The sequence below is a fragment of the Aotus nancymaae genome, unplaced genomic scaffold, assembly GCF_030222135.1.
Source record: "Aotus nancymaae isolate 86718 unplaced genomic scaffold, 86718_ANA_hifiasm-v0.15.2.pri h1tg000007l, whole genome shotgun sequence".
In the NCBI taxonomy this organism is placed as follows: domain Eukaryota; kingdom Metazoa; phylum Chordata; class Mammalia; order Primates; family Aotidae; genus Aotus; species Aotus nancymaae.
In genome coordinates this window covers 64,007,411-64,151,589 of record NW_026988418.1, presented here as the reverse complement: position 1 = coordinate 64,151,589, position 144,179 = coordinate 64,007,411, and the positions used below count along the sequence as shown (strand labels likewise).

At 39.0% G+C, this 144,179-nt stretch overlaps 3 protein-coding genes across 12 annotated transcripts; 1 reads left to right on the top strand and 2 right to left on the bottom strand.

Annotated features, from left to right (window-relative positions):
* Window positions 1–34,624: 34,624 nt before the first annotated feature.
* Window positions 34,625–58,201, bottom strand: DRAM2 (DNA damage regulated autophagy modulator 2). Of its 4 annotated transcripts, XM_012468126.2 has the most exons (10): window positions 58,120–58,201; window positions 57,611–57,743; window positions 55,601–55,665; window positions 50,079–50,223; window positions 45,576–45,643; window positions 44,178–44,317; window positions 39,943–40,120; window positions 39,352–39,434; window positions 38,261–38,353; window positions 34,625–37,735 (listed from the first exon to the last, which is right to left on the bottom strand). In XM_012468126.2, exons 4-10 carry the CDS (start codon window positions 50,207–50,209, stop codon window positions 37,628–37,630), a joined length of 801 nt encoding a protein of 266 aa, XP_012323549.1. In that variant the 5' UTR covers window positions 50,210–50,223; window positions 55,601–55,665; window positions 57,611–57,743; window positions 58,120–58,201; the 3' UTR covers window positions 34,625–37,627. The 4 variants fall into 4 exon arrangements, with proteins under 4 accessions (XP_012323549.1, XP_021527597.1, XP_012323548.1 ...); XM_021671922.2 differs by lacking the exon at window positions 44,178–44,317; XM_012468125.3 differs by lacking the exon at window positions 55,601–55,665.
* A 100-nt stretch (window positions 58,202–58,301) lies between these two features.
* On the top strand, window positions 58,302–105,282 carry CEPT1 (choline/ethanolamine phosphotransferase 1). 6 transcript variants are annotated; one of them, XM_012468127.3, is made up of 9 exons: window positions 58,302–58,386; window positions 66,043–66,464; window positions 78,897–79,044; window positions 81,424–81,565; window positions 95,111–95,195; window positions 102,393–102,524; window positions 103,004–103,162; window positions 103,648–103,773; window positions 104,378–105,282. In XM_012468127.3, exons 2-9 carry the CDS (start codon window positions 66,126–66,128, stop codon window positions 104,495–104,497), a joined length of 1,251 nt encoding a protein of 416 aa, XP_012323550.1. In that variant the 5' UTR covers window positions 58,302–58,386; window positions 66,043–66,125; the 3' UTR covers window positions 104,498–105,282. The 6 variants fall into 6 exon arrangements, with proteins under 6 accessions (XP_012323550.1, XP_012323555.1, XP_012323553.1 ...); XM_012468132.3 differs by lacking the exon at window positions 95,111–95,195 and adding an exon at window positions 87,141–87,225 and having other exon boundaries at window positions 58,305–58,386; XM_012468130.3 differs by having other exon boundaries at window positions 58,344–58,366.
* Window positions 105,283–112,833: 7,551 nt separating this feature from the next.
* On the bottom strand, window positions 112,834–130,585 carry DENND2D (DENN domain containing 2D). Of its 2 annotated transcripts, XM_064372723.1 has the most exons (13): window positions 126,995–129,766; window positions 125,883–125,986; window positions 125,112–125,287; window positions 124,115–124,227; window positions 123,434–123,503; window positions 122,666–122,743; window positions 121,374–121,514; window positions 120,043–120,191; window positions 117,598–117,775; window positions 114,842–114,883; window positions 114,347–114,431; window positions 113,765–114,004; window positions 112,834–113,336 (listed from the first exon to the last, which is right to left on the bottom strand). In XM_064372723.1, the coding sequence occupies exons 2-13, from the start codon at window positions 125,947–125,949 to the stop codon at window positions 113,260–113,262; spliced, it is 1,416 nt and encodes a 471-aa protein (XP_064228793.1). In that variant the 5' UTR covers window positions 125,950–125,986; window positions 126,995–129,766; the 3' UTR covers window positions 112,834–113,259. The 2 variants fall into 2 exon arrangements, with proteins under 2 accessions (XP_064228793.1, XP_012323558.1); XM_012468135.2 differs by lacking the exons at window positions 125,883–125,986; window positions 126,995–129,766 and adding an exon at window positions 130,304–130,585.
* Between the last annotated feature and the right edge of the window lie 13,594 nt (window positions 130,586–144,179).

Below are 144,179 nucleotides of genomic sequence, written 5' to 3'. Positions count from 1 at the left end.
TCAATCCTTGAAAATGATCCCTTCACTGAGGAAAAAAATGTCTTTGTAGCTAATTAAAAAAATGTTCTGTACATATATATCATGTCCATTTACTTGATAGTGCATATTAATTCAGATACTTCTCTATTTTCTGTCTGGATGACCTGTCTAATGCTGAAAGTGGGGTGTTGAAGTCTTCAGCTACTATTGTATTACACTCTATCTCTCTCAGGGTCTCTAATAATGTTTGCTTTATATGTCTGGGTGCTACAGTGTTGAGTGCATATATATTCATAACTGTTATATTTTCTTGCTGAATTAATCCCTTTATCATTACATAATAACCTTCTTTGTCTCTTTTTATACTTTTTGTCTTGAAATCTATTGTTTCTACAAATACACAATGAACTCTAATAACACAATAATAAAACAACCTGGTCAAAAAAATAGACAAAAGACCTAAAGAAACAGCACATCAGAGAAAATGCGCATAGCAGAAAAACCATATGAAAAGATGCGGCCGAGAGATCCAAGATGGCCGGTTAGGAGCAGCTCAGGATTTCAGGTCCGAGTGAAAGCACAGAGGGTGAGTGGACGCCACATTTCCAGACGGATTTTTACTGCCACAGACCAGGAGATTCCCAGGCGGAGGAACCCCACAGGTCACCAGGGCGGCTGTTTTGGCCGGCGCGGCTGTTTTGCCTGTGCCCCAATGCAACAGTTCCCAGTGCAAAGTAAACAAGACTGTGTCCCCTCTTAGCCAGCAAGGGGAGCTGAAACAGGGAGCCAGGCCAGGAGATTCCCGGGCAAAAAAGCGCCACGAATCTCAGAGCCGCAGTTTCAGCTGGTGCAGTGGGTTGCCGCACAGAAAATCACACAGATCCTGGCGCCTATTCAACAGGCGACCAGGTCACCTGGTAGAGAGCCAACCATTCAACTAAAAAACAAAAGGCTCTGAGGCAGGGAGCCAGGTGATCAGGCCCGGCTGGTCCCATCCTCACAAAAACAAAAACAAAAAAACAGCAATTGGAAATGCTCTGGGTTGAGACTTTCACAGCAAGCACAGCTGAACCCAGGACAGTCTAGCTCTGTGAGGGAGGGGTGTCCGCCATTACAGAGGCACTCTACCACTACAGAGACAGTCCACCATTCCTGAGGCATCCTGCAGTTGCCAAGGCAACCCGCCATTGCCGAGGCAACCCGCCATTGCCGAGGCAACCCGCCATTACCGTTCCTGAGGCAGTTCAAACTACACCCATATAAACAGGACTGCAGGGAAGTTCACAGGGCAGCTGGGCAGAGCCACAGCAGCTCAGCGAAGCCTCTGCAGGCTGAGAGTGACAAGGCTGCCTCCTTGTGGGCAGCCCTGAAGAGAAAAAAAAAAAAAAAAAACAGGCAGCAGCACAGCGGAAACTCATAAAGCCCTAACTCCCCAGGACAGAACACCTGGGGAAAAAAAGGGGTTTATGAGTTCTGCTGCTGCAGACTTAAACTTACCTGCCGAGCAGCTCTGAATGAACAACGGGGCTCACAGCACAGCACTTGAGCTATGATAAAGAACACACTGTTTCCTTAAGCAGCGCTCTGACCCCCGTATATCCAAAGAATCACCTCATAAAGGAGAGCTCAGACTGACATTTGGCAGGTATCCTTCAGGGAGAAAGCAGAAGAAACTGGTAGGAACCTTTACTGTTCTGCAGCTGCTGCAAGTGATCCCCAGGCAAGCAGGGCCTGGAGTGGACCTCAGCAGTCCTACAGCAGAGAGGCCAGACAGTTAAAAGGAAAACTATGAAACAGAAATAACTTCATCATCAACAAACAGGACGGCCACTCAGAGACCGAATCAGAAAGTCAACAACTACAAAGTCGACAGGTGGATAAATCCACAAAGATGGGAAGAAACCAGCACAAAAAGGATGAAAAGACCCAAAACCAGAAAACCTCTCCTCCTACAAGGGAGCACAACTCCTCACCAGCAAGGGAACAAGACTGGATGGAGAATGAGTGTGATGAAATGACAGAATCAGCCTTCAGAAAGTGGGTAATAAGATACTTCCGTGAGCTAAAAGAACATGTTCTAACCCAATGCAAAGAAACTAAGAACCTTGAAAAAGATTTGACGAAATGCTAATGAGAATGAACAACTTAGAGAGGAATATAAGTGAATTGATGGAGGTGAAAAACACAACACGAGAACTTCACGAAGCATGCACAAGTTTCAACAGCTGAATTGACCAAGCAGAAGAAAGGATATCAGAGGTCAAAGATCAACTCAATGAAATAAAATGAGAAGGCAAGATTAAACAGGGTAAAATGGAATGAACAAAGTCAACAAGAAATATGGGACTATGTGAAAAGACCTAATCTACGTTTCATAGGTGTACCTCAATGTGACGAAGAGAATGAATCCAAGCTGGAAAATACTCTTCAGGATATTATCCAGGAAAACTTCCCCAACCTAGCAAGGCAGGCCAATATTCAAGTCCAGGAAATACGGAGAACACCACAAAGATATTCCTCAAGAAGAGCAACCCCAAGGCACATAATCGTCAGATTCACCAGGGTTGAAATGAAGGAAAAAATGCTAAGAGCAGCCAGAGAGAAAGGTCGGGTTACCCACAAAGGGAAGCCCATCAGACTAACAGTGGATCTCTCAGCAGAAACCCTACAAGCCAGAAGAGAGTGGGGGCCGATATTCAACATCCTTAAAGAAAAGAACTTTCAACCCAGAATTTCATATCCAGCCAAACTAAGCTTCATAAGTGAAGGAAAAAATAAAATTCTTTGTGAACAAGCAAGTACTCAGAGATTTCATCACCACCAGACCTGTTTTACAAGAGTTCCTGAAAGAGGCACTACACATAGAAAAGAACAACCAGTACCAGCCACTCCAAAAACATACCAAATGGTAAAGAGCATCAACACAATGAAGAATCTGCATCAACCAATGGGCAAAACAGCCGGCTAGCATCAAAATGGCAGGATCAAATTCACACATAAGAATATTAACCCTAAACGTAAATGGACTAAATGCCCCAATCCAAAGACACAGACTGGCAAATTGGATAAAAAGCCAGAACCCATCAGTGTGCTGTATCCAGGAAACCCATCTCACATGCGAGGATACATAAAGGCTTAAAATAAAGGGATGGAGGAAGATTTACCAAGCAAATGGAAAGCAAAAAAAATGCAGGAGTTGCAATTCTCATCTCTGATAAAATAGACTTCAAAGCAACAAAGATCAAAAGAGACAAAGGAGGACATTACATAATGGTAAAAGGATCAATGCAACAAGAAGAGCTAATGATCCTAAATATATATGCACCTAATACAGGAGCAACCAGATACATAAGGCAAGTTCTTAACGACTTACAAAGAAACTTAGACTCCCACACAATAATAGTGGGAGACTTTAACACACCATTGTCAATATTAGACAGATCAATGAGACAGAAAATTAACAAGGATATCCAGGACTTGAACTCAGACCTGGACCAAGCAAACCTAATAGACATTTACAGAACTCTCCACCCCAAATCCACAGAATGTACATTCTTCTCAGCACCACATCACACCTACTCTAAAATTGACCACATAATTGGAAGCAAATCACTCCTCAGCAAATGCAAAAGAATGGAAACCATAACAAACAGTCCCTCAGACCACAGTGCAATCAAGTTAGAACTCAGAATTCAGAAACCAACCCAGAACCACACAGCTTCATGGAAACTGAACAACTTTCTCTTGAATGTTGACTGGATAAACAATGAAATGAAGGCAGAAATAAAGGTGTTCTTCAAAACCAACGAAAACGAAGACACCACATACCAGAATCTCTGGGACACATTTAAAGCAGTCTCTAGAGGAAAATATATAGCAATAAGTGCCCGCATAAGAAGCAAGGAGAGATCTAAAATTAACACCCTATCATCAAAATTGAAAGAACTAGAGGAGCAAGATCAAAAAAACTCAAAACCTAGCAGAAGACAAGAAATAACTAATATCAGAGCAGAACTGAAGGAGATAGAGACATGAAAAAGCCTTCAAAAAATCAATAAATCCAGGAGCTGGTTTTTTGAAAAGATCAACAAAATAGACCACTAGCCAGATTAATAAAAAAGAAAAGAGAGAATAACCAAATAGATGCAATAAAAAATGATAAAGGGGATATCACCACAGACTCCACAGAAATTCAAACCATCATCAGAGATTATTACAAACAACTCTATGCACATAAACTAGAAAACCTGGAAGAAATGGATAAATTCCTGGACATTTGCCTGCTCCCAAGCCTAAACCAGGAAGAAGTCGAAACCCTGAATAGACCAATAACAAGGTCTGAAGTCGAGGCAGCAATTAAGAGCCTACCACCCAAAAAAAGCCCAGGTCCAGATGGGTTCACAGCCAAATTCTGCCAGACACACAAAGAGGAACTGGTACCATTCCTTCTGAAACTATTCCAAATAATCCAAAAAGAGGGAATCCTTCCCAAATCATTTTATGAGACCAACATCATCCTGATACCAAAACCCGGCAGAGACTCAACAAGAAAAGAAAACTACAGGCCAATATCCATGATGAACATAGATGCAAAAATCTTCAATAAAATACTGGCATGCTGATTGCAACAGCACATCAAAGAGCTTATCCACGATGATCAAGTAGGATTCATCCTGGGGATGCAAGAATGGTTCAATATATGCAAGTCTATAAATGTAATTCACCACATAAACAGAACCAAAGACAAAAACCACATGATTATCTCAATTGATGCAGAGAAGGCCTTCGACAAAATTCAACAGCCCTTTATGCTAAAAACCCTCAATAAACTAGGTATTGACGGAACATATCTCAAAATAATAAAAGCTATTTATGACAAACCAACAGCCAATATCATACTGAATGGGCAAAAACTGGAAGCATTCCCTTTGAAATCTGGCACTAGACAACGATGCCCTCTCTCACCACTCCTATTCAATATAGTACTGGAAGTTCTAGCCAGAGCAATCAGGCAAGAAAAAAAAAAAGGGTATTCAATTAGGGAAAGAGGAAGTCAAATTGTCTCTATTTGCAGATGACATGATTGTATATCTAGAAGACCCCATCATCTCAGCCCAAAATCTCCTGAAACTGATAAGCAACTTCAGCAAAGTCTCAGGATACAAAATCAATGTGCAAAAATCACAAGCATTCCTATACACCAATAACAGACTTAAAGAGAGCCAAATCAAGAACGAACTGCCATTCACAATTGCTACAAAGAGAATAAAATACCTAGGAATACAACTAACAAGGAACGTAAAGGACCTCTTCAAGGAGAACTACAAACCACTGCTCAACGAAATAAGAGAGGACACAAACAGATGGAGAAACATTCCATGTTCATGGTTAGAAAGAATCAATATCGTGAAAATGGCCATACTGCCCAAAGTAATTTATAGATTCAATGCTATCCCTATCAAGCTACCAATGACCTTCTTCACAGAACTGGAAAAAACCACCTTAAACTTCATATGGAACCAAAAGAGAGCCCGCATAGCCACGTCAATCCTAAGCAAAAAGAACAAGGTGGGAGGCATCACACTACCAGACATCAAACTATACTACAAGGCTACAGTAATCAAAACAGCATGGTACTGGTACCAAAACAGAGATATAGACCAATGGAATAGAAGAGGCCTCGGAGGCAATACAACATATCTACAACCATCCAATCTTTGACAAACCTGACAAAAACAAGCAATGGGGAAAGGATTCCCTGTTTAATAAGTGGTGTTGGGAAAACTGGCTAGCCTTATGCAGAAAGCAGAAACTGGACCCCTTCCTGACACCTTACACTAAAATTAACTCCAGATGGATTAAAGACTTAAATATAAGACCTAACACCATAAAAACCCCAGAAGAAAACCTAGGCAAAGCCATTCAGGACATAGGCATAGGCAAAGACTTCATGACCGAAACACCAAAAGCATTGGCAACAAAAGCCAAAATAGACAAATGGGACCTAATCAAACTCCACTGCTTCTGCACGGCAAAAGAAACAGTCATTAGAGTGAATCGGTAACCAACAGAATGGGAAAAAAGTTTTGCAGCCTACCCATCTGACAAAGGGCTGATATCCAGAATTTACAACAAACTAAAAGATTTACAAGAAAAAAAAAACAAGCCCATTCAAAAGTGGGTGAAGGATATGAACAGATACTTCACAAAAGAAGACATACATGAGACCAACAAACATATGAAAAAATGCTCATCATCACTGGTCATTAGAGAAATGCAAATCAAAACTACATTGAGATACCATCTCACGCCAGTTAGAATGGTGATCATTACAAAATCTGGAGACAATAGATGCTGGAGAGGATGTGGAGAAATAGGAACACTTTTACACTGTTGGTGGGAGTGTAAATTAGTTCAACCATTGTGGAAGACAGTGTGGCGATTCCTCAAGGACCTAGAAATAGAAATTCCATTTGACCCAGCAATCCCATTACTGGGTATATATCCAAAGGATTATAAATTGTTCTACTATAAGGACACATGCACACGAATGTTCATTGCAGCACAGTTTACAATAGCAAAGACCTGGAACCAACCCAAATGCCCATCAATGACAGACTGGACAGGGAAAATGTGGCAAATATACAGCATGGAATATTATGCAGCCATCAAAAACGATGAGTTCGCATCCTTTGTAGGGACATGGATGAACCTGGAAACCATCATTCTCAGCAAACTGACACAAGAACACAAAATCGAACACCGCATGTTCTCACTCATAGACGGGTGTTGAACAATGGGAACACACGGACACAGGGAGGGGAGCACTATACACTGGGGTCTGTTGGCGGGGAGTAGGGGTTACAGCGGTGGGTGGGGAGTTGGGGAGAGATAGCATGGGGAGAAATGCCAGGTATAGGTGAAGGGGAGGAAGGCAGCAAATCACACTGCCACGTGTGCACCTATGCAACAATCTTGCATGTTTTTCACATGTACTCCAAAACCTAAAATGCAATTAAAAAAAAAAGAAAATGCCAATAAAATTTTCATTGCCTGTTATCGTAATAAAATGAATACTGCTTTATTTCAAAAAAAAAAAAGAAAAGAAAAGATGCTTGACATCATGTGTCTTTAGGAAATTACAAATTAAAATGATGAGATTCCACTACTACTACACAACTATTAGAATGACCAAATCCAAAAAAACTGACATCATCAAAATACTGTGAGAATGTGAACCAACAAAAATTCCCACTCACTGCTAGTGGAAATGGAATATGGTACAGCCAATTTAAAAGACAATTTAGCAGGTTCTTCTAAAACTAAACATACTTTGACCATAAAATTTAGCTACTGTGCTTTTTGGTTTTTACCTAAAGGAGCTGAAAAACATATGTACACAAAAACATCCACATGTATGTTTATAGCCATTTTATTTATAATTGCCAAATTTTGAAGGGTAACATGATGTCCTTCAGTAGATAAAACGGTAAACTCTAGTACATCCACACAATAAAATATTATTCATTTCTAAAGAGAAATGAGGAAGCAAGCCATGACAAGACATGAGTAACCTTAAAAGCATATTACTAAGTGAGAGAAGCTGATCTCAAAAGGCTACATACTATATGATTTCAAATATATGACATTCTGGAAAAGGCAAAATTATGGAGACAGTAAAAAGTTGAGTGGTTACCATGGTTTAGAGGCAAGGGAGCAATGAATAGACAGAGCAGGGACTATTTAGGGCTGAAAAAGTAGTCTCTATGGCAAGGGTCCACAAGCCACAGGACACAAACTGGTGCTTGTCCATGGCCTCTTAGGAACCAGGCCAAAGAGCAAGAGGTAAGCAGCTGGGGTGCATTACTGCCTGGGCTCCACCTCCTGTCAGATCGGTGGTGGCATTAGATTCTCATAGGAGTGTGAATCCTTTGTGAACTGCACATCTGAGGGATCTATGTTGTATGCTCCTTATGAGAATCTAATTCCTGATGATCAAAGGTAGAACAGTTTCATCCTGAAACCATCCCTCGCCCTAGTCCACAGAAAAATTGTCTTCCCCAAAACCAGTCCCTGGTGCCAAAAAGGTTGAGGACCACTGCTCTCTGGTATTATAATGATAGATACATGTCATGCATTTGTCAAAACCCACCAAATGAATACCAAGAGTGAAACTTAATGTAAGCTATGCACTTTGAGTAGTAATTATGTGTCAATGTAGGTTCTTCAATTGTAACATAGGTACCATTCTGGTTAGAGGTGTTGATAAATAGCAGGGCAAGCTCTACAGGTGTGAGGACTTGGAGTATATGGGTAATATCTGTACTTACCACACGATTTTGTTGTGAAACTATAACCACTCTAAAACATAGTCTATTATTTTTTAAAAGTCAGTTAACAAGTGTTGGTGGGCACATGGAGATAACAGAACATTCACACACTACAGAATCTAAAATGGTCTAGCTGACTTGGAAAACAGTCTTACATTTCATCAAATAATTAATATAGACTTTATCATATCATCTAGTAGTTGTCTCTTAGGTAAATACTCCAGAAAAATTAAAATGTATATCCACATAGAAACTTACATGCAAATGTTTACAGTACTATTATTCATTATATCTAAAAGGTAGAAATAACCCAAATGTCCCTGAAGAGATGAATAAATTTAAAAACAAGTGGTATAATTTATAACCATACAATCAATTATTCAGCCATAAAAAGGAAAGAAGTACTGATGCATACTACATAAATAAACTTTGAAATATTATGCGAAGGCAAAGAAGCCATTCAGAAAACACCACACACTGTATGATTGAACTCATATAAAAGTCCAGAATAAAGAAATCTATAGAGATAGAAAGTAAATTAATAGTTACATAAGGCTGAAGTGGGGGTTAAGGAAATGAGAAGTAAGTGTTAAAAGATACAGAGTTACTTCCTCAGATAATAAAGTGTTCTAAAATTGTAATTCCTTATATACTATCTCCAATATCCATTTAAAAATTAAAGACGGCCAGGCGCAGTGGCCCAAGCCTGCAAGCCAACACTTTGGGAGGCTGAGGTGGGTGGGTCACAAGGTCAGGAGTTGGAGACTAGCCTGGCCAACATATTGAAACCATGTATCTACTAAAAATGCAGAAAAATAGCTGGGTGTGGTGGCGGGTGCCTGTAATCCCAGCTACTCGGGAGGCTGAGGCAGGAGAATCGCTTAAACCCAGGAGGCGGAGGTTGCAGTGAGCTGAGATCATGCCATGGCACTCCAGCCCAAGCAACAGAACGAGACTCCATTTCAAAAAAAAAAAAAAAAAATTACAAGACATTCTAAGAAAAAAGACAATGTTACTAATCAGAAAAAATTTGACAATATAAACAGATACACAGTTGATAAAAATGTTGAAAATAACAAGAACTATAAAATAAAGATTATAAACATGGTAAACAGAATAAAAGAGATGGATAACATGGATGAAATATGTAAAGACTGAACCAATGTAAATCCTACACATATTGATTGATGTATTATGTCTCCCAAAATATTTAAAAGCAAGCTGTATCCTGAACATTTGGGCACATGTTGTGAGGACCTCCTGAGGCTGTGTCATGGAGGTGTCCTTAACCTGAGTAAAATAAACTTTCTAAATTGAATGAGACCTGTGTCAGATATTTTGGGCTCATACTATAAAGGTGTACTTGAGACTAGGTAATTTATAAATAAAATAGGTTTATTTGGCTATGGTTCTGCAGGCTGCACAAGCATGGTATCAACATCTGCTTCTTTCAGGACCTCAGGAAGACTCCACTTATGGTGAAAGGTGAAGGGGGAGCAGGCATGTCACATGTCAAGTAAAGGAGTAAGAGAGTTGAGAGGAGGGACAAGGTTCTTTTCTACAATCAGATCCTGTGGTGAATAACAGAGTGAGAACTCGCAGATTATCACAAGGATGGAACAAAGGCATTCACAAGGGATCCACCCCCACGACCAAAACATCTTCCACTGGGCCTCACCTCCAACACTGGTGATTAAATTTCAGCATGAGATTTGGAGGGGACAAACATCCAAACTGTTATCATTCCACCCCTGGCCTCCCCAGATCTCATGCCCTTCTCACATTGCAAATTCACACTGGGGGGGACTACTCCCAATAGTCTCCAAGTTTTAACTCATTCCAGCATCAACTCAAAAGTCCAAAGTCCAGTCTCATCTGAGATTTGAGGCAAGTTACTTCCATCTATGAGTCTGTAAAGTCAAAAACCAGGTATTTCAGTTCTTTACTCCCAAGATATAATGGTAGTACAGGCATTGGGTAAGCATTTCCATTCCAAAAGGGAGAAATTGGCCAAATAAAAGGGGCAATAGGTCCCACAAAGGTCCCAAACCCAGCAGGGCAGACATTAAACTTTAAAGCTCTAATAGAATCCTTGACTCTATGTCCTACATCCAGCGCACTCTGGTGCAAAAGGTGAGTTACCAAAGCCTTGGGCAGCTCTGCTCCTATGGCTTTACAGGGTAGAGCCCTTGCGGCTGCTCTCACCACAGGGTTAGAATTGAGTGCGTGCAGCTTTTCCAGGCTCATGATGCAAGTTGCCAATGCTCAATTATTCTCAAGTCTAAAGGGAAGTGACCTTCTTCCCACAGCTTCACTAGGCAGTGCCCTGGTGGGAACTCTGTGTTGGCTCCTTGGGGAAATGAAAATGTGGGATTGGAGCCCCCACACAGAGAGGCTGTGAAGAGGCACAGTAGAGGCTATCTTACATTCAGACTTTCTGATACATCCTCTGAAATCTAGGTGGAAGCCACCAAGTCTCACCATTCTTGCACATGCTTGCATTCTGCACACCTGCAGACACCACCACATGGAAGCTGCCAAAGCATAACAAATCCATTCACAAGGGATCTTCCCCCATGGCCCACTTTCCACAAGGCCCCACCTCTACCACTGGGGAAGGTTATGATTATACTTATATTACATTCTTGAAATGAAAAAGAACATGGAGGAAAAATATAGTGTTTTCAAGTATGAATTTTATTGCATTTATGAAACATGCTAAAATATTCTGTACTTTTTTGTCTGCTTGACATATCATTAACTAATATTGAATCTATGTAAAACAGCTCATTTTTCCAATCTGTTGTTCCATCTCAGGCAAGAGATGTTAAAAATTTTGTTTATGTCCCATTTACTCAATAGAGTCTCTTTGTGTGAGAAAAACCTCGTGATCAGTTCATGACCAGAATCAGTGGATAACCCTCAGGGAACAAAATGGCAATTACAAGGTCACCCTTTCTGGAATTCCAATTGTTTCAATATCCAGTGTTTTAACAACTTTCCAATTTCTTCAAAAACATAATTTTTGAATTTCTTAAAGTTGTTGATGTGGGAGCATTGGGCTCCCATGATCTAAAAGATTATACTCAGAAATAAAAGTCTATGATCTACAACATTGACATTTTTAAGAAATGGTGCCAGTTGTTTTGCTTAACATACCAAATAATTTTTTCTGTGATATCTCATTGTCATTTAACTTTTTCTCTATCTTCAATATTTTTGGTAAAGTGAAATTTGGTATAAACATTTCATTACCTTCAGGTTAAACACCTTTGGCAAGAATCTTTCACAGGTGATGCCATGTATTCCAACAGGAGGTACACATTGTGTCCATCTATCCCAAAAGTAGTGAATCCCAATTTGATCCCTTGGTTAATGTGACCACCAGTCCTCTCCAATATAAAGTTGTATTTTCTATTTAAACGGGCAAGTATTCTGTCCACTAGTCCTTTTGTACTATGTAAATATCCTGTTCCCCCAACAACTTACATAATTTTGATCTTCAGTAAATAACATCTTTGATTAAATATTTTAAAGTGTTTCTAATCATTTATAAATTTGCCAAAAAAATAAATTTACCTCTTGAAAAGGGAATGAATTACAGTTCCTTCTTAAAAAGCAGAGAACATGTGTTAATTTTTCATCAATTAAAAATCTGTTAAAGTGGATATCATAGATTCGGTAGCTGAAAAAACAAACACTTACTTCTCACAGGGTGGGAAGCTAGAGGTCAGGGTGCCAGCAAGGTTGAGTTCTGGTAAGGATTCTCTTCTTGGCTTGCAGATGGCTGTCTTCTTGCTGTATTTGCACATGGTGGGACAACAGGAAGCTCTGGTGTCTCTGTTTCTTTAGGGTACTAGTCTCATCATGGGAAGTGCACCTTCATAATCTCATCTAATTTAATTAGGCTCCCCAAAGGCCCTACCTCCTAATATTATCATGCAGGGAGTTACTGCTTCAATGTACTGATTGGGGATCAACCGTCAATAACGCACCCCTTAATCTATTACCAAAAATCTTCTGTAAATTTTCTGAACAATTAAGGGAACTTAAAACATTTTTATTCAATTTACTTATCTCCTGATTTATGTGAATTTTTCATATATTTTAATTATATGTGTTTTAGAACACAGAATATAGTAATGTTACTGTTCTTTTATACAGTCAAAATGAATTTATTCTGTTTCTCTTTATTCTTCAATTTCCAAAACTGCTTCTGGAATCCCTCTTTATTTTGAATGAAAAACCTCCTTTAATGTTTTCTTTTGTGAAAACATAATGGTAGAAAGTCCTTGGGATTTTTCTTTTTTTTAAGTTGGCATAGAATTTTATTTTTTTATTTTTTATTTTTCCATAAGTTATTGGGGTATAGGTGGTATTTGGTTACATGAGTGAGTTCTTTAGCGGTGATATGTGAGATTTTGGTGCACCCATCCCCCGAGCAGTATACACTACACCATATTTGTAGCCTATTTTTCCCTCAACACCTTCCACACCATTCCCAAGTTCCCAAAGTCCATTGTATCATTCTTATGCCTTTGTGTCCTCATAGCTAAGCTCCCACATATCAGTGAGAAAATATGATGTCTGGTTTTCCATTCCTGATTTATTTCACTTAGAATAATAGTCTCAGTCTCATTCAGGTCACTGCAAATACAGCTAATCCATTTGTTTTTATGGCTGAGTAGTATTCCATCGTGTGTGTGTGTGTGTGTGTGTATACACACACACACACACACATATATATGGATATCTATATTGATATCTATAGAAATACATATATGCATATATGTGTATCTATATATCTATTATGTGTGTATATATGTGGATATCTATATTGATATCTATATATATACATATTCATATGTACATATATACATATATATACACATATATACATATCCATATGTACATATGTATATCTATATATAGATATCAATTATACACTCATTGATTGATGGGCATTTGGGTTGGTTCCACGATTTTGGAATTGTAAACTGTGCTGCTATAAACATACATGTACAAGTGTCTTTTTTGAATAATGACTTCTTTTCCTCTGGGTAGATATCCAGTAGTGGGATTGCTGGATCAAATGGTAGTTCTACTTTTAGTTCTCTAAGGAATCTCCACACTGTTTTGCATAGTGGCTGTACTAGTTTACATTCCCACCAGCAGTGTAAAAGTGTTCCTTGATCACTGCCTCTATACCAACATCTACTGTTTTTTTATTTTTTAATTATGGTCATTCTTGCAGAAGTAAGGTGGTATAGCATTGTGGTTTTGATTGGCATTTCCCTAATCAATAGCGATGTTGAGCATGTTTACATATGTTTGTTGGCTGCTAGTATATCTTTTTTTGAGAATTGTGTATTCATATCCTTAGCTCACTTTTTGATGGGATAGTTTTTTCTGATTTGAGTTTGTTGTAGATTCTGGATATTAGTCTTTATCAGATGCATAGACTGTGAAGATTTTCACCCCCTCTGTGGGCTGTCTGTTTACTCTGCTGAATACTCCTTTTGCCATGCAAAAGCTCTTTAGTTTAATTAAGTCCCAACTATTTATCTTTGTTTTTATTCCATTTGCTTTTGGGTTCTTGGTCATGAAATCCTTGCCTAAGTCAATGTCCAGAAGGATTTTTCCAATGTTATTTTCTAGAATTTTTATAGTTTCCTGTCTTAGATTTAAGTCCTTCATCCATCTCAGGTTGATTCTTGTATAAGGTAAGAGATGAGGATCCAGTGTCATTCTCCTACATATATCAAGCCAATTATCCCAGCATCGTTTATTGAAAAGGCTGTCCTTCCCCCACTCTAAGTTTTTCTTTGTATTGTTAAAGATCAGTTGGCTGTATTTGGGTTTATTTCTTGGTTCTCTATTCTAATAGAAAATTCTATTTTAAGTTGTTGATGTGGGACCACTGGGTTCCCATGGTCTAAAACAGTACACTTAGAAATACACATTTAAGATCTACAACACTGACATTTTTAAGGAATGGTGCCAGTTGTTTGTCTAATATGCCAAAGAATTTCTCTGTGATATCTCATTGTCATTTAACTTTTTTCTCTGTCTTCAATAGAGAATAGAGAATATTCCTTTGGTGCCTATTTTTACAGCAGGACCATACTGATTTGGTGACTATGGCCTTATAGTATAGTTTGAAATCAGGTAGTGTGATGCCTCTAGATTTGTTCTTTTTGTTTAGACTTGCTTTGGAAATGTAGGCTCTTTTTTGGTTCCATATGAATTTTAGAATGTTTTTTCTAATTCTATGGAGAAAGATGGCGGAATTTTGATGGGTATTCCATTAAATTTGTAGATCGCTTTTGGAAGTATGGTCATTTTCACAATATTTATTCTACCCATCCATGAGTATGGGATGTCTTTCCATTTGTTGGTGTCATCTATGATTTCTTTCAGTAGTGTGTTATAGTTTTCCTTGGTCTTTTGACTCCTTGGTTAGGTATGTTCCTAAGTCTTTTATTTTTTCAGCAGCTATTGTAAAAGGGGTTGAGTCCTTGATTTGCTTCTCCACTTGGTCACTGTTGGTGTGTAGAAAAGCTACATTAATTTTGTATCTGGAAACTCTGATGAATTATTTTATCAGTTCTAGGAGCTTTCTGGAGGAGTCTTTAGGGTTTCCAAGGTAAATGATCATATCATCAGCAAATAGTGACAGTTTCACTTTCTCTTTACCAATTTGAATGCCCTTTCTTTCTCCTGTCTGATTGCTCTGGCTAGGACTTCCAGTACTATGTTGAGGAGGAGTGCTGAAAGTGGGCATCCTTGTCTTGTTCCAGTTCTCAGAGGGAATGCTTTCAACTTTTCCCCATTTAGTATAATATTGGCCATGGGTTTGTCATAGATGGCTTTTATTACATTGAGGTATATTCCTTGAAGTATATGTCAGTTTTGCTGATAGTTTTAATTATAAAGGAATGCTGGATTTTGTTGAATGCTTTTTTCTGCATCTATTGAGATGATCATGCAATTTTTATTTTTAATTCTGTTTATGTGGTGTATCACATTTATTAACTTGTATGTTAAACCGTCCCTGTATCCCTGGTATAAAACTCACTTGATCATGGTGGATTATCTTTTTGATATGTTGTTGGATTCAGTTAGCTAGTATTTTGTTAAGGATTTTAGCATCTATGTTCATCAAGAATATCAGTCTGTAGTTTTCTTTTTTGGTTGCGTCCTTTTCTGGTTTTGGTATTAGAGTGATGCTGGCTTCACTGAATGAATTATAGAGAGTTCCTTCTTTCTCTATCTTGTAGAATAGTGTCAAAATGATTTGGTACCAATTCTTCTTTGAATGCCTAGTAGAATTCTTCTGTGAATCCATCTGGTCCTGGACTTTTTCTGTTGGTAATTTTTAAATTACCATTTCAATCTCACTGTTTGTTATTGGTCTGTTCAGGCTATCTAATTCTTCCTGATTTAGGCTAAGATGGGTTGTATTTTTCCAGGAATTTATCCATCTCTTCTAGGTTTTCTAGTCTGTTTGTGTAAAGGTGCTCATAGTAGCCTTTAATAAACTTTTGTATTTCAGTGGTGTCAGATGTAATACCTCCTGTTTTATTTCATGATGAGGTTACTTGAATTTTCTCTTACTTTGTTTAGTCTTACCATCATTTTATTTATTTTTTCAGAGAGCCAGCTTTCTGTTTCATTTACCTTTTGTATTTTGTTTGTTTGTTTGTTTCAATTTCATTTAGTTCTGCTCTGATCTTGGTTAGTTCCTTTATTCTGCTGTGTTTGAATTTGATTTGTTCTTTTTTCTCTAGTTCCTTGAAGTGTGACCTTAGATTGTCCATTTGTGCTCTTTCAGTCTTACTGATGTAGCTGTTTAGGGCTATGAATTTTCCTCTTAGCACCACCTTTGCTGTACCTCAGAGATTTTGATAGATTGTGTCATTATTGTTGTTCAGTTTGAAGAATTTTTTAATTTCCATCTTGATTTTGTTTTTCACCCAATGCTCATTCAGGAACATGTTATTTAATTTCCATGTATTTGCATGGTTTTGAAGGCTCCTTTTGAAACTGATTTCCAGTTTTATTCCACTGTGGTCTGAGAGAGTGCTTGATATGATTTAAATTTTCTTCGTTTCATGGTCTATCATATGATCTATCTTGGAGAAAGTTCCATATGTTGTAGAATAGAATGTGTATTCTGTGGTTGTTGGATGAAATGTTATATATATTTAAGTCCATTTGTTCTAAGGTATAGTTTAAATCCATTGTTTCTTTGCTGACTTTCTGTCTTGATGACCTGTGTAGTGCTATCGGTGGAGTACTGAAGTCCCCCACTATTATTGTATTGCTGTCTATTTCATTGCTTTGGTCTATTAGTATTTGTTTTATAAGTTTGGGAGCTCCAGTGTTAGGTGCATATATGTTTAGGACTGAGATATTTTCCTGTTGGACAAGGCCTTTTACCATTACAAAATGTCACTCTTTGTCTATCTTAACTCCTGTTGCTTTAAAGTCTGTTTTGTTTAAGAATAACTACCTCTGCTTACTTTTGGTGTCCTTTTGCATAAAATGCTTTTTTCCACCCCTTTACTCTACGTGAGTCCTTATGTGTTAGGTGAGTACCATTGCATTCATTGTGCTATTTGCTGCCTGTGTACTTTTTTTGTTTGTTTTTCTTTTTAACTTGTATTATTGTTTTAGAGGTCCCATATGATTTATGCTTTAAGGATGTTCTGCTCTGATGAGTCGCCATGATTTGTTTCAAGATTTAGAGCTCCTTTCAGCAGTTCTTGTAGTGGTGGCTTTTTAGTGGTGAATTCTCTTAGCATTTGATTATGTGAAAAAGATTGTATCTTTCCTTCATATATAATGCTTAGTTTTGCTGGACACCAAATTCTTAGCTGATAATTGTTTTGTTTGACAAAGCTGAAGATAGGGTCCCAATCCCTTCTTGCTTGTAGGGTTTCTACTGAGAAAACTGCTGTTAATCTGATAGGTTTTCCTTTATAAGTTACCTGGTGCTTCTGTCTCATAGCTTTTAAGATTCTTTCCTTCATCTTAACTTTGGATAACCTCATGGCAATGTGGCTAGGTGACAATTTTGCGATGAATTTCCCAGGCGTTCTTTGTGCTTCTTGTATTTAAATATTTAGGTCTCTAGCAAGGCCAAAAAAGTTTTCCTCAATTATTCCCCCAAATATGTTTTCCAAGCTTTTAGAATTCTCTTTTTTCTCAGAAACGCCTATTATTCTTAGGTTTGCTTATTTAACATAATCCTGGATTTCTTGGAAGCTTTGTTCATATTTTCCTATTCTTTTTTCTTTGTCTTTGTTGGATTGGGTTAATTTGAAGACCTTGTCTTCAAGCTCTGAATTTCCTTCTTCTACTTGTTCAATTCTATTGCTGAGACTTTCCAGAGCATTTTCCATTTCTGCAAGTGTGTCCAGTGTTTAATGAACTTTTGATTATTCTTTAAGCTATTTCCTTGAATATTTCTCCCTTAATTTCTTGTATTGTTTTTTGGATTTCCTTGTATTGGGCTTTGCCTTTCTCTGGTGCCTCCCTGACTAGCTTAATAACTCATCTCCTGAATTCTTTCTAGGGTAAATCATTTCTTGATTTGGATCAATTTTTGGTGAACCAGTGTGATTTTTGGCGGGTGTTAAAAAGCCTTGCTTTGTCATATTACCAGAGTCAGTTTTCTGGTTCCTTCTCATTTGGGTAGGCTCTGTTAGAGGGAAGGCCTAGGGCTGAAGGCTGCTGTTCAGATTCTTTTTGTCCCAGAGGGTGTTCCCTTGATGTAGCACTTTTTTCCCCTTTTCCTATGGATGTGGCTTCCTGTGAGCAGAACTATTCTGGATTTAGTCACCCAGCAAGTCTACTCAGCTCTGGGCTGGTACTGGGGGTTATCCACAGAGTCCTGTGATGTGACCCATCTATGGGTCTCTCAGTTGTGGACACTAATACCTATTCCAGTGGAGATGGCAAGTGGGAGGTGCAATGGACTCCATGAGGGTTCTTAGCTTTGCTGTTTTAATCCTTTATTTTTGTGCTTCTTGGCCTCCTGCCATGAAGTGGCACTTTCCAGAGAGCATCAGCTGTGACAGTATGAAGAGAAACTCATGGAGGGTGGGGCCATAGAACTCCCAAGATTATATGCTCTTTGTCTTCAGCTACCAGGGTGAGTAGAGAAGGACCAACAAGTTGGGGCAGGGCTTGGCATGTCTAAGCTCAGACCCTCCTTGGGCAGGTCTTGCTGCAACTGCTGTGGGGGATGGGAGTGAAGTTCCCAGGTCAATAAAGTTGTTACCTAGGAGGATTATGGCTGCCTCTGCTGAGTCATCCAAGTTGACTCACCCAGCTTCCATGCAAACCAAAGGGCCAGTCTCACTCCCACTGTGCTTCCTCAACAGCCCTGAGTCTCTTTCCAGGCAGTAGGCAAGCCAGGCTTGAGAACTTGCCCCAGGCTACTTGCCTCTCAGTTGCAAAAGGGCTTGGTTCTTCCCCTGCCTGTGGAGTCTGCATGCTGGATTCACACCTTCCCATGTGTTCTGGCCAGGAGACTTCTCAATCCATTCAAATGATTACAAAGTTCAGCTGGAAACTGCCTTCTCCCTGTGGTGTTTATACCCCCTCCTCCTCTGGTCACCCTCCTGATGGATTCCTGTGGTGCCAGATGGGAGTGGCCTGCTTTGGGACCCAGCAAGCTCCCAGGGCATTTCTCTTGCTTCCTCTACTCCTGTATTTCACTGGGCTCTCTAAATTGACTCAGCTCCTGGTAAGGTAGGAAACTTCTGCAAACAGACCTTCGATTTCTCCAGTGGGTGCATGTATTTGGGAGAGGAGACTTGCCCTTTCCCATTTCCACAGCTGGGGCACTCACAGGATCTGAAGTATCTTATGGGTCCTACAGGAGCAGTCCACTTCCTTCGGAGGGTGTGAGGGTCCTTTCAGGATTGCTGGTTCATTCTTGAAGTCAATCTGGCACTAAAATTCAGTGTGAGCCTCCAGACGCTGTCCTGTCCATCCAAGTCGGAGCTGCAATCTAGTACTGCCTCCTGTCATGACCTGCCTCTCTCTTGGGATTTTTAGATCCAAAAATGTCTTGGTATATATATCAAATCGATATGTTGATTTGACATACAGATTAAGTTGGCAATATCTTCTTTTAGCTTTCTGACTGAATCCTTACCTTCATTACCTTCTACTTTCTATGATTTCTGTTAGGAAATCACTTTTGAGTCTTATTTTCCTCTCTGAATGATAATGTATCTCTTCTTCCCTTATTTTAAAGAAGTTCTCCTTGATATTGATTTTTAGTAATTTTAGTATGGTGCAACTAAGAATGATTGACTTTGATTGACATTACTTTATAACATTTTTTGAATTTTCAGATTTCTTTCTTTGGTCTTGTATCATTCTTTAGCCAGTATTTCTTTAAGTACTGTTTCATTCTATTCTGTCTCCACCATCCTTCTTCACTCCAATCACAATAGTATTTTTCATTTTATTCAATGCATCTAATGCTTCATTTAAAATCATTTTTTGTCTCTCTGCAACTCCACTTAAACCTTTCAGTATACTACCACTTTTTCCTCTATGTCTAATATGTTTTCAAATGGATACACTAGTTTCTTAATTTTAATTACAAAATTTTACGTCTAGAATATCCATTTTCTCCTTTTTTACAATTTCTGAGTCTCTGCAAAACATATTTGTCAATCTTGTTATTTCATTTTAACATCCATGTTTGTTAACTCCATTATTTGGGTTTCCTTGTGTTATAAAATAGTTTCTTGGTATATGTATAAGTCTTGCTTTCCCATATACTCAAGTGGTTGCCAGATACTTCAATGTTCAATGTAGTGCAAAAACTTATAGATGAACTCTAGATGACTTTATCTTCCACCAGAGAGAATCTACTCATGCTTCTATTAGGCAGATGGGCTACAGGAACTAGAAATCCAGGAGTACATTGATTTATTCAAGAAATAATATCTGAAGCTGGAATTCATACTCTATGAAGAAATAATATACATCCACTTCAGCCTTACACTTGCTAGAAATAGCAAGTGAAAGTTGGGCTTGTTTGCCGAAGTCTCATCTCCTTCCCAATTATTCCAACATTTGTAATTGTACCATGAGTTTTCTGAAAGTGGTGCCTAGTCTTGCATCCTCTTAGCGTCTGCTTTCAAAATTGGCACTGCCACAAGTTGAGAAAAAAGCAGTATCAATGGCAGGCTCACTTTGGCCCCATGATGGACCAGTATCTGTACAGCTCTTTGATGCCTTCTAAAAGACTTTTATATTTCAACACAAAGCGAATTAAAATAAAACACATTAAAAAATGCATCTATCATAAGAATTACATTTTTTTTTTACAATACAGAAATGCAAGCACTATCACAATCAAGAAGTAAAAGCAGTCCATAACTCCAAAAGTTTCCCTTGCAGTCACTTGCCCCATTCCCAGGCACAAACACTGTTTTGCTTTGTATAATTAGAGATATTTTTGCCTTTTCTAAAATATCACAGAAATGAAATTATATCTGTCATTTCTAGCTACATTAATTATGTTTTTAAATTTCATTTTATTTTTTAATGTTTAATTCTCATGAATACTTTTGATATAAGCATACAATACATTATAATTAAATCTGCGTGATTAGAATATCCATCACTTAAAACATTTATCATTTCTTTGTGCTTGGAACATTCCAAATTTTTTTTTTTTTTTTTTTTTTTTAAGACAGAGTCTTGCTCTGTCGCCAGGCACCAGGCTGGAATGCAGTGGCATGATCTCGGCTCACTGCAACCTCCACCTCCCGGGTTCAAGCGATTCTCCTGCCTCAGCCTCCCGAGTAGCTGGGACTACAGGCGCATGCCACCATGCCCAGCTAATTTTTGTTTTTTTTAGTAGAGACGAGGTTTCACCATGTTGGCCAGGATAGGTTCGATCTCTTAACCTTGTGATCTGCCTGCCTTGGCCTCCCAAAGTGCTGGGATTACAGGCATGAGCCACCATGCCCGGCCCCAAATATTCTTATAGTTATTTAAAAATACACAATAAATAGTTGTTAGCTATTTCACCTTGCTGTGCTATCGAACACTAGGAATTATTCCTTTTAATTGTTCTTTTGCACTCATTAACTGATCTTTCTTCATTCAACTCTCCCCATTACTAATTCTAGTCTCTGGTATTCGATTCACTGCCTCCATGAAATCAGTTGCTCTATCACCCACCTGAGTGAGAACATGCAATATCTGTCTTTCTGTGCCTGGCTTATTTCACTTAACTTAGTGTCATCAAGGCTCATCCATGTTGCTGCAAATGACATAATTTTTTTTTTCCCAAGATCAGATCTCACTCTTGTCATACAGGCTGGGGTAAATCATGGCTCACTGTAGCTTCAACCTCCTAGGCTCAAACAATTCTCCCACTTAAGCCTCCCAAATAGCTAAAACTACAGGCACATGCCTCAATGCCCAAGTAATGATTTTTAACTTTTGTAGACATAGGATCTCACTGTGTTACCAAAGTTAGTGTTGAACTCCTAGGGTCCAGTGATCTTCCCATCTCAGCCTCCCAAAATATTGAGATTACAGGAAAGAGCCACCAAGTCAAATCAATTTCATTCTTTTTAAGGTTGAATAATATCCCACTGTGTATATACGCTGCCTTTTCCTTCTTCATTCATCCACTGATGAAACACATAGGTTGATTCTATATCTTGGCTATTATGAATAGTGCTACAATTAACATAGTGGTGCAGATATCTCTTCAATGTGCTGATTTCCTTTCTTTGGAATATACACCCACCAGTAATATTGTTAGCTCATATAGTAGTTCTCTTTTCAGTATTTTGAGGAACCTTCAAAGTATTTTCCACAGTCACTGTACTAATTTACATTCTCGACAGTGTATAAGCATTCCCCTTTCTCCACATTCTTGGCAGCATTTTTTTTTTTTAAATAAGACATTTTAACTAGGGTGAGGTCTTATGGTGGTTTTGATTTGAATGTCCCTGATTATAAGTGATGTTGAGCATTTCTTCATATATCTGTTGACAATTTATGTCTTTTTACAAATGTCTATTGAAATCTTTTGCATTGGGTTGTTTAAAATTCTTATATATTCTGATTATTAATCCTTTTTTGGATGAATAGTTTTCAAATATTTCTTTCCATCCTGTACATTGTTTCTTTCTGTGCAGTTTTGTAGCTTGATGTTATTCCATTTTGAAATTTTGGCTTTGGTTGCCTGTCAGGTCTTACTCAAGAAATCTTTGCCCAGACAAATGTCCTGAAGCATTTGCCTGAAGTTTTCTTCTAGTAGTTTCATATCTTATATTTAAGTACCATCCTTTCCCTAACTTATGGTCTTGGTTCCTTTGTCAAAAGAGTTGACTGTAAATGTATGGATTTATTTCTGGACTCTCTATTCTGTCCTACTGGTTAATGTGTCTGTTTTTGTTCCAATACCATGCTATTTTGTTTACTACAGTCTTGCAGTATATTTTAAGGTAACATAATGTGATACATCTGGCTTTGTTACTTTTGTTCAGGATTGCTTTGGCTACTTTGGTCTTCTGTGAATCCATATAAATTTAAGAATTGTTTTCCCACTATTTATGAAGAATGACATTGGTTTCATTAAATCTGTTTATCACTTTGGTTAGTATAAACATTTTAACAATATTAATTCTTCCAAGGGATGAACATGGGATATCATTCAATTTTTTTTTGGTATCCGCTTCAATCTCTTTCATCAGTATTTTAGACTTTTCATCGTAAATACCTTTAACCTCCTTGGTTAAATTTGTTCCAAACTATTTAATTTTTTGGAGTTACTCTAAGTGGGACTGCTTCCTTAGTTTTTCAGATAGTTCTTTACTGAAATATAGAAATGCCATTACCTTATTCGCTGACACACGCTGATTTTGTATCCTGCAACTTTATTGAATTTATCAGTTCTAACAGATTTTTGTCAGAATCTTTATGTTTATCTGAAAATATCATCTGCGAACAATGACAATTTAAGTCCTTCCTTCTGAATTCTGAGGTCCTGTTTTCTTCTTCTTCAATAATAACCCTGGCTAGAATTTCTGGTGTGATATTGAATACAATTGTTAAAAGTGGGTATCTTGTCTTCTTTCAGATTTTAGAACAAAAGGCTTCCAATTTTTCCCTGTTCAATATCATGCTGTGAGTTTCTCATACACGGCTTTTACTGTGTTGAAGTATGTTCCTTCTATATCCAGTTTGCTGTTTTTATCATGAATGAATGTAGAATTATATCAAATGCTTTTGGAATTTGTTGACATGATCTATGGCTTCTGTCCTTGTTACTGTTAATGTTAAATTCAATTTTATTGATTGGCAGGGCTTGGTGGCTCATACCTGTAATCCCAGCACTTTGGGAGGCCGAGGCGGGTGGATCACTTGGGATCAGGAGTTTGAGACAAGCCTGGCCAACATGGTAAAACCCTGTCTCCACTAAAAATACAAAAAGTAGCCAGGCATGGTGGCACATGCCTGTAATCCCAGCTACTCAGGAGGCTGAGGCAGGAGAACTGCTTGAACCTGGGAGGTGGAGGTTGCAGTGAGCTGAGATCACACCACTGCACTCCAGCCTGTTCTTGCTTGTCTAGTTCTTTAAGGTGTATCGTTAGGTTATTTATTTGAAATCTTTATTGATTTGGCATTTATTACTAGAAATTTCCTTCTTAGTACTGTTTTGCTGTATCCCCATAGTTTTGGTATATTGTTTCCATTAGCATTTGTCTCAATAGAATTTTAGATTTCATTTAAAATTACTTCACTGACGTATTGGCTGTCAGGAACATGTTTAATTTTGATGTATTTGTATAGTTTCCAACGTTTCCCTTGTTATTAGTTTCTAGTTTTATTCCAGTGTGGTAGATACTTGATATTATTTTGATTTTTTAAAAATTTGTTAAGCCTCTGTCATAATACATAATTTATTCTGGAGAATACTGCCTGTACTGATGAGAATGTGTATTCTGCAGCTATCGGAAAAAAAAAAGTTCTATAAATGTCTGCTGGTAACACAAGGTCTAGAGTGTAGTTTAGTTTTACTGTTTCTTTTTGTCCTAATGATGTGTCCATTGCTGAAAACGGGGCACTGCAGTCCCCTTTTATTATACTGCAGTCTACCTGTCCCTTTAAACTAACGAATATATGTTTTATATGTTTAAGTACTACAATGATGGTTGCATATATATTTACAGTTGCTCATTCCTCTTGGTAAACTGACCACTTTATCATTACATTGTGATGTTGTCTCCAATTTTCAGTTTTGACTTCAAGTCTATTTTATCTAAGTATAGCTACTTCTGAGTTTATTTCCTATTGCTTGAAATATCTTTTTTTCATCCACTCGCTTTCAGTCTCTGCATCCTTATAGATGGAGTGAGTTTCTAGCAGACAGCATATACTTGGGTCTTTAAAAAAAAAAAAAAAAAAAAAACCAAAAAAACAATTTAGCCACTCCATTCAAATGGAGAATTTAGTCCCTTTACATTCAATGCTAATATTATTAGGAAAAGAATTACATCTGCCATTTTGTTGCTTTCTGGTTGTTTTGTAAATCATTTCTTCCTTTCTTACTATCTTTTCTGTGTAAAAGTGATTTTGTCAGGTAGTATATTTTAATTCTTTGCCTTTGATACTAATGTATTATGAGTTTTTGCTTTGTGGTTATAAGGCTTACAAAAAATATTTTATAAGTTACTTTAAACTGATTACACCTTAGCTTTGGTCAGTGCTAGGAAATACTAAAAAACTCTAAGCTCTAAGTTTATTACCCCTGCTTTTAGACTTAATGTTGTCTCTGTATCTTTTTACATTGCCAATTTTTTAAGCAATATTACTTTTGGTAGCTTTTTGTTTTAGTTTCCATGCCAAACTTTCTAGCATCTTACACATAATTACAGCATTAGAGTGCTTTGAATGTTGTGTGCTTTCATTTATCAGTGAGTTTTATATCTTCAGATAATTTATTGTTGCATGTTACAGTACTTTTCTTTCAGAGTAAAAAATTCTTTAGGTTGTCTTGTAAGACACGTCTGGTGGTGACAAATTTCTTTCAGCTTTTGTCTGGGAAAGTCTAATTCTTTATGTTTGAAAGATAACATATGCAAATCTATAAATGTAATCCATCACATAAATGGAACCAAAGACAAAAACCACATGATTATCTCAATTGATGCAGAGAAGGCCTTTGATAAAATTCAACAGCCCTTCATGCTAAAAACTCTCAATAAACTAGGTATTGATGGAATATATCATAAAATGATAAAAGCTATATATGAGAAACCTACAGCCAATATCATACTGAACGGGCAAAAGCTGGAAGAATTCCCTTTGAAATCAGGCACTAGACAAAGATGCCCCCTCTCACCACTCCTATTCAACATAGTATTGGAAGTTCTAGCCAGAACAATCAGGCAAGAAAAAGAAATAAAGGGTATTCGATTAGGAAAGGAGGAAGTCAAATTGTCTTAATTTGCAGATGACATGATTGAATATCTACAAGACCCCATCATCTCAGCCCAAAATCTTCTCAAACTGATAAGCAACTTCAGCAAAGTCTCAGGATACAAAATCAATGTGCAAAAATCACTAGCATTCCTATATACCAATAACAAACAGAGAGCCAAATCAAGAGCAAACACCCATTCACAGTTGCTACAAAGAGAATAAAATACCTAGGAATACAACTAACAGAGGATGTACATGGACATCTTCAAGGAGAACTACAAACCGCTGCTCAATGAAATAAGAGAGGACACAAACAGATGGAGAAACATTCCATGCTCATGGTGAGGAAAAATCAATATCGTGAAAACGGCCATACTGCCCAAAGTAATCTATAGATTCAATGCTATCCCCATCAAGCTACCAATGACCTTCTTCACAGAACTGGAGAAAACCACTTTAAACTTCATATGGAATCAAAAGAGACCCTGCATACCCAAGACAATCCGAAGCAAAAAGAACAAAGCCAGAGGCATCATACTGCCAGACTTCAAATTATACTACAATGCTACAGTAATCAAAACAGCATGGTACTGGTACCAAAACAGAGACATAGACCAATGGAACAGAACAGAGACCCCAGAAGAAACACCACACATCTACAACCATCTGATCTTTGACAAACCCAGCTAAAACAAGCAATGGGGAAAGGACTCCATGTTTAATAAATGTTGTTGGGAAAACTGGCTAGCGATGTGCAGAAAGCAGAAACTGGACCCCTACCTGTCACCTTACACTAAAATTAACTCCAGATGGATCAAAAATTTAAACATAAAACTTAACACCATAAAGACACTAGAAGAAAACATAGGCAAAACCATCCAGGACATAGGCTTAGGCAAGGACTTCATGACTAAAACATCAAAAGTAATGGCAATAAAAGCCAGGACAGACAAATGGGATCTAATTAAACTCCAGAGCTTCTGTACAGCAAAAGAAACCATCATTAGAGTGAATTGGCAACCAACAGAATGGGAAAAAATGTTTCCTATCTACCCATCTGACAAAGGGCTAATATCCAGAATCTACAAAGAACTGAAACAGATATACAAGAAAAACACAACCCCATTCAAAAGTGGGTGAAGGATATGAACAGACACTTTTCAAAAGAGGACATATATAAGGCCAACAAACATATGAAAAAATGCTCATCATCACTGGTCATTAGAGAAATGAAAATCAAAACCACACTAAGATATCTCATGCCAGTTAGAATGGTGATCATTTAAAAATTGGGAGATAACAGATGCTGGAGAGGATGTGGAGAAATAGGAACACTCTTACACAGTTGGTGGGAGTGTAAATTAGTTCAACCATTGTGGAAGAGAGTGTGGCGATTTCTCAAGGATCTAGAAATAGAAATTCCATTTGACCCAGCAATCTCACTATTGGGTATATACCCAAAGAACTATAAATCATTCTACTATAAAGATACATGCACATGTATGTTCATTGTAGCCCTGTGTACAATAGCAAAGACCTGGAACCAAACCAAATGCCCATCAATGATAGACTGGACAAAGAAAATGTGGTACATATACACCATGGAATACTACACAGCCATAAAAAACGATGAGTTCATGTCCTTTGTAGGGACTTGGATGAATCTGGAAACCATCATTCTCAGCAAACTGACCCAAGAACAAAAGCCAAGCATCGTATGTTCTCACTCATAGGTGGGTGTTGAATGACGAGAACACGTGGACTCAGGGAGAGGAGCATCACACATGGGACAGTTGGGGGAAGTAGGGGAGAGACAATGGGGGGCAGGGAGGGAGGGGAGGGTTGGGAGCGATAACATGGGGAGAAATGCCAGATATAGTATGCACCTAAAGTAAAATAAATTTAAAAAAAAAAAAAAGAAAGATAGCTTTGCTGGATACAGTATTCTCAACGGAAGTTTTTTTGTTGTCCTTCAGCACTTTAAATAACGTCTTCCCACTTCCTCCTGACAAGGTTTCTGCTGAGAAGTCTGCTTCCAGATGTATAGCAGCTCCCTTATACATTATTTACTTCTTTTCTCTTCCTTTTAGGGTCCCTTTTTTTGTCCCTGATCTTTCAGAGTTTGATTATATGCCTTGTGGTATTCTTATTTAGGTTTAATTGTCTTGATGTTCTCTGACCTTTTTGTATCTGGACATTCATATCTTTTTCTAGGTTTGGAAAGTTCTCTATCATGTCTGAATAGACTTTCTACCACAATTGCTTTCTCTACATCCTCTTTATGGCCAATAACTTGTATTTGCTTTTTGAGACTCTTTTCTACATCTTATAAACATGCTTCTTTCTATTCTACTTTCTCTCCACTGTGTATTTTCAAACAGCCTGTCTTTGACCTCATTAATTTTCTCTTCTGTTTGATCAATTCTGCTGTTGAGACACAGATACATTTTTCTAATGGTCAATTAAATTTTTGGCTTCAAGATTTGTTTAGTTTTTAATAATTATTTCAAACTTTGTTAAATTTTTCTGAAAGAATCCTTATTTTCTTCTGTTTTACTGTAGTTCACTGAGCTCCCCCCCCCAAAAAAAAATGTATATTGAATTCTCAGTCTGGAAGGTCACATATCTCTGTCACTCTAGGACTTATCACTGGTGCATTTAGTATATTTGGTGAGGTCATATTTTCCTGGGTGAATGTGATGCTTTTGGACATCCCTGAATGTCTGGGCACACATTGCAGATTTAAGTATTTATTCCAATCTTCACAGTCTGACCTTGCTTGTAACTCCTTTTTCAGAGGGCTCTCCCAGAGTTCAAAGTGGCTGTTGTTCATTGCAGCCACTTCAGCAGTAGAGGGTACCCTAAACCTAAGTGTGCTGTAACACTTGCTGATGCCTAGCCCTAATACATTTAGAGGTGAGGGAGAATTCCTTGAGTTCCCAGGGAAATCCTTCACTCTCTTCCCTTTTTCCTCCAAGCCAAATGAGTCCCTCTCTAGGCCTGGCTTCTTAGTGTTGAGGGAGTGTTAATGCAAGCACTGTCAGGGCCACCACAGCTGATACTGCAATGGATCACAACCAAGGTCCACTCTGCCAGACCAGCACAGTACCTGGGTTTGTGCAAGGCCAGCAGTGCTACTGTCTGACTGCCACTGAATTTTATTCAAAACTGAAGGATAATTTAGTCAAAGGATGGTGAAGCATGGTGGGACTTTGGTACCACCAGGGCAGCAGATTCTCTTCTGGCATCAGATGACTGTAGAAGCACCATCCAGGAGCAATGGTCTGGCATCAGAGGCTTCAGGATTTCTGCCAGTGCTTTATTTTACTGAGACTGGGCTGCCACTCTCCTTCCCCAAAGCAGAAGCCTCTTTCCTGTGCTGCACTGCCTGGAGTTGGAGGATGGGTGATCCATATACTCCTACTGTCACTGCAGCTGGCGCCTTGCTGAGTCAAGCCCAAGCAAACAGCCTCTGAAACCAGTGCAGCACCAGGGCTTGCTCAGAACTGCAATTGACATGGCCTAGCTGTCAGAGAAATTTATTCAGGACCTTAGGGAACTTTAGTCAGTTGGTGCAAAGCAGATCGTCTTGGGTTCCTGCTGCTGGGGTGGTGAATTCTCCTCTAGCCCAGGGCTATTTTAAGTGCTCCCTCCATGGGCATTGGTAGAATTCTGCCTAGTGCTGTTTCATTATAACAAGGCAGCACTGAGTTATAATGCAAAGTTCCACTCACATCACTCTCCCTCAAGCAAAGATTCTCTCTTCTTGCTATGCTGCCTGAGTCTGGGATAGCAGTGTTACAGGCAATGTGAGACCATCCTTCCTACCCTCTTCAATGTATTCCTTGTTTTTATGCTAAAACTGTGATTCCCCCTCCTCAATTATTGCTGGTGAGGTACTGGTGACCCCTGACTTGAATTTTTGGTTCTTATAAAGGTGCTTTCTTGCTTGGATAGTTGTTCAGTTTGACATTCCTACAGGGTGAACAATTGCTGGAGGGTTCTATTTGGCCATCTTTCTCCACTTTGCATCCATGTTTTTGCAAGTTCTTTCTTTCCTTTTATTGATTAGCATTTAATTCCATGAATATAGCATAATGTATATATCTACTAATCTTTTCTGGAACACTTATTTCCAGGTTGGAGTTGTTATGAATAAGGTTGTTATAAAATTTCAGGTACATGTCTTGGTGTGAATTTCCATTTTCATTTCTCATAGGTAAAAACCTACCCTGTGGAATTGCAGTTAATTTCGTAATTCTAGATTTATAGTTCTTTAAATAAAAAAAAACCTGTCAATTTTTCAGAGTGACTATGAGAAATGAATACAAATTCCAAGTCATGTTTTTAAAAAAGATAATCAATTGACTATTGCATTTGTCTGTTTCAGGACTCTACTGTGCTATTGGTCTATTTGTCTATCCCGTTAACACTACATTATCTCTTTTACTGTAACATTATAATACATCTTCAAAACAGATACAATAAGTCCTCTGCCTGTTTCAAAATTGCTTTGGCTATTCTAAATGCTTTGAATTTTCAGATTTTAGAAACAACTTGTCAATTTATTTAAAATATACTGCTAGAATTTTGCTAGGGATTACATTGAATCCATAAATCACCAAGTAGAAATTGAAAATCGTAACAATACTGAGTCCTCCAATACATGTAATGACATACTTTTCCATTTATTTAGGTACTTTTTCTTCTCATCAATGTTTTGCAACTTCAGTGTAAAGGTCTTACATGTGTGTCACTGAATGGTTCCTAGATATATGGCTGTTTTATGCTACTGTATATGTTTTATGTTTCATTTTCCAATTATTTGTTGTTAATATAGAAATGCATATTATCAGCTGGGTGCAGTGGCTCACGCCTGTAATCCCAGCACTTTGGGAGGCCGAGGCAGGCAGATCACCTGAGGTCGGGAGTTTGAGACTAGCCTGTCCAACATGGAGAAACCCTGTCTCTTTTAAAAACACAAAAAATTAGCCAGGCATGGTGGCGCATGCCTGTAATCCCAGCTACTTGGGAGGATGAGGTAGGAGAATCGCTTGAACCCAGGAGGCAGAGGTTGCAATGAGCTGAGATCACAGCATTGCACTCCAGCCTGGGCAACAAAAAAAAAAAAAAAAGAAAAGAAAAGAAAAAGAAAGAAATGCATATTATCAATTACCAAATTACTTTTTTGTATCTGTTTATAATAATCACGTGGTTTTTCTCATCTTGCTATGTGGTGAATTATATTGCTAGGTTAAACCTCACATATATACAACATTTTACATTACTAAATTCTATTTTCTTTTATCTTAAGTATTTTTTGCATCCATGTTCACATGGAATACTGATTTTTGATTTTCTTTTATTGTACTATTTTGTCAAGTTTTGTACTGGGGTTGATATGGCTTGGACTTGTGTCCCTATCTAAGTCTCATATTCAACTGTAATCTCCAGTGTTGGAAGCAGGTCCTGGTGGGAGATGACTGGATCACGGGGTGGATCCTTCATAAACGGGTTAGCACCATTCCTTTGGTGCTGTTCTTGAGATAGAGTTCTCATGAGATCTGGTTGTTTAAGTGTGCAGCACTTTCCCCTCTCTCTCTCTTCCTCCTGCTACAGCCATGTAAGACATACCTGTTTACCCTCCATCTTCTGCCATGATTGTAAGTTTCCTTAAGCTTCCTCAGAAGCAGAAGCTGCTATGCTTCCTGTACAGCCTGCAGAATCATGAGCCAATTAAACCTCTTTTCTCTACAAATTACCCAGTCTAGTTATTTCTAGTCTAATTATTTTCTCTACAAATTACCCAGTCTAGTTATTTCTTTATAGCAATGGGAGAATGGATTAATATAGGGGTTATATTGGTCTCATAAAACAAATTCAAAATTGTTTTGTTTTCTAATGTTTGAAAGAATCTGTGTAGAGTTTAATATTATCTCTAATCTACACATTTGATATAATTCTCCATTGCAGCAATCAGGAATTGGTGTTTTCTTTTTGGCAACATTTATGATTATCAATTCACTGCTTTTGTAAATATGTAGCTATTTTCATATTTTGTATTCTGCATCACTTTTAATAAGTTGTGTTTCAAAAGGCATTTGTCCGTTTCATCTAAGTTATTGAATTTATTGGCATAAAGTTGTTCATAACATGTACTTATCTTTAATGTTAATAAACTATAATGTCTTCCTTTTTATTCTCCACATTAATAATTTGTGCTTCCTCTTTTTAATTTGATCAGTTTTAGTTTCCTAGGCTACTATAACATATCGTAAACTAGGTGGCTTGAAACGACAGAAATTTATTCTCCCACAGTTGTGTAGACTAGAAGTCTGAAACCCAAGGTTCCCTCTGAAGGCTCTAGAGGTGTCTTCTTTGCCTCTTCCTTACTTCTGGTTGCAGACAATCTTTGGCTTAAAGTTGCATCACTCCAATGTCTGCCTTCATTTTCACATGGACTTTCTATCTTTGCAAGGCCTTCTTATAAGGAAACTAGCTATTGAATTTAGGGCCCACCCTGCCTAGTATGATTTTTATCATAACTAATTACATCTGCAAAGACCCTGTTTTGAAATAAGGTCACATCTGAAGTTTCAGGTGAACACAAATTTTGGAAGGATATTATTCAGCCCAGTATATATGTCTTACTAGGTGTTTATCAATCTTATTTCAAAAACTCACTTTCAACTTCATTTTGTGTGTTAATTTCCATCAACTTTGAAAAAGTTTTTAGTAAATATCTCTTCGAATATTTGTTCTATATCATCCTTTCAATCTTCCCTTTCTGAGACTCAATTACAAGGATGGTAGGCTATTTCACTTTCCTTCAAACCTGAGATACTCTATAATTTTACTCCCTTTTCTCTTTGCTTTTCCATTGGTATACTTTGAATTGCTTTGTCTTTGTTTATTGATCTTTTCCTTTATGTGTACTCTTACATCATATTCATTTCTAGATTTCTGTGTTTTGCTGTTGTTTCCATATTTCTGCTGAAATTCTCTATCTCTTCATGTATGTTTTCCACTTTGTTTTACTAGATCTTTAGGCATGTTTATCATCATCATTACCCTCTGATAAGGTAAACATCTGGATAATCTCAATTTGCTTCTATTGACTGATTCCTCTCTGGATCAAACTTTTTTTCTCCTTTGCATGTCTTTTTTTTTTTTTTTTTTAACTGTGTGCTGTAGACTTTTACAAAAGGACAGTAAGTATGAAAATAAGTAATAGTTACAACCAGAAAACAGCATGCTCCTTTTGTTAGGTTGAGAGTATGTATGACACTGAATCAATCTGATGTACAGTTGAGAGCAGCTGGGCTTTGTTGCAGCTGTAGTTAGATTAACTTCCTTCCTCCTTTCAATTACATATATAAAATTATATTTTATATATATAGTTATTATATAAACACACGCACATATATATATGAAACTAGGTCTCACTCTGTTGTCCAGACTGGAGTGCAGTGGTGTGATCATAACCCTGGGCTAAGTGATCCTCCTGCCTCAGCCTCCCAGATAGGTGGGACAACGTGCATACACCATCATATCCAGATAATTTTTAATATTTTTTTGTAGAGATGCAAGTCTTGCTATGTTGCCCAGGCTCGTCTCTAACTCCTGGCCTCAAGCAATCCTCCTGCCTTGGCCTCCCAAAGCACTGGAATTATAGGTATGAGCCACTGTGACTGGCCCTTTCAAATATTGAGTGCATGGACAAGATTTTCTTGTAACAAAAATTGGGATATGAGCACTGGTGAGATTCTAGTGGGTTTTTTTGTTGTTGTTTCGTTTTGCTTTTCAGCTGAGCTGCCAGTTTTCGAAAGAACAGATTTTTCTTTGCACTAATCATAGTAGTTTATTTTAAAATTTCTGGGGCATTTTCCTTATAATCTATTCATGTCCTTGGCTTTCTGTGCCTCAGGTGAACTCTCAGTCATATTATCATGCCCTTTGGAGGACATAGTTCTTAGACCATAATGCCTCAGAATGAGGTCTGTTATTTTTCTTAGCTTCCTAATAAATGAGCACAACTTTTCTAAAATCAGCACCCTGGTTGTTTAAAACCAAGGAAGATTTACATCACTAGACTTACAAGGGTACTAATAAGCCACTATTTCCTTTCATTTTGCAGCTAGTCTCTACTGGACAATGAAAGATAAAAGTTATCTTCCTCTTTTACAAATTCATTGAGCAGTTAAAATATATGACATCTTACTACAAAATACAATATAATCTTAGTAACTTGGATGAATGAAAATGAAGTTCCTAAATTATATCAGATTTTGGGTTTGATTTTCTAAAATCTTATTAAAAGTAGACTAGTTCAGGGTCCTTCTAACTTGATTCCATCACCATTTTTTTTTTTTTTTTTGAGACGGAGTCTCACTCTGTCACCCAGGCTAGAGTGTGCAATGGCACGATCTCAGCTCACTGCAACCTCCGCCTCCTGGGTTCAAGTGATTCTTCTGCCTCAGCCTCCTGAGTAGCTGGGATTACAGGCAAGTGCCACCACACCTGACTAATTTTTGTATTTTTGTAGGAACAGGGTTTCACCATGTTGGTCAGGCTGATCTTGAACTCCTGAGCTCAGGTGATCCGCCCACCTTGGCCTCCCAAAGGGCTGGGATTACAGGTATGAACCACCATGCCTGGCTGATTCCACCATCTCTTACAAGCTTGTAATCAATATTCAATTAGTACAAAGAGAAAAATCTGGGAGAAAGCATTATGAATTCTCAAAATCTTAATATAAAAATAGCAAATACATCCACTCCACCTTCTAATATTCAGTTTTGCACCTACATTTAATTGCATGTGAGACTAGGAAATGTAGTCTTGCTGTATATCCAGGACAAAAAGGAAATATATTTTTCACTATTGGTTCACAGTATTTGCCAATTTTGTTAGCTTAAGACATCTTACTTTAAAAGTTAAACATTCAACTCAAAAATGTTGATGGAATTGAAGAGAAATGCCTTATCTGTTCAATCAAGTGACTGTATCTGACAATGGAGGCAAGGTATATTTTGAGGTAAGAACTGTCTTCCATCACTTCAGCATCATGGTTAGGGATGAACATACATTCCAAATTCTCTTTACTTGTAATCTCTCCACAAACCTATAGTAGTCTCCCCTTATCAGTAGGGATATATTCCAAGACCTCCAGTGGATGTATGAAACCACAGATAGTACTAAGCCCTCTATATAGTGTTTTTCCCTATAGATACATACATACATATGATAAAGTTTAATATATATATATAACTATGATAAAGTTTAATATATATATTAGGCATAGTAAGACATGAACAATAACTAATAAAACAGAACAATTATAATAAATATGCCAGCATACTACTCTTGTGCTTTGGGGCATTAAGTAAAATATGGGTTACCTGAACACAAGCACTGAGATACTGCAACAGTCCATCTGATAACTCGGATGGCTACGAAGTGACTAATGAATGGGTAGTGTCTACAGCATAGATATGTAGAAAAAAGACACAATTTACATCCTGGGCCAGAGGGCAACAAGATTTCATCATACTACTCTGAAGAGCCTGCAATTTAAAATTTATGAATTTTTTATTTCTGAAATTATTTTAATATTTTCAGACCATGGTTGACTGCGAACTCAAAATGCAGAAAGCTAAGCCATGGATAATGTAAGCCAACTGTATGAACATTTTTAGCCTATGTTATTTCTAAGGGTAAAAGTTAACTAATGGAATCCAATATTATCAAAGTTTTTTTTTGTCTTAAAACAATATCTTTAATGTGTTGGTATGTATCATTAAGGCTCATGTTCTAGGAATGAACAAAGTCCACGTTTTTCCCTGAGCTACCTTCTACATACAAATTTTATAATTTTATAAACTTTGATTCTATCAATTTCCTTCTCCTCACACTACAATGCTTCATAACTTAAATAACAGTTTCCTTGACATAGGAATCAGGACTAAAAGACATTTTGCAGGCATGTTACACCATGATTTTCAAAGGCATGATACTTTTTTATGATTTGTATCCAAATTATTTCTAGCAATGTCAGCATTTAGTAAGTCAACGCTTATGGAAATGTCTCCTAGGTTTACTGCTGCTTAACATAGGCATAGTATTTTATTCCATTTCTCTTATTAGTCCAGAAGACTTCAAAAATATTATTTATTGATTTTGTATCTAGCAACTAATTTATAATTGAGGTCTCCAACACATAAGCATTTTTCTTTTTTTTTTTTTTGAGACTGAGTTTCGCTCTTGTTACCCAGGCTGGAGTGCAATGGCACGATCTCAGCTCACCGCAACCTCTGCCTCCTGGGTTCAGGCAATTCTCCTGCCTCAGCCTCCTGAGTAGCTGAGATTACAGGCACGCACCACCATGCCCAGCTAATTTCTTGTATTTTTAGTAGAGATGGGATTTCACCATGTTGGCCAGGGTGGTCTTGAACTCCTGACCTCAGGTGATCTGCCCGCCTAGGTCTCCCAAAGTGCTGAGATTACAGGCGTAAGCCACGGCACCTGGCCCACCATATAAGCATTTTTCTTTGAATTGCTCCACTTGACAGTTAAATGTTTCCTCACCATCTTTTCTTCTAGCCAGGGAACCATCTCTTCTAAAAAGATAAACCTGGTTAATCTTCTTCAAAGATTATTTTGCAAACCAGTTCATCACTGGACACTTTCCAAATGAGCATTTTTTTCTTTTTAATTTCAGCAGGGATCTGTAAACTATTCTTTACCTGTACATATAGAGATCCAAAGAAAAACAATCCAATCATTTGCATAACCAGAAAAAATGAGAAAAATGTTTTTGTAGATGCATGTATCACAATTATTTTGCATCTATTTTAATTGGATTACCAATTTTGTTCTTTAGAATTTTGGCTCTACAAAGGTTACATTCCATTAAAAAGGCTCAATATTTACCTGTTCAAAACTACTTTTACAAGCAATTATAACTTGCTACAAATAAAAATCTAAGAAGCTCTTGACTACAGTTATGACTTTTGTTTGATATTAATCATATCTGCTGTTATTCCCATACTTCTCAATGTTATATGAACACTAACCTTTGTTTTATATAAAATGTGACTAAAGTAAATTTACCTATAGGTACATCTCTCCTTCCCTGGTGATTAAAGTCTCACACTAGAGACTAAATTTCATGAAACTACTGCAAGCATGCGTATTATACAACAATTAGCTTAGTATCTGGCATTGCGGCCAGAAAAAAAAAAATCATTACCTACAAAATTTCTTGGGCAAAACTTAGGCCATGAAAGAGCTCACATGAATCCAGGCATACTTTCCTTTACAGGTGGATTTCAGAACAACAACAAAAAATTTAAGACTATACAAAATGATTTAATATGATAAAACTCCCATTTCAAAACCCAGTTCTAAAGGATTTACTGATCAATGCTGATTATTTAGTCATGGAAAATGTCTCTTATAAAAGTGCTCCCAACAAAACATGATCTGCAATGATTTACAAAACCTGAAATGCTGGGCTGTGCAGACTGCTTGGTGCACGTCAGGTTGTTTTTTTCTCTTAAATAAGGTATAAAAAACTATGATATCACAGTCCTTCAACTTTATTTTCTGGGATAAAAAAGTATAGGCATAAGTGTTTTTAATAGTCTTCTTGATGATACCCTTTAAAATAACCTATCAAATGGCTTGTTTCATGTTTCCTGATTATCAGTATTCATCAATGTTACTGTCAGCCTTGATTAACTGGTTGAAAATTTCAGAGCAGAATAAGCAACTTCTGTGAACCTTTCCCCAATCCCTGAGAATCATAATCATTACAGAAATATTTCATCCCTTCATCAAATATCTCTGGAAAGTAGCCGTGTTCGCTCATTGTTAATAGGGCAAGGTGCAGTGTCATAGAGGGTTAATCCATGTAAATTGGCTTCCACCCGTAAAGAAATTTTCTGGAACAGAAAAGAAAATTATATATAGAAGTTTACTCCTTAAAGAGAGATAACTTCTTCATTATGTTCTATAGACTACCTTGTGATTACAAATGTGAGTCAATGCTAATGGTAATAAGAGTGAGATTTACTGTCAAAGGTATTCCCTTTAGTATCAATTAAAATTTGGAAAAATCAAGCTTCTCTATTCATAAAGTTGCTTGTTTTTCTTCGGTTCCTACTAAGGATCACTAAAACCAAATGTTGAGAATGAACTATGTAAAGATATTCAGAATCCATAAAAAAATTCTATGTAAGAATTTCTGAAATGTATTTTATAGCCCCATTTTCAAGGTTAAATCTTGCTAGCAATACACTACTTCTTTAAACACAGAAACAATTTACCTGAAAAGTTACATCACTTGTTTATGGTACCAAATCATAAACAGTTAATTTTCAAAAAGGCTGGAGAGTTGTCTATGGGAAGTTCTCTTAGTCCACCTGAAGGAAGTCTGAGTGCATAAGTCTAACACTGTGATTTCTTACCTGAAAATCACGAATATAAGTCAGGAAAAAACCAAAGAAGGAAAATGACATAGACCATTCTGCTGCGGTAGTGATCATGTGAAGCACATAACCCTGAGTGAAAGGGGGAAAAAAAGAATAGTTTTGTGAAATTTCATTCAAATGATCTATATACTATTTTTTAAATAAAAAAATACACAACTCTTATAAAATAATCTGGCTTCTGAAAATCAACCCTTGACTTACCAGGCATATCATATCTCTAGAATTAAAGAGTCAGCATTAGGAAGTCCTCCTAAATGACACTTTGTTTCACTGGGAGCAAATAAAATTTCCATTTAAATGACTAAAACAGAACAGGATCATTTTTACTCTACAATCAAGAAATTACTACTGCCTTTCCCAAAGCCCTAAGATTCATAATATATGACTAAGAAAAGTTTGACAATACTCAGAATAAACTTAGTAAGTGCTATGTTTATGACATTAAATTATATATGGGTCACAATTGGGAAAATCCAGAAGTTATTTCATTCATTCATTTTCATAAACATGTCCAATTTGGGACTAATTCTTAAAATATTATTTAAAACAAAACACCACCAAGTGGTTTGTGAAAACAGATGAATTCATTTCATTATTTCGTGTATGTCCCTCCTCCTTTATTCTCAGGGTCCAAGATGCTATCCATTCAGATATCCACTATATTGAAACCTAAACGCAGAGTCCATAATCAATTTCCAGATAACAAAAAGTGGAAGAATACATCTTTTCAATTCAGAAAACAAGTATTCAAAAAATAAATAATCTCAGTTGGGTATATTATATACTATACCCACATTTAGGTATAGTTTTCTGAGTCAATTTCTCAGAAAACTCCTTTGCCATCACAATGCTCTACATATTTTGATAATATCTACATATCACAGATGACAGGAGAATATGGATGGTTCTACATAAATCCTACCATATCTAGAAAATAATCCTAATACAGAACTGATTATTCTAACAGAAGATTTTCATTGTTACTGATTAAATGAAAAATACATCAATATTAACCAAAATAATTATCTTTAATATAAAACTAAGTTTTATAGACTGTAAGTTCTTACTTTGTCCTCAGGGTTCCAATGGAGTTTCTGTTCTAAATCAGTCCCAAAATTGCCACTGTGCAAAACTGATGAGCAAATCAGCACTATAAAAACACAAGTCAAGGAAGAATCTCAGAGAAGAATGAAAATCACTTTAAAGTCTAAAAGGATTACTCACATATTTATTGCTAAGTTCTGAACCCATTTTCTTAAAGACTTAATGTTACACAGCAGTGGACTGTAAAACTAAAAATGTGCTCTGAGAGTCACAACGATATGGTTCTCACAGTCAATTCCCACCTCTTTTTTCAGAAAACTAGCAGTTCTATCATAATCTTTAACTAGATAATAGTTCTCAGAGAGGGCCTTTACTCATCCTTCATTTCTATGAAGTGATATGATCAGGCTAAACAGTTTTTTGTTTCTAGCTCAATTACTGAGGCACTGTGTACAATATGAATTTCATATTTCAAATCCTTTAGTTTAGGATTGTGAACCTAAGAATCTCTGCTACAAAAAAAAAAAAGTTCTTACAATGCACCAATAGTGTTCACTTAAATTTTGTCATTCAATTCCCTTCCAAGTATAGCCACATTGTACAGTGAAGGATACTGCTAAATGCACTTACTCCACACCAGATAGCCAACAATAGTCTGATCCAGAAGACTTGTTTGCCATGGATTTTAGGCTGCATTTGGTAGGAAAGGATGGTCTGAACAAACATATATAATGAGCCCATACTAAAGGTGAGCACAGCTCCACTTACATGTGCAGCAAAAAGGGCTGTTTTCTGAGAGATAGAAAGAAGAAATAAGTCAACAAAAGACACCCAGAACACATTGGCAACACAACATTTAAAAGCACAAGCCAGAGATTTCAATAGGACATTCACTAAGTAGAGAAGCTCAGCCAATTCTACAAATTACTTTCTGAAGTAATTTTCTCTCCTAATACTCAGCATAAACCTGAGGATTAGAGTGAAACTAAACTATTTCATATACTACCACTGAAAATATAATAGGAATTATTTATTATTTTCTTCACTTAATAATTATGTTTACTTGGTGCCTATTAGGTGCTAGGCACTGTTCTAAATCTTCGGATCCACTAGAGAATAAAACAGACAAAAATCTAGCCCTCACAGACTTTAGTAAAGGTATATAAACAATAAACATAAACTTTAGAAATACGGAAATTCCAGTGTATCTGGTGGTGATAAGGGTCATAGAAAAAGCACAGTACAATAAGAAAAGATTGGAATGGACTGCACTACTGGGAATAGGGAGTTTCCATTTAAATTCAATTTAACTGTAAATAAATTTAAAGACTCAAGAAATTAAAACATGCTTCCTTGGCTCTAGTTTGATTGGTTTTATGTAGTTACACTCCAATAAGCCAAGGAACACCAAGGATTACTGGTAATGACCAGAAGCCAGGAACAGATTCTCCCTCTGAGCCCCCATTAGAGAACCAACCCTACCAACACCCTGATTTTAGACTTCTGGCCTCCCGAACTTTGACAGAATAAATTTCTACTCAGTCACCCAGTTTGATATTTTATTATGGCAGACCTAGAAAATTAATAATTCTGCTTACTAAACTCTTACTACTCTCCTTTGATAAATTTTGTAAGAAGAAAAAAATTTCCTTCAGTAGATAGTGAAGACACTTACCATGTATTTATTTTACTGAACACCATATACAAATTTGCTTAAAAAGAAATTCAATTTTTATTTTTTAAGTTAGATTTTTCAAATACCATCTTATAGCAATTATTAGGCATCTCTCTAAATGCAGGCAACCATAGCAATAAGAGAATTTTTTCCAATCCTGTATAGTTCCTTTAACCTCTCTTAGAAAGTTACTAAATAATTAATGAAAGCATGCTTGTCCTAAGTACTAAACTAGGTGCTGGAGATACAATGGTGAACAAAACCATTGTGCTTTCAATTAATAAAGAAATACATCAACTAAGAAATAAAAATAATAAATTTAAATAACCATAGATATAAAAGGCATTATGGCATACCAAATAGAGGAAAACAGCATGTGAAAGGGAGTTAAATAAGCTTGTGCTATTTAAGGAGCACAAAAAAGCCAGTGATATATACAATGGAGACATCAAGAAGGGGAATAACACAAAGTTAGGCTTGAAAGGTAGAAATAAGCCAGATCATACAAAATCTTTGAGTTAGTCAGGCAGTTTGGTGGTTTAGCAAATTATTTTTTTCTCTCTTGATTGTATTTCCTTTCACATAATTTTTAAACCTGTAGAGCTTTAAGCAAGGGCACAGGGAAGCGAAGTAAGATGTATCTACATTTCCAAAAGATCACTTTTACTGCAATATGAAGAAATGATTAAAGGAATGTAAGAATGAATGCACAGGAACCACTGAGGAGGCTATGGCAGTAGCTCAGATGAGAGATGATGAAATCTAAACTACTTGAGAACACAATAAGGAGGGAAGTAAAGCTAGAAATGAAAAGAAGTCAATGTCTTCAAAAAACATTCAAGAAATAAAACCAGGAAGTCCCAACTCCATTTAAAACACAGTGCTAGCCTCTCTTCCAAGCCAATACCTGAAAGGGCGAACCTTATAGACCTGACTTTGTAAAATGTTTCCTGTATAAATCACCTAGAGTTAGTCTCCATAAAAGAAAAGGGGGAAGTGGAGGAGGAAGCAGTGCACTCACCACTTTAATTAAATAGTAAAGGTTTACTCTGGAAATGAAGGAGATCCTCACTAGTAGAGTGATGAGAAAAGAAAAAAAAATTTTTATAATTAAAAAAAAAAAAGAAAGGTAAGAGTTGTTTGATATTTGGGTGATGCTACAGGGTCTGCTTATAAACATGGCTCAGCAATAAAGCCATCAGTGAAAGATGAAGAGGGCATCTAAAGTTGCATGAAGAGATATTATCGAGAGAGAAAAAATAATTTAATTCAAAATTACAAGTCCAAAGGGACTTCTGTGGTGAAGGTAAATTATAATAAAAGCTAAAAGCAAAACAATAAAGAAAGTATATAGGCTACCTTAAGTAAGTGAGATAAAAGTGGAAAGGCAGCTTCTGTGGGTGCTATCAAGAACTGTTACTGGAATTTGCTGGGCTGTGTAAACAAATATTGGAGATTCATTTTTACCATAAAAGTAATGAGAAACATTAAATTGACCAAGAGACAAGTGAAACAGAGAATCACCATTTTTAGTGTGACACTAAAATTCCCCAAAACATTTAACAATGAACTACAGAAACTGATTAGGGAAGGCAGAACTCTATTTGTGGCACAGACAGCTAGCTAGTTGTCCACTCAAATTGTTGTTCTCCTTTTATAGTATAAAGTGGCTGCTAGGAATTAATGTCAGCAAAACTACATTTTTTCTCCAGGGTCTATTTCTTCCAACCTGTGCACAACCCCCTGCACCTCAATATCTAGCAAACCTGAATGTCGGTGGAATTACATGAAATTACATGAATTTTTGTCAGGTGACAAAAATTCTCTCCTTCACCAAATCCAGCTCAGGTTCCTTTGAACTCTCTTGTCAACTAGGTCCTGACTTCTGGGTTGCTATGTTCATCTCTGCACTGTCCAATTTTAGCAAGAATCTTGTTAAGTCAGTTTAGCCAGAATCTGCCATCCTCCATATCTGATCACCATAAATATAATTATCACCTCAGGTGATGCCTAATCATCCTGGCCTGTCTTCACCAAGAATCCTATTAGGTCACTGCTATGGTTTTGACATTTGACTCCTCCAAATATCAAGTTGCAATTTAATCCCCAATGTTGGAAATGGGGCCTAATGGGAGGTGTCTGGGTCACAGGGGTGGATCCCTCATGAATAGATTAATGTCGGGGGTTGGGGGTGGTAAATGAGGTCTCACTCTATTCACTCCTATGAAAGCTGGTTGTTAAAAACAGCCTGGCACCACCACCCCTTGCTTCCTCCCTTGCCATGTGAGCTCTGCACACACCGGCTCCCCCTTTGCTTTCCATCAAAAGTGTAAGCTTCTTCATCATAACCAAATGCTGGCATCATGCTTCCTGTACAGCCTGCAGAACCATGACCCAAATAAACCCCTTTTCTTATAAATTATCCAGCCTGAAGTTTCTTTCATAGCAACACAAAACAAACTAAGACTGTTTAACCAGAATCCCTTAACCCTTGTGCTTCCAGCTAAGTAATTTTCCATCCACTAACCACTGCACCCTGCTCCACATCTGTAAATTCCCACTTTTACTTTTATTCAGAGTTGGGCCCAATGTTTCTTTCCTACTGCTCTCTCTGTGGAAAATTGAAAAATATTTGATAAAGGTTGACCACTACTTTAACATTAAGTATTTGACATTATCTTTTCCTGAGAAAAAGCTAGAAGAGCTACAGTTCTTCCTTTTGTTTCCTCATATACAAGGCAGGACACCTACAAATGCAGGCAATCAATGAAAATATCCACCAAACCAGTAGATAAAATCGGTAAATGACTATAAATTGTTAGACATATTAAAAACTTTTTAAATCTATAATTGTGTCACTTATAATTTATATCAATTTTGTTTCAGTACTGAGATGAAGTAATCTCCAACCAAGTACTAATGAATAGTCTAATAATTGTCCTGTGGATCCTAAAAAAAGTTAAAACAATTTGTATTTGTTCAAATTTTTAAACATGAATTTTTCTCATTGTACAAGTAGCTATTTCTAATAGGGTCAAATAATTTAAAGGAAGTGATTTCTATTTTGTCAAGGTAAAGAAATAACAATAGCATGTAACTGAATGCTTCAGGTTTCCCTTTATATGTATATTTATGTACTTAAGGAAAATACCTATGCTGGGCTAAAACACAAACCTGGAAGTTTGCCACAACAGAAAGTCCTAAGCAACTCAGTATTCCAAGTACAAGGCCAGCCTTGTTTAATTTGATGATAACGTTCTCTTCAGGACTCAGAGCATGAACTTGCTTATAACGAACATAAATGGTAGCAATGCCTGGGAAAAAGATAATCCAAAAAACAACAAAGAAATAAATAACCAAGAAATACAGTTGCCAATGAAGAGTTCACAAAGGTCACTGCTATCCAGCACCACAGATTTTCCTTTTAAAATTAATCAGAGAGAATAAAAAGAAAAAAAACAAAATAGCTGTAGTTTTGTTTTTGCTTTTAAGTGATGAGGTCTCTCTATGTTGCCCAGGCCAGACTCCAACTCCTGACCTCAAGTGATCCATTGATCTCAGCCTCCCAAATTGCTGGGACTATAGGCACATACCTGTGTGCCTGGCTCATGCTGTGGAAGCTGGAGAACGTTAAGGTTGTATTATGGAACTACTGATGTCTCCAGTAACTAAGCAAACCATTTGCCTTCCATGGGTCTCATATTTACGAATACTTAGAGTCATACAAAACACAAAATATTTTTATGATTAGCAACAGAATCAGAAGTAACTAGTTCTAAAATATGTATAAAATGGACATAGGCAAAAATCTCAAAAGCTTATTTGTGTCACACTCATATTATTTTATTTCAAATTACAACTTGGCTCAATAAGATGCAGTAGCCCACGCCTGTAATCCCAGCACTTTGGTAGGCCGAGGCGGGTGGATCACGGGGTCAAGAGATCGAGACTATCCTGGCCAACACGGTGAAACCCCATCTCTACTAAAAATACAAAAGAATTAGCCAGGCGTGGTGGCACGTGCCTGTGGTCCCAGCTACTTGGTACGCTGAGGCAGAAGAATCGCTTAAACCCAAGAGGCGGAGGTTGCAGTGAGCTGAGATTGCGCCACTGCACTCCAGCCTGGTTACAGAGCAAGACTCCGTCTCAAAAAAAAAAAAAAAAAAAAGAATGTTGCTCAAAAATCAAAACATGGTTCCAACTTTATTCTAAACTGTTTATCCCAAAGAAATTTAGTTGGGGTTAGTTGTGGTCTGCTGCATCTATAACCCTTTGTTCCTTACTGGTTGCCTAAGAAGTCCACTAAAGTCCTCAAGAAGTATTTGGTTATACTTAACAACTTCCATTTGAATGAATAGTAGAATAATCCTATACATATTTTTTAAAGGTTTATTCCCGTAAGTCAGCATTTCTAGAAAAGTCTTTTTCTTTTAAAAGGAGCATAATTATGATCAATCATTTAGTGATAACATATTCTCAAGTATAACAAGTAACACTACAGTGTTGAAAGAAGAAAATACTGTAGCAATTTGGCTATTAAATATCATTGTTAAAATCACTTTCACTACTTACATAAAACTGCTGCGATATTTAGCATTGCCCCAAATAAGCATTTTTCTGGAGCTACGGTACCAGTGTCACTGAAAGAAAAAAAAGGGAGGTATGTGGATTTCTCACTAGATAGATACATATATTTCTTCTAAGGGATAAGAATACCAGGAGTTACTTCAAACCTCTTATCTTTTATAAGTCCATTGAGTTCAACTCATATACCATTTTATACAGAGAACATGACAATTTGAGTTCACAAATATCTGCCTACTTCACTTTTTACTCACATCATTTTAAGATTATTTCTCTTCCATGTAGTAGAAATCAATACATATTTATTTTTAAAAGCTATCCTTGGTATGTTAAGACTACGTTACTGACTTACCATCATTCAGGCAGATACATTTATCTGTCCCACCAGAATATTCCCTAAACACCACAAGTCTTTCACAACTGCCTTTTTGCACCTTTTGCTGACTATGCCTGTATTCAGTTAATACCTATTCACTGACTGATCAAATATTAAAAGTATTATCAAGCGCTTACCATGTGCCAGACACCATTTCAGGAACAGGAACACAGTGGTAAATAAAATAACACAAAGCCCCTGCCCTCGCAGAGCTGACATTCAAGATCAGTTTTGAGTCTCTTCCCCTCTGTAGTCTTGGAAAACTCCTCTAGCAGATAGTGACTCACCCGGCATGCTTTCTGAACTTCTACAACTTCATGCTTCTGAACTCACTTACCACACAGCACTGCAACGTATCCACTTGCATTCCTGTCTTTCAGAGCAGTATGCAACACACAGGGGCAGATTAAAAACCCACCATTTACTTACTGCAGGACCTTACATTCATCCTTGTATCTGCCTAAAACTATTCCCCTCATTTGCAAAATGGGGTTATTCATTCCCTCCCAGCCTCATCATATCACTATAAGGATGAAATGTAATAGTAATGCATATTAAGTATCTAGCATAGTAGCAGGCTAATGAGAAACACCTATTAAATATTAGTTCCTTTTCCCCTTCCTCAAACTACTACAAAGATTAAAAAGACAATGTCTCTGGCCTTGAATTGACAAACTACAAGAAAGAGATAATCAGGGTCTCAACTAAGACAATGCAATGGGAAGAAAAAAGAAATAGAAAGTTATAGCTGGTAAGAATCCATAAGATTTGTAAACCTTTAGATTAGGGGCGTTAGGAAATGGAAAGTATTAAATAGGAATTGTAAGGATTTCTCCTTCTAACTATACAATTCCATGAGTCTTTCTCTTAAAAAAAGTAAAAATGTAAAAATAGAGAAACAAAAAATAAGGTATTTGTAAAGAAAAATTATAAGATAATAAAATGTATCTTTCACTACAAAAGATTTTAGTACTCTTTGACCATCTTCAGGAGTAGGGAATAAAGGGTTTTTTGTTTCTTCTACTTTTCAAGTTTTCTACAATGTATATGTATTATTCTTAGAAAAAAGAAATCTGTAATTTTCATAGGTATACTCCAAATGATGCATGGGTTTTGGATTACCCTGTAAGTAAACAAAGGCATGCATTTCCAAGATGGTTGGCTAAGTGTTCCTTCCTTTGGCTCAGGACAGAATGACGTACACTGGCCTACAAATGGAAACAGCCATGCCCATCACCTCATTACCATAGCACTTCATCTCAGTAGTCACCAAACGTTGATCACACATCATCACCAAACAATGTCTGACCATCTAACATCAAAATATATGGTTATCATTATTCTATATGTTAAATATTGGCAAAGTTTAAATGTTTTTAGATTAAATATATATATAGATGTTAATATATCTTCTCTCACCCCAGTGGCTAGTCACTCCCTTGGGCATCCACTACTTGAACCAACTAAGAGAACTCTTGAAGTACACTTGTAGCAAAATTGCCTTTGAAGTGAAATTTACATTTGGTTATGTCCACTGGGGCTATTAACAGCTACACTTTTTTTTTCTCTTTTTGAGACAGAGTCTCACTCTGTTGCCCAGGCTAACAGCTAAACCTTTTGGATAGGATCCAGGAACTGAAAAGAATTTTGCAGACTATCTAGTTTAACTCAACCATTTTGCAGATGAAGAAAATGAGCCTACAAGAAACAAATATAAGTACTAGAGTTTAAATATGTATGTCAGAATGCTGGAGAAAGACCTCAGGGTAATACTAAGTTCAAGAGCAGAAAAATTTAAAAAGCAGAAGGGGCAGAACAGAAAAGGAAGTGTCTAGGGTGCTTTAAAGAAAATCACATGCAATACCATCAAGGAACTGAAACTCTGAAAAAGAACTAAATGGCCTCTTATATTACAGTAGTCCCTTGGTATTTGTGGGGGACTGGTTCCTGGACCCCCATCGTATAACAAAACCTGGGGATGCTCAAGTCTCCTGTATAAAATGGTGTAGTATTTGCATATAAACTATGCACATCTTCCCATATGCTTTAAATTGTCTCTACATTACTTATAATATTTAATACACATCATTTCATTCCTGTGGATTCAATATAGTACTTGGCAGCTGGCAAATTAAAGTTTTGGGACTTGATGATATTTATTTCCCCAAAATATTTTCAATCTATGGTTGATTGGATGTATAGAAGTGGAACCCATGGATATGGAGGGCTGGCTGTATTAAAAGTTCTTCAAAACGAAAGCAGACAAGTTCTCAGATGGAGAAAAAGAAATACTCTGAAAGACTCTCAAAAATCTTAAATATGTATCTTCTGGAGTTACTAAAGAATAGTGTGGCTCCTTAGGCTACACGTTCCACTAGCAGAGTGATAAAATCAAATTATTCCTCGAATTGGAACCTTAAATTATAAAACATTTTTGGGTTTTGTAAATCTTCCCAAACTGCATCCAATCTGTTTACATCCTTTGTGCCATACCATACTTCTGTAGAAACAACACATGTAGACAGTAATGCCCAGATCTTTTCTTGACATTTGTAAAAGATAAATTTAACCTTCCAATTTATCATTCTTTAAAAGATTACTATTTTCTGTGTTGGAAAGGTTATTTTTCTGAAGGTAAACAAATGAATAAATGAAACAACCACAACTGCAGCAAAACAAAGAATATTACTCAACAACAACAACAAAATTTGGCATCTCTGTGAGGAGATGATGTTTCAAAGGCATCACATAAAGGCTGAATACTTTTAGGGGAGGACCTAGGTGAAAGCATTTAGATTAAAACACTGGTAGTTGCTTAATCATATTTAATAATAACAGTATTTTAATAATTATGTTTTCTTCATCTCCCTGTCCTATGTAATTCATTTAACTTTTATACAGAAGTTTAAACCTCAATAGGTCAGAAACCATTCATATGATTATGATTTCCTCATATCCTTTCTGTGAATGCATATATTGATGCAACACTTTTAGAGGTATGTTTGGAAATGTCAAATAAAAAATGTAGATGCCCTATTACCTATTTAGCAATCTTACTTCTAGAAATCTACCTCACATCAGTATCGATATGTTGTTATATGTAATGAAACCATCATTATAGCAGTTTGTAACAGCCAAAAAAAGGGGAGGAAGAATAAGCAATTTGTATATCAACATCCTATCACTTTTCATAAACAGGACAAAATTTAAAACGCAAAACAGTGAGAAAGAAAGAGAAAAAAAAGAGAGTTTTGAACAAACGTGATAACAAGATAAACCAAACTCAGGAAGGAAATCTACCAAACTATGAATTACCTCTAGGGTATAGAAACTGGAGTGTGTCAGGAAGGGATTTTCACTTTTTATTTTTATAATCTCTCTAGTACTGTTTAAAATTTGTTGTAATTACTTATTGCTATTGCAATTTTTTTTAAAAAAAAGAGGGTTATGGACATAGCATATGCAACTAACTACCCATTCTTCATTCATTGTAAGATTTCAAAAACATTGATAAATTTTTGGCAGCATAAAGAGTAAGAGCTTAGCTTCTAGAGTCAAACTGTCCAGGTTTAAATCTTGGTTCCAACACTAACTGAGTTGTATTCCCATGAGCGAATCACTTGACCTCCCTGCACCTCATTTCCTTTTCTCTCAAATGAGGATCACAGTTCCTACCTCATCTGGTTGCTGTAAGGATTCAACTATTTAGGATATGAAGAATGTTTAGAAAATCACTTCCTACACAGTAAGTATATCAAGAAATGTTTGTCATTTCCATTATCTTTTCATGTTATTATTATTGTTTGCAGCTTTTTTTTTAATTTAAGGGGAGAATCATTCTAATTCTATATTCTCAAACAACTTCAAATACTTAGAAAACAAGGCACTAAGTTTCAGTTCAATAACCAGTTCACAAACTGAATCTTACTGGGCTGTCTCTACATTTCTCTACCACATAAAAAAAGTCAAATTCAATTCCTTTTTACACTCCCTTTATTGTTGTAATGTCAGCATCAAATCTGATTTTTAAAAGGTTGCCATGAAATGTTGGCTTCAATGTTAAAATAAGAATGAGACATAAAGAGTCTGCTATACAAAGAATACATTTCACTTACCTGATATAAGGTAAAGCCGGGTCTATATGGTGGAGTGTTATTGCAGTAATGTATGAAAATATGAAAGCAGCAGCTGTCCAAATTACAAGGGCTGAAGGAAGGAAACTGAGGCCTTGCTGAAACCACCACATTTCAAACAAGTTTTCTGAAATAGAAAAAACAAATTAGAAATGATAATTCACAAGGGTTTCCTCATCCTACTTTAGCCATCCACACCCACAGCCTTGTACTTATCACCCCAAGCTATTCCACCTCTGAAATCATCCCTTATGCCATATCCCAACACCCGCTCTCCTTCGCTTTCTTAGTGAGTGGAACCAAGATTCACCATCCACTTGGCATAGCTAGAAACTTAACTTTCTGTCCCATCTTCCCATAGGAAGTACTGAGTACCAAGTACTGTTTAGTCTACCTCCTAAATTCATTTCAAATCTACCCCTTTTCTCCATCTTCATTGTCACTACTTCACCCAAACAACTATCACCTCTTGGCTAATTATTATAACTTCCTAAGCAGTCCCTATGATATTGCAAAATATAATGTATTTGGTCTTCATCCCATTTCCTGGCAAAAAGCTCTTAAAATCCTTGGCATCTCCAGGGTCTTCTACATGCTAATAAGGCTTGCAGCCCAGAGACAGCTTCAGGATGGGAGCTGGTCACAGGAAAGACCAAGGCATAATTAGAGGATTGGATGTTCAGTCCTTCATCCCCAATTCCAGGAAGGCAGAGAGAGGATAAGAGTTATGTTCATCATGCCTGTGTAATAAGGCACCCATAAAAACCCAACAGGACTGGGTTCAGAGAGCTTCTAGACAGCCAAGCATGTGAGGCTTCTGAAGGATGGCATACCCAGAGAGAGTGCAAAAGCTCTGTGCCCTTTCCCACATCCCTGGCCTTATGCATCTGGTAAATATAAGCGTTTCCCTGAGTTCTGTGAGCCACTCTAGCAAATTAATCAAACATAAGACGGGGGTAGTGGGAACTTTGGTTTATAGCCATCCAGTCAGAAACAGGTAAGACAACCTGGGCTTTTGATTGGTGTCAGAAGCTGTGAGGTAGTCTAGTGGGACTGAGCCCTCAACAAGTGCGATCTGATACTATCTCTAGGTAGATACCATCAGAATTTAATTAGGAGACATCCAACTGGTGTTGACTGGTGGAGATTAATCTCTACACTTTTTGATGATCAGAGAAGTATTGTGTTGATTATTGAGTGAGAGAATAGGAAAAACACTTCGGTTGGTTTTTCTTTTCTTTTCTTTTCTTTTTTTTTTGAGACAAGGCCTCACTCTGTTGCCCAGGCTGGAGTGCAGTGGTACAATCACACCTAACAGCAGCCTTGACCTCCCTGGCTCAAGTGATCCTCCTACCTCAGCCTCCAAATTAGCTGGTCCCACAAGTACACACCACCAGGCCCAGCTAACTTTTTTTTATTATTCATAGGGATGAGGTTTCATTATGTTGCCCAGGCTGGTCTAAAACTTGTGGGCTTAAGAAATCCTCCTACCTCAGTCTCCCAAATTGCTGGGATTACAGGTGTGAGCCACTCAGCTCAGCCTAGTTTTTCTATTATTTCTCAGTCCTCCTTATTATGCCTTAACAGTGTTTATTAAATACCTTAAACACGTGAAATATGTACTTTCCTCAACAGAATTAGAGGGTAAGACAATTGTCCAAGGTCATAGAGCTGGATGTGATGGAGATAGGATTCAAACTCAAGCAATGTGATTCTAACACCAAATCAACTATGCCACGCTGCCACAGCAAATTTCTTGCAGATCTTCAAATGTGTCATGTGCTCTGGCACACCTTCAGACCTTCATGGTGACTAGAATACGACCTATCCAGTTAACATTTATATGTTTTTCAAGGCTCAATCCTTCCAGCTTCAGTTGAGGGTCCCTGCTTTGTTTTTAACAGCACCCTTTACTTCCCCAACCAGGGCACTCATTATACTTAACTTGCTTGTTTGGTTTTCTCTTCCTCACTAAACCTTAAGTTCCGTGAGAGCAGGAAACCACTGTTGTGTTCACTATTACATTTTCAACTCCTACATGGGGGCAGCGGGAGGCAGGGCAGAGACAGAGGGCTTAAATATACCCGTACCACACATCACCACTTTCTTCCTTAAATTCGAGATAAGGATGTTGTTAAGTAACAATGAGTCAATAACGTGAATTAAGAAACACTGGTACAACTTCATGCTTTTAATTCTTTTAATTTTTAAAGATAATAGAAATACTTTTAAATTACAGTACTTCTATGCATGTGAGAATAATTTCATGTTTGAAGGAGTATCTTCTCATATTTTGAGGACCTAAAGAAATAATAGTATTTTCCATGAACTTTTTGATTACTTACAGCTTCCTCATCCAAGACTGACTTTCCAAAGAATGAAATCTCACCCATTTTTGATTTGTATTTGTCATTTACTCCGACCATCTGATTTGTTGCTAAATATGTTCACTTGCATTTCGTAATCTCCTCTCTTCTCTTCCTTTTTCCTTGTCAGTCCTTAACCTCCCATTAACATTTTTTTTCTTCATCTATTCAGTTAATCACGACAACTCCCTGCCAAAATCCTATCGGTGCTTTCTTCAGCACAGGTTTCCAGGACAAGAGTTCTTAATTTATATAACTTTGAGTCATTTCTAGGATCTTTAATTTTTCATCTCTCATCTCTTTAAATGTTAATTTCTGTTTCTGATCATTCCTATAAGTCCTTAGAAGTCTCTGTCAGTTCAGCTGACCCTTGCACGTATGTTTTATGGTTTTTGACTGTGAGCTTGTATTTAGACAATTTTAAAGTCTGGGAGTATTCTAAAAGGCTTAAATGAAGAGTGAGTCATTACAGCAAGGATCTGTATTTGTTTTTTCCAGACACTATGGTATATTACCAACCCGGGCCAACTTTATGTTCATTTCTTGGCTTCTGGATTTTTAGACAGTGTAGATATATAAATTTGAATCTTGACTATGAGTGATGGCAGACCCTCCAGTTTCAAGTTCTTAGGTGGTATCTTCAGCCCCCAACCTGGAGCTGTGGTGAAAATTTACAAATTTCTTTGTGATCTTTCTTTACCAGGAGGGAGATATTTTTCTGGCCCACCTTTGAATGAGTATGTAGACTTTTGTGGGTCCTCACTGAATTTGGGGGAAGGTGCTTCTCCAATACCATGAGTTGTTCAATTTAAACTTTATTCTATAAAAACATCACCCCCTCAAACATAGGCACCATTTACATCAACTACCATGGAATGGCACCCATGGGAGCTGTGTGCCTGGGAGGTTACAGGGGTATGAATTCTGTCTCTCCACTTTGGGTAGAGAGTAGCCTGTCACCTGTCCCTGATTGTGCTTTACTTTTGCTATCAGCCAAATACCCTCAAAGGAAACACTCTGCTAGTATACTACTCTAGTTTCAGCTCTTTTGTTTTTTTTTCAATCTTTTAGCCCTGGAGATTTCCCTTTCTTTCATAGAAGACCTGTCATCAACTTAATGAGCTAATGCAATTTATTCAGCATTTAGGTGTTTTGGCAAAAGTGATTTTCAAAATATTTTGTCTACCTCATTGCTAGCAGCAAAACCTCCTCCCTCTGTTGTTGTTTTACATGTCTACATCCTTCCTTTTCTTCAAAAGTTCAAATGCTATCTTCCACAGACAACTTCGCCTAATCATTTGTATGTAGAAATAAGCACCCCTGGCTGGGTGCGGTGGCTCACGCCAGTAATCCAGCACTTTGGGAGGCTAAGGAAGGCAGATGACAAGCTCAGGAGTTTGAGGTCAACATGACCAACATGGTGAAATCCCATCTCTACTAAAAATACAAAAATTTAGCTGGGCATAGTGGTGCATGCCTGTAATCCCAGCTACTCAGGAGGCTGAGCTAGGAGAATTGCTTGAACCTGGGAGGCGGAGGTTGCAGTGAGTCGAGATTATACCACTGCACTCCAGCCTGAGTGACAGCACAAGACTTTGTCTCGAAAAAAAAAAAGAAAAAAAAAGAAATAAGATAAGCACTCCTTTCTCTGAGAACACCTGATTTGTACATCTTTTATAGCTCATTATCTTCTACAGTATAAAAAGTGAGAACAGTATCTTAAAGGAATAAAATTCTTCCACTTCTCTACCTAAGCATAGCAGAGGGCTTTACCCATAGTAATCACTCAATATTTGTTGAATGAACAGCCAAAGCAAAATCCTTTTAATTCCCAAAATTGTTCATGACTTTTCTATTTCAGTAAACAACATCACCATTTTTTCAATCGGGATTCTAAGACTTCAGAGGAAACTTAGGTTCTCTCTTATAAAGTCCTCATGTGCTGTCACCAAGTGATGGCAATTCTATTTCTACAAGTCGTTTAAACCATTCTTCTTCCCAATTCACACTGTAACCATGTGATTCTGACTTTGAATTCTCTTGGCCTGCTTTTTCCTTCCCCTTCACCCATTCCACCTGCATTACCAAATTAACATTCCTAAAGGATTCCTCTGCTCAAAACTTTTAAATAAAATTGTGTGAACTTGAGCAAGCGTCATAACTTCACTGAACCAGTTTCTCCTTTGAAAAATGGAATAGGAGAAATAAGGGAGGGACAGCAGGGGGTAGGGAGTTGGGGGGAGAGAGCATCGGGAGAAATGCCAGATATAGGTGATGGGGAGGAAGGCAGCAAATCACACTGCCATGTGTGTACCTAAGCAACAATCTCGCATGTTCTTCACATGTACCCCAAAACCTAAAATGCAATAAAAATAAATAAAATAAATAAATAAGAAAAATGGAATTATGTGAGGCCGATGTGGTGGCTCACGCCTGCAATGCCAGCAATTTGGGAGGCTGAGGCGGGTGAATCACGAGATCAGGAGTTCAAGACCAGCCTGGCCAGCATAGTGAAAACCTGCCTCTACTACAAATACAAAAATTAGCTGGGTATGGTGGCATATGCCTATAATCCCAGCTACTCAGGAGGCTGAGGAAGGAGAATAGCTTGACTCATGGAGCTGGAGGTTGATTGTGCCACTGCACTCCAGCCTGAACAACAGAACAAGACTCTCAAAAAAAAAAGATAGAAAAATAGAACGTTATCAGCACAGACTGTACCATCTGATGCAGCAACTACTGTTGGATGTAACTATTTAAATTTAAATCTCAATAAATTAAAATTAAATAAAATTTTTAATTCCTCAGTCATACTGGCCACATTTCAAATGCTCAAACGCCACGTGTCTAGTGGCTACCATGCAAGACAGTAAAAATTTAGAACGTTTCTATGACTGTGGAAAAGTTCCATTGGACTATGCAGGGTAGTGTTTGTACAGCTTATACTGATAGCACAAGCAGAGAACCTAATGCACTGATGATGGATAATAAATGGTAGTATTTAGTATTATCTGTTAAATAGTATAAAATAATACCCATTTCATAGAGGTTTATTGAAGGATTAGATAAGATATGTAAAGTATTATCAGAGATAATCAATATGTACTTGTTCCTCTTATAATGTGAAAAATGAATTACCTGTTTTACAAGCTCACAAAATGTTAAGTCTTCAGATCTGCTCATACCTGCACCTTTTGTAAATCCTAATATCCACACACAAAGAAAATAAGAAGTTTTTCTCTCAATCTACAAAATTTAAAACATGTACAGTTTTAAGTCAACACACCAATACTGTTCACGGGCAGAATACTAGGCTATAGCATTGTTAACAGGTTAATTTTCTTTAAAGAGTTGACAACTGAGTTTTTTAGAATGATGTTGTACCACCTTAAATTAAATAATGTTTTAATTCCAGGATATCAATTTTTGCGTGCCTTCTCACATCCAACACCTTCACTAGCTTAAAAAGGATAGAAGAAAAAACATTGAGTCTTCTTCTAGAAGACTCCTAGAGAGACAAAATGAGGAAAAAAAAATAGCTTTATTATTAAGCCAAATAAAGCAGTTGCAAGTCCACGTGATTTAAGGTAAAGAACACAGCTGTGAAGTGAGATTTATCTAAATGCAAGTCCTACCTTTACTACTGACCAACTATATGATTTCAGGCAACTTACTTAGCTTCTGAGTTACAGTATTCAAAGAGTTGTTCTTTGGAGTGGAACAGAATAAGCATACACTATAATAATAATAGCTGATTTATTAACTCTGTAGTCATAAAGCCACAGGTATGGAGTACAACCTCTATGTATGAATTTTTTCTATGTATGAATTATCTTGGATTTGTATCTCCTTAGGCTTTCAAAGTCTTACTTGTTTAAACTGACAAGTTATAGAAGCAGGGCTTGAAATGGTTTACCAGTTTGCGAATGACAACTGAGGAATTTAAATGCATGGACTAGGTGAGGAAGACTAATTGTCAATGTGTTTTTGCCTTTGAAAGCTGCAAGCACTGCTGAGTAATTGTCAACCAAACAAAATTAAATTTTAATGATTCATAATTCAGAAAACCTTTCAAAATATTGAGAGTATACAGGAATAAATTTCACTGGGCAGTAAGAACGTTTAATAAAAATGTTCTTGCAGGCCGGGCGCGGTGGCTCACATCTGCAATCCTAGCACTTTGGGAGGCCAAGGCCGGCGGATCATGAGGTCAGGAGATGGAGACCATCCAGGCCAACATGGCAAAACTCCGTCTCTACTAAAAATACAAAAATTAGCTGGGTGTGGTGGCGTTCACCTGTAATCCCAGCTATTCGGAAGGCTGAGACAGGAAAATCACTTGAACACAGGAAGTGGAGGTTGCAGTGAGCCGATCGCTCCACTGCACTCCAGCCTGGCAACAGAGCGCGACTCCGTCTCAATCAATCAATGTTCTGGCATCTGTAGCCTATCTTCTCTGCTTTCTGTGAAGTTCCATGAATCAAATCAAAGCTGTTGACAATTTTTTTTTTTTTTTTTTTTTTTTTTACAAATACTTAAATGCCTTTGGTAATAAAATGAATTCCTCATGCTGTCTTCACCAAGTGGTGAATGCTAAGAAATAAGAAAGTAAAGTCTGGATGCTCTAAGTGATCAGTCAAAAAGCCCTAAGCTTCTTTTAGAGGTGCACAGAACCATCAGGCTCAAAATAAAATATAATTTAAAAATACTTACTTTTCTAAACTCTAACTTGACCTCACGACAAACAAAATATTCTCCTAATGGTTAAATTCTAAAAAGTCTAGAAAATTAAGTAATTTTTTATAAGATGCGTCAAATGTTACATTAAGAGAAACGAGGACAATCTGTTAATGCAAAGCAAAACACAGAGTTAAAATTTGGGAGAACTGGAAACATTATTTCTACGGTGTTTCTGTGTTTTTCAGATGTATCCTAATACAAAGCACGGATGTGAAGATACCCAAGAACAGCAGTTTGCTTTCTGTATGGGACCCACCCACTGTGATAGAATTGAGTGTAAAGAACCGAGCTTCGTGTAAACACACAAGGTCACCAGGGATCATAATTTCAAACTCTCCCCTCCCCCTCGCTCCTTCCAGCCACCAAGGTATCTGAGCCCAGAACTAACAACAGGAACGTGTACTCAACCGTAGCTTTTGTGGGACTGGGGTGAAAATTCTTGGTAATCCTGTCCAACAAAACCAGAGGAATTAATTAGACCGCTGATTTTCTTCAGAGGCGCGAAGCACTAGGCCGTTTGAGGATCTCCGCTCCGCTTTGCCTAGGACAAGGAAAAGACGCGAGAGTCGGAACTTGGCACCAGGCACTGCTTGGGATAGGAGAGTAGGGGAGACCAAAGAAGCGGACAGAAAAGTAGAGCACGGAGAGCTGAGCCCACGGCACTCATCCCCGCCCCCGGATCCCCCGGAGCCCACCCGCAGCTCCCGCCCGGCCCAGTCCCTCTCTGGCGCCTGGCACAAGGTAGCCCTCGGAGGCAATGAGAGCCAGCACGAGACTCGCGCGGCCGCCACGCGGGTGAGGGGGCTCCAGGCTGCGCCCACTTCCCCGACCTGCCAGATCCAACCCTCTGACGCACCCTTCTAGAGGGAGCGGCTCCAGGTGCTGGGGCCCATCCCTTCTCCCCCGCTTCTGCTTACCTTACCAGACGGACTTGCGCTGGCAGCTAGAGCCGAAGCCCGCCGGCTATAAGACAGGGCGGAGCCGTGGGGCGCGCTCCCGAGCAGACCGGTCGGCCCCGGAGCGCGCTCATGGCCCGAAGGAGCGCGCCTTCGGCGCCGCTCGTTCAGACCCTGTCTCCCTTTACGGCAATCGCGAAAGTGTCGTGAACGCGCTGCTGCCGATCAGTCTCCCAGTCGGCTGGAGTCGGAGGCGTTATTTCTAGGGGTGTGCTTGTTGGGGTCGGGGTAAGGCTGCCGGTTGCGGTCACCGGGTGTGAAGGATTTGAAGGACGTTGTGGGGGCCACTTCCCCCAGGAGGAGTGGAGAGAGGACTGGATGCTCTGGGGCGGATCTTTAGGATGTGTATGGACTCGCGCGGGGCGAACGCCGTCCTTCTTCCTGGCGCAGGGTGGCCTCGCGCACGGGGTTGTGGGGAGGCGAGGGCGACTGCCCCCTTGCCCCTCTGTAGAGACGCTGAGGTGGCGGAGCGCCGGCTCCGGAGCCCGAGGGCCGTTGTGTGGGAGCCGAGGGTAGGGGTGGGAAGAACTGTGGCGGGCCAGCGCTGGGCGGGCCGAGGGGTAGGGGCGCTACCGGTGCAGAACGGACCTTGCCTGTCAGGTCCACACCCTCCTGCCCGAATGCTAGCAAGTGCACATACCGTGTGGCATCCTCTGCCGGGTTTGCCTCCCCTTAGAAATGTGGTGCTGATGTTTGTGGCTGGGCCTCACTTCTGGTCAGCAACTTTTCTAGAAATTTCAGCCTATATTGATAAGCTGTGAGATTGAGCTGGCGTTTATTTCAGCAGTATTCTTGGGAGGAGAAATAACCAGAAGAGTTGCTGGTGTTTGACAGTATTCCCAGAAACACTGCATGAATGGGATCTTTATATTTAGCCATATTTAACTCGTTTTCTTCAATTCAGTGCTTGGCATTTTGGTGTCATTTTTCCCATTTTGCATCATTAGTATTGAATATATAAGTTTGCGTGAAGTCTTTTAGTTCATCAGTAAATCCAGTATAATGGGCAAATTCATAGTTTTCTTTCAACGAATACTAGTGTTTTGTATGTGGGCCAAGAATAAAGATTCATTTCCTACTCCAACTAGTAGGAATATGTCCAATACATAGATGTTGAGTTGAACAACTTATAACACAAGTTAGACTTTGGTAAGGACATTTAGAGCATTACTAATTTAGAACCATTGCCATTTACATAAAATTCGAGTTGAGGTTCTAAAAGCATTTGGTCACATGTTCGTTTTATGCTGAGAAAAACTAGTTAAAGCCCCTTGCACAACTTGTTTTTCTTTTTCTTTTCTTTTCTTTTCTTTTTTTTGCATAACTAACAGCAGCTACACTACTTGTTTTTACAACACATCTGTTTAAGAAATAAATTAGATAAATCTGCCTTTATTAACACCAACCACATTTTATTGCACGGTCATTTTCTTTGTTTTCTAGCCTGCGAATTTGTTTTTTAAGCTGGCTAAAGGTACTGATGTTCTTTTTGCGGGTCATGCTGTGCTATTTTTTTAAGGGACTAGAAAAATCTATAAAATGCCAAGCTGTTGCTGATTTTTGTGTTGTATGTGTGTGTGTGCTTTTAAGGGGGAAGAAAGTTATTTCCTCTTTTAAGTAATGCAAGATTTCACTTCAGCAAAACGCTAGATCTACGTTGTGTTACACAGCCCTCTTTTTGCTTCTGAGTATGCTGAAAAAGCTTTTGTTTTTGTCAACTTGCTCTGTGTATCACTTGTTAAATAATGCTGAACTTAATCCTGTGATCCTATTAGTTTTCTTTTCTTTTTTTCTTCCTTTCTTTCCTTGTTCTTTATAATTTGCCCTTCCTTTCTGCTAGTGTAGCCATGACTATTTTTCTTTAGGTAGCCAATTACCCGTGAAAAGACTGTAAACATACTGCTGAATCAGTGCAGATCAAAACTTGGCGCCCTTAGACCTGGTAGGGATGGAAATTCTGGAATTTCACACAACAGGTTGGATATTGTGTAAGCTTACCCTGTGCACTGCTCAGCAGTTAGAGAGTTGTTTTTGTTTTTGTTTTTTAATGTGATATTTGTCAGACTTTCCCCATGCTGAAGTCCACACGGGAATAAGGTAGGCAGTATCCCATTATCCTCAGCTGATATAAACGAAGCTGTTTTGTATGATAGACATTTTTAGTAAAGGTATTAATTAAATATCTCTGATTATACTTTTGTACCTTTATTGGATTTTCCACGTAAATAGTTATGCTTGCACAAAGAAAATTTTTTGTCTGACCATATGTGTTCTCCTTTGGACTTACAAAACAGTTTGTTGACAGCATTCATAACTTAGCTGTTTATGAGACCCCGCCCTCCCCCTTTTGAGCTTCTTAAAGGTATGGAATGGTATATTTCAGTCTTTCCGTTTCCTCAGAGTCTAGAACAACTAAGTGTTCATTAAATACTAGATGAATAGTATTTGTTGATTGTTCATAAAGTACTAATTACCTACTAGCAGGGTGTGGTGGCAAATGCCCGTAATCGAAGCTACTCTGTAGCTGAAACACAAGAATCTCTTGAACCTAGGAAGAGGAGGTTGCAGCGAGCCGAGATCGTGCTACTGCACTCCAGCCTGGGCGATAGAGTGAGACCTTGTCTCAAAAAATTAAAATAAGTATTGATTATCTACTTAGTGCTAAGTATGGTATGAGCTTGTGGGAAAAGAATGTTAACAAGACAGGCTTTGCCTGTGTACTTGTAGAGTAGACAGAACAGTGTGGGGGAAAGACCAAAAAAAAAAAATCAAAAAAGTTCAAAGTGTGATAAGTGCTCTGAAGGGAGCAGAGCACTAGAGCCAGATTTTAACAGGTAGGGAAGTTTACTGATTACAAGTGAAAAGGCTACAATAGCTATAGGACTATGATGGTATTATGAACTGACTTGCAGCTTTACGGAATTTTCTACAGTTTAAAATATTCACTTTTACGATTATGATGTATGAAAACATATTCTCAGTTAACAAATAATTTTGGCTGTGTTCTAAACACGTTTCATTATAAGCACATCAGTTGCTCTCCATTACATCCAAGTAAAATCACAACTCTGCATAAATTCTTTAAACTTCATTTTATCCCATCCTCCCATCTGATTTACTCCTGTCCATCCATGGTGATCTCTCTTGTACCTGAGCAAGACAAACTCTTTACTGTCTCAGGGCATGTTCCATTTTCTGGGATTATTCTTCCTCCTGCTCTCCTGAAATGTCTGACTCCTTCTTTACCTCTGAGCTTGGTATAAAAGCTACTTCTTGAAGACTTCACCCTATTTAAAATGTATACCCCCAGCTGTTTTCTAGCTCAGCACTTTATTTTCCTCATTGTGCCTATCACAGTATATAATTTTATTTGCTTGTTTATAGTTTTTATTTTCCCACTGGTCATAGGAATTGGGATCATGTCTACCTCATTCACATCCTTCGTATGTTGGCTGAATGCATTTGAAACTTGTAATCTTGTAGTTTTCTCATAAAAACTATTGAGATTGGTGGCTTGGTTTCTAGGCTAGTCAGCAATCATTTTAATTTCCTACTTTTTTCTTTTTGTTACTTGTACTGTGGTAAGAAAAGGACATTTTCTGCTCATCCTTTTGGGCATAGGCCTGCCTGCATGTAAAAATTTCAGGTGGATAGAATAACTTTTGGGTTTTTTTGTTTGTTTGTTTTTGAGACACAGTTTTGCTCCGTTGCCCAGGCTGGAGTACAGTTGCGTGATCATGGCTCATTGCCGCCTCAAACCCCTGGGTTCAAGCAGTCCTCCCAACTCAGCCTCCCGAGTAGCTGAGACTACAGGCACAGGCCAGCATGCCAAGCTAATTTTTTTTTTTTTTTTTTTTTTGTATAGATGTGGTTTTGCCTTGTTTCCCAGGCTGATCTTAAACTCCTGAGCTCAGGTGATCCACCTGCCTCAGCCTCTCAAAGTGCTGGGATTACTGGCAATGAGCCACTGCTCCCGATGTAGAATAATTTTTTAATATTCTACCTCCTTTCCATATTCCTATCCCACATCCATATTTCCTTTCTTTCCCTGTTGTCCTGATCTTCCTACTGTAGCCACCTGCCCTATGTGGCTCCATATGCTTGCTTTTCATTTGCTAAAATTCAGAAATTTATATTTATTTTCTGTAATGGTTTTCATGGTCATAGTTCCTGGATCTCAGATGTGAAAGTAGGAAGAGTGGAGATGAGCCTGTGGCAGTGACTGCAACTTCTGTATCTATATTTATGTGTTGAAAGTAAAGTAGCCATCTGTAGGTCAGAGAATACATGTATCTGAATTTATATTTGCAGTGTTGTTGCTAATAGCTTCACAGATACAGTGTTGCTGCAGTGTTGGCAAAGAAAACCTTCAAAAACTCATTGCCTCTTTTCAGGTATGAATTTATTCAATGGCTAGAATAGATCTGGAAAGGTTTGATAAAATGTAGATTTTTATAAAAGAGAAATAGAACGTTAAAAAAAAATCTAGATCACAGAGGGGAAAAACTGGGAGGGAAAGTATCAGTTTATCAACTAGTCCTGCCAAATGCTCAAACTTAAAACCATTAGGATCAGTTGCTTATAGCTATTTAGTGCCAAAAACAGGCTAGCACTCATTTTTTTTTCTTTTTTTTTACAGTGAGAGGATGGAACCCTGTCAATCCCAATACAAATGGAATTGACTAGATTTTTAATTACCATTTCAAGTGGAATTCCATAAGAGCTGACTGTCACTTACCAAATAAAAATATATCATTGTTTGACTATAGAAAATTTGGCTATGATGAAGCTAAGTTTATTGGTGGTTAATGGTCTCTCATTTGATCTAAAGTGATCTTATCAGCAGTTATTTGATATTATATAAACATTACTTTAAAACAGTTTTAATGAGTAGCTTTGTGATACACTTGTGTGAAAGAATTCCTCAAAATATAAGGAATTAGCTTTGTTCTCCTTGATTTGAAATATTAATTTTTTTTTTTTTTTTTTGAGACAGAGTCTCGCTTGGGCTGAAGTGCGGTAGTGCAATCTCGGCTCACTGCAACTTCCGCCTCCTGGGGTCAAGCAATTCTTCTGCCTCAGCCTCCCGAGTAGCTGGGATTACAGGCACCTGCCACCGTGCCTGGCTAATTTTTATATTTTTAGTAGAGACGGGGTTTCACTATGTTGACCAGGCTGGTCTCGAACTCCTGACCTCATGTGATCCTCCCGTGTTGGCCTCCCAAAATGCTGGAATTACAGGTGTGAGCCACTGCACCTGGCAAAATATTAAATATTTTTATTTCAGGACACCTCAGTTGGTTAAATTGTGACACTGATGAGTCTCTTGAGATTTTTGAAAATTTATTTAAGGGCATTAACTTGACTATAATGACTGTTTTCTAAAGCAAATATTGAGGTATGTGATTGACAGAGGTTTTAGATGCCACCTTAGGTTATTAGTAACATTGAAATTTTGGAATTTGATATTTATGGGGATATAGGAAAAGAAGTCCTGGTCTGTATATGACACCAACGTTGTGTTCACATGTCCATACCAGGCTGTTGGCTGAGTGTCCCCTGCCCGGTACCTACTTGTCCATGTGGTAACTCATAAGCTGAGTCCCTACATTTCATGTTTTGTGGCATGTGACCCTGTGCCCCACTTCCCAAAATGCACATGAGGCTTGGGTTCACAGTCCTGTAGCCATGGCCCAGTCTCAGTTTAGTGCCTTCCCTTCTGGGCAGCAGGAGCACCATACTCCAGTCTACCACAGCTGCCTCTGGGCGTTGGCCTGGTTTCACTATGTTCCTGTGCTAAGTGCTGCCTCCCCTCCACCCCAGACAAAGTGGAACCTGCCACTCTAAGGACCACCCTGCAAAGGCAGAATAAACCGGATCCTGCCACAGCAAAAAAAATAAAAAAGGACAACCGAGCATGTTTTGGTAGTAGATCCATTGGCGAGATGTCCTAGACCCATACCATTTCTGGGAATTTCATCTTGCTTTCTGGATAGTTTCCAACCAGAAGATCAAAGCATACATATGCCACTAATCTTTTTTTTTTCTATTAAGATTCTTTTTCTTTTCTTTCTTTTATTTTTTAATCTTGTGGTCTCTGTTCCTCCTCCTACTCACTATGGTGGTTTTCTCACAAGGTTCTTTTTTTTCTTTTTTTGAAATGGGGTTCTTCTGTTGCCCAAGTTGAAGTGCAATGGCTCGATCTCAGCTCACCGCAACCTCTGCCTCCTGGGTTAAAGTGATTCTCCTGCCTCAGTCTCCTGAGTAGCTGAGATTACAGGCGTGTGCCACTACGCCCAGCTAATTTTGTATTTTTAGTAGAGACGGGGCTTCTCCATTTTCCTCAGGCTGGTCTCGAACTCTTGACCTCAGATGATCTGCCCACCTCGGCTTCCCAAAGTGTTGGGATTACAGGTGTCAGCCCCATGCCTGACTAAGAATAAAGAACTAAGGTTCTTTATTCAATTTTTTTTCTCTCCATGCTTAATCCCTTTGAGAACTTTTCTACTTTCTAGTTTTTAACTAGACTTTAGCTTTTAAGTTGATGACTTGAGCTTTTCATCTCTTACCAAAACTCCAGTTTTTTTATTTTGTCTAAAATGTCTCTACTTAAAACTTACGTGAATATATTTCTTTCCTACCCTCATCCCTAGTTCCACTTTCACCCCCTACACCCCAAAAGCCAAAATACAGCAAACCGATTTTCTTTCCCAACTTGCCCTTTTGAGAACAGTACCAGTATCTTTAGCTATTGACTCCTTTTTTTCTTCTGTTCCTTCACCTCTCATATCTCATCCCTAAGTACTGTCTGCTAATTCTTCCATCTAAATAGAAATAACTTCTAGATTTGACTGTCTTTCATATTTTCATTTTTACCATCCTACTATATAGTCCCTCACCACTTCAAACCGTTGAGATGACTGTACTTACTAATTTGCAATTGTTCTCACTATTTTCTCCATTCCAATTCATCTGGAAAATACTCTTGTATTTCCTCGTGCTACTTATTGTTATCTCTAATCTTTTCTAAATGCAATGCAAATACTTCAGGGATTAAACTCAAGGTCCTTTATCAGCAGTCATCACTTAACCCAGTTTTACTTTTTTTCCTTCTACTTCCTCATTTCATCAGGACTCTATGCTAATACATATATACTGTCTTCTTTTTTCATTATTGTTTATCTCCACTGAGAATACCATCTATATTCCTTTTAACCAATAAGAAGTTTTATCTTTTAGTTTAGTTTAAACAGAAACCCTGTGTTTGTTTGTATACCACTTACCAGCTGTGTGATTTGTACAAGTTAATTAACCTCACTGAGCCTTAGTTCATTTTTCTATAAAAATGGAGATAATTGATAGACCTTGCATTCTAGGGTGGTTATGAGGATTAAAGCAGTTAGTATATAAAAAGTGCTTAAGCTTTGTAATATGAAGGGCATGCCCAGTAATTTTAGCTGTTACCATTAAATAAAAACCTAGTTGAAGACTCATTTCATTCAAGTCATTCCTCTGATACCAATACTAATTTGCTAGCCTTGGGACCTCAGTTTTCGTGTATGTGTAATGATGAGGTGATTTCTAACATTTGTTGCATTATACAACTGAAAGCAGTGTGAGAGAGAAAAAGAATATGAGCTTCAAAGTCAGACAAACTATCAGATAATAGGAAGCATACTATTATTAAAGTCTCTTACTATTTTTTGCTTAAAGTTGAGGTTATACACTTTCAGTGAGAACCGGAACCAAAATCAGGTTCCTAGTTTTCTGGTCCTGTTTGATACTTACTACTTTATTGACAATTTGATTTTTTGTTTCCTAATTTGGTGATGTTGGCATAAGATATAAATAGTGGCTGACAAGTGTATCCTTTTTTTTTTTTAGGTAAGCACCAGCTACAAAAGTCTACAAAAGAAGGTAAATTACTGTCTTTAAATATATATTAAAAAAGAAAAAACACAAGATCCATGAGTGGGCATCGATCAACAAGGAAAAGGTGTGGAGATTCTCACCCGGAGTCCCCAGTGGGCTTCGGGCATATGAGTACTACAGGATGTGTATTAAATAAATTGTTTCAGTTACCAACACCACCATTGTCAAGACACCAGCTAAAGCGGCTAGAAGAACACAGATATCAAAGTGCTGGACGGTCCCTGCTTGAGCCCTTAATGCAGGGTTATTGGGAATGGCTAGTTAGAAGAGTTCCCTCCTGGATTGCCCCAAATCTCATCACCATCATTGGACTGTCAATAAACATCTGTACAACTATTTTATTAGTCTTCTACTGCCCTACAGCTACAGAGCAGGTAAGAGTTTCTTAACAGATTTCAACATTTGCTGTATACCAAAAACATTGTAATTGGGATCTTGGGGTCATTTTAACTAAAGATAAAATAATCTGACCGCTATCTGTCAACTATATTAAAATAACACACACTGTGGTAAAGCTTGTAAGTACAACCTACACATTGTTGCTTATTAGAAACCAGAAGCCAAGGGTAAACTCTGATCCTAGTAGGTAAATTAATGTTAACAGAGTTTAAAATGTTCCTTTTAAAACTAAATCTGAGTTTTTTTATAAAAAGGTTTTGTGTTTTTTTAAATGGTAAGGTCTTAGTAAAAAAAAAAATCAGCGAGAAGTCTTGGTATTTAGTATGGCAAGACTGTAAACTAACCTTATCAAAACTTTTTTTTCCATTCTAGTAAGAATTGTTCAATTTCCCTTCTCTCTTCTGTAAGCATGTATGCCTAATAGACTTCAGGTATACGACTTATTATTCTAACAATTGTGGCAAAGGAAGTGTAAGAAAAAGTCAATATAATGTATTTTCTATTCCATATCCTGCTCTGCCTACCATTAAGAAAGGATACCTGCTATTACTTACAAAGATTCTCTCACATAGGCCTTCTCAGATCCAAGCTTCTCTTCTACTGTTACATTCTATTACCCTCTGTACCCATTAATTGAAACCAAAACTAGAACTCTATCGGAATGGATAAATTGATATTTCTTTGGTTTAAAAATTTCCTTACCAAAACATGAACTAAGCTAGTTATGTAAATGAGAGAATCGTAAGCATTTGTTTTGCCTGTATTAGTTAGACTGATCAGTTTCTGGTAATTCAAGAAAATAGAAGATAATTCTCAACCAAACATGTCACAGTGACTGAGCTAAATGAGATGGTAATGGCTACAACATTCCTTGTTTTAAGCTTGAAGTAATTTTTTTTTTTTAAATAATCTCGGATTATTTGTCCTTTGAGATAATATTACCACCATTCAACCCTGTATTTTTCTTTTTTCATCAATTTGTCTGTTTCCATAGGTAGTGCTTAAAGTGAATGGCTATTGAAGGTCACAGTTACCCATAGAATATGTATGTGATTTCTGTCTTTCTCTAGGTGTTCATTTCTCGTCACCCTTAATTCTCTCTTTTTTTTTTTTTTTTTTTTTTTTTTTTGAGGCAGGATCTCACTCTGTTGCCCAGACTGGAGTACAGTGGCGCTGACTCAGCTCACTGCAACCTCTGCCTCCTGGGTTCAAGCGATTCTCCTGCCTCTGGGATTACAGGCGCTCACCACCACACCCGGCTAATTTTTTAATTTGTAGTAGAGGGTTTCACCATGTTGGCCAGGCTGTTCTTGAACTCCTGACCTCAGGTGATCCGCCTGCCTTGGCCTCCCAAATTACGGGGATTACAGGCGTGAGCCACCATGCCTGGCTCCCATTATCTTTTTAACTCTCTTCCTATTGCTCAGTTAGGATACTTAAAAAACAAAAAGCAGTACTTTACTTAAATGTGTCCTTGGATTCTTTATCACATATCCTTTAAATTGTTTCATTTGGGGCTTATCTGAGAATTTGATTGCCACTCCCAGTGGAGTTTGGTCCAAATCGCACAAATTGTTAGAGATACAGTAGAACAACAGGAAGGTGGGTTGATTCCAGTGGAGGACCTCCAGTACTAGTTCTAGGATGGGAATCAAGGAGTGAGAATATACCAGGTAATGTATTCCCCTATAATACTTTTTCTGGGCCTCTGTTCTTAAGTGATTTGAAATTATAGGAATAACCCAAGAATTATGTTGGAAACGGGTTTATATCATTGGGAAAAATCCACACCAAGACAATGGATAACTCAGCAAGATTAGTTTACTTCCTGCAGGAAGGGTGCAGTTCACCGGCAGTCTTACCACAAGAGCACACCTGAACGAGGGAGACAGGGGAATTTATAACTTTCATAACCTGACACAATTACTGCTGTGTCCAGTTTCTGTTGGCCAGAACAGGACCTCACATTCTATGCTTGACCTGATTGGCTAAAAAATTGGAAATTTCCTGAATAGATAAGGAGAAAGAAGATGAGGAAGAAAAGAAGCTAGTCAGAAGGTCAGGAAGGTTTCCAAATAAAGAATAGCATGCACTAGGTTTTGGAGCTTGCCCAGTTTTGTTCAGACATGCCAGAGCAAATCAAGGTAGCTGATTTAGAGAATGTATATACATAGGTATATGTTTATGCTAATAGCAGATGATGGCCATAGAGAGAGAGATCGTAACTCCTTGTAATGTAGTCTAAGATATAAACTTTGATCTTTCCCATCTCTCACAAATGAGTTAAACCTTTAGGGAGACTTCCAGAATGGAAGCTATTCTTTTCACTAGTTGTGATGGTTCAGAATTGCTGCTAGGAGGAATCAAGGCAGAGTATGAGCTGCTGATTGTTGCTCTGCAAGGGAAGGTAGTGGCCTATGATAGAGATGCCTAGGTACATTTTTAGCTACAAGGTAGCTATCCTTGTTAGGCTCAAAGCAGAATGCATTTAAATAGGTCTTGGTTGTCTTCTATGACAAGCTGTTATTATCTCTGTGATCTTCAGTAAGATATGTAAATTCTCTAAGTCACCTTCTTTAAATCTTATTTTGTGGTATGAGGATCATACATTCAGGGTACCTAGCATATAATGTTCAAAACAGTAGATGGTTATTGTTTCATTGGCCAAAAAGATTAGGTGTATAATAATCTCTTCTTACACAGCACCCTTCCCATTTGTGATTTCCTCTAATAATACATGATATATCAAGTTACAAATTCATCTAAGTCCTTATTTCTTTTGTATTTTTCTTTATCATCATGTTAAGAGAATTCCATAAATTTTATCACCCAGGGAAATTCTCTTTCATTATATCTCTAATTCTTTTGGGTTTTATGCCAGTGGATGATGATTAAGTTTCATGTCTACATGTATAGTATTGTGAACTTACCATATATTTTTTATGTTACTAATTTTTTTTGAATGGGTTAGAGTTTCAGATACCAATCTTTTGGTAGAAAGGAAAGTAATTATTATAATAGTTTAAGCTCAGTTTGTTTCTTTTCTTAGAAAAAGCAATCTTTTTAGTAGATACGAAAATATGTTAGTCTTTATTTTTCACATTCTTAGGGTAGAAATGTAGACTTCTTTCTTTTTATATGGAGAGCCAAAATTTCCCCTTGATCTGTTTGTTCATAAGTATTTAAAACTTCATTAGCTAGTAGCTTTAATTTTATTATCATAAATTAATTTGGAATTTGTCTTGCAACTTGATATATGTTAATATGCTTGTGTTCACCTTGCCACTGTCCACATAAAAAGTCAAACTCTGTAAAATATATGAAGAGCCATATTATTCTGAGCCAAATATGCGTTATGAGTGACCTGAGAACACATGGCCAAGGTAGTCGGGGCACAGCTTAGTTTTTTAATTTTTTTTATTTTTGAGACGGAGTCTTGCTCTGTTGCCAGGCTGGAGTGCAGTGGTGCAATCTTGACTTACTGCAGCCTCCGCTTCCTGGTACAGGACTACAGGAGTGCGCCACCATGCCCAGCTAATTTTTGTATTTTTAGTAGAGATGGGTTTCACCATGTTGGCCAGGATGGTCTCAATCTCTTGACCTGGTGATCCGCCCACCTCAGCCTCCCAAAGTCCTGGAATTACAGGCATGCACCACTGTACCCAGCCAACTTGGTTTTATGTATTTGAGAGGGGCATGAGACATTAATCAAATACCTTTATGAAGTACATTGGTTTGGTCCAGAAAGGCAGGACAACTCAAAGTGGGAGGACTTCCAGGCTGTAGTTGAATTTAAACATTTTCTGTTTGAGTTTATCTTAAAGACCTGGGCTTGATAGAATGTTCAAATTAAGATAGATTGTGGAGACCAAAGTTCTTTTGAAGTTTTACAGTAGTTGCCCTTAGAGACAATAGATGACAAACGTTTCCCTTTCAGGTCTTAGTCAGTCTCTTTAAGATTGGGAAGGTCTGGAAGAAAACGATCTAGCTATGTTAAGACATGTAAGACAGATAAAAGAAGTTGATGTTAACCTGTATTTTACCCATGAAAGCCAGAAATGAGCTAGGCCGTTACCAAAAAGAGTTCTGTCAAATTTCAATATAACTTTTTGAAAAATTATGAGTTGTTTAAATGCTCATTTGTTTTTGTTTTTATATTGCTAGTTTTAATGCTTTTGATTCAACTCACTAAAAAACAACTTGTTAGATTTTTTTTTTAGCATAAAAAGTGAAAAGAAAGTTGAAGTGGCACATTGCCCATAATTTTACTGCCCAGTTAACTTATATTGACATTGAAAAGTGAAGGGGAAAAAAAATACATAGTTAGAAAAATTCAAAGAGTAGCATAAAACAAAAGGTAAAATTTTCCCTTTTTTATCTGCCTTGCCTTCCTACCCCTCACCCCAACCCCTCTTCTCAAATGTAATAACAGTACTTTTCTGTGACAAATCACATCCTGAATTTTATTGAAAAGAAAAAGCAACATGCAGAACACACAGTACACCATTTAGAAATTGTTTAAAATACACAAAATAAGCCTTTACTTAGGATTGTGTGTGTGTGTATATATATATATATATATATGTGCAATCAAATCTAAAAGTAAACATGGGACTAACAAAGACTAAATTCAGGTTAGTGGGTACTTTCAGGGGGAGATTGGATGATGGATTGGAGAGAGCTGTTCATGGAGCTTCAATTATGTTTTCTAAGCTAAGTTTGTCAAGGGTGTTCATCATATTTTTAAAACTTTTTGTATGTTTTAAAGAGTAATAAAATTCATATGTGTACCTGCCCATATATATGCCTGCCAAAATCTTAGGAGTGGTTTCTTTTTCCTTTTAGTTGACACATAATAATCACACACACACACACACACACACACACACACACACACGGGATACAGTGTGATATTTTATAACACATATACAATGTATAATGATCAAATAAGGGTAATTATATCTGTCACCTCAAACATTTATTTCTTTGTGCTAACATTCCAGATCCTCTCTGCTAGCTTTTTGAAAATATGCAATAAATTATTGTTAGCTGTATTCAGCCTACATTGCTGTAGAACACTGGAACTTATTCCTCCTACTTCGCTGTAACTTTGCATCTGTTAAACAACCTGTCCCTATCCTCTCCTCCTCTTTACCCGTCCTAGCCTCTTGTAATCACAATTCTTCTCTCTACTTCTATGAGCATTTTTTTTTTAAGCTCCTGCAGATGTGCCTGATTTATTTCACTTAACATGATGTCTTCCAGGCTCATCCATTTTGCTGGGAATAACAGGATTTCATTTTTCTTTATGGCTGAATAGTATTCCATTATGTATGTATACTACATTCTTTATTCATTCCTTTGTTAATAGATGTTTGATTCCATATCTTGGTTATTATTATTAGTGCCGTTATAAACATGGGGGGTGCAGATGTCTCTTTGATATACTGATTACCTTTCCTTTGGATCAATACTCAGTAGTAAGATTGCTGGATCATGTGGTAATTCTTAGTGTCTTGAGAAATCTCCATGTTATTCTCCATAGTGTCTATTAATTTACATTCTCACCATCAGTGTATAAGAAAGAGCTCCCCTTTCTCTGAATCCTTACCAGCATCTGTTAATTTTCTCTTTTTATAGTAACCTTTGTAACTGGAGTAAGACAAATATCTCATCGAAGTTTCGATTTGCATCTCCCTGATGATTAATGATGATTAATGATGATTAATGATGCTGAGCATTTTTTCATGTATTTTTTGGCATTTGTATGTCTTTTTTGAGAAATATCTGTTCAGATCGTTTTCTCATTTTTTGATTGGATGATTATATTTTTTGCTGTTGAGTTCTTTATATATTCTAGATAATATTCTTTGCCAGATGTATAATTTACAAGTGCTTATTCTCATTCTAGAGGTTCACTCTTCACTCTGTTGATATGGAGAGGGTTTTTAGTTTGTTATAGTCTCGTTTGTCTACTTTAGGTTTTGTTTTTGTTTTTGTTTTTGTTTTTGAGACAGAGTTTATCTCTTGTTGCCCAGGCTGGAATACAATGATCTCAGCTTACTGCAACCTCCACCTCCCAGGTTCAAGTGATTCTCCTGCCTCAACCTCCCGAGTAGCTGGGATTACAGGCATATACCACCACACCCGGATAATTTTGTATTTTTAGTAGAGATGGGGTTGGTCAGGCTGGTCTTGAACTCCTGATCTCAGGTGATCTACCTGCCTTGGCCTTCCAAAGTGCTGGGATGACAGGTGTGAGCCACTGCACCCTGCCATGTCTATTTTAGTTTTTCTTGCCTGTGCTTTTGAGATCTTAGCCATAAAATCTTTGCCTAGACCAATGTCCTAAAGCATTTCCCCTGTGTTTTTCTAGTGGTTTTGTACTACTAGTTCTTACATTTATGCCTTCAATCCATTTGTAGTTGATTTTTGAATATAGTGAGAGATAGGGTCTAGTTTCATTTTTCTGCATATGGATGTTCAATTTTCCCAGCACCATTTATTTATCCTTTCTCCATTGTATGTTCTTGGAATCTTTGTCAAAAATCAGTTGGCTGTAAATACATAGATTTATTTCTGGGTTCTCATTCCTTTGGGTCTGTATGTCTGTTTATACCAATACCATACTGTTTTGGTCACTATAGATTTTTAGCGTATTTTGAAGTCAGGTAATGTGATCCCTCCAGCTTTGTTCTTTTGCTCAAGATTGCTTTGGCTATTCTAGAGTTTTTGTGATTCCATATGCATTTTAGGATTTTTTTTTTCCTATTTCTGTGAAGAATGTCATTGATATTTTGATAGGGACTACACTGAATCTGTCAATTGCTTTGGGTAGTATAGCCATTTTGACAATATTAATTCATGGGCATAAGATGTCTTTTTTGTGTGTATGTCCTCTTCAGTTTCTTTCATTAGTGCTTTGCAGTTTTCATCGTAGAGATCTTTCAACTCCTTGGTTAAATTTATTCCTAAGTATTTTATTTTATTTTATTTTATTTAACTGTTGTTAATGGGATTGCCTTCTTGATTTTTTTTCCAGCTAGTTTGTTATTGGTGTATAGAAATGCTACTGATTTTTGGTATGTTCATTTTGTGTCTTGCAACTTTACATTTACAATTGCAACTTTGAATTTAACAGTTTTATCAGTTTTTTGATGCAGTCTTTAAGTTTTCCCACATAAAAGTTCATATCATCTGCAAAGAGGGACAGTTTCACTTCCTCTTTGCTAATGTGAATGCCCTTTGTTTCTTTCTCTTGCTTAATTACTCTGGCTGGGACTTCCAGTACTATGTTGAGTGCGGAAAGTGGACATCCTTGTCTTGTTCTACTTCTTAGAGGAAAAGCTTTCACCATTTCCCCATTCAGTATGATGTTAGCTGTTGATATGTCATATACAGTCCTTGTTGTGTTGAGGTATGTTTCTTGTATTTATAATTTACGATTTTATCTTGAAGAGATGTTGAATTTTATCAGATGCTTTTTCTGAGCCTATTGAGATGATCATAGGATCTTAGTTCTTCATTCTGTTGATGTGATGTGTCACATTTATTGATTTGCATATGTTGGACCATCCTTGCATCCCTGAATTAAATCCTACTTCATCATGGTGAATGATCTTTTTAATGTGCTGTTGAATTTGGTTTGCTAGTAGTTTCTTGAGGATTTTTGTATCTGTGTTCCTCAGTAATACTGGCTTGTATTTTCTTCTTTTATTGCATCCTTGTCCGGTTTTGATATCAGGGTAATGCTGGTTTTGTAGAATGAATTAGGAAGAATTTTCTCTTCAATATTTTGGAATAATTTCAGAAGAATTGGTGTAATTCTTTAAAAGTTTGGTAGAATTGAGCAGTAAAGGCATTCAGTCCTGGGTGTTTCTTTATTGGAAAACTTTTTTTTTGGGAGGGGGTAGTATTGTCCCTGCATTTTCTTTTTCTTTCTTTTTTTTTTTTTTTTTTACTGCATTTTAGGTTTTGGGGTACATGTGAAGAACATGCAAGATTGTTGCATGGGTGCATACGTGGCAGTGTGATTTGCTGCCTTCCTCCCCTTCACCTATATCTGGCATTTCTCCCCATGCTATCTCACCCCAACTCCCCACCCCCCGCTGTCCCTCCCCTATTTCCCCACAACAGACCCCAGTGTGTAGTACTCCCCTGCCTGTGTCCATGTGTTCTCATTGTTCAACACCTACCTATGAGTGAGAACATGCGGTGTTTGATTTTGTGTTCTTGTGTCAGTTTGCTGAGAATGATGGTTTCCAGGTTCATCCATGTCCCTACAAAGGACATGAACTCATTGTTTTTGATGGCTGCATAATATTCCATCGTATATATGTGCCACATTTTCCTTGTCCAGTCTATCATTGATGGGCATTTGGGTTGGTTCCAGGTCTTTGCTATTGTAAACTGTGCTGCAATGAACATTCGTGTGCATGTGTCCTTATAGTAGAACGATTTATAATCCTTTGGATATATACCCAGTAATGGGATTGCTGGGTCAAATGGAATTTCTATTTCTATGTCCTTGAGGAATCGCCACACTGTCTTCCACAATGTTTGAACTAATTTACACTCCCACCAACAGTGTAAAAGTGTTCCTATTTCTCCACATCCTCTCCAGCATCTGTTGTCTCTAGATTTTTTAATGATCGCCATTCTAACTGGAGTGAGATGGTATCTCGATCTAGTTTTGATTTGCATTTCTCTAATGACAGGTGATGATGAGCATTTTTTCATATGTTTGTTGGCCTCATGTATATCTTCTTTTGTAAAGTATCTGTTCATATCCTTCGTCCACTTTTGAATGGGCTTGTTTGTTTTGGAAAATTTTTTAATACTTATTCATTGTTGTTATTTGTTGTTAGTCTGTTCGAGTTTTCTATTTCTTTTTGGTTCAATCTTCATAGGTTATACATGTCTAAAAGTGTATCTACTTTCTCTAGGTTTTCCAGTTTGTTGGCATATAGTTGTTCATGGTAGCCTCTTATGATCTGTTCTATTTCAGTGGTATCAGTTGTAATGTCTCTTTTTTTTGTCTCTAATTTTATTTATTTGGGTCTTCTCTCTTTTTTCGTGGTTAATCCTAGCTAATAGTTTGTCAATTTTATTTATCCTTTCAAAAAACCAACTTTTCATTCTGTTGACCTTTCATGTATGTGTGTGTGTGTGTGTATGTATATATACACACAACGTATATATGACGTGTGTCATATGTATATGTACATATACATGACATACATTCATGTAGATATATACACACATACACATATGTGTGTATGTATATATAGTCTATTTCATTTAGCTGTGATCTTTATTCTACTAATTTTGGGTTTGATTTGTTCTTGCTTTTCTGGTTCTTCGAGGTGGATTGTTACATTGTTTATTTGAAATCTTTCTACTTATTTGATGTGGTCATTTATTTTGCTTTATTCTTCCCTCTTAGTACTTTTGCTGTATCGCATAGGTTTTGGTATTTGGTGTTTCTGTTTTAATTTTTTTCAAAAAATTTTTGACTTCTTAATTCAGATTCATTTGTCATTCAGGAGCCTGTTGGTTAATTTTCATGTATTTGTACAGTTTGCAAAGTTCCTCTCGTTATTGATTTCTAGTTTTATTCCACTGTAGTCTCAGAAGATGCTTGAAATTAAATGACCCCAACACAAATATTTAAAAATTTGTTGAGACTTGTTTTGTGGCCTCACACGTGGTTTATCCTGGAGACTGTTCCATGTGCTGATGAGAAGAATGTGTATTCTGCAGCTATGGAATGAAATGTTCTGTAAATGTCTGTTAGGCCCATTTGGTCTATAGTGCAGTCTGAGTTCAATGTTACTTTGTTGGTTTTCTGTTTAAATCAGGACTGTCCAGTCTTTTGGCTTCCCTGGGCCACATTGGAAGAAGAAGAATTGTCTTACACCATACATAAAACACTAACGATAGCTGATGAGCAGGGGGAAAAAAAAACATTTACAAGTTTGTGTTGGGCTGCATTCAAAGCTGTCCTTGGCTGCGTGCAGCCACGTGCCACAGCTTGGGCAAACTTAGTTTAGATGATCTGTCCAATGCTGAAAGTGGGGTAACATTTAATAGTTTTTTTGATGTATCCTCCCAGAAAAAAAAAAAAAATTACTCTTGCACTAGCATGTGTATGTGTTTGTATGTATGTAAAGTCTTCAGTTCTGTTTCAAAAGTTAAGTAAAACCATGTGTTTCTTGGAATTTTTTTTACCTGAGTTGACTCATGTAACATCTCTGCAAGATTTTACAAGTTGGTTAATTGCTACATTGTGGTAAGATTATTTGTTTATGCCAGTTCTTCCCCATACATTTATCAGGGCATAATGAGTTCCTCACTGATGCGTGAGTTCCTTCATTCATTCAGTATCTTCCCCATGGTCTTATTGCAACTGGGATTATATTTATTCTTGAGTTAGAAGGCTTTCTTCTTAAAATACCTCTGAGAAGTATGAAATAATATGTACAGAGAAGAAGTATATAACTATTAGCGTATCATTGTGCAGATTCACATGAAGAAAGGAAAATCCAAAGACAAGAAAACTTTTTATGTCTGTGATTGTTTTACTGTTTCCTAAGATTGTGTGTATACTAGTTATCTTTGTTCCAGAGCAACACTTTGCCCCATTAAAATCTTAAGCTTAGAACCCAAGAAGTCCCTAGATTTCTTGTCCCCTAAGGCAGAGATATTTGGCAGAATTTTCTGTGATGATGGGCATGTTCTATGTCTGTGGGGTCCAGTATAGTAGCCATAGCCACATATGGCTATTGAGCATTCAAAATGTACCAAGTGTAACTGAGGAACTGAATTTTAAATTTTATTTAACATTAATTTCAAATAGTCACAGGTGACTGATGGCTACTGTACAAGACACACAGCTCTAGAGAGTTACTGGATTCCTTTAGGAGCAAGAAGCGGTTGACCCAAAGTACAGAAGACAGAGTTCTTAGTCATACAGGATTAATTACTCAGTTCAGTGTGCTTGCATGTAAAGTATGGGTACATAACCACATTTATTGCTTTCAGTAACTCTGGCTTAGCAGAAGTGCTTACTAGGTCCTTTGAATTATCTCAGTGTCTTAAAATACGAAACTCAAAAAAGGTTTATGAAAAGATTCTTACCTTTTAATAACTGGTACTAAATAGATCTCTTATCAGAGAGAAACTCCTTTGCAGTACAGAATATACTGAATGTTATTTGCACCTCTGAGTGTTTAGTATTCACAGCATAACTTAATAACCAATATACATTAAAATACCTTGTGATTATAAATTATTTTTTATAGCCTGGACAGGGGAAAATAATGAAAAGTGATACAAAATACTCTTCTACATTCTTAAGGATAAATCAAATAGGAGTGCTCCTTTTAAAATATGCAACATTTAAATTAAATAGCAGGCCGGATGCAGTGGTTCACACCTATAATCCCAACACTTTGGGAGACGGATCACTTGAGGATCAGGAGTTCAAGACCAGCCTGGCCAACATGGTGAAACCTCATCTCTACTAAAAAAAAAAATTATAAAATAAATTAACCAGGTCTTGGGGCACATGCCTATAATCCTGCTGCTAGGGAGGCTGAGGCAGGAGAATCTCTTGAACCTAGGAGGCAGAGTTTGCAGTAAGCCAAGATTGCACCACTGCACTCTAGCCTGGGTGACAGAGCAAGACTCCATCATAAATAAATAAATTAATTAATTCATTACCAGCAGTTCAATTTCTGTTTGGGAAAAGAGAAGTTATTTGAAAATGTGACTATGGATTTGAAAAATAGTATTCTGAACACTATGCACTGGATATCATTTTCTAGTTATTTTATGGCCCATTGGAGAGGTAACATTTAAAAATGTTACAAACTCAAATAAATTCAGAAAATGGCAGCCCATTATGTCCCCCTCTTGAGTATTCACAGGATGTATTAGCACTAGTAAGGACTGCAAGAAGTCCTGTAGTAAAGAAATCCATTTAACATTGTTTAGTGTTTAACCCAGTGTTTTCCCACTTGAGGTTAGCACGGAATTTTTCATGTAATACCTGTAAACATCTTGAAGAATACAGTTTTGGAAAAAATTCAATAATTGACCCTTCAAATCTAAACATTGAGAAGAATCTTATGGAAGACACCTAGTCCAGTCTTTTATGGGATTTCTGTAATCTCCCTGGTAAGTATTTATCTAGCATCTACTTGAACACCTCTAAAAGCAGGAAATTTAATTCTTTTACAATTCTAATTGTTTCAGTGCATTCATCATTATGTAGCACTTGGATCTTCTCTCCCATAGCTTCCAACTAACAGTACTTCTCTAGAGAACCTGCAGGTAAAAATATTTTAGTCAAACATGGTAACTGTATGTCTGAATACTCTTGCCTTTCTTACTTTATTTCACAGGCACCTCTGTGGGCATATATTGCTTGTGCCTGTGGCCTTTTCATTTACCAGTCTTTGGATGCCATTGATGGGAAACAGGCAAGAAGAACCAATAGTAGTTCTCCTCTGGGAGAACTTTTTGATCATGGCTGTGATTCACTATCAACAGGTATTGTTGCTTTTTTTAATGTTACTGATTATTAACAATGATTAAAGCAATGTGATAAGCAATGTTAGAATATATGTTTAGTTATCAGAATAGGTAATTTTGTATTAAATTTTAGTATTTCTTAAAAGACTATGAACGTAGTTAATATTTGTTCATTATTAGTAGTGTTAGGGAATTTAGAAGTTAGTTTCTGCTTGTTATTTTTAGCCCCAAATACTGTTTTGGCGTCTTTTGTTTTTCAAAGCTTGGGGCATAATTGTTATCATCAATACTCTTATGAACTATAAATGAGAGTACAGTGGTGGGAGACTAGTTAGGTTATTTGTAGTCTTGTATATTTAAATGAATGTTATATAGACATTCAGAATTATGTTATAGATTTGGATTATGACTATGTATAGATTTGGATTATGACTATGTCATGAGTTCAGATAAAGACTACTACAGGCTGGTCAAGGTGGCTCACACCTATAATTCCAGCACTTTGGGAGGTTTAGATGGGCGAGTCACAAGGTGAGGAATTTGAGACCACCCTGACCAACATGGTGAAACCTTGTCTCTACTAAAAATACAAAAAAAAAAAAAAAAAGACTACTACAAATGCATTGTGTACTAGAAATTTGCTAAGAAAGTACATTTTAGGTGCTTTCACCACAGGAGAAAAAAAGATAACTGTGGGACATAATGGATAGGTTAATTTGCTTAACTATAGTAATCATTTATATACGTTGCATGTTTTACACCTCATATACAATTTTTAAAAGAAATACTGAAGTGCTAGCAACTAACTGAGTTACTCTATTTGGATTATAAGCAATATATCTTTATTTGCACTGTTTTGCAAGCTTTTAAAATAACAGTTTATTCTGTTTTTAGAGGGGAAAAAGATATTTAGACACTAAATGACAGTTTTTCGACTAGTCTTCCTGACAGGAACTCATCCCTCCCCACTTATTTTTGTTTTTTTTAGTTCCTCAATTATTTTCTTGTTATTTGGCATGGCACTTAAAATACTTAAGGGCCGGGCGCGGTGGCTCAAGCCTGTAATCCCAGCACTTTGGGAGGCCGAGGCGGGTGGATCACGAAGTCAAGAGATCGAGACCATCCTGGTCAACATGGTGAAACCCCGTCTCTACTAATACAAAAAATTAGCTAGGCATGGTGGCGCGTGTCTGTAATCCCAGCTACTCAGGAGGCTGAGGCAGGAGAATTGTCTGAACCCAGGAGGCAGAGGTTGCGGTGAGCCGAGATCGCGCCATTGCACTCCAGCCTGGGTAACGAGCGAAACTCCGTCTAAAAAAAAAAAAAAAAAAAAAACTTAAAAAGAAACAAACTAAAACCCCTTATAGGGAATTCAGATTTGCAGGTATAGGTGCATGTCAAAATCATTGCTTCAGCGTATCCTAACAGCAGCATATTTAGTAGAGGAGGAGAAGCAACTAAGCTCATATAATTTCTTAAGAATCAAATTAAGAAATACTCAAAACTTCTGTTGAATAAATAGTAGTTGGCTGTCTTGAAAGGCAACAACCAGCTGACTGCAGGATGGCAGGTATCCTGTTATTTATTTTAAATGGCAGTCATTTTTGCGTTGTAGTTTGAGTTCTAGACTTTTATAGGAAGTCTTTTTTTTTTTTTTTTTTTTTGAGATGGAGTTTTGCTCTTGTTGCCCAGGCTGGAGTGCAATGGCGCGATCTCAACTCACTGCAACCTCCGCCTCCCAGCTTCAAGTGATTCTCCTGCCTCAGCCTCCCTAAGAGCTGGGATTACAGGCACCTGCTACCATGCCAAGCTAATTTTTTATGTTTTTAGTAGAGATGGGGTTTCAATACGTTGGCCAGGCTTGTCTCGAGCTCCTGACCTCAGGCGGTTCACCCGCCTCAGCCTTCCAAAGTGCTGAGATTACAGCTATGAGCCACCATACTTGGCTCCAGGAAGTCTTTTTCTATGTATGTCACCCATAACAATATCTGTTAAAAAAAAAAAATAGTTATCAATCTGAAGCAAGTAAGTAGGTCCCCCTGGTGATTATATAGCCCCTTTGTTTTTCTTTCTTTTTGGCTCTCTGCCTTGTAATGGTTTGCTGCTCATTAGTACTAATGTCTCTAAGTTAGAAAAATATTTGAAGAAATACTAAAGTATTTTAGTTGCCTTCAAGAACTTTGCTTCCACTGAGTGATTTGGTTAAAAAAAAAAAGATTGAAATTATGGGTAAGAGATTATGTAACAGATTATATCCTACTTTCCTGTTGCAATAGATAACTGAGAGAAGCTTGTGCATTCACAGCATATCTTTTTGTCTCATCTAAAATCATTTCCACCTCAGTTAATGTTTGTTACTCATTTTATTTGGTTTTCATTGTGATCTTTCTTCTGCAGTTTTTGTGGTTCTTGGAACTTGTATTGCAGTGCAGCTGGGGACAAACCCTGATTGGATGTTTTTTTGTTGTTTTGCTGGGACATTTATGTTCTATTGTGCACACTGGCAAACATATGTTTCTGGAACATTGCGATTTGGAATGTAAGTAATACTTAATGGTACTTTTGTTTTCTCTTTCACATGTGGAGAATGTTGCTTTATTAGCATTTGAATATTAGAATCGATCAAATCATTGTTAGTTTAATTTAAAAAATTTTAAATTTCATATTGTAGCTATTTCCTAATAGTCTCTGCATATGTCCCTCTGTTACACTTTTTTAAAAGGAGATATCAGAACCTCCCAGCCAGTATTTTAAAAGCAATACAAAAAGCAGTAGCCCCTCTTCTTTGTCTTTTCCATAGAAAAATTCACTTCTTTTCTCTACCATTATTTACCTTAATTCCATTTTTATTGTGACATATAATGCATTTCCAGGAAAAAAAAAAACCAAAACAGTTTCTGAGAGCAGTGCCCTAATCCAGTCTTAATTTTTAGTGTTTCTACTATTTTCAAAAATGGTGGATTTATAATATCTGGATTTAACATGGTTTATGTTTCGTTGGTTATTTCACAGTTCACTTTCAAGGCCTATTTTGAAAGCTTATTTATCAGTCAGCCTTAATGTATTCTCTTTCCTTTTCAAGTAATACAGCACCAACCAAAGAAAATTAGCCATGCAAGTAAAAGAAGAGTAAATAGTGTTTTTAGGAGTGATTTGATATTACAGCTTTCTATCTTCCAGTCTTTGAATTTCCCTTATGATGTTATCCTGTGATGAAATATGTATTTAGAGAACTGTAAACAACTCCATATGGTTGGATGATAAGATGCCTGCAGGAGATAAAGCTGGAGAAGATCCAGAAAATCAAGGTCCTTCTGTGCTCTACCAAGAAATGTGGGCTTTTATCCTGAATCTGCAGGGAACTTTTGTAGGACCTAAAGCAGGGAAATGACAGAAGTGCCTTTTAGAAAGAACAGTCTGGCAGTGAGGCAGAGGGTAAATTGTAGTAGGCTGTGACAGAGCAGGGAGACCCGCTAGAAGAAGCATCAGCATAATTAATGTGAATGATGAAGCATGCACTAACACAATGGCAGTGCTGTTGCAGCGTCTTTAGTCTGGAGAGTGACTTTAGAGGTAGAAACTACAGGACACAGTATATATTTGGATGTGGGGAATAAATGAGGGGGCAGAGAGTGGAATGACTTCCAGTCCCCTTCCTTAGGTGGCTGGATAAAGGTAGAAAAAGGCACTACAGGAAGAGGAACGTATGTAAAAGGAGCAGTCTACCCAGAAACATATGTGAGGGATTTTAGACATCCAAATAAAATGAGAACAGGAAAAAACTTAGAGAGCAAGCTTAGAAAGAAGCCCATGAAATTTATTCAACAGCCAGAGTAGTAGGAGGCATACTGGAATGTAAAACCAGAAGGATGCATTTCACAAAAGAATGTTGCTAAATGCTGCCAAGACTCAAAATGAGGACAGAAAAGTTACATTGAATTTGGCAGTATGAGCTATTCATAGTAATTTCTGTGTAATGGTGGGGTAGAAGCCAGACTGTAGGGGATAAGAAGTGAATGGAACAAGTAAGTAGTCTACTATTTATAACACACTATATAAGATTACTTATAAAATGTGTGACTGTGATGTGAAGGAGAGAAGCATTGATTAGAAGAGAGAATATGGGCTCAAAGGAAGGAGAGTTTTGTATTTTTATGAGAAAATTTTGAGCATTCAGAAGAAATATGCTAGAGAAGAGACTGAAGATACTGAATAAAAAGGAAGGGAATGATTTATAAAACAACAGCCAAAGATACAGGATCAAAGGAGATCTAGGGTAAAAGGTAGAGAGATTAAGTAGAAGAAAACTCTGCCATTGACACTAGAGTGCTTGCTTATAATGGCTGATGGGGAAAAAACACTAAATATATTAAGATCAGTTTGAATGTAACATATGAACTTAAATATTAGTATTAGAAAAGATTGGTTTTAATTTGGGAAATTGTATTCAATTTTCAGAAATTGTACAATTGCGTTGAAGGAACACCAAATTTGATTTTTTAACTAAAAGCAGGCTATAGTGTTCACAGAGATGTGCTGTGGCCAGGCATGGTGGCTCATGCCTTTAATTCCAGCACTCTGGGAGCCTGAGGAAAGAGGATCACTTGAGCCCAGGAGTTCAAGACCACCCTGAGCAATATAGACCTGGTCTCTACAAAAATTTTTTGAAAGTTAGCCAAGCATGGTGGTGCATGCATGTGGGAGGATCACTTGTGCCCTTGAAGCAGAGGTTGCAGTGAACGGAGATTGCACTTCTGCACTCTATCCAGCCTGGGCAACAGAGCAAAAACCTGTCTCAAAAAAAAAAATGAAAAGAACAAAAAGAAATGTAGTGTAAGTGCTCTACATTAGGGAGCCATTTATCAAAACAATGTAATGGAGGCATATAAAATAAATAGAGATATACATATAGATACATAGAATCTATAGACTATAGATATCCCTAAAGACTTAAAAATACCATTTTAGATTTTACATATTTTTTTCATGAGCATATAGAATATACAGATGTACAATAGATTAAATATTGAAGTATTAAGTATTAAATATTGAAATTTGTATGCATGGAGAAGAAAGTCAAAATTTGATCAGCTCTGAAATGTAGTTTGAGTAAAGAAATTTTTAAAAATCACATTTTCTAACTCTTTTCTAGAGAAAAGTGAATGCAGCTTTAAGTACCTTAGGAATCTTATTTTTAAACATTTTTATTTGAATTGTTTTATTTTGATGTTTACATACATAAGTGAAAAGAATCATGAGAATTTCTTTTTTATGTATAACTTAAGTTGTTTTACTTTTAATAACATAAAATAGAATGTTTGCCAGATAAGAAATTTCTGTTCCTTAGTCTCTTTAATATTACAGTTTTTAATTGCTGTTAAGTTTGCTTATAGTATCTTGAACAAAAATAGTCACGGAATTTTAATTCATCTATAACTAAATAATTCTCATTGAAGTCTAGCATTTTGATAAAGCAAATGTGCTTTGGATACATCTTTCCTGAAATTATGAGCTACATCTTCCAGCAGTTTGCTCTGATCACAGCTAAAAGCTACCTTGCAGAGAGAATGTTAGTGCCTGTCACATCTAGACAGCCTCCTGTTCTCACAACGCCCCTGGACTGAGCAAGTAGAGATCTGACAGAGATGAGTACTCTTGTCTGGGACCCTTCCAGGCTCAGTCCATTAGGATTTTTACTAGCCTGAATATGAAAGACTGGGAACGAAAATGAGATTAGAGGCTAGAATTTCATGGGATTGGGTTGTAGAAGGTAAATATGAATCAAAGCTCATTTATCAACATTTGCAAAATACTCTTTAAGATGCTTAAGAATTATACTGAATGGGAGAGTTTACATTTAAAGGCCTAAACCCTCTATATTAGTTTTTTTGTTTGTTTGTTTGTTTTGAGATGGAGTCTCGCTCCGTCACCTAGGCTGGAGTGCAGTGGTGTGATCTCAGCTCACTGCAACCCCTACTTCCTCGGTTCAAGCAATTCTCCTGCCTCAGCCTCCTGAGTAGGTGGGACTACAGGCATGTGCCACCATGCCCCGCTAATTCTTTGTATTTTTAGTAGAGATGGGGTTAGACTGTATTAGCCAGGATGGTCTCCATCTCCTGACCTCATGATTCCCCGCCTCAGCCTCCCAACATGCTGGGATTATAGGCATGAGCCACCGTGCCCAGCCTATATTAGGTATTTTTAAGTATATAACTTATAGCTGTATATATAGAATCATTTCACTAAATTAAATGCTCAGAAATCCTAATCAGTCTTTAATAAAACTGTACTTACACAAAACATCAGTCCTAAAAAAATCTATGCTGTAAAGTTGGAACTCACTTAAATTTATCATTTCAGGAACAAAATACTCTTCAATTATGTTTTCCAAGAGAAAAAAAGAAATAATAAATTGAACTTGAGCCAATATTTGTTGGCTCAAATGTTAATCTCTAAATTATCTTTTTTATATATCAGCTTGGGCAAGGCTCGTAACTTTCATGGACCTCATTTCCTAATTTGTAAAATAAGCTTTAGATTAGATGACCTATAAGGTTCTTTCTGTTAATAAAGTTTATGAGCCTCTAACTCTACACAGATATTATTACAAGTGTTCTTATTCATAATTATAGTCGGCAGAGTATTGATCTTCACTTTTATTACATTTTTCAGCTCATGATTCTAAAGTTTCACATTAGCTAAAATCCCTGTCACCAAATGTTTATTTCTATGTAAGTAAGTAGCTTCCCCCTCTTTCTTTTCTATAGTTAAATGAGAAAAGTTAATAGGCTATATATTCCACTAGGTAGTCTGACAAATTTGGTTCATCTTTTTATCCTGTTAATTTCTAAAGAATAATTATTTGAAGACCTCTTGATAATAAAAACACTGTTGTTTGTTAATGTATAATCCACTTTCTATCGATTAAGAATTAGGAAACTTTCTCATACCTGTATAGAATCTGTTTATCTTTAAATGCCTAATACTTATCACATGAGTTATTAAATACCAGAGATTTTCTTCCAGTTTCCAATTTCCCTGTGTAGCTTTTTTTCCAGCAGTGATTTGTTCATTTGGACCTCAGCTCTGTTCATTTATTTTTTTTTATCAATTGTCATAGATGATGTCCTAAATCAACCATTTGTATTAATGTAAAACCTAGATTGCAGTTTGGCCTCTCAGATCACCAGGTAAAATCATGGGCATCTTACTATCTCATTAGCATTCCCCAGTTCTTAATTTTTATTTAAGTAGTTTTTATTTATAGTTTAGTCTGTACTGCTACTTTTTTTGTGTTATTATCTGTGTTTCCAAACTTTTTAAGTGATTGAACTGGATGTTCTACTTATTTTTATCACTAGTAAACTAATCCAAGGTAGTAGAGTATTATAATGCTGGCATGGAATTAGGGAAGAGAAAGAGGAAACAGGAAAAGTTCTGGACTATAGATGATCAGGAAATAGGATAAGGAGATGGCCAATTTGATTTTTGCTCTAACCATATCCAAAGAGAAGTTATTCTTGATTAGATTCTTTCCCACTTACCCTTTCCACATATGTGCTAGTTTTTGTTGTTGTTTGTTCGTTTGTTTGTTTGTTTGTTTTTTGAGATAGCAGGGTAGAGATGTGACGAGGCTTGGGACAGTGAAGGAGCATGAGATGAATTAGTGGTTTTTCAAAATGTACATTGGGACTTCTAAAAAGAATTCCTATCTACAGGGAAGTCTGGATCGGTTCTGGTGCTAAAGGGATTTATGTCATAGTATAATTATTTGGCAAGTAGTATTCACCACTCCTAGGTAATTAGAGTTGATTCTGTGTTGTGGTAGTACTGTTTCCAGCTGCCTACTTAAAAGTCATTTTTTTGGATATTACAGTCTTAATTTTTTTAACTTTTCTTCTATTTTGAGTTCGATAAGAACTATGTATATATATATGTATGTATGTATGTATAGGATAGTATAGTACTGTATAAATTGTATCATTCCATCTTTAGGTGTCTTTGTAAGAATAATGCTACTTTTTAAATCTATTTTTGTTACCTGTGTTAGTAGGGCTCTTTAGCAAAAGTTCTGAGTAAAGTTATTTTGAAATGTTTGTTTCCTTATTGCATAGATTCGATGTTACAGAGTCCCAGATCATAATTATAATATGCCAGCTTCTCACAGGAACCCTGGGGCCTTGGTTCTGGAACTTCACGGTAACTGCTAGAATATTCATGCTATCTGATGTACAATGGTGTGAACTCAATAAAGACAGCACCTTTGTCATGCACAGAGTAATTAAAACATGAAAAATCAAAAGTCTTCCTGTTGGTATGTCACAAACAGGTTATTAGAAAACATAATTTTGGTACATAATAGGGCAATAAAAATCCACCCTATTAAATAAAATTTTTGAGAAGTGGTATTTCTGGTGATTTGATGCTAAAGCCAATTCTCTCTTCTGTTTGCCTATTGTGCCTAATATTTTTATTCTGTATCCTATTTTTTAAAACAAATACCTTTCCACCGGTAAATAGAATTTTTTTTATATATTTTGAAAACAGAATAAAGCAAGCAGAGTTTTTCTTAGGTAAGGAACTTGAGATCATCCTATATTAATGTAGGAAAGATTCTGCTTATTCTGTTAACTTCTTTAGCATATCCTAAGCAGTCTAGTACTAGTTCTTCTGCTTGAGTTTACAGCAATCTTGGTGTTATAAAATATTTATGCTGGAAGCTATTCTCATTTCTGTTTGTTTTGCTTAATGTTTTTCTCTCTTATTTGTGCTTTTGAAACTAAATATCCTTAGCTTTTCATGTCTCTGTAGTCATTTTTTGAATACTTTCCTTTTAGTTTTTTTTTTTCCTTTCAGTAAATACACATTTCTCTAATGTGCTGTTAAAGGTAATATTATCGTTTTCCTCTTTTTTTTTTTTTAACTGAGACATGGTCTCACTCTGTTACCCAGGCAGGAGTGCAGTGGCACAGTCATAGCTCACTGCAGCCGTGAAGTACTCTTCCTACCTCACCTTTCTGAGTAGCCAGGATTACAGGTGCACCATCACACCTGGCTAATTTTTTAATTTTTTTGTGTGTTGCCTAGGATGGTCTTGAACTCCTGGCCTCAAGCAGTATTGCCACCTCAGCCTTCCAAATACGGGAGCTACAGGCATGAGCCAGTGCATTCACCCTTCTTTTTCTTCTTATAACTGCAATTTTGACATTATGACTTTTAAAAGCCGTATTAGGAAATGTTTTCCCAGTAAGATATTCCAGAATCATTCACACTTTAGCATAAGAAAAAATAGAGCTTAGATTAAATTTATTTGGCAGTTCAGAGAATGTTGGGGAACTGTTCATATGAAAACCTGACAGATCATAATGCAAGGGTGTATTAGGTTTCCTACATTAGATCTCTTGTCCTGAAAAAAAAGAATTGTAAACATTTTAATATTGCTTCAATAATATAGAAATAGTGAATTCCTTGTTGGCCGAGTTCTTTCTGAGAAGTAAATTGCAGCGTTGTAAATCCAGTTATCCAGTGGCAGTAATGATGGCCTTGAGGACAAAGTCATAGTAAGGGATATTCTGCATCTTTTTTCAAAATAACTTTGGAATGTGGAGAATACAGGTATCCCTCTGTATCTGTGGGGAATTTAGATCCCCACAGATCTAAATTCCTAAATTATTTAAGAATAATAATAATTTAGGAGATCTAAATTATTAAGATCTCCTGCAAATACCAGAATCCAGGAATGCTCAAGTTACTGATATAAGATGATGTAGTATTTGTATATAACCTATATACAACTTCCTATATACTTCAAGTCATTCTGTGTTATTTATACCTCACACAATGTAAATGCCAAGTAAATAGTTGTTATACTGTAATGTTTAGGGAATAATGACAAGGAAAAAGTCTGTACGTGTTCAGTACAGACACAGCTTTTTTTAATTAATATTTTTGATTCGTGATTGGTGTAATTCATGGATGCAGAACCCACAGATACAGAGGGCCAACTGAAGTATATCTTTAGCCCTCCTTTACCCATATACTATCTTCTGGTACTTTCTCCAAAGACCTGTAGCTTTATGCTCATTGCAGCTGTCTAGATTTATAATTTTTAATAGCTCATTTTTTATTATTGTTGATTATACTCAGCAAAGGTCTTTTCTACCAGTGTTCTTAATGAAATTAACAGTCAGAATATTAACTATATCTACTTTCACCTTGTTTGTCTATGATAACAGAGTATCCTATATTTATAGATCCCTTTCTATTAAAATATGGAAACTAATGGATTTTAACATCATAAAAAATATTTTCAAAATGTTTTCTCCATATATACTGCCTTTTCTTTTACCAGTTGCTAACCTGCAGAGGTTTTCTTTTGCTTTTAATACTTATTGCTTAAACTGATTTGATAATTAAAATGAAATTGTCAAATATACTCTTTTTTTAATGAAGTTTGGGAAAAAAAACTTCAGAAAGAATTATCCTTAATGATTTGTTTCTAAATTAATTTGATTTATTAGCATGTAATCTATCCATAAGCTATTTCCTGTTGTATTCTAACATTTTTGGTAAAAATGTATTAGAATACAGAAGCAACATCCTGAAATATGGAGACATCTTAGCATTAGCAAAGTTGAAAACTTAGGACATATGTTTGCCCCAGTGGGTTGACAGACTGAAAATTAAAAGAGTTTTAGCACTGCATAGGAACAATACTCTGATTTCTCTTCAAGGTTCTACCTCTTATTTTCTGTGTAACCTTGGAAAAGTCACTTGACCTTTCTAAATTTCCTTATCTACAAAATGGTGATATTTCCTACCTCCGAGGGTAGTTGTGAAGATTAAAAGCATTAAGAATGTAATATGCTTACTGCAGTGCTAAGCATATAGTAAGTCTGCGTTATTATTATATTAAGACCTGTGTTAACTGACTCCCAATAGTTGGCAAATTTTTTATTGTGTCAGTTAGAGAGAAAGAATAAGTTCATGATACCTTTATTTAACTCAAAGATTGTGAGAGGATTCTCCTTTCGGATCTTATTGTTTTCAAAGGTGATGAAGATAGACTGCCCCTTAAATTTGAGACCTATACTCTAGTTCTTCTTATAATAGAGGACTTGTTCTATTCTAGCCTTTGGCTGTATTTTTCTCTTACTCAGAGTTATTCAATGGGCTTTTCCTTTTAGTCTTCTCAGAAAGTCTGAAGATCCATATAGTCATTCATGTGGTAGGTAATATGTTTTTAATAATTAAGCTTATTTTAAAAATAGACATGTCTTGTTGGCTGTTTTCCCAATCTATAACATTTGAATTAAAAATACTTCCAAGTTATTGCTCAGCTGTATGATTAATGTTATTTAACATTAAGCTTACTATGTCCAGTTTGTCCCTTATCAAGAGTAGAAAGTAAAATATTCAAAGTCAGTGTATTGAATTTCTAGGCTAATCTTTATTTCAGTCCACCAATAGTTCACTCCACCTATGATGTTTCCGGTAGAATCTATAATAAATGTCATGCTCTGGTTATCCATAAGTTACCTAGAGCTTCAGATCCATTTACAGATAATTACAAATCTAGAGCTAATAGCAATCTAATCCTTGAGTAGGAATCTAGATATCTTCAAATAGATGGTTTTTTTAAACAAAATCCTTCTTTTTAACAATAGCTCACAGGTCGGATTGTATAAATGGGGGATTCTTTGACATTGTGAATTTATCCCTACTGCATATTCTATGTTAACTAAACTAATACAAACAATTGTGTTGCCAAATTACAACACAATTATATTTACTATTTATAGTTTAACAAAAATACTTATGTTTACAAAATAACTGCAGGTATATCTTTGAAATGCATATGGCACATGTAGAAGAACAATAAATTAGATTGTTCCTGATTTTAGAGGGAAAAGACATTAAAAATTTGTGGGAAAGATGATTAATGTGCTTAGCTTCACAGAAAACCATTTAAATCCTTCCACATTCCTCAATTAAAACTGAGTTCTGGAATTCAAACCAAATGCATTTGTCAGATATTTCTCTGAACACTGATAAACAAAAATGGAAACTTTCAAAATAGAAAATTTTTCATAGTTAGTTAACTTACTTTGAAGTTGTTCTACTCCCTTTGAAAAGCTATTTTATACTTCTGGTGTAAAAACTGCCTTGATCAGGGAGTTTCCTAAGCTTTTTGTAGTGAGGAAGACCTGAGATAGTCACTCCCGACTGAAGAGATGCTCTGTTCCCTTGTTTAAAAGTTTAAATTATTCATATTCATTTAGTACACTTTATCTTTCTTTTTTTTTTTTTTTTTTTTTTTTTGAGACGGAGTTTTGCTCTTGTTACCCAGGCTGGAGTGCAATGACATGATCTCGGTTCCGCAACCTCCGCCTCCTGGGTTCAAGCAATTCTCCTGCCTCAGCCTCCTGAGTAGCTGGGACTACAGGCATGCACCACCATGCCCAGCTAATTTTTGTATTTTTTTTTTTAGTAGAGACGGGGTTTCACCATGTTGACCAGGATGGTCTCGATCTCTTGACCTCGTGATCCACCCCCCTCAGCCTCCCAAAGTGCTGGGATTATAGGCGTGAGCCACCACGCCCAGCCACTTTATCTTTCTTGATCAGTAAACCATTAGGGTGTTGTAAGGAATGATTGGCCTAAAGTTTATTATGGGCGTTGAAGGTTATTTTGACCTCAGACTGTCAAATTTATAGCTTCCCCATCAGATGAATGGTTTGCTTCTTTTTATTTATTTTTTGTGACAGCCATCAGAACAGTGTTTGTTTCTGACTTGTCATAGTAATTTAAGTGTGTCCTGATGAGAATATTTATTATGGGTTATCCCCAGTAATTAGAATTCTTTTTTGTCTTTTGACAACCTATATTAAAATAAAGAAGAAATGGGAAATTATTATTATTATCATCATCATTATTATTATCATTTTGAGACTGAGGTTTGTTCCTGTTGCCCAGGCTAGAGTGCAATGATGCAATCTTGGCTCACCAAGCTTCCACCTCCCGAGTTCAAGTGATTCTCCTGCCTCAGCCTTCCAAGTAGCTGGGATTACATGCATGTGCCACCACGCCCAGCCAATTTTGTATTTTTAATAGAGATGGGGTTTCTTCATGTTGGTCAGGCTGGTCTCAAACTCCCGACCTCAGGTGATCCACCTACATTGGCCTCCCAAAGTGCTAGGAGGTGTGAGCCACCGTGCCTGGCCAGGAAATTACTTTAAAACAGCACCAGTTAAGATGTTCATATACCTTCATAGGTATAGAAAATTGTGGTTGGTATCATTTAATTTTCTCCCTCTACAACTTTAGGCTATAGAAATATAATGCTACACATAAGAGATTTATTTTCCCATATGTTTTGTTAAAAAAAATCACTGGTGTTTGATTGCTCTTTGACCACATACTGCATGTGTCTTAAAGGGTTTTTTGGTTTTGTTTTTTGTTATTTTTTTCTTGGTATGGTAGCAGTGGTCAGTTTCTTTTTGGTTTTGAGGAATAGTCCCAACACTTGAGAATATTACCACTGATGATTCTCCATTTTTAAAATAGTAATAACAATAAAAAGGAAGTGACTACAGACATGCCAAATTCCTGCCTTTATATAATATTCTGTCCTCTAAATAACTGTGTGTTTCCTGTATGGCCTAAAAGATTAAAATGAGCCTCTTTCTAGTATTGTTAGAGTAAATTGAGCTCATACTGAGAGACTTCTTAGTGGTAAGGTGGACGAATGGATTGTCATGAAACTAGCTCTCTTCTAAACAGAATCATAAACTCTTGTTTATCATTTCTGCCACCTGTCCCTCTTAGCTTGCTTTAGTTCCCATCCCTGGGAATGACTTTGCACTGCATGCACCCTTTTCACTAACAGTCAAGAGTAGAACCACACTTCCAGGAGTGATGATAGGCAATTCTCATGATTCAAAGCAGAAGATTCTCATCCTGGTGTTCAGAGTATTCTTCTAAATCAGATAAGCAAATAAGAAAATATATTCTTAACTAACTACCAACTGGTAAGTAAGTTTTCCCTGGCCCTCTCTTCATAACAGTAAGGCATTATTCATCTAAATACAATATCAGTATTAGAATGGTTAAGAAAATTCTGTCTTTGAAAGTTTCAAATGGCTATTCTATAAAAGTTGCCCTAAGAATCCCAATTTGAGACTTTGTAAAGATCTTTCATGTTTCCTATTCTCTTTTATATTCATCCATGGTACAAAGATTAATTGCATGAGGTTCCCTCCATTTTTATTTTGTAATTTTATACTTCTGGCCCTTCCCCTTCCAAAAGGCTACTTCATATATCCAGCAAAATGTTCTAAGATGTCTACCCTCCTCCACCCAAGACAGAATCGATCATCTTTGATACCTACCTGCTTAGTCTCCTGAATCTGCTACTGTGTGTAATTCCCCTTATTGGCAACACCACTCACCAGGTCAGCTCTACAGATTATTTTTAGCCTAATTCAGTCCATTTTTTAAAATAAATGTGTATATCAAGATAACTACATCACTATATGTTTGCAGCTAAATAAGCTTGTTTAAAAACTATTCTTGGGCAAACAAAGACCCGTGTTTTTTAGTTGCAAGAGACTAGTTTCAACCCAGTTATTTATCACAGCATGACAGCTTATGTATCTTAAACTCACATTACAGATTATCTGCTTTACATATTTTTAGAAATGGGGGCTCTGTTCCGGGAATTGAATCCCTTTGCTATTGTTACCTACTTTTCTTAGACTAATTACTTTTAACAGGTAAATTACTCACTTTGTTGAAAAACTAGCATTATAGAAAATTATCCAGGGAAGAGTCTCCTCATTCTTATCTCCCAGCTCTCTAGTTCCCATACCGTACTCCCCGATAGGTACCCCTTATTCTTAGTTTATAATGTATCCTTCCAGAAATTTGTTATGCAGTTATTGGCAAAAATAAAAGTGGAATATTATTTGTCTCTTTTTTACACAAAAAAATAGTGTCTATGCACATTCTGCAACTTTTTTTCACTTACTATATCTTCGCTGCTTTTATATCAGTATGCAGAGAGCTGCCCTACTCTTTTTAAAAGCTGCAAGAATTCTGTTTTATGGAAGTACCATAATTTATGTAACTACTCCCTCTGAGGGAATTTTTTTTAATTATGCTATTATAAATATGTAGTGAATAACCTTGTACAAACATCACTTTGTGCAAGCATATCTGTAGGGTAAGTTCTCAAAATTAAAAAGCATTTAAATCCAATAATCTAAGAATGATAATCACAAAATTGTAGAAAGTGCTAGCTGACAGAAGGAAAGAAAAACCAGCATATGTTGCTTCTCGATCTTTTTGCCCATGTTCTTTTTTTCACACTTTCAGGCTTCTAATTTCTGCTGCCCTGTTTTCGCATGAGGTTTGTCTCTTCTTGACTGTAAATTATTTTCAGCAACTCCAAAGCTAATTCTTGGCTGCTTTCAGTATCTTCTTTGCAGAAGTCTTAGAGTAGTTAACCTAGTAAGAATAAGAATTGGAGAACTGGATGAGATTTTTTTTTTCACACCTATACAATGGCAGACATTAAATGAATATATCTAAAGAGCAGTAAGTTTTACAAGGTCTCAGTCATTTATGTTACTTTAGTTAAAGCTCACCATTTATTTCATCTGATACTACAAAGCACTTATTTCAAGATTTCATATTTTATAGCAGTGCAATGTAATTCTCTGCTTGATACTCAAAATTTAGTACCTCCTCAATTTTTTTTTCTTTTTTTCTTTTTTTCTTTTTTTTTTTTTGGTGGGAAAGGTTAACCTGTGATTTCAACCCAACTTCAGTGAGTCAGAAATTTCCTTTGGAAAGGAGGGGTTTTTATTGCTCTTTGAAATTCATCAAATTAAATTAAAAGGCTTTGGATTTTATATGATTTTGCTCATAACAAATTTTTGACACCTCCTTTTCCCCTTTCCTCAATATTTGAGATGTTTTTTTTTCTATTGTGCATGATAGAGGAATGCTGCTAAGCTTGCAAGTGATTAACTTAAAATTGTTGTGAGTAATTCTGCTCTTTTGGCTTTTTGTACCTAATCAGAATTGATGTGACTGAAGTGCAAATCTTCATAATAATCATGCATTTGCTGGCAGTGATTGGAGGACCACCTTTTTGGCAATCTATGGTAACTTTGTTCACATTGTATATCCCATGTAATGCATGTTGTATTTTGCTTGTGTTTTCTAATATGGGATAATCCAGTTAAAGGGTAATGTGTGCAATTCTTTTATTTTTTCTGAAAATGAAAAGTCATAGCAGTGTTAGAACACAGCTTCTCTTTAGAGCATCGTATATTTTACTACTTGGAGTTAAGTGGAACTTTAAGACTATTCCAGAGCTGTTATTTGTAAAGGCCATTGAGAATCTGAATTAGTATTGTCATCCCATTTTACAGATAAGGAAACAGCAGATAATATAATCTGCTTGATACTCAAAATTTATTTTGACAAGATTAAATTAGACCTTTTATTCTGTTTCTTAACTACATGAGTCTACTAGTTTGTCTGTCATATACTTAAAACTGAATAACAAATTTGAGATTGTAAGTTAACTCTGGCTCCAAAACAGGATAATGCCTGTTGAATGAAATCAGTGCCATGGGATTGTTTGAACAAGGTTGGACCTTGATTTCCAGGTCTACCTGAAATGTAGTCACTTCTACAAAAACAGATTTCTTTTCCACAAACCTCTGAGGTAGGGAGTAAAATATGGGGGCCAAGTACACAAGCTCTGGAACCAGAGTCTGTGCATTTGACCCAGGCTCCACTGCCAACTGTGTGAACTTAATGTGTCGTGTAACTTTCTCTGGCTTAGTTTCCTCCTCTGTAAAATGAGGTCATTGATAGTACCTATCTAATAAAGTTATTTTATGCATTAAATGAGTTAATATACTGTGTAAAGCACTTAGAATAGTGCCTGTCAAGTAATAAGCACTCGATAAAAGTTGTTGCTGCTCTTACAGGTTTAATATATTCTTTCATATTTGGGTTGTCATAGTTTGTACTCCCCTGGTCATCAGTTAACTCTCAGTCACTACTGTCACCTCTTCAAATACAGTATTTATCATTCATTTGGTGAAATCTTACCAAAAAAATAATTTACTAGGCGTAAATTAATGTAATTCTTAAAAATGAGATTAATTTTAAAGTATAAGGGAAATTTACTGAGCAACATTTTCCCCTTACCTAACTCACTTTAGGATGGCAAATTAGGTACTTGAGGAAGTGTAATTGATACACTGCCTGAAGTATTTATTGCTAGAAATAAATTGTTAAGTATCTTTTTGTTGAGAAGGTGAGACTGTGAGGGGTGAGGAGATGAAGGAATAAAAATAATCCACAGTCAACTGGGAAAATTCTGAAACTATTCAATATGTACATAATACCATTTATTTATATATCTTAGATTTCAATATAGAGACCCTATTGCCTTTTGAGACTAATGTGTAGGAAATATGAATTTTATTACTTTTGCTCTTAAGTAGATTAGGGTTTTTTTAATAAAAATTTTGCCTTATAGGAAGGAAAGAATAGTTTTTGTTTTCCTGAAACCAGATCATAAAGCCTAAAGCTTATCCGTTCCAACTTAAAGTTTTTATATCCCTTGACTACATTGATTATTATTTTTATAAGCCTTGTATACAAAAATTTCACTCCAAAATTATTTATAATATCTTGTACGTAAAGTTTCACCAGATCAATATCCAAAAAGTGGGATTTCTGGCTTGATTACTGGAAAACAAGTCAGTGTTTGGTTTATACAGGGTAAGTATCCCTTGTCTAAAATTCTTAGGACCAGTATTTCAGATTTCAGATGTTTTCAGATTTTACAATATTTGCATATATATAATGAGATATCTTGGTATCTTGAGATACCAAGTCCAAACATGAATTTATTTTCATATACACTTTATACACATTGCCTAAAGGTAATTTTATACAATATTTTAAAAAAGTTTCTGCATGAAACAAAGTTTGTGTGTGTTGAACCCATCAGAAAGCAAAAGCGTTACTATCTCAGCCACCCATGTGGATAATCTGTGGTTTGGCATCACTAACTCTGAATTTACATACTACTGTTCAGCAATCATTTTCTAATACTTATTCACACATAGATATATTTAGCAAAAAAATAAGACATGTCACTAATACAGTGAAAAGGTAATGTGTTCAGGGTAGTGAAGTGGCACGGTAGCATCACCAGAATACCTGTATGTTATCACTGTTAACCAAAAAATATCAGCAGGACTTTTTGACATTTTCAACAGTATCTTTACACCACAAAGCAGAGAATAAGCAAAAAACAAAAACAAAATTAAAAAGTAGTAATGCACTTAGTTCTTGGCCCCATGTTGGGCATTGTGGAGAACCTGTTGTTGGAATGTCCAGCCTGCACAATGCCATTTTATTAACCTTTGTGGATATACTTACATGATAGGATATGGGTCTGTGCGAAAAAAATAGATCACAGCTGAAGGGAGCTGGGAGGGTCATTTTTCCCTTGGAGATGCTGAATAAACTTTTGTGCACCTACCTTTTGACTTCGACCTGTCACGTAAGATCAAATGTGGAATTTTCCACTTATGGTGTCACATTGGCACTCAAGTTTTAGAATTTGTAGCATTTTAGATTTTGGATTTTCAGATTAGGGATGCTCAACTTGTGTGCCTAATTATTTTTTATAAATATGGAAATGCATAAAACATTGTAAATGAAGTTGTCTGTACACATTACACGCATATCCTTATTTCTTAGGTGATGCCTGATAGTAAATTGCTTCAGGTATAGTTTTTACCTTTTTCCATTAGGATTTACACATATAATCTACACATGTACATAGTCTATATAATTTTTTTCTTTTGTAAAGATCAAATGTTTTGTCCTATTTTGTAATTAATATAACCATCCTATTATCTGAGGAAGTCTCAGATTCACAACTGAAATAGAGTTCCCAGACCCAGTAACCTAGCAATCTAATTCCAGGATTAGTGAAGTTAGGTTTCATCAGGAAAACAGATTCTCCCTCTGTCCCTTCATCCTGTTGTTAGCACATTGGTCCTACTGTTAGCATCTTTAAACTAAAAGGGAACAACCCGATTTCTCTGGTGCTGTATTTGGAGACTTAGTGAAATATTGTTTTTTCTTTTTTAGCAACTCCCAAAACAGATTCCCATAATTGACCTCAGATCGCTATATTATTTTTTTTTCTTTTTACTTAGCATTATGGGTTCATTACCAAATATGCTATTTTGAATTGCATTACGTTAGTAAAGGAACAATTACTACATGTTGAGCTCTCATTTACTTGTGTGCCAAATGGAAAAACGATACTTACCTAGGGCTCAGGTATGAAATTTACATCTCTTCTAAGATTGAGGCCATAAAATGGAAATTGCTTTCCAAATCCTCATTAAATTAAAAGGCTTTTACTGACATTTAGAAAGCAAGTTTATGGTCAGAACAAATAAAAATAGTGCAAATGTCTTCATTAAGGCTGATTCCAGAAGATCAGCTATTTCGTAAAGGTAAGTGATTTGCATCTATTACATATGGATTACCTATTCTTTGCCAATTTTTTTCCCCAAAGTGATAAGTTTTTACCAAAGGTTATAGTTAGTATTGTTATTGTTGTTGTTTTCCTTTTTCTTTCCAAAGGAAAGAAATTGTCTTCATGCCTAAAAGGCAGTGCTTGTTTTATACTTTGCAAGAAACAAAAAGCATATTTTTTGTTTGTTGCTTCCCCAAAAGACATTCCTTTTAGAATGTCTTGGAACTATCTTCTATCATATCACTCTTTAAAAAAAGAAAAAGAATATGTTCTTACTTTCAAAGAGACTTACATATAACCAGCTCATGGTTACTTTTACTTATGTTTGATTCTTTTAAATGTAGTAATTGATCAAATTATATTAAGCCACAAGGGACTTTCTGGAATTCAGTTAAGACAACTAGGTGAGTGTTACTACAGTTTCAGGCTTCATTTGGTCAGACTGAAAACTATGTAGTATAAACTGATTATATCTCATTCTTGAACTATAAGACTTTAAAATGCCTTTACACTTAAATCTGATATGATCATTTTCCTTGGTGGACACTGTAATTATGTTAACACTTGCTGTATTTTGGTGGAATTCATTTACATTAAAATGATTGACAAACAGATGTTCCCACATTCTTTGGAAGAAAGTGTCTAATCTCAAAATGATACTTTTTATTTCTGCTCTAATTTACAAAGCCTATAAGAACATTTTATCATGCTTATAAGAAAACTAGTCAAAGTTTACTAACTGATATTCTTCATTAATACAAACTGTTGAACCAAAACGTGACCATTGTAATATGGTAAAGATACTGATAATTTAAGATTTTTTTTTTATCTCCAATCTTTTTAAAAGTGAATTATATTACATTGTTATTATTTGGATGCATACCTTCGTGGTATGAGTCTGGAGAGTTTTCTCCTGGCTATAGAACAGACACCATGACCCAAAGGAAATCTTACTCTTCCCAATTCTTGAAGACTACTGAAACTTCAAGCAGGCCTGACATAAAGATGTCTTTGGTATAGCTCTTTGGCTATTTCTAAAGCATGGATGCACTTTGGCCACCTTTAATGAGTTCCAAGATGATGATAGAAAGAAAAAGGTTAGGAAAGACAGAATGTCCCCGTCCTTTGTGACCTGAGGGAAAGACAGAATGTGCCACCCTCCTTGATCTTGAGTGTGGGGTGAGAATGGCAACACTTTGTGTTTTTTTTATAAGTAGTGCCAATTTTTAAAGGATCACCTGGTGAGGCTCGGAATTCCTTTGACTCAAGCTTTCCCTTCACTTTGCCTCTTATTTTCTTGATAGACAACTTTCTTTTTCATTGCTGATGTGGGGGCAAGATGTTTCTTCATGCTCTGCCAAAGCAGAGTTCTACATACAAAGTAAAAAAAAAGGGAGACGATCTCAACCTTCATTCAGCAAATGTGTATTGAGCACCTATAGTAACCAGGGCTCTAGAGAGAATATAAAATCAGTTCAAACAAAATCCCATACTTAAGAGCTTATGTTTTGGTGTATATAGCTAACATATATGACAGAAGTGATGAAATCCTTAAGAATCTATGATACTTTGCTTCTAGGTCAATAGCTTGCTTCCTACTTTGTGATCCAAGCCATGTACTAATTTTTCTGGCTTTTCTAATGTTTGTGTTTATTCTTCTTTCAAAGGGCAACTGTTTTTATGATCCCAAAACAATTTCACCAAGGTATAAATACAATTATGACTCTCATTCAGTTCATTTATGACATAGATGACTATTATACAAAGATGGTATTCATTTAGTACCCTGGCCCTAATACAGGGCTGCCCCTGTAATGAAGTAATGCTTTGCTTCTTTTGGAATCTGAGGAAAGTATAGTATTTTCCCCTTTGCCAGAGTGTTCCTTTGTCTCTATGGAGTCAAAAGTGGGAGGGGTGGTAAGAGAGGCTGGGAACCGGGAAACTAGCCACAGTATTGAGTTTCAGCCAGGTGCATCAGATTGAGAATATAATGTTCCTAGTTTATTGAACAAGAGCAGAAAAATATCTTGGAGTTCAAAGCAACTATGTTGTTGATTTTCTGTTATTGAAAACAAGTTTTGAACTTAGACTGTAGGGGTTGGAGATTTAGGGATAGAGGATGACCATTTAGGATACTCCATAAAGTTTAGGACTTGACTTTTAGGTTGACCTATTTAATTTTATAAAATTTAACAGTGTTACAGTACAACTTAAACTTGAACATTTTATTTTAATTTTTTTAGAGCTGCATTTTTGCAAGAGGTAATAGAGTTATGCAAACAAAATGAGTTCTTGAGAGTTTTGAAGAAACGAAATATGCAAACATTAAGATTTAGATCTACTAATCTTACTGAGGTTTTCTATATACAAAAAAGTAGGAAATGCCACATTTGCTATTTGATTTTTAAAGTGTAGACAGGTGACAGCCCTACAAAATATAAACGGCCCTAATATAAAATGTTTTTATCGTGGCTGGGCATGGTGGCTCACACCTGTAATCCCAGCACTTTGGGAGGCTGAGGCCAACGGATCACTTGAGGTCAAGAGCTGGCCAACATGGTGAAACCCATCCCTACTAAAAATACAAAAGTTAGCTAGGCGTGGTGGCAGGCACCTATAATCCCAGCTACTCAGGAGGCTGAGGCAGGAGAATCACTTGAACCCGGGAGGCGGAGGCTGCAGTAAACCAGGATTACACCACTGTACTTCAGCCTGGGTGACAGAGCAAGACTGTATCTCAATTAAAAAAAAAGTTTTCATTGTAAGAACTCATGGCTTATTAAACCACTGGGGGCTTTTGGAATCTTGCTTCTATTACTAGACTACATCATTTATTTTATTGTTGCTTTCTGTTCAATCCATATTGGACAAAATTTGAGACCAAAAAAGCTAAGGGAGGGGTGAAAAAAGAAGAGACTCTTAAATAATATAAGAGGAGTGAAAATAAGGGAGGGGTGAAAAAAGAAGAGACTTGTACTGATTTTTAAAATTCAGTACAAGTATATTTCATTTTAAATGATGGATATTGTGTTTGCAAGATTAAATACATAATATCAATCCACTCTCTCTCCCATACTTCAGGTAAATACGCATTTTCAGTATGCTTTATGAATATATTATTCACTTTTCTGAAAAGTACATTTAAACGTTAAGATTTTGGATGCACAATAGTAGAATCTGTTTGAATGTACTTGACCTGTTTTTTCTCCTGCATATGAATGCCTTCTTAGTTGCCCTCTGCTTTTACTACCTGCCTGTACCCTAACAATTTGGAGTTGGGAACTCTTCTGAATAGAAATTTTCTATTCTCTTTACTCTGCAGATTTGTATATCTAGTTGCAACATTTCTGTTATGCTTGATACTTCCTCACAACAATTATGAATGTTCTACAGATTTAGAGATAGAATTAAAAAACATATACAAAGAAAAAGGCAAGGTATACTCCTTTTATTAAAAGGCCAGAAGACATCCTGGTTCACTGTTGAGAGACCACTGGGATGCATTAGGTGAATCTAACTTAGCTTGTGACACAAGTAAATAAAGTTGAATCAGTTTTTTTTTAACGTTGATGTCAGAAGTGAGATTAATTTCTAAATATTCTCATATCTTGAGACTTGCTGTATTGCTTATAATGAAAAGGAAACTTTTATTACTTTACATATTTCTTAAATTGGAGGGAATGGAAAGTTTTGGGGAAAATGAATCAAATATTAGACTGTTTTCTTATTTTAGTTCGTATATGTTTTAATTGTTTTCTCTCTCTACCCATTAAAGATTCCAGTGCTGAATATTCAAATGAAAATTTTTCCTGCACTTTGTACTGTAGCAGGGACCATATTTTCCTGTACAAATTACTTCCGTGTAATCTTCACAGGTGGTGTTGGCAAAAATGGATCAACGATAGCAGTAAGTATGCATTAAGATTTTCAACACTGTTTACTCTAGGACTTGGTTTTGTTGTCACTTTGTTTTTTATTTCAAATGTATAACATCATTGAATTTAGAATTTGTATTTAGCCTTTAAAGAAACTAATGTTCCAAACTTCAATTTTATATGTACTTACCCACATTTATATGCTTATGTATGCATACTTTTATGCATACACAAACACACTTAATCACATGTTTTTTAAAGCATGAGCTGCTTTGTAAAAATAAGCCTGGTCTCTTAAGTGAAATCCTCAGTTTGTGCCTAATCAATTTATGCTGTTGCTTTTCATTAGCTCTTCTGGTTTGTGATTTATAGAAATTGCTATATGAAAGTAATTTGTGCTTGTCAGGCACCATGAGGTTCCTGAAAGTTTGAGTTGAACTATTCTGCAGCAGATCCATGTAGTATCTGATGAGTACTGAATACTATTAACTATTTTCTTCACTCTGTACAGGGAACAAGTGTCCTTTCTCCTTTTCTCCATATTGGATCAGTGATTACATTAGCTGCAATGATCTACAAAAAATCTGCAGTTCAGCTTTTTGAAAAGCATCCCTGTCTTTATATACTGACATTTGGTTTTGTATCTGCTAAAATCACTAATAAGCTTGTGGTAAGCACCTGAGTTATTTATTTTGTTTTTCACATTCATCTTATTCTGGTTTTACAGCCATAATTCTGTATCTTCCTAAATGGGTCTAGAGTTTGCTCTCCTCTAATCAGAATCTCTTGATATCAACATAGGAACTATTTTTACTGTTTCGTGAAGCTACAATTTGAAGTTACTGGAAGTTCTTGGAAAATGTACAATTTCTCACCTTTTACACTGTTTGGTTGTTCAGTTTATCTACATTCTTCAGTCTCAATCTGGAAACTCAAATTAAGGCTTCTTGTAAAAGTATCTTTTGTAGAATTAGTTGACATGATATTTCCCTTTCTTTCTCAGACACATTTCATGTTGTTGGGTTTTTGGTTTTGGCAATTCAACAGCTATTCCTAAATAATTATTGAAAGTTGATATCTGAGCACAGTATAATTTACTGTGTAGTTCACGATTGTTCTCATATGAATGCATACATTATTCTGTTTTATTCATAGGTTGCACACATGACGAAAAGTGAAATGCATTTGCATGACACAGCATTCATAGGTCCAGCACTTTTGTTTCTGGACCAGTATTTTAACAGCTTTATTGATGAATATATTGTACTTTGGATTGCCCTGGTAGGTATTGTACTATGTCTTATTTCATGGTTTGAGGGTTTGAAGGTTACTTGTTTTCTTATTTTGATGAGACAGTCATGATAGATAGATCATATAATTGTAATGATTTGGAATGTCAGAAATCCACATAAATGGGGCTATGTGAGAGTTCTGTGGCTTTATATTTGAGCCTTTTATTTTATTTTATTTTTGCATTAATCTTATTAGTCCTGCCTACATCAGGCGGGAACCATAAATTGCAAATTTCTGACTGAGTAAAAAAGCATGAATTGGCACACTACACCCTGTGGGCCCATAGCCTGTTTTGGTAAATACACTTATTGGAACACAGCTATGGCCATCCATTTATATATTGTCTGTGGCTGGTTTCATGCTGCAATGGCAGAGTTAAGCAACTGTGACAAAGACAGTATGGCCCACAAAGCTTACAATATTTGCCATCTGACCTCTAAGAAAGAGTTTGTGTGTGAAGGAAAAATTGCGAAGAAGTTGAATTATTGTATAGAGTGGAAGGAGAATCTGCAAAGAGAACAGATTCCACTCCTCTTTACTTTCAGGAAGCTTAACCTAAATGAGTGCTGAGAATGTCTTTTTTTATTTCCAGGTTTTCTCTTTCTTTGATTTAATCCGCTACTGTGTCAGTGTTTGCAATCAGATTGCATCTCACCTGCACATACATGTCTTCAGAATCAAGGTCTCTACAGCTCATCCTAATCATCATTAATGATGTAATTGGTATTATATAGGAACACCATGTTTTCTGCAGGAAAGAATCTGAACATATTAAGGAGAATGGGGGTGCATAAGAACAAATATAATTTATAATAATCAATGTTGTATAACTTTTATTCTTTATTATTGGTAATGCTCCCTAACTATCCCATGTGAGAATGGGAATTCAAATCCCATCCTGTAAATTGTATGTTGTCATGCAGGGTTTGGGCCAAGAAAGCATGCAGAAAAAAATGCCATGTGATTGTAATTATCCTGGACTCAGAATAATAATATGATGGGGAGCTAGATCCCCGGTGGTGGAGAATTCTGATGTTCACTGTTTGCAGGCCAAAAGATGATTGCTTTATAATTTTAACAAATTGTCATCTGTTAGTAACATCCTTGTTTAGTGTCTTCTCAAGCTTTCTTTACTAAGGAGTTCAGCTTGTGACACAGATACATCCCACTAGCTTATGAGGTGGAACTAGTAATAAAGACCTTGAATTTGGATTGAAAGGTTTCCTATCTTTACATTGTTGAGGAAGTCTTTTTTTTTTTTTTTTAATTGGTCAAGAAATGTTCTCTCTCACAGGCTTGGGAAATCCTGTTAGCATGCAGAATAATGTGGTAACTTTGTCAATTTCCCATTTTATTTTTTTAAATAAATATATGATATGAAAGCCAACTTTTTCTGTTTTATTCAGTGGAAAGATAAACTAAGTTTTAATGTTATTTTTTTAAATTTAAGCAACCTTTATTTCTGTTCTTTAATAAATAAGAAAACTTGGTCCACTGCATTGTTGTGATATGTCTTGTGACCTTTCTATTTTGTAGAAACTTTTTTTATTTTTTAATATATATATATATATATGTGTGTGTGTGTGTGTATATATATATATGTATGTGTGTATATATATACATATATATAAAATTGCATTTTAGGTTCTGGGGTACATGTAAAGAACATGCAGGATTGTTGCATGGCACTGTGGTTTGCTGCCTCTCTCCCCATCACCTATATCTGGCATTTCTCCCCATGTTATCCCTCCCCAACTCCCTACCCCGACTGTCCCTCCCTTAGTACCCCCCACAACAGACCTCAGTGTGTGATGCTCCCCTCCCTGTGTTCATGTGTTCTCATTGTTCAACACCCGCCTATGAGTGAAAACATGCAGTGTTTGATTCTCTGTCCCTGTGTCAGTTTGCTGAGAATGATGGTTTCCAGGTTCATCCATGTCCCTACAAAGGACACGAACTCATTGTTTTTTATGGCTGCATGGTATTCCATGGTGTATATGTGCCACATTTTCCCTGTCCAGTCTAACATCAATGGGCATTTGGGTTGTTTCCAAGTCTTTGCTACTATAAACAGTGCTGCAGTGTACATATGTGTGCATGTGTCCCTTTTTTTTTTATTGCATTTTAGGTTTTGGGGTACATGTGAAGGACATGCAAGATTGTTGCATAGGTACACACATGGCAGTGTGATTTGCTGCCTTCCTCCCCATCACCTATATGGCATTTCTCACCATGCTATCTCTCCCCAACTCCCCACTGCCCGCTGTCCCTCCCCTATTTCCCCCCGACAGACCCCAGTGTGTGATGCTCCCCTCCCTGTGTCCATGTGTTCTCATTGTTCATCACTCACCTATGAGTGAGAACATGTGGTGTTTGATTTTCTATTCATATGTCCTTATAATAGAACGATTTATAATCCTTTGGATATATACCCAGTAATGAGATTGCTGGGTCAAATGGAATTTCTATTTCTAGATCCTTGAGGAAGCGCCACACTGTCTTCCACAATGGTTGAACTAGTTTACACTCCCAGCAACAGTGTAAAAGTGTTCCTATTTCTCCGCATCCTCTCCAGCATCTGTTGTCTCCAGATTTTTTAATGATCGCCATTCTAAGAATGCTTGTGATTTCTGCACATTGATTTTGTATCCTGAGATTTTGCTGAAGTTGCTTATCAGTTTAAGGAGATTTTGGGCTGAGACAATGGGGTCTTCTAAATATACAATCATGTCGTCTGCAAATACAGACAATTTGACTTCCTCCTTTCCTAATTGAATACCCTTTATTTCTTTTTCTTGCCTGATTGTTCTGGTTAGAACTTCCAATACTATATTGAATAGGAGTGGTGAGAGAGGACATCCTTGTCTAGTGCCGGATTTCAAAGGGAATGCTTCCAGTTTTTGCCCATTCAGTATGATATTGGCTGTGGGTTTGTTGTAAATAGCTTTTATTAGTTTGAGGTACATTCCATCGATACCTAGTTTATTGAGAGTTTTTAGCATAAAGCGCTGTTGAATTTTGTCGAAGGCCTTCTCTGCATCTATTGAGATAATCATGTGGTTTTTGTCTTTGGTTCTGTTTATGTGGTGAGTTACATTTATAGATTTGTGTATGTTGAACCAGCCTTGCATCCCGGGATGAAGCCTACTTGATCGTGATGAATAAGCTTTTTGATGTGCTGTTGCAATTGGTTTGCAAGTATTTTATTGAAGATTTTTGCATCTATGTTCATCATAGATATTCGCCTGAAGTTTTCTTTTCTTGTTGAATCTCCGCCAGGTTTTGGTATCAGGATGATGTTCATGTCATAAAAAGATTTGGGGAGGATTCCCTCTTTTTTGGATTGTTTGGAATAGTTTCAGAAGGAGTGGTACCAGCTCCTCTTTGTATGTCTGGTAGAATTCAGCCGTGAACCCATCTGGACCTGGAGTATTTTTGGTTGGTAAGCTGTTAATTGCTGTCTCAACTTCAGCCCTTGTTATTGGTCTACTCAGGGTTGCTTGAGAGAGAGTGTAAGTGTCCAGGAATTTATCCATTTCTTCCACATTTACTGATTTATGTGCATAGAGTTGTTTGTAGTAATCTCTGATGGTGGTTTGTATTTCTGTGGTGATATCCCCTTTTTCGTTTTTTATTGCATCTATTTGATTATTCTCTCTTCTCTTTTATTAATTTGGCTAGTGGTCTATTTTGTTGATCTTTTCAAAAAACCAGCTCCTGGATTTGTTGATTTTTGAAGGTTTTTTGTGTCTCTCTCTCTCTCCTTCAGTTCTGCTCTGATCTTAGTTATTTCTTGTCTTCTGCTAGCTTTTCAGTTTTTTTGATCTTGCTCCTCTAGCTCTTTCAATTTTGACAATAGGGTGTCGATTTTGGATCTTTCTTTGCTTCTCATGTGGGCATTTATTGCTATAAATTTTCCTCTAGACATTGCTTTAAATGTGTCCCAGAGATTCTGGTACGTTGCGTCTTCGTTCTCATTGGTTTCAAAGAACATCTTTATTTCTGCCTTCATTTCATTGTTTATCCAGTCAACATTCAAGAGCTAGTTGTTCAGTTTCCATGAAGTTGTACAGTTCTGAGTTGGTTTCTGAATTCTGAGTTCTAATTTGATTGCACTGTGGTCTGAGAGACTTATGATTTCCGTTCTTTTGTATTTGCTGAGGAGTGATTTACTTCCAATTATGTGGTCAATTTTAGAGTAGGTGTGTTGTGGTGCTGAGAAGAATGTATATTCTGTGGATTTGGGATGGAGAGTTCTGTAAATGTCTGTTAGGTTTGCTTGGTCTAGGTCTGAGTTCAAGTCCTGTATATCCTTGTTAATTTTCTGTCTCCTTGATCTGTCTAATATTGACAGTGGAGTGTTAAAGCCTCCCACTATTATTGTGTGGGAGTCTAAGTCTCTTTGTAAGTCATTAAGAACTTGCTTTATGTATCTGGGTGCTCCTGTATTGGGCGCGTATATATTTAGGATCGTTAGTTCTTCTTGTTGCATTGATCCTTTTACCATTATGTAATGCCCTTCTTTGTCTCTTTTGATCTTTGTTAGTTTAAAGTCTATTTTATCAGAGACTAGGATTGCAATGCCTGCTTTTTTTGCTCTCCATTTGCTTGGTAGATCTTCCTCCATCCCTTTATGTTGAGCCTATGTGTATCCCTGCATGTGAGATGGGTTTCCTGGATACAGCACACTGATGGGTTTTGACTTCTTATCCAATTTGCCAGTCTGTGTCTTTTGATTGGGGCATTTAGCCCATTTACATTTAGGGTTAATATTTTTATGTGTGAATTTGATCCTGCCATGTTGATGCTAGCTGATTGTTTTGCCCGTTAGTTGACGCAGTTTCATCATTGTGTCGATGCTCTTTACTATTTGATACGTTTTTGGAGTGGCTGGTACTGGTTGTTCCTTTCTATGTTTAGTGCTTCTTTCAGGAGCTCTTGTAAAGCAGGCCTGGTGGTGATGAAATCTCTGAGTACTTGCTTGTTCATAAAGGATTTTATTTCTCCTTCACTTATGAAGCTTAGTTTGGCTATATAGAATTCTAGGTTTAAAGTTCTTTTCTTTAAGGATGTTGAATATTGGCCCTACTCTCTTCTGGCTTGTAGGGTTTCTGCTGAGAGATCACTGTGAGTCTGATGGGCTTCTCTTTGTGAGTAAACCCGACTTTTTTCTCTGGCTGCCCTTAGCATTTTTTCCTTCATTTCAACCTTGGTGAATCTGACAATTATGTGCCTTGGGGTTGCTCTTCTTGAGGAATATCTTTGTGGTGGTCTCTGTATTTCCTGGATTTGAATGTTGGCCTGCCTTGCTAAATTGGGGAAGTTTTCCTGGATAATATCCTGAAGAGTGTTTTCCAACTTGGATTCATTCTCTCCATCACATTCAGGTATACCTATCAAATGTAGATTAGATCTTTTCACATAATCCCATATTTCTTGGAGGCTTTGTTCATTTCTTTTTACTTTTTTCTCTAATATTGCCTTCTTGTTTTATTTCATTGAGTTGATCTTCAATCTCTGATATCCTTTCTTCTGCTTGGTCGATTTGGCTATTGAAACTTGTGTATGCTTCAAGAAGTTCTCCTGTTGTTTTTCAGCTCCATCAATTCATTTATATTCCTCTCTAAGTTGTTTATTCTCGTTAGCATTTTGTCAAACCTTTTTTCAAGGTTCTTAGTTTCTTTGCATTGTGTTAGAACATGATCTGTTGACTCACAGAAGTTTGTTATTACTTATCTTCTGAAGCCTGTTTCTGTCAATTCATCAGACTCATTCTCCAGCCTTGTTCCCTTCCTGGTGAAGAGTTGTGATCCCTTATAGGAGGAGAGGCATTCTGGTGTTGGGTATTTTCATCCTTTTTGTGCTGGTTTCTTCCCATCTTTGTGGATTTATCTACCTGTGGTCTTTGTGGTTGGTGACTTTCAGATGGGGTCTCTGAGTGGATGTCCTTTTTGTTGCTGATGAAGTTATTTCTGTTTCTTAGTTTTCCTTCTAACAGGCCCCCTGCTGTAGGACTGCTGGAGGTCCACTCCAGACCCTGCTTGCCTGGGGATCACCTGCAGCGGCTGCAGAACAGTAAGGGTAGCTGCCAGTTTCTTCTTCTGTTATCTTTGTCCCAGAAGGATACCCGCCAGATGTCAGCCTGAGCTCTCCTTTAAGAGGGGTCTCTTTGGTTATACGGGGGTCGGGGATCTGCTGGAGGAGACAGTCTGTCCCTTATGGGAGCTCAAGTGCTGAGCTATGAGCTCTGTTGTCCTGTTCAGAGCTGCTGGGCAGGTATGTTTAAGTCTGCTGCAGCAAAACTCATAACCGCCTTTTTTTCCCAGGTGCTCTGTCCCGGGAAGGTGGGGCTTTATTATAAGTTCCTGTCATTCTGCTGCCTTTTTTCAGAGATGCCCTGCCCAGTGACGAGGTAACCTAGTCACAGTCTGCCAGCAGAGGCGTTGCTGAGCTACCGTGGGCTCTGCCCAACTGCTGTGTGAACTTCCTTGCAGTTTTGTTTATAGGGGTATAGTTGGAACTGCCTCAGTAATGGCGGTCTGCCTCAGTAATGGCAGACTGTCTCTGTAATGGTGGACTGCCTCAGTAATGGCAGACGCCCTTCCCCCCACAGAGCTGGACTGTCCCGGGTCCAGCTATGCTTGCTGTGAAACTCAATCCAGAGTGTTTCAGATTGCTGGTCTTTGTGGGGGTGGGACCAGCCAAGCCAGATAGATCACCTGGCTCCATTTCAGCCCCTTTTTTTCAGTTGAATAGGCGACTCTGTCTCCTAGGCGTTCCAGTTGCCAGTTGAAACAGCTCCTGGAATTGTGTGAGTTTTTATGCGGGGACCCGCTGCGCTGGCTGAAACAGCTGCACTGGAGACTCGTGGCCCTTTTCCGCCTGGGAATCTCCTGGTCTGTGGGCAGTAAAATTCGTTTGGAAATGCAGTGATCACTCACCCTCTGCATTTTCACCAGAAACTACAATCCAGAGCTGTTCCTATTCAGCCATCTTGGATCCAGAACCAAAACTTAAACTTTTAAAAGAAGAACTATGTTCATCTTTCCTGTCAATGGGTTTTTTGTGTTACAGTCTTCACTTATGTGATTGTCAGTCACTTAGAAATCTCAACCCCTTCCCCTAAATTTTCAGCAAGTGCCTCGGCCTCTCTAAGGGTTCACTTTGTACCCTGTTTTTCTGGCACCCTCCTTTTTGGGTATCTGGACTATAGTTTGAAATGGGAACCAGATATATTTCCATTGTATATAGATAATTCAGTTGCTTGAATAAGAGGGACACAGGAGAAAAGATTTAAACTATTGGCTAAAATGAGGTGTCTTATTATTGATTTTCCTCTATATCCTGTTCCATAGTAGGAATAAACAGTAGCTACACCATCTTACATCGCAACCAGAGTGCTGCTTGCATGCACTTTTAATGATTCCATCAGTCCCATGTAGATTGGATTAGCAAGGAGAGGTAAACCTTTAATTTGTTGGCCAGACTATAGTGGGAAATGAAGGTCTGTCATTACCTTTCCTTGCTAGTAATTGCTCTAGCATCTGGGATAGAGAAATACATACAGGAAAATGTTAGGGCAGATCAAACATTGAAAGCTAGGATAAAGCAGGACAGAGAAGGAAAGATGATTCTACTTGTTTGGCACAGTTACATCAGTTGTCTTACTGACACATCAAGTATTATCTATAGTGGAAATTGAGGCCTGGAGAGACTAAATGGCATGCCAGTGTCAGTTGCTATTTTTTCAGAACAAAAATTAGAATCCAAATCTGAATCCTGGTGCAGTGTTCTCTCCTATACTATACTGGGCTTGAGTGGTCTAAAGCTGTAAAGCAAGATGTTAAGGGCTAATTGAAATGTGTATATTCTCCCAGATTCTTTTTCAGCATAGATGGAATCTGAAAAGCACTCAGATATTTAGTGTGTGTATCCTTCATCCCTAAATACACCATTAGCATCAGATCAAGGGTACATTTGTAGTAAACCTCAGCAAACCTTATCTGAAGAACCTTTTAAGAAAGTACAGATTTCCAGGTCCTATCACTAGAGATGATTCAGTATATTTGGGATGAGGCATAAGAGAGTATTTTCACAAGATTCTCAGGATTCCAGTTCCTGTTCTGAAACGTTTGGAGTTACAACTATATTTAGGCACCACTACCATAAACTACCAAAAAAGATGTAATTCCTAGAAGCTGTGAAGAATAGCAATGTAGCTCAGGATGGTGTGTGGACAGTGGGACATCTGCCACCTGCAGTAGGTCTCTGTGCTCCCAAAAGCAAATTACCTTGACTTTAACTTCAGTTTGTCTTGTTCCATCCTCCAGAAACTTTTGTGTTCTTTGTACGGAATTCAGGAACTTCTGAGGGCCAGACTCAAATACATTAAAAAGGTGGAATTTTTGAAAATAAGATTCATCTTAAAAAGCTTCCCAATGCTTGAGTAGAAACTATCAGTGGAGGTATCAAGGGAGGAGAGACTAGGTGACCGCTAAACTCCTTCAGACTCTTAAAATTACAATTATTTTCTCAAAGGGGAAGAACATCAGTGCAGAGATCCCTTCACTTTTAGCTAAAGAACTGTGCTACTCAAAGATCAGTTGGAGGTAGGATATCTAAGACTGAAGGTAAAGGACTAGTGCAAACTGAAAGTGATAGGGAAACAGACCTACTTATGGAAGCCATGTAGTGTTCTTCACTGGCTGCTTTTGACTGAAATTCCTATCCTCAAATTCTAAACTGAAGCTGCTTCCCTTTAGTGAGCAGCCTCTCCTCCCAGGATTCTGGAAAGCACACCTGACTCCAAACGTAGGACTCTGATGCCCTGTGTCCAGTGCTGCTGCTGCTGCTTTTACCAATCTTTACCCTTCCTGTTAAAAGAAGTGGAGCTGCTGTGTCCCCCATGATTCTGTTACTCCAAACATGTCCCCAGGTTTAGGACCACCATGGCCAGGTCCTCCACTTCTAGTCCACTTGATTCTTATATGTATTGCCTTATTTACCTGGTTCTCCACCCATAGTAAAAGCCAAAGACGCACATAAACATAAGATTTTCCTCTTTACTCATCCTTACATGTCCATAGACTTCTTTATGTGGAGAGGCTGAGCCTTTCAACCACAAAGTGTGTTCTCTGTTGAAGATGTTATAATGATGGGAGAGGGCAGTTGCAGCAGCTTCTAACCAAGTATATACAATACCTGTACTACTGTTTCCTACTCTGTGTCACCTCTGCAAAAAATGCAGCTCTGAGCCCAGTTCTGTGAGCATGGTGTCAGAGCCCTCCAAAGTCCCAAGAAATTGATACCAGCGATCCAAATCTCAGACACGAGTTTTAAGCAATACCTGGATGTCAAGACTTAAATTGAGGTTATGGATTGGCGGACTGAGAGCTTTGCTGATCCTGCCACACTGGCAGGGGCTGAAGTCCAGAACTGGCGTGTAGCTCTAGTCATTCTTGTTCACCACAGCTCTTATTTCACAGTTTTTTCTCTTGGTTTCTTCTGCTTCTTCTGTTCCTCATATTCAAGTATTTTCTGTTGGAAATAGCCTGTGGGTTCAGATACAGGTGTTAGAGGCATCTAATCTGGTCAAGCAGACTATAATGAGCTCAGGAATAAGGATCAGAAATATCCTGTGTGCTCCCCATACTCCCATCCCTGACGGGATATCTCTGCCCTCACAAGCTTCTGGAGATCCATTAAGTTTGGTCCAAAGAGGAGCCCATAAACAGAGAGTACTTAGCAGAAATTAGCTGTAGACTAAAACAGAGGAAAGGGCTCAGTCCTGTCGGCTAATGAGTAAAGCAGCTTCCACAAAATGGCAGCCCATTAGACTTTTTCTTAGGTTTCAGGTTGTCATTTCAACTCCACTAATAAAAGTCTACCTACAGCTATTTTGTGGGTTTCTAAAGAGAACTGTTCTTTCCTCCGCCTCCTCTTTATCCTAGAGGTAACCCTCTCTGGGCTTAGAGTGTACCTGCAGGAGGATTCTTGCTCTTCTCGGCTTCCTGGATGAAAAGTGAGAAGAGCTGTGTCTTCACAAACTTCTTCACAAATCGGCGTTTGGTCTTGGAGGTCAGAGCTTTACAGAAGGATCGCTCTTGGAAGTGGCCTTGCCCATTTGCCTCCCGCTTGATATAGGAAGCATAATGGCCCACAGTCTTGACAAAGAACTGCACAAAAGGACCTGAAACATGCTCGTTGATTTGTTCTGCAGCTGCAAGAGACATGAAGGCCATCTCAGAGGGTAGCAGAAGGATGAAATTACCAAAACTCACCTCCAAGCATGGCTTTCTTGCAGGCTGAAAGCTGGGGAAAGCTGTAAGAGGTCTGGGTATGGGTTCTCTGCCATTGCTGAAATGGGAGTCTGGATTTGGGTTCTCTGCCATTGCTTAGGAAAGAATACAATCCCATATTCAGATTTGCCCTAGGTTGTAGGTCTCTAGGGCTGCTCTAAAACTGCTGAGTGAGTTCATTTTAGTTCTAGAAGGGAATGATTGAGAATCATGCCCTTGCACTCCCTGGAGAGACCCAAAATAAGAGGGACCCGAGGACTTACTCTTTAACTCATTGGTCCCCTGACCAAGAGAGTCTAAGATGTCTTCCTGAAGCTTTGGTGGCAGGATGTCTTTTTCATCACCAACCTAGAAGGACAGAACTCAGAGGTCAAACAGGAAGAAGTGTGGAGTGAAGGGAGTTGGCAGAAAAGCATGAGGAGGTCATGAATTCTACACCCCTACTCCACCCACAAATAGCCACATAGGACAGAAATAACAGAAGCTGTTTCTTGGCCTTCAGTTTGACTCTCAACATTAGCGAGGGATCCTCTCCATCCCCATGGTACTTGATTTATATCCCTTGCTTGAAAGGCACAATCACTGATTGTCTTACAGTGAGGTCATCTGTGTTTATGTCCATGGGCTCCTTGAGAGAGATGTGGTCTTTTTAGCACAGATTCTCACTCAACAAAGAAATTAATGTTTGTTGAAATAAGTGAAACTAGAGTGGTAGAGTTGGTGATGGGCCTGCGGGGGATCTGAACCCAGACACTTACCGACATTAAGAAGGTTCCTTTACAAAGATTGACCAACAGGACCTGAAATAAACATAGAATGGCTTTCTCTGGTCCCCTTTCTTCATAGACCTCCAGAGGATTTACCGTCTCGATTTCTGCCTGTGGCTGTACCTTTCAGCCCAGTTAGCAACAAAATCAATATCTTCAATTCTCATTACCTGTCTAGCATTCTCCTTTGTCACCATTCCCCTCTAGAAATCTCGGTTCCCTTCCTGGGAAAGGGGTGTGGGTGTTTGTTGGAAGGGAGTAGGAGAAGCAACTAAGGTAGACAGGGAATACAAGATGGAGAAATCACAGCCAGTCACTCCTTTAATAAATCATGAACTTCAGAACCTGCTTCTACATGGAGCATTTAGTACATTGCACACATAAGTGCTTTACACCTTTGATCTCAATCAACAGTCCTGTGAGGTAGACACCATCTCCATTTTGAAGATGAGGAAATGGACCCAAAGAAGCCGCCCGAGGTCATACTATACTGCTAGTAGAAGAACCAATTTTTTTCCAAGCCTAGACTGATACTCTTGAGACTGCATTCCTCTCTCTACATTTCCCCTTCAACTCCATGCTCTCTGGGACAGAGACCAACATCCTTCTTTTTTTTCATGCTTGCAACAACTTGTGTACAATTTTCTATTAGAAAAACTCCCTCAGAGCTTTGGGCCTTCCAGCAGGAAACAGCAAAGGAAGGAAATGAGCCCAGGATCAACAGAAAGAGGGAAGGAAAGGAAGTGAGGAGACCATGTGTCTACAGTCCTCAGGTGAGATAAGCACCGGGCTGGAACTTGGGGACCTCAGTTTTAGCACTGGCTCCGTCACTGCCCAGGGAGCCTTTAGTCTAGACCAGAGATTACAAATAGGCATCCCACTGGCTGATTCCAACCAGCAGATCTGTTTCTTTGATCCTCACATTATTTTTAAATAATTGAATTGGTTTCCAATATTTAAACTGGACTATCTCACATAAAACTTGGATTTGGGGCCTCTCCTGAAAAGTCAGGAGATCTAACTCTGGTCCACATTTCTAAAGGGCAACACTCAGATGGAACTGAGTAGCACCTGTCTGTTTTGGGCAGGACGTGTTCTCACCAGTTTACCGTAATTACCCAACTCCTGTGTTAGTTATTTAAATGACTGCTGGGCCTTTCTTTTCCATTTGTGACCCTTGGTCTTGACAATAGAGAGAATGATCCCTCCATTGTGCTGTCTTCCAAATACAAGGAAAGAGAGAGTGGAAAGTATGCCAAAAAATAGGGCATGCTCTGTAATTATCTGTTGTCAGGGGAGAAAAGTTGAACTAGTCCAGGCCTGAAACCACTTGTATACATAGGCTCAGATGCCTTCATGAAGGGAAGGCTGTTCCTCTGAGGGATTGGGAGGAAAGTGTATAAATAGTTTTTCAAGATTGTTCCCAGAAATCTTTCCAGTATTTGGGGATATTGTCTGTGGAGTAATCCCTTACCAAAAACCAGAGTCTGAGTGGCCATCAGGAGAGGAGTTACAGCTTCCAGTGAGTTGGAGCTGCAGAGTCAGGAAGTTTCATAACTTCTGGGGTTGGCACATTTAAATGTTTACTGCTAAACATGGGGCTAATACTCTATCCCAGTTAGTCACAAGGCTAAGGCTGGTTCAAAGGGCATGTGTACTCAGCAGTCCTAAGGAAGGACAAGAGGGCTGGTGGCACAAAGAAGGGAAACAGCCTACTTTACTTCTCAGCAATAGTTTCTATAGGAGGGGATTTGGTTTTAGCTGTGCTAGGTTCCACTGTTGTCTATGTGGCCTTGGATAAGTCTCTGGAACTAAGTTATCTCTCATGTAAATGGGAAATCCTTCATGCCTCTTTAGTAGCTGACTTTGAGACTCCTACTCTCCCCTTAGTAGGCTCTAGTGAGTCAATGTTTATAGCCAGGACAGACATTCCCAAGTCCCTCTTCTGGCTTCAGATATAATAGCATGCTATCTTTTCAAAGTCCCTACTGACAACTCTAAAGCACATGTTTTGAGTTATTTTTCCAACACTGGGGGTAGATTTATGCTTTTAGTACCCGCTTTCACAACTGAGTCCTCTGGCGTGTCTGGGGCACTGCCAAGACATAAGAAGCTAACAAAATCAAAGAGGATTTAGACCTATATCCTCATTAACCAACCTTAGCTCTGAGCTACTCAGAAAGTTGACTTGCTGCAAAAACCTGCATTTTCAAGACCCATAGTTTGCCAGGGGGCGATGTTAGCTCACTTCCAAGGAATTCAAATACATTCCAGTGGGGTGTGTGTTGTATAGACCAGCTGTGTCATCTATTTGGATGAGATGGAACACCCCAGTGACTGCTCAATAAGGCCAGCTGGCATAGAACAGTCTGATGACCCCTGAATAAGCTATCCACTGCCCCTTAAGCCTAAAGGGAAATCCTTCAGAAGGGAGCCTGCATTTATTGAGCATCAACCGTGTATCAGGTGGTAGGTTAGGATACAGAAACTAAAGAAAGAGGTGTCACTACACTGCAAGATCATGCAGACACAGGAGGGTGGGCACATGGGCCCTACAGCCCTACACAGGTGGTTTCCCCAGAATCCTTAAGAACTGAATACTGTTATCACAATTTTAAGATGAGAAAGCTCAGGCTTAAAGAGGTAAGGTAACTTGCCCCTAATCATGCAGCTGTAAGCAGCAAAGCTGGGATCTGAATCCCAATCTGCCTGGCTCCAAATCGCACACTCTTCTTGCCATATCATACCTCTTCCATAGGGCTATCCATGACCTCCTGCTGGAAGCGCATTTGTACTCCAACCATGAAGGGGGTGGGGCAGCAGACGGTGGCCAGAAGGCTCTCAGGGACAACAGGGATGTAGGTGTGTGCCCAGCTGAAGGGGTAGAGCAGTGCAGCGGCAGCATGGATGCACTGAGACAGGGTGCTAGGACAGAGCACAGAGGACGAGAGTCAGGGGGCCCCTACACCTCCATGCTACACACCCCTCATCACCCAACACCACCAGCAGCTACAGCAGTGCTGCCCGCGCCCGTGGCAGAAAGGCAAGTCTGGGGACCATGCTGGACACAGAGCTTGAATGTACATTGCTGGAAGGGAGGGACAGAAACTAGAGAGGCTGAGGCTCCACTATCAAGAGTGGGCCTTGATTTGATCCTTCTTTTCCCAGTTAGTCTTCTCAACTTACTATTGGCCAAAAATAAAAGTGACTCCAAAGAGAAGAGGGAAGAAGAGTTGCTTTCATTCAAGCAGATAATTGATTGAGCCCCTAGGATGTGGATACCTGGAAGAGTAAGACACTGACCCTGCTTTTAAGGAATTCAGTGTAGTTAAGAGACAAACATGTAAGCATTGGGGGCCCAGCAGAGAGGCAAAGTACATTGCCTTTTTAAATAAAAGCCTTTTTAAGTAAAAGTAAAAGCCTTTTTACCTCCCTATGGCTATCCACCCTCATCCCCAGCCTTTGCCCTACACACCCCGCTCTGGGCACTCAAGGTTATTAGAGATTACCAGGTTGCTGCCTGAGTAGCTTGGGAAATTCCCAGGTTCTAGGAACCTCTGCCCAGCAGTTCCTGCATGGAAAGTCCCACAAAGGTGGCTCCTCAAGACTTTGCAGTGCAACATCCCTCTCACGCCTGCCCAAGTCACAGCTTGGCCCTACTCCTCATGCCACCACACACACACACAACCCCACTCTGTCTTCTCTTTTCTCTGCTGGCTTTCGTGGCTGTTCTTTACTGCAGCCAAATTGCTTCAAAGTCAAGGCCAATAAAAGCACAGATGCGGGAATCCTTGTTTCAGTTCATGGTTTCAAGCTAGCACTTCCTGAATTAGCAAACTTGAGTCCCTGAGAGGCCAGCCAAGGCCTAGACTGACTGGAAGTCCCCTCCCTATCTGAGCTTCGGAGAGCTGAAAAACTCAGTGTGGGAAGGAAGTAGGGAGTGGTAGGATTTCCCTAAAGAAAGTAAACGTCTGAGAGGTAAATCCTGCCAACCTCCACTTCCCAAACACTGATTTGAGGAGGCAAGGCAGAATCCCAGCTCTAGTCACACAGGCACTTCTGGTTTCCATTCAGGGCTGGGAGTGAAAGAGCTATTTCCAAAGCAAAAGATGATGCCACTCCCTTCAAGGATTACCTACAACTAGTTCCTTTTTGGTCATCACCCATTTTTACAGAATCTTCAACACAGAGACCCCACTGCTTGCCCAAGTTTCCTCTCTGGAACCCAGGACATTCAGCTGACCCTGTGATTTCTACTGACTCCCTAACATCCTTTTCTTCTTCCAGAAACGATAAAAGCAGGGTTGTCAACCTAAAATCATTGGTTTTCTCCCTTCCCAGATATGAATAGAAAGTCCACCCCTACCCCTACTGTTTTATGACTTTTCATTCTCCATTCTATTACATCTCCCCATGATGTCCTTCTCAGACTTGAAGCCCCTAAGAGGTAGAGACCCTGATACAACAGTACCCTGCTTCCAATAACACTGGGATATACTCAACTGAACTGAAGAATAGCAGCTGGCACAAAGCAACACGTGCTCGGCAGGGTGTTAGGTACCTAATGTGCATTTTTTCATTTAATCCTCACCACAACCTGATGAGGTCATCGCAATCATTATTTCCATTTTTAAGAAGTTAACAAACTAACTTAAAGGGAACCTCATAGCTAAAAGTAGAAGAACTGGATTTAAACCTCCGAATTCTGCTGATTTCAATCCCTATGCTTTCAACCACTATGTAATTCTGCATCCCCTTCAGGTGAAGGACCATGTCTTGTTTGTTTCTTCCCAACGCTTGGCATCTGGCAAACAGGTGACACACAATGTTTGTTAAATGAGTATCTACCTCCTCCCCTGTTCTCCACCCTCCCTCAGCCTTGCAAGGGCAGAACCATGTCTGCATCCACCCTAACTGGTCCCATCTGGGCTGTCCCAGGAAAACTTCCTGTCTTTCTCCCAGCTAAGTCAGGAACATTCCTCAGGCCCAGGAAGCAGTCCTGCATGGAGGCAGAGGCAGTGGGGGTGATTCAAAACGACTGTTTCTCTTGGTTTAAAGTACAAGGACCTGGACACACGGGGGTGGGCACATGGGCCCTACAGCCCAGTTTTTCCTTGGAGAACCTCCAGTCTGTTCCCTTGAATCCAGGGATACTGGGCAGTTCAGGTGAGCAATTCGGGGGCTCGGCCCACCTGAGACCTTCAGCCAGGAAGATGATTTTTCTCTCCAGCACAGCAGAGGCAAAGATCTGAAGTATCTGCTCAAAACTGAGACAGTGCAATAAAGAACTAAAATCCACATGTTCTAGGTGGGAGTCCAGGGGCCGTGTCAGTGAAATGAACTGTGGGGAAAGCAGAGAGAGAGCAGGTGTCACTACATTGCAAGATCATGCAGACCCCAGAGTGCTGGGCCTCTACCAGCCTCTATTCCTTCTCCCCCAAGGAGTGAATATGACCTTGTCTCTCTTTCCCCTGCTAATGGGCTGGAGGACAGCTCTGATGTAATCTCAAGTATGGCCCATAAGGTCCTGCACCCTCCCTCGCTTGCCTCCCTGAGCACACACTCCTCTCTCACTGCACTTCACCACATGGGCTTCTGTTCTGAGCAATCCCTTCTTTCCTGCCTGCAGCCTTCACAGTGTGGGCCCTCCTCCTGCACTGCTCTGATCCCTTCATTCTCATCCTCTTTCAGGTCACAGAAGGCCCATCTTGGCCATGTGATACTTTCCTATCTTCTTCTCATGTAGCACCCTGGTTTTTCTTTCACCACAGTTACATAACTTTTAATTCAATATGCACTGGTGTGTTTATTTAACATCTACGTTCTCCACTGGACTTACATTTCCAAAAGGTCAGGGTCCACATTCATTTTGGTCACCATTGTATTCCCAGAAAAATAGTATAGCTTGGCACACAGCAAGCATTCAGTACTTTTTTTTTTTTTTGAGAAAGTGAAAACTTCTAGCCTCTCCCTTTATTTTCCTGTGGGGAAGCCAAGGTTCAAAGGGGTACACAGATTATTCAGAGTTCCAGGAGTCAGGACTGGAATTCTTAGAACAGTGTTCTACCTGCTGCCTCGGTGTGTTTGGTGCCTTAAAACAATAGCATTCCCCTGTGCATGGGCGGATACTCGGAAGTGGGGACGGATCATAAGAAACGGGCAGATGGCGGGTGTAAGGTGGAGACAGGACAAACAAAGGGGAATGGTGTGGGGGTGGGGGCAAGTGGCAGTCTAGTGGCTGGGGGAAAAGTCCTTTATAGCACCAGAAGCCTCCACTTACATGGTTTATTATTATAAATAAAAGTCTTGGTGGCTTGAGCAGTAACTAAGTGCTTGTGGGTATCAAGTTAGGATCAGAAAATTTGCGTTTGATTTCAGCTTTGTCCATTCTAACCAGTCCCAGTCCCTGTCTGGCTCATTTTCTCTGTACTTTAACCAGGTTAATAGTGCAACAGTGGGGAGAGGTGCCACAGATGCCTACCCTCTCCAGCTAGAGAAGGTCTCACCCATTTTGCTAACCCACCTCAGTGCCTGAGTCGGGGATGAAGCTCTTGAGAGTGACAGTCTTCCCAGGAGCAGGGAAAGCTGCCTCTCGGAGGCCCTGCATGAACGGGTAGATGACAGCCATGGAGATCTGATGTCTCTTCTCCACTTCATCCAGGATCTGCAGGGAAAAGAAAAGAACCATGGGAGGCATGGCTCAAAGGGACACTGCTGGGCAGGTGGCCAAGACTCTATGTGCCCCTAAGCATCATAATGTTCTTACACTGGTTCAGCTGATCCTCATGTATCTTTTAGGGCTTTCCAAAAACTGGTCCTCTCCCTCCCTGGCAGAGACTGGGCTCATGCTAAATAATCTGTGGTTTATCTCCCACATGAGACTGCTTTTATCCAGCTTCCTTCCTTTTATTCTCTCTCTCTACCAATCCATAGTCTTCTCCTCTTCTAACACCAACATAAAAGTATCTCCCTGGGAAGCCATCCCAGAGTAAACTCATCACCCATGATGGTACCATGTCCACTCACGCTGGTTGGAGCAGCAGCCAAGAAGCCTAAGCCTCTTGGTACCACTCTGTCCTCCAACTCCCGCTGTAGATTCCCAGGATCAGAGACTGCCTCCATCCCTAGGAACACTGCACAAAGGAATGCTCTGCCCCAGCAAAACTGACAGAGTTCCCTCCCCGCCTCCTCCAAAGGTCCTGCTGGGAGCAGAGTATAATGAAGTCATTTCTGGCCACCAACAGATGGCATGGCCCCCATGGATTCTGCTTAAATCCTGACTCAGATGCACTGGTACTCAAATTAGCTCCAGCAGAAGAAGTCCTGGGGACCTCAACTGTTCTTCTACCCTTGAAGGAGTCAGAATGGGTCTTATAACTACCTCATATTTGTCTAGTGCTCTGCCTTTTATAAAAAGTCTTCTCATACATCACCTCATTTAAGCCTCACATCAACCAGCAAGATAGGAAGATGAAAGATTATTATATCCATTTGACAGATGAGGAAATTGAACCTCAGGGTAGAAGGCGTTTGAGTTTCTTCCCCTTGTCCTACTTCAACTACTTTCTTACTTGGCTAGAGTGGGAACAGTGGCTATCTCTGCAAGGAATCCAGTCCCCTAGATTCAATTTCCACTTTTCTCTTAAGTGCATGCCCCTTTGCCTCAGTTTCCCCAAGTGTGCTTTAATGCTGACTCTGGCTATGGGAGAAGAGCTCCACTAAGGGCTTAGGTTGCGCAGGCAGGACTGGCAGTCAGAGAGAGCCCGGAAGATGGACAGGACTAACAGGCCCTGAGGAATCCTGTTCCACCCCTACCTTGGAGAACAAGCCGAAGCAGCCAATGCAGCTGATGATGCAGTACACTTGGGGTAGGCGAGGGCCAGGTCCGGCAGGCTGGGAAGGGACAGAGAGGCTCCTTCAGTGCCGCAGCCTCCCCAAGGGCTTCTCCCAACTGGGTCTGAAGGAGTACAAGGCTGAGGGCTGGGGAGGGGGTATGTATGGTGAATGGTGGGTGCAGCAGGGAGGTCAGAGTAGCCACCAAGGTCAAAGGAAGAAATCCTTGAGGGTACTGGGTGTGTTGGTGGGCAAGTGCTGCTGCCTTCAGTGCCAACACAATTTGGGGTCAGCAAAGAGAGGGAGCAAGTGTGCCTTAGAGATGAAGAAACGGCTAAGGAGGAAGGCACTGTAAAGGTGACTTTGGGAATCCTCCTGAGACCTAAGATTTGAAACTAATTGTCCAAATCCCAGCCTCTGCTCTGGGAGGCTCCAGGGGCCAAGGTACGCGGGCTTGGATAGAGCAGGGAGAGAGCGGAGTCAGTTGGAACCTCTCACAAAGAAGAGAGTTATTGAAAGCCAGGAGGAACACAGACCAGAGCCTAACCAGCAGGGGGAGAAAGGGCATCAGGTCCTCGTGCTTGTGGAGCTGCAGAGGGAGCACTAGCATGGCAGCAGGTCCTGGGCTGTGCTCTCTCTACAACCAGTGCTGCCAACAAGACTGGACTTCTGCAGCTCTGGCTTGAGCAAGCCCAGCTGTGGAGCTGAGCAGGCTTCAGAAAGGAAGGGGCAGTTCTAAGCTGCACAGACCAAGAGGCGCCTGCAGTATCCAATCTTTCTGCTCCCATCCACATTGGTCAGAACGAAGGAGAAGGTCTCCCTAAGAAAGAGCAGACAAGCCTTGATTTGCATTTTTCACCAGATTCTGAAACAGGAAAGTGGTCAGCATTAGAGGAGCTGATTAATCATAGGAGTCAAGTTAATCAGGCTCTAGACAGAACATCTCATTTAATTCACAAAACAACTCTTTGAGGTAGCTTCAGTTATTATTCCCACTTTAAAGATGAAGGAACTGAGGCTCTGAGAGGCTATTTCTAATTCAAGGTCACTCAACTCATAAATGGTGATGTCAAAGCTCCAGCAGCTGAATTCCAGGTATTATGCTAGAAGGGCCTTTGCTATTGCCTTCTTAGAGGCCAACTGCCTTCTGCTAAGCCCAGCTTGGACCAGCAGCAGAGTCAAAAGCAGCAACTATTGTTTCTAGGACAGGTGGGAGATTCTGGCTCTCTGGGAAGAAGGGACTGATCAAACTGATAGCTAATAACCCTGGACTTGAGGAACCCCAGGCCAGATGTTTACAAACAAATCAATTCCACTCCCAGACTGAAAAATCAACAAATGACAGCAGTGAGGGAGGCTACAGGAGCCACAGAACTCACACTTGTTCCTCCTCCCCAAATCCAATACCCTTGCCCAGGGCTGAGCAATTACCTGGGATACTCAGTGAGTGATGCCCACTCATTACCATCTGGGAAGCAGAACAAGGGGATAGCTTTGAGCAGCCGCTCCTCCTCCTCCTGCTGACCCCGAAGCAAGTTCTCCCGCTGTTAGGAAAAGGAAAAGACAAGTGGATATGAAGCTGGGGGCAGAGATAAGGAGGAGAGGGCTTGAGAGGTGGTGGGCTTCCTTTGAGGCTCTAAAGCAGTCTGGGGATAAGCTTCTTCACTAGCATAGGGATGAAGGGTGCATTTGCCCATCACTCTGCAGTTTGCATTCTGGGTCTGGTTGGAACGACTCCAAAGCTGAAACAGCCCCTCCTGGGTCAACTCGACATAAGCTTGAGTTCGACCTCAGTATCTTGAGGATCTACGTAAGAAGGGGACAGGGCCATGTTGAATACAGAAATGCCCTGAAATGGCCCCTGGGAGGACAACATCAGAGAGGTACCACATCAGAGAAGAGAAGCGGCCAGCTCAGTGGCACACCTGCTAATGAGAAGGGTTAATGAGGATTCCCACCCCTTCACCTGGTGTAGGATCAGACAAGGAGTCTGATGCTTGGGCTCAGGCTGAAGGCTGTGCCTGCCCACCAGTTACATGCCTGCCCCACTCTCTCCTTCCCACACATTCCAGAGTGGGGACTCCTTCTAGAAGGTCTGGCAGAAGGTAAGCTTATCTACAGAGAAGGGTGACTGAAAATGGGATCTGGAAGACCTATGATGTCCCCTAAAAGGCAAACTATCTAGCCCAGTTTCCCTGCTAGGAAGCTTAGGTCAGTCCCTCACAAAGAAGTTAGACCTAGATTCTGCAGGTGATAACAGAACTGGGGCTGTGCTAAGAAGGAAGTGGAGAGCAGCGAGCTCGGAGCTCAGGGAGGCTCTAGGCTCAAGCCCCACTAGGGTGAAGAGAAGGAGGTAGAACGCCCATGCCTACCACCTTCTAAACATCCCAGTCCTCTGGCTACCCCTGCCCCCTCCCTCAGTCCTTACCTTAGGAAATTGGTAGGTGATTATGGGCTCGTAATCATCCCCTGAACGCTTTTTTCTTAGAGAAACCACAAGAAGGTATTCAAAGAAGTGCTGTCCCCCAGCAAAGTTGGGCAGAGAGGGCTCCTGGGCCCTTTCTGGTTCCTTTAAAGCTTCCCTCGAATTGTCCTGGGGCGGTCCTGAAACCGAGACACCAGAGCCCATTTAGTATAATATCATTGATCCATTCCTGGAGTGGAGTCTGTGAGAATCTGAGTGACCTCCACACCTCAAGGCCGCCTTGCCAATGCCGAGATACCTGGACACTGGCCAGCACAACCAGACACTCAGGATCAGGGCCAAATGGGCAGTTTCCACACCTGCTCTGGGAGACTTGAAACCATGGGAAGCCAAGAGGAGGAAAGAAACCACCGATGCAGAAGCCACGGAAATATGCTAGGGAGGCCACGAGAAGGCCAAGGCCCCAGGGTACCACAGAGACTGCCTAGCCTGTTGGATGCCCCGGCAGTCCTGGCACAATATGCCCTGAGAGTTTAGTTCATACTAGGTGAATAAGAACAGGCCCAAGGGGCATGTGACTGTGACCACATTAGTCCCACAGAGGGCATGACCAGTCTTAAAAACCAGCAGAGGAAGCCTCCTGGCCCAGTCACATGGGGAACCATGTGGAGGCCAAGATATAAAGGAAGAGGAGGAAGATGCATTTCAAAGAAGAAACAGTCCCGCCTAAGAGGGTCACCTCAAAAACAAGGAAGTGGGCAGTCCAGTCCTGACCTGCTCTGGGGCGAAGCAGTCGATGTCGGAGGAGCCTGAACGCCCGGCCTACCACTTGTCCTTCCATCGCTGGACCTTCAGGGCAGAGCAGACTCCCCTGTCCCCTAACACAGAAAGACTGGTGACAGAAAGTCTGAGAAAGGGGCTGCTGCTTCGGTCTCCTGCCACAACTCTGTGAAGCTAAGCCATGCGCTGTTTTCCAGAGAGGGGAGAGCAGTTTCCATCCTGTGCACCCAGTGGTTGAGCAAGAAGGATGTGACAGAACCCAGGAAGGCAGCAGAAGCCAGCACCAAGACAGTCAGCATCCTGGCACTGCAGCACAGATCTCGGCTCCTCCCAAGGGCCCCAGGGTGTGGTGAGAGAAAAGGTCATGAGCAAACACCTCTGGCTGAAAGTAGCCAGAAAGGCCTGACTAGTTCTGGGCTAAGGGTTTTGAATCTGGGCTGCAGATTGTGCACAGAGTTTATTTACAGCCTCAGAACAGTGGGTAGTGCTTGATAGCATCAGACTACGGGCACTGGAAACTGGCCGGTCTCAGGATAGAGATCCTATATCCCCATCACTTGGATTGCTGACCTTTCACTTCTCAACTTGGTCAATGGAAGTCAAAAACCCCAGCAAGGCCACCTGCTGAGTCCTAGAACTTCCAAGACTTCCTGACCTAGAGCACATGGCCAAACACTCTCTGCAGCCAGGATGCCACTGTCCTCCCCTGATTAAGATAAATAGACTTGGCCTAATAATTAACCAAATATATTAACTCTTCCAACAAAAGAAGTAGTTCTGGAAATCAATACCCAATAGCCTCCTTTTCTGATGGTGCGGGACAGAGTAAAGCCCATCTCTAAGCCGAGAGTTCTTGATATTTTGGAAATGGCTACACTGGTAAATTTCACCCCCTGCAATACATCCTGTGGGCTAAGGCAGAGAGTTCTGTCACTGGCATTTGTTCCAGGGCTCCAGCAGAGTCCCTCTTCCCAAATAGGAAGCACTGACTCAGGAGACTGTCCCCAGCCTAAGGTAGGAGACTGATTGCACCAGCAGCCTGAGGGTGATTCTGTGGCAGTGGAAAGCATCCGGGTGATCTCCACCCAACCCCTATTGCTGCTCACCCTTCCTCCCAGTCAGGTCAGGTCAGCTGTTCTGCCCAAGCTACAGACGGAGCTGCTAGCCCACTGCTGTGTCTGGAGACTAGGGAAGAGAGAAAGAATAGCAAAAAATCACCTCGGATACTCATAGAAACCCCTGAATTAGTAAATGCACGGGGAAAGAGGGAAGGACTTTTGCCAGGAAGCTGCCTTAAAGGGAAAGCAGGAGGCAAAAGGACCCTCTGGGACCACTCCTTTTAGAATGAGCAGCCAGGCCGGATGCCAGGCACGGTGGCTTATGCCTATAATCCTAGCACTTTGGGAAGCCGAGGCAGGTGGAAAACCTGAGGTCAGGAGTTCGAGACCAGCCTGGCTAAAATGGCGAAACCCCATCTCTACTAAAAATACAAAAATTAGCCAGGCGTGGTAGCAGGCACCTGTAATCCCAGCTACTTGGGAGGCTGAGGCAGGAGAATCACTTGAACCCAGGGGATGGAGGCTGCAGTGAGCCAAGGTCATGCCACATCACTCCAGCCTGGGGAAAAAAAAGAAGAAGAAGAAAAAGAAGAAGCCCTCTGAAAGAGAATGGGGTGCTGGGATAGGGTAAACAGATGCTTTGCTCCTAAGGGTTCTAGAACTGGCTTCTGTGGGACTAGTAAAAGCCAGGACTCATTGCCAAGCTCATTTACAGTAAATAAGGGTGTTCAAATGCTTTAATGGGTGAGAAGAGTGAACCAGAACACTTGGAGCTGGCACCACACCTTACCTGCAAGCTGCACAGACTTGTTGCACAATCCTTACCACCTTTCTGAGAAACAAGCATCTTCCTGATACAGATGGGGAAACTGAGGCATAAAGTAATTCAAAAGCTATTAAACTTGGCAGGATTTGTCGGGGTGGGAATTAGGAAAGCTCCCTATCCACGCTTCTGCCTTCTGGCTGCATCTCTTAGGCTATCCCACAGAGATTTTCAAAGGACAGTGAGAAACAGAATCTTATCACTGATCATTCCAGATTCTAAGGAAATTGTGCCTTTCCCTAAATCCTTTGGGCTGCATTTTCAGTTCATTGTCTTCTGCTTTATTACGAGAGCCAAGAGAATAGCAAAATTAAGAAATCATTGACAAAAGAAAGTAATTAGACTTTGGGGATAAGGCCTAAGAAATGCAGCAAAACACTGTTTTCTCCCCTTTCAAAAGGGGTTATCAACAGGAGAGAAAAGCGTAAGAGAAAACTAACACACATCAAACTCCTATGTTTCATATAAGGCATCTCATTTAATCTCCAGTGCCCTAGAAAGGAATTATTATCCCGAGTTTTAGTTGAGGAGGGAGCCACCCTTTCTAGGGAAATCAGGAATCTGGTCACACTTGTTCCTCCACCAGAAAGCCTCTCCCACAGGCACCTGACTGAAGTCCCAGATCTGACTAGAATATAGGTGAGGGGACCTTCTGAAATATAGGTGAGGGGACCTCCAGAATATTTGCTGGAACCTTGATCTGGGAAGCTGGTCCATCCCTTCCAGCTCAGCTGCTCTCAGCCCAGGACCACTACCACATCACTCTTCGTCACCAGGGTAATTACACACTCACACACACACACCCTCCCTCCCTCCTAATATACAACTGTCACCAGGGTAATTACACACGCACGCACACACACACACACACACACCCTCCCTCCCTCCTAATATACAATTGTCACCAGGGTAATTACACACACACACACACACACACACACACACACAACCTCCCTCCCTCCTAATATACAACTGCCCTAGGGCCAGAAAGTCAGAGGAAGGGGAGAATCCCCAGGCAGATGGAGGCTGATATGGAAGATGAAGAGGGCACACGCTCCTGGCCCAACAAGTGTTAAGCTTCAGTTCTTACAGTTCCTCAGTATCGGGAAGCTCCTCCAGACACAATCATCGACCTCGTGTTGGGGTAGGGGTGGGTGGGAACAACTGGAATGTCTCCTCTGGGCTGCAGGGGGCAGACCCCTTTCATTCACACAGATGTCCCAGGGTCTGGGAAGATCAGGACAGACCAGGCCAGTGCTCTCCAGAGAAGAGACAATGTCAGCCTCATCCTGCCTTCTGCTCCCGCCACTGCATGGTCCCAGCCCTCTGCCCCAACCTGTGGTCTCTGACCTCTCCCAGATGGAATGGCCAGATATTGGAGATCTGTGTCTAGAGAGGACACTGCAAATGGGGAAGGGGCAGGGTGTGTCAGGAGGAATTTGAACAGGACTAAGAGCAGATTACTCAGAACTCAGAGGTCACTGCAGTTCAAAGAAGGGAGGACTGACCTCACTCCCTTGGGTCCCCCCGCCAAGTCCCTCTGTGGCTTGGGTTAAGAGAGGGGCTCACGCGGCCTCCTGGCATGCCAATGTTGGAAGGGGCGGGTGGTCTGGGAATGCCCCCTGCTCACTTTCTAATCCACTCTTTGCTCCTCAGAAGGTGGGACCTCTGAGCCAAGTACCTTAGGGTCGTGGCTGCTTAGCCATAGGACTGGCTGGTGGCAAACCACACAAATATTTGCTGAATAAATGAATAAATGAATGAATTTCTAACTGCCCTCCTCCCGAACCCCAGGGCTCTGCTAAGAAAGAAAAGAAGCTGCTTCTTTAGTTGACTTCTAATTTAATCCCCACAATCCTGGACAGGGGAATTACATCCATTTCACTGTTGCGGAGCCGAGAGAAAAGGAAGGGGGTGCCCTGTCTGAGCTACGCGCTGGAAAGCAGCAGCTGTGCAGGTTCCACCGCAGCTCCGCTGGAGGCCGCACTCGGAGGAGCACCTGGCCGTGGGGGGTGGGGGTGGTAACGTCATTGGGGAGACTCGTGTTAGTGGCCGGTGGCTATCTGAGGGGCAGGGGCGCTGACTCGGAGGAACTGGGCAAAGGCCACGGCGGAGTACCAGGGCAGCGAGGTGGCGCGGGGCGGCGGGCACGCCGGGGGCTGAGGCGGTGCCTCCGGGAGGGCACCACTACCCGGGCGCTTTCAGGCACACTGCGGTTGCACCACAAGCTTCCTGGATGGAAGAACACGTGGCCCCGGGGCCCCACAACGGTTTCCTGTGTCCCACCGCCTCCTCCTCGCCCCTGCAGGCCTGGCCCGACCGCCGTTTCCCGCCCCCGCCCCCACCTGGCCCTCTCCCTTCTTCCCGCGCTCTCTCCCGCTCACCTGCCCCCGCGCAGCTTCCTGAGTCCCCCTCCAGCTGCTCCCGGATCTCGACGCCCGGTGCCGCCCTCTCCCGGGCCCCCGCCGCCAGCCCTAGACCCGGCTCCCCGGTGCCCACGCCGTCCCCTCGCGCTCTCCCCGGCCGGCACTAACCCCCAGAGCCGCGCTTCAGTCTCAGGCTGGCTCGAAGGCGGCGGCCGAGCCCATCCATGGCCCCTGGAGTGCCCGGCGCCCGCTCCCAGCTCCGCGCTGGCCCCGCCCCCCTATCCTTGACCTCCGCGGGTCCGACACTTTCACTTTCACGCGGGGGGAGGCCGAGGGAACAGGTTCGGGCGGCGCGGCGCACCTTCCGGGCTCCGGCCCAACCTCCGGGCGCACCTGGGCGGGCCCGCTCTGCCCTCGCCCTGGGCAGGGCGCCGTGGGGTGGCAGAGGGCGCTCGACGCGCGTCCGGGACGGGGCGGCGCCACCTCGTTCCCACCCTCCGTGGGGCTCCCGGGGAGGCTTCACTTACCTAACCCCCCACAGCCTGCAAACGCGCGTGTCCTGGCTGAAGTCACCGTCTTCCAGGTGGCTCCAAACTAATCCCAAAAGGACAGAGTTTTCAGTCCTCACACCTTTCCAACCCCTCCACACCTCCTCCTGCAACTGCTTTAGCCTCTCGGCCATATCCAGGTCTCTTGTCCTTTTTATCCTCTCACTCGCGGGGTTCCTGAGGAGGAACTGGAGATGTGGATTAGGGACCTGACCCTGCCTTCCATTCAAACTTGTCCTTGGGCAGACCAGCAAAATGGGGGTAACCCTGCCATTCCACAGAAATGTGAAAGTTCAGGAATAGAAGATTTTTTGTAAGTTGTTACATAATACAAATTTAAGGGACTATTATTGTCGTAATTGTTGCAGCTGTCCCCTCTCCCATTCTAATCCCAATGTTTCAATGCAGCCTTTCTGATCCTTCTCCCTTTTCACATCTTACTAACTTCCAAATACGTCCAGGCTTTAAACTTCAGGTATCAGCCATGACATTGTGGGTCTACTAAGCCCACTTCCTCCTGGGAGATCTGCCCTAGTTCCCTGCTCTCTCTCAGGACATTATCTGTAGGGCTGGGAAGTGCAGAGTCCATCTGGGGTTGCCTTATTCACAATGTTTTAAGGTCCATTTCAGGAGTGTAGGCAGAGAAAGAAGGGACTCTGGCAGAAATATGTCTGGGATCTGTGGGTCTGACTCCTAGAAGTCCTCTTTTGTCTTCCCAGGCATGGTCTCCAGGTGACTCTCAGTCACCATGGGTGAGCCAGAATTGGGAATCCAGCCCTAGTATTAAACTGTCTAGTCTTAGCCCAGAGGTTCTAAAAGTTGACTTTACTCTGGCCGTATGCAATTTTGCACTTAATTACAGTCTGTTTCTGTTCCTTATTCTTTCTGTATTCCTGCACGCAAGGACATATCCCTTCCCCAAGTACCTTTTCTGGGCTGGACCCTTGTCTGACACATCTCTCTGTAAGAACAGTCGTTGCTCATGATAAACCTGTTCAATTGGTTGCATATTATTGTGCCTTAACTTCCTCAATGTATTTTGTAGTGTTCCTAACCAAACTAATTTCCTTTCTTTAAAAGCAGATGAAGAAAGCTGTGTACATGTGCACCAAAAAGATAAGTACAAGATGTTCAAGGAAACCTTATTTGAAATAGACTCAAACTGGAAATAACCTCAAATGTCTATTTATAGTAAAGTGGGTGAATCGCAGTATATTCACATAATGAAGTACTACATAGCAGTAAAAATAAATCAACCACTGCTGCATGCAATAACATGGCTACATTGCACAAACATAACGTTGAGAAAAGGAAGCCAGACACAAAGAGTACATTATGTAAGAGTCTATTTATATAAAGCTTATAATAGGTGAAATTAATCTATGGGATGAGAAGTCAGGATGGTGTTACCTTTAGGGAGGAAGAAGAAAATAATGATTAGGAAATACCATAGGGTTTCTTTCTAGCGTGCTGGTAATGTCCTATTTCTCAACCAGGTGGTAGATACATAGATGTATTTGCTATGTGATCGTTCTTGGCACTGAACACTTTGGCACTTTTCTAGATGTATATGAAACTTTAAAAAGAGTTTCAAAGTATTCGTTAGGATGTTAGGGTGACATTAATGAAGGTAATGAAACAGGAAGAAGTTAGTTCAGAATAAAATTAGAAATTATTGGGATGGGAGGAAGTAAAGCTAACTAAGTATAATCAGCATTTTTGAGAAGTATGGATAATAGGAACAAGTTAATTGATCCATAGTTAGAGGAAAATTTGGGTTTAAAGTGATGGGTTAAGATGGGAAAGATGAGAGCATATTATGGGTATAGCAATGAAAACCAGCAAGGGAAGAGATTTAAAGTATGAGAAAGAGGGTATGCAGATGGAACAGAGTCTGAGAGAAGAGGGAGGAGGGGGCCAATTGGAAGCTTAGGTAGAAGTTTGGCTTCAAATGGGAAAAGGAAACTTTCCTTTTTTTTTTTTGAAACAGAGTTTTGCTCTTGTTGCCCAGGCTGCAGTGCAATGGCACAATATCAGCTCACTGCAACTCCACCTCACAGGTTCAAGTGATTCTCCTGCCTCGGTTTCCCGAGTAACTGTGATTACAGGCGCATGCCACCATGCCCAGCTACTTTTGTATTTTCAGTAGAGACAAGGTTTCACCACGTTTGTCAGGCTGGTCTCAAACTCCTGACCTCAGGTGATTCGCCCACCTCGGCCTCCCAAAGTGCTGGGATTACAGGCATGAGCCACTGGGCCCAACTCACACCTGTAATCCCAGCACTTTGGTATTACATTTCTCTTAATTGCAGAAAGTACTGTCTTTTACCAGGCTCGTATCTCCAGGAATTTCTGAGAAACTTCAAGAAACACACACTCCAAAAACAAATTCTGATATTCACTGGTTATTAGAGTCCATCATGGGAATCCAAACTATTACTTTCCCTTTCACAGTTATATCCACTTGTCTGAAGAAATACTGCTATTATTTTCCCCTGTGCTATTTTGCCCAATTTGGACAATGACTCTATCTTCAATTCCATATAGAGATAGCTGAGGTCAGAATAGGTTTTGTGGCCAGGCCAGATGCAGTGGCTCATGCCTGTAATCCCAGCACTTTGGGAGACTGAGGCAGGCAGATCACCTGTGGTCAAGAGTTCAATACCAGCCTGACCAACATGGAGAAACTCCGTCTCTACTAAAAATACAAAATTAGCCGGGCATGGTGGCGCATGCATGTAATGCCAGCTGAGTCAGGAGAATCGCTTGAATCCAGGAGGCAGAGGTTGTGGTGAGCTGAGATAGTGCCATTGCACTCCAGCCTGGGCAGCAAGAGTGAAACTCTGTCTCAAAAAAAAAAAAAAAAAAAAACAGAATAATAAATTTTGTTAAGACTTTGTCGAAGGTTTGTTAAGACTTTGTTTTGTGATAAGAAAAGTACGTTATAAAATGAAAACCTAAAAGTGTCGCCACTTTTGAGGTCCGCATGAGGGTCTTCTTTGAGCACTTCTCTGCCTACCCCTAGAGCTGCCCCCATCTTGCAGGGATCAGATAACCTGATTCCAGTGGGAATGCCCTTGAACCCAGCCCTGCCTCAGTATTCGCATGTTCCACAATGATTGACAATAGCAATGTTTATTACATTCACTGGGAAACCCAGTCCCACACTTAGGATCTAATCTCATCTTTTGGCACAGAGGCACCAGAACAACGACAAAAACAAAAGCAACCTTCATTTCTCCAAGGATAGGCCCATCAGTACAGAATATCACCATCAATTGGCCTGCACAATTCCTCCTCCTTTGAAATGAACAAAAGCTCAAGCTGTCTCAAACTATGTATCCTGCAAGCCATCTGAACTCTTAGCTTCTCATCTCCTATGAGAAATAAGTTGAACAATAACCTACACATCTTCCAGAAACAAGCAATGCTATCCAGGATTAGCAAAGAACATCTGAATATTAGAAACAAAGGCAGCCTTTTCTATTACCACAAAGAGTTCCTAAAGCAAACAATTTCTCAAATTGGGCTGGACACAGTGGCTCATGCCCATAATCCCAGCACTTTGGGAGGCTGAGGCAGGAGGATCACGAGGTCAGGAGATCAAGACCATCCTGGCTTAAATGGGGAAACCCCGTCTCTACTGAAAAAAATACCAAAGATTATCTGGCATGGTGTTGTGCGCCTGTAATCCCAGCTACTCAGGAGGCTGAGGCAGGAGGATCACTTGAACCCGGGAGGCGGAGGTTGCAGTGAGCCGAGATCACGTCACTGCACTCCAGCCTGGGCGACAGAGCAAGACTCTGTCTCAAAAAAAACAAAAAAGAGTTCTCAAATCTCGCTCTTCTAGAAAGGGTCTCTGCTCTATATTTGGTATTCGAAAATCTTCTTGTATCCTCTTTCTTCTTCTAAAGTACTAAGATTTCAGTCCCAACATTTTGCAGTTCTTGATCCCTATGCTGGAATGTTCTTCCTCCCACTCCTCGCTCTACTACTACTTATTCTTTGTATCTTGCTTTAACGACCTTTTCTGAAAAGACTTTTTTGACCACCTCCCCTTTCCATTTAAATTAGATCTTCCTGTTCTGATTTACCTCAATCACATCATTTCCTTAGGAGCATTTGTAGCAATTTGTAGTTACATATACGTATATATTTCTGAGATTATTTGTTCAACTATTCTCTCCCTTTCTAGAGTCATCCCCAGGAGACATGGATCTTATCTCTTTTGCTCACTTCTCTGTCCCCATTGCCTAGCACAGTGCCAGGCATACATCAGATAAACAGTAAATATTTGTTGAGTGAATAAATGTATGAGTTAATAGATGAGTACTATGCAGAAAGCTTCTATCTCTAAGGAGATAGAAAATTAATGTAAATTTTTTTTATTATCTGGGTTCTACTCAGGGCAAATACCCTTGCTGGATACATGGATATACTTGTTCAGAGATATATCAGATGGTGGAATCTGATCGTGGTAGTCCTGGTTTCCTTTCCCTAGGTTGATTCATGGTGGCCGTGTGATCCAGGTGTGACCAGTGAGAGCTAAGGAGATGTCTAATCTAGGAAGGGAGGCAGGAGGCAATCTGCCAGGAACTTCTGGGATAGGATTCTCCAGAAAGGAGGCTGTTTCCTTGCCTCTGGGCATCATTGGGTTTGGATATAATGACAGGAACTGGTGAGATGAAGCCAGCTTGTATAGCACAACAGGGATAACAGGCTCTTAGGGTAATGGGGCAGGAGTCAGGGATGGCATGTCAGGCCTGAAGCTGCCTTCACTCAGCACGGCTTGTTACCTGAGGTAGTAACTTGTGTTATGGTTTAACACAGTGAGTGTTCTAAATATATTTTACATGGCATCTCAGTGCAAATATACACACACGTAATATACACATAAGATAAAAGCTTCACAAAACAATACCATTCCTACTATGTTCAAGGTATGCTGATATTTCTCCTTTTTCTTCCGTTCTGTTATTCTGCTTTTTTAAAAAAATCCTTGTTTGAGTCACCTTGAAATTATTTCACCCCCAAAATGTGTTCTGACCTGCAGTTTAAAACATCCCTGGATTTTCTGGTACTTTTTCTGCAGACTCTGGAGCCAGACTATCTGAGTTGGTGTCTCAGCTCTGCCAGTTACTAGTTTGGTTATGTCAGGCAAGTTTCTTAACCTCTTTGTGATTCAGTTTTTTCATATTTGATAGAACAATAATGGGATCTACCTCACAGGGTTGTTTTAAGGATTAAATGAGCTAATACATGTAAAGCATTTGGAATAGGAAGCCATTGGAAAGTCTGAACACAAGACTTACATGATCCTACAAAGATGGATAAAGCATGGTCCTTGTTCTCACAGAGTTTGCATTCTTGCAGGAAGAATATAATGCAAAGATACTGGGATTAAAATAAACACAGAGTAGTTCAAGATCTTGAAGGAAAAACATGCATGTTAGCCTCAGAAATCAAGTCTAATCTCCAGTAGGTAAGCCTGGGAGATAAACTCTCACTTACTCTTTTTGTTAACTAATAGACTAATTTTGGAGCAGCTTTAGGTTTACAGAAAAATTGAGCAGAAAGTACAGAGAGTTTGCATATATCCCATCACCCACCCCCATCTATAGTTTTCCCTATTATTAACATCTTGCATTAACATGGGACATTTGTTACAATTGATAGACCAATATTGGTTCGTAATTATTAACTGAAGTGCATCGTTTACATTAGAGTTCACTCTTTGCTTGTACATTCTATGGGTTTTGACAAGTGTACAATGACATGTATCCACCATTACAGTATCACCTGGAATAGTTTCACTGCCCTAAAGATCCTCTGTGCTCCTCCTATTCACCCTTCCCTCCGCTTGCCCCACTCCCAAACACTGATCTTTCTACTGTCTCCATAGTTTCGCCTTTTCCAGAATGCCATATAGTTGGAATCATAGAGCATGTAGCCTTTTCATCATACAATATGAAGCCTTGACTTCTTCCAATTCGAAATATATATTTACCTTTCGAAACCCTCTCTGAATGCAGAATACATTCATAAGCAAAAGAACAAAGAGTAGTAATTTTTAAGTGTATTTTCAGCACTGTTCAGGGGATTGAGCAGTCAGTAGGTATAACCAATTTACTTAACAAGCATCTGCTTATTATTTGTTGAACAAATGAATGAATGAATTCCCAGCACGATGACTACATTAACAGATGGTCAATGCGTGCTTGTTGAACTGAACTCTAGACCTAACATTTTGATTGCATTTCGGGGGCTCCTAGTTCTTCTTGACCATAAACTTAAGAGGACAGATAGTTGTCATGGTTTGATCACTTTACAGATTTCAGGCACTACCCTAGGTATTTTACAAACATTATTTCAAATCAACATTATCAATAATCCTTTAAGCTAGATATTACACAGACTCAGAGATATTAAGAAACTTGCCCAAAATCACACAACAGGTAAAGTGAACTTTTAATTCACACTCAGATAGAAACTTTATCCCTAGAGGCATCCTGATGAGCCCACCAGGACATGTCGTGGAGTTTCAAACAGAGCTGACAAGTGGCCCACCACTCCAAGCCTTCCATGATGGTCTCAAATAGATACCCTGTGAGACTACACTCAGGCCAGTCTGGGTACTGCTCCCAGAATTCCCTTCCCACTTCTGCTTTCTACACTGACAATTCCCCAAAGTGGTGGAATTTTTTTTTTTTTAATGGAAGCCAGAGGTTCATCATAATAGGTGTCACACAAGTCCTCAGAGATGTAAATAACCCCCTGGAGATAAGGCTGACATATAAAAGTCTACCTCACTGCTAGGGAAATGAGCACACACCATTCACCAATGTAGGAGAAAAGAAGGGGACAGAAGATCACATAGGGCTTTGTAATTCATCAAAGATTCTTAGATATTTCTACCTATAATTAGAAATTTAAATGATCTCCAACGCTTCAAACTTCTGACAGAGAAGATTTATAAATCTAATAAGCAGAATCTTTGTAAGCATATAAATAAATCTTGTAAATTGAACATATGCACCTGCTAAATGTGCTAAGCAGAGAATGCATAACCAAAGCAGCATCATGAAGACAAATCAGTTTCCTTGAATGAACACAATTTACCAAAAGTATTGACACCATTTTTATCTCTTTATTATCTCTCTCCTTGCTTGTATAGTTTCCCAGAACTACACATTATTTTCATACAGATAAAGGAAACTTAAAAGCTAGCTCAGTTCTATGAGTACAGTAACTGACATATCAGAATCAGGGTTTGGTCTGAAGCTCTGGATGGGAAAACAAGGCCTGAGCATTAGTTCGAAGCTCATTCTAGATGAGATATAAGTTAATAAACTGAACCCTTCTTGTAGGAATATGACTTCCTAATCATATAACTTTTCATGCAATATAGTGCATCCTTTATCACCTTTTTGGTTTTTTTGAACGGTAACCTTTTATAACACTTTACCAAGATGTCTCCTATATAAATTTCAATTGAATAATTTGAATTAAAATTCTCTTTTTCTTACCTGAATTGCAATGAAATCTCAATGCCTGCCTAGGTCCTACACCCTATTTGTTTCTCTGAACCTTTTGTGTTGCATTAACCACCAAGCTCTGGCCATTTATTGACAGAAAGAATCTGGAATTTTAGAATGTTGAGTTAGAAGGGACAGTATCAGAGGCATTCATGTGCCCCCATGCTGTTCCTGCTAAGTGCCGGGAACTCTGCTGAGCAGTTTCAACAATGGGAAAATCCTGCCTCAAGAAAGTATAAAGGCTGTCATTCTCTGGCCTCCCTGGCTGGGGTGTGAAGCCTCATGATTATACAGCCAGTTAGTGGCTGTCAGGACCAGAATCCAGGAAATGTCTCTCCAAGCCCCTATCTTCAGCCTGAGAAAGTGATCTGATGGATAACTGCTTTTTAGTTTCCCCCTTTTTTTGCTTGATGAGCAGAGACAGACAACAGAGAGCAGTGAGCCCTTAGCTCAGTCCTGGATCTCAGAAATCAGAACATACTTGTTAACAGACTGATTAACACTCCCAACCCCTACCTGTCCAGGTTGCCCTAATAACAAACCCCAAGAAGGAATGATGCCCACAGCTCTGTAATTCTTTTCCTCTTCCCTCACCCCTGCACAACTCAGGAAGGTGGTGTGAAGAACAACCACATCAGGCAGAAGGGCTGCCTGCCAAGTGACCATGGTGTTTAACGGAAGCCAAGAAAGTGATGAAAGGCTTTGAAAGACAACTGTGGGAAGAAAGAAGGAAGGTCACAGTGGACAGGATTCTGGAGGGAAGAGAGACATGGTCAGGTGGAGAAGCTGGGGATGGATTGCCATCACTCTCACCACGTTGCCTACTTGAGTCTCAGAAACAACTCTTTTCCTTCCCTTTGGGCTCCTGCAGAGAATATCATTCCATCTTATGTCTCATTGCTAGCAGTGGCAAATCTGTATAGGTCTGCAGCAACCTCAGTTCTTGCCTCCTCAGAAGAAAGAATTTTACTGAGGGGCATGAGGCAGGAAGAGACTGAAGTAAGTTTTAGAGCAGGAAAGAAAATTTATTAAAAAGTTTTAGAGCAGAAATGAAAGGAAGTAATGTACAGTTGGGAGAAGGCCAGGCAGATGACTTGAGAGATTAAAGTGAATGGTTTGACTTTTGACTTGGGGTTTTATTATATGTTGGTGTCCTTTCGAAGTTTTGCGTTGCCTCCCCCTGATTCTTCCTTTGGGGTGAGCTGTTGCATGAGCAGTGGCCTGCCAGTACTTGGGAGGGGCCGCATGCATAGTGTGTTTACTGGAGTTGTGCACATGCTCACTTGAGGCGTTCTTCCCTTACCAGTTGAGTATTCCTAGAGGAAGGTCATATACCAGTTAAACTCTGCCACTTTGCCTTTTAGTGCGCATGCCCACTAAAAGGAACCACTCACCCAACTCCTGAGATCTTCTTATTGGGAAGCTGCCGATCACCAAATTTTGGTGTTTTCTATCTATTGGGAGACTGCCTTTCCCTGGTGCCAGCTGTGACCAATTATTAATTTAGAGAGATAGTTAACAATTGCCTGACCATCACCTGATGGTCACCTGGCATTCCTTGTTGGGGGGTCCATTCCTGCCCTGCTTATGTCTGCATAATTACCTACTATAACATCATGTTTTATTTAAAGAGATGAATGCATAAAATGTGTATATGTATAGGTGCCCACATATCTATTTAACTATCTGTACTAAATTAACACTTGTCCCAAAACCGATCTCTGCTGAATAGAGCCAATCAAACTTGGTTCCCTCCCTGAGCTTGTACTCTTGGAATTACATACTGACTAGGGGACAGGGCCAGCCTCAGCCCTGGTGTTACAGTCTTGCCAGTGCACCACAATGTAGCAGTTCTCTCACTGTGAATTATCACCTGGACTTCTTTGTCTCACAACTAAGAGAATTAAGGAGAGTGAGCACAAAGGGTGAGGTTGGAGCAAAAGTTTAATAAGCAAAAGAAGAAAGCTCTTGGCTGCAGAGAGGGGACCCAGAAGAGGCTTGCTGTATTTACAGTTGAATGCAAAAGCTTTTGTAGGAAACCAGTAAGGGCTGGGCATCTCATTTGCATAGGTACGACTTTCTGGTAGCTCCACCTTGTTCTTCTAATGCACATGTGGGCCCTTAGCTTGAGTTACTCCATATTGCTTTGTTCCCCTTCCTGTGCATGTGTCAAGAGATGGAATTGTCCATTGCAGGCATGTCTGGGCCAGTCACCTGTGTAGCCTTTCTTATATGTGTGACTGTGGGCATGTCTTAGGCAAGCCCCTTGTGCAAGTTCCCCTATCTGTGCCTGCAGCTTGATTTTTCAGGCTGTTCTTTTGTTTGAAAGAATTCAACCAAGGACCCACCCTAACTGCGCGCTTGACCAGTTTCTTCCTTTCTCCTCTCTCACTAGGAGATGCTCTTATCAGACTTTCCTATTTAAAAAAAAAAGACCACAGTCTACTCCATCTCTTCTCTCCTTCTTTGTTCACTTTTCATCTTACTCTAAGAAGTCTTTACATAGCTATCATTTCCTGAGCATCACACTGCTTGGTGCCGAGAATCAAACCTCGCAAAACTGAACTCAGCTCCTAGGACGTACCATCTGTAAAACAAAAATAAAATTCTAAGCCCTCCGACCATCTGAATGGACCTCTTCTCTCAGCAAGGGCATTTCAAGACTTACCTGAGGGACTGGTTCAGGCCATGATCGGGGGTGGAGTGTGGACACGCCTCATCATATGCTCCTCCCTCTCAGAACAGACTCTGAAAGTATGATGAGAAGCAGTTACAGTCTAGTCTTTCTGAAGCCTGCTACCTGAAGGCTTCATCTGAATGATAAAACTTTGGTCTCCACAACCGGTTATTGTAACCCAGATGTTTCTTTCTATTGATTCCAGGTCTTTAGATAATAACTCTTTCAACCAATTACCAATAAGAAAAATATTAAATCTTCTTATAACTTAGAAGCCCCATTGCAATCCTCCCACTTCAAGTTTTTCCCCTTTTTCAGACCAAACAAGTACATCTTACATGGATTTGATCGATGCCTCATGTCTCCCTAAAATGTATAAAACTAGGCTGTGCCCCCACCACCTTGGGCTCATGTTCTCAGGACCTCCTGAGGGCTATGTCACAGGCCGTTGGTCACTCATTTTGTTGGCTCAGAATAAATCTCTTCAAATATTTTACAGACTTTGACTTTTTTCCATCAACACATTTCAGCCCTTCCAGGAGTTTTCACAACCAACATAATTTGCAGGGTTCTTGCAAAGACCTACAAGAGATTTTAGAAATAAAAATGCTTTAAATAACTGGAGTATTTGAGCTAATATTATTGCCATATACTCCAATGGTAAAACAGAGCTCACTAGTGTCCTTGCAACTGAGAGGAAGCAGAATATAGTGGTAATCAGCATCCGATGGGATGCCTGAGAGATGTGAGGTCTGAGCAGCCATCAGGTTGTAGCGTTGCAGAGAACGTGAGAACGCATGAACATCAAGTTCCCAGGGTGAATGGGGCTGTCCAATTACTGCTTCGTTTTGCTTTTGCTTTCTCCCCCCACACTTCTCTCTCTCTCTCTCTCTCTTTTTGTTTTTTCTGTCTCTCTCAAGATACAAAGGAAACCAAATGCAAATTGATGCTTATTCTATAGGGCCCAGATACTAGTCCCCTTTTTAACAGGAAATGGAAAGTCTCAGTAAGTCTCTCAACAGAGGTCTGTTTGCAGGGGGCCAGGGCAAGAGGTGGGGCTAAGTCTGTTTATCAGCTTATTCTGGGGATGGAGGTGTAACTGTCGCCCACAGCACTAACCAGAGGAAACTGTCTGGTTCCCCAAGGTCATTGTGGGACTTCCTGCCAGAGTACCTGATGCAACAGTTCATGACTGAGGTGGGCCCTCACCTTAAAATCTTTCCATAGACAGAGATGGGGGATGGGAGAATTTATAAATGACCAACCAACCACTGCTCTGGTCAACTCTGAACTCCCTGCTGACTTGGGGAAGGTTTTGTGCAGAAAAAGCAACAGGCCTGCCAGGACTGCAATGCAGTCAGAAATTGCTGCATGTAAATCCTGGCCCTGCCATTTGAAAGTTGTCCAACCTGTTCCCTGTAAAATGGGGAGAGGCTATAATGTACATTGGTGATGAGGGTTGTATAACTTCCTCACCCATCCATTTTCATTTCCCCCGTTTCCTTCCCAGTTCCCAAGATCTTTATGCTTCCTCTTACATGACAATCAAAACTTAAAATTCTGCTTGTTTTATTTTGCACAGCAATTTAGTTTTCTTTTTTTTCATTTTTTCCTTTCAAGACAAGATTCCGGGACATAATTTTTCAGAATTAAACAACCATCCAAATGTTTTACTAACACACACACACACACACACACACACATATGCACACACATACACACACACAGAGTCCTTCAAGAGGAATTCTGCCTCCAGCTTTTAAACACATGCATTTTCTTTTCTCACTATATTAGTTTTTCAGTCAGTAATTCCCTCGTTTCTCCAGAGAACCTAAAATGAGCAAGACCACCGAGCCAGTTCACCATCCTCTACACCCTTTTCATCCGTCATTTGTATAATTTGAAATGGTGCCCCCCATACCCCTCCCATGTCTTTCAGTCAGCTTATTTATAAAGTCTTCCATAAGCATAGTGCCACTGTGCTGATATCTTATAAAAACACATTTATTATATACACCTGCCAAAGATGGGCAGCAGGTATTTTGTAATAAAAGTTCAAACAGCAATCAACGGTTGAAATTGTTCATCACTAGCCCAACATCCTCCCTGCCACATGTCCCTTCTTCTCTGCTAATAGAACTATTTGCTAGGTACCAGTAGAAATCCTTTGCCTTTAAAGAGAGGAGGCCTCCTACCCTGGCCATAATGCATGAATTGTAATTCACCTAAACCACACGTAGTAATTTCATTCTTCTATAAATGGCCATGTGACCCAATGAGATATGAGGGGAAGTTTGCTGGATGTAGCTTCCAAGACAACTTTTGCTTCCTGGACAAAAAAGGACAAACTTAACTGGTAGGGTCCCTTTTGTCCCTCGGCCATTGCTTCTTTCCTGTCATGCTGACATTATGCATGGAAGTACAGCAGCAATTTTGGAACTATGAAGCACAGGAAACAGGACAAAGAAGCAATCTATTAAACTATGGCTTAGCAGAAAGACGGCAAGAGCCTGGGACGGATGACAACTTTGTGTAGCTGATCAGCCTTGGTCTAACCAGTTACGTGAAACAGCTAAGGCTTCATTTGTTTATGTCACTGTAGCTGGGTTTCCTGTTATACATACGTAAATGCAGTCCTAATAGGTACATAGTGCGTGCTCTCAAAAACAGTTAAAGGCTCAGTACATACACCTTTGCATCAGTCTTGATTCCAAACCAGTGCATGAGCAAATCCTGTCTGTCTGCTCTACCATCAAAGTGTATTCCATATTTCAACTACTTAATACTTTCTCCCACCCCCACTGCCATTAACCTGGCTGAAGCCACCACCATCTCTCACTCATACTGCAGCGTTCTCTTAATGGGCCACCTGGGTCTACTCTTTCATTCCTTCAATCTTTTCTCCCTTCAGTCTTTTCTCAACATGGCAGCCAGAATGATTCCATTAAAATGTAAATCAGATGGTATCACTTCTCTCATAAAAGCTCTCCAATGGTGCCTCTGTTAATCAGATTAGAAGCCAAAATTTTTTAAATGGTCTATAGGGCACTTACCTGAATGGGCTCCTTTCTTTTTTTTTTATTTGTCTTGTTTGTTTTTTTCCATTAGATACGTTCTATTACTGCCTTCAAGTTTGCTTATTCTTCTGCAGGATCTAATCTATTGCACTCACTCAGTGAATTTTTAAATTTTGAAACTTGTAATTTTCAGCTTTTCTTCATTTTTTGATGAATATTCCATAATTTCTATTTCTCTTATACTCATGTTTTCCTTTAAATTCTTGA

Excerpts from the sequence above, each read along its gene's own strand:
- DENND2D (XM_064372723.1), bottom strand. The coding sequence starts at position 125,949 with ATGGAAGGACAAGTGGTAGGCCGGGCGTTCAGGCTCCTCCGACATCGA. Across the intron at positions 125,288-125,882 it reads ACTGCTTCGCCCCAGAGCAG|GACCGCCCCAGGACAATTCG; the intron begins GTCAGGACTGGA and ends TCTCGGTTTCAG. Across the intron at positions 120,192-121,373 it reads TCCCCGACTCAGGCACTGAG|TTCATTTCACTGACACGGCC; the intron begins GTGGGTTAGCAA and ends CTTTCCCCACAG.
- DRAM2 (XM_012468126.2), bottom strand. The coding sequence starts at position 50,209 with ATGTGGTGGTTTCAGCAAGGCCTCAGTTTCCTTCCTTCAGCCCTTGTA. Across the intron at positions 45,644-50,078 it reads CCGGCTTTACCTTATATCAG|TGACACTGGTACCGTAGCTC; the intron begins GTAAGTGAAATG and ends TTTTTCTTTCAG. Across the intron at positions 40,121-44,177 it reads CTGTTGTGGCAAACTTCCAG|AAAACAGCCCTTTTTGCTGC; the intron begins GTTTGTGTTTTA and ends TCTATCTCTCAG.
- CEPT1 (XM_012468127.3), top strand. The coding sequence starts at position 66,126 with ATGAGTGGGCATCGATCAACAAGGAAAAGGTGTGGAGATTCTCACCCG. Across the intron at positions 95,196-102,392 it reads CACCTTTTTGGCAATCTATG|ATTCCAGTGCTGAATATTCA; the intron begins GTAACTTTGTTC and ends TACCCATTAAAG. Across the intron at positions 103,774-104,377 it reads TTGTACTTTGGATTGCCCTG|GTTTTCTCTTTCTTTGATTT; the intron begins GTAGGTATTGTA and ends TTTTATTTCCAG.